The sequence below is a fragment of the Syzygium oleosum genome, unplaced genomic scaffold (genome assembly GCF_021117445.2).
Source record: "Syzygium oleosum isolate NSW1041296 unplaced genomic scaffold, Sole_v2.1 Sole_v2.10, whole genome shotgun sequence".
Taxonomy (NCBI): domain Eukaryota; kingdom Viridiplantae; phylum Streptophyta; class Magnoliopsida; order Myrtales; family Myrtaceae; genus Syzygium; species Syzygium oleosum.
The window spans coordinates 5,461,553-5,575,517 of record NW_026607494.1 but is presented as its reverse complement, the minus strand read 5'-3'; the positions used below and the strand labels follow the sequence as shown (position 1 = coordinate 5,575,517).

The 113,965-nt window shown below is 41.8% G+C and overlaps 15 protein-coding genes and 2 pseudogenes across 28 annotated transcripts; 4 read left to right on the top strand and 13 right to left on the bottom strand.

Annotated features, from left to right (window-relative positions):
• Positions 1-4,823: 4,823 nt before the first annotated feature.
• Positions 4,824-5,601, bottom strand: LOC130139156 (tetrapyrrole-binding protein, chloroplastic-like; annotated as a pseudogene).
• Positions 5,602-7,897: 2,296 nt separating this feature from the next.
• On the bottom strand, positions 7,898-11,899 carry LOC115683394 (TATA-box-binding protein-like). Of its 2 annotated transcripts, none has more exons than XM_056315040.1 (9): positions 11,297-11,899; positions 10,409-10,496; positions 9,981-10,052; positions 9,528-9,578; positions 9,252-9,296; positions 9,041-9,133; positions 8,491-8,592; positions 8,333-8,406; positions 7,898-8,208 (listed from the first exon to the last, which is right to left on the bottom strand). In XM_056315040.1, coding segments are annotated over exons 1-9 (609 nt in total). In that variant the 5' UTR covers positions 11,380-11,899; the 3' UTR covers positions 7,898-8,207. The 2 variants fall into 2 exon arrangements, with proteins under 2 accessions (XP_056171015.1, XP_030463794.1); XM_030607934.2 differs by having other exon boundaries at positions 7,898-8,176.
• A 13,682-nt stretch (positions 11,900-25,581) lies between these two features.
• On the bottom strand, positions 25,582-26,719 carry LOC115683393 (NADPH-dependent aldehyde reductase-like protein, chloroplastic). Its single transcript, XM_030607933.2, has 2 exons — positions 26,317-26,719; positions 25,582-26,201 (listed from the first exon to the last, which is right to left on the bottom strand). Exons 1-2 carry the CDS (start codon positions 26,700-26,702, stop codon positions 25,793-25,795), a joined length of 795 nt encoding a protein of 264 aa, XP_030463793.1. The 5' UTR covers positions 26,703-26,719; the 3' UTR covers positions 25,582-25,792.
• Positions 26,720-31,679: 4,960 nt separating this feature from the next.
• On the bottom strand, positions 31,680-32,916 carry LOC115683405 (NADPH-dependent aldehyde reductase-like protein, chloroplastic). The gene is made up of 2 exons (XM_030607952.2): positions 32,398-32,916; positions 31,680-32,216 (listed from the first exon to the last, which is right to left on the bottom strand). The coding sequence occupies exons 1-2, from the start codon at positions 32,796-32,798 to the stop codon at positions 31,808-31,810; spliced, it is 810 nt and encodes a 269-aa protein (XP_030463812.1). The 5' UTR covers positions 32,799-32,916; the 3' UTR covers positions 31,680-31,807.
• Positions 32,917-39,874: 6,958 nt separating this feature from the next.
• Positions 39,875-41,276, bottom strand: LOC115683406 (NADPH-dependent aldehyde reductase-like protein, chloroplastic). Its single transcript, XM_030607953.2, has 2 exons — positions 40,714-41,276; positions 39,875-40,414 (listed from the first exon to the last, which is right to left on the bottom strand). Exons 1-2 carry the CDS (start codon positions 41,103-41,105, stop codon positions 40,006-40,008), a joined length of 801 nt encoding a protein of 266 aa, XP_030463813.2. The 5' UTR covers positions 41,106-41,276; the 3' UTR covers positions 39,875-40,005.
• Positions 41,277-41,902: 626 nt separating this feature from the next.
• Positions 41,903-46,920, bottom strand: LOC115683400 (pentatricopeptide repeat-containing protein At4g13650). 8 transcript variants are annotated; one of them, XM_056315380.1, is made up of 4 exons: positions 43,503-46,920; positions 43,317-43,409; positions 42,433-43,107; positions 41,903-42,400 (listed from the first exon to the last, which is right to left on the bottom strand). In XM_056315380.1, the coding sequence occupies exon 1, from the start codon at positions 46,789-46,791 to the stop codon at positions 43,615-43,617; it is 3,177 nt and encodes a 1,058-aa protein (XP_056171355.1). In that variant the 5' UTR covers positions 46,792-46,920; the 3' UTR covers positions 41,903-42,400; positions 42,433-43,107; positions 43,317-43,409; positions 43,503-43,614. The 8 variants fall into 8 exon arrangements, with proteins under 8 accessions (XP_056171355.1, XP_056171356.1, XP_030463807.2 ...); XM_056315381.1 differs by having other exon boundaries at positions 41,903-42,616; positions 42,969-43,107; XM_030607947.2 differs by having other exon boundaries at positions 41,903-42,584; positions 42,969-43,107.
• A 5,231-nt stretch (positions 46,921-52,151) lies between these two features.
• LOC115683402 (protein SINE1-like) lies at positions 52,152-55,503 on the top strand. Its single transcript, XM_030607949.2, has 4 exons — positions 52,152-52,279; positions 52,583-52,675; positions 53,506-54,852; positions 55,097-55,503. Exons 3-4 carry the CDS (start codon positions 53,512-53,514, stop codon positions 55,394-55,396), a joined length of 1,641 nt encoding a protein of 546 aa, XP_030463809.2. The 5' UTR covers positions 52,152-52,279; positions 52,583-52,675; positions 53,506-53,511; the 3' UTR covers positions 55,397-55,503.
• Positions 55,504-55,845: 342 nt separating this feature from the next.
• Positions 55,846-57,980, bottom strand: LOC115683403 (protein NDH-DEPENDENT CYCLIC ELECTRON FLOW 5). The gene is made up of 3 exons (XM_030607950.2): positions 57,467-57,980; positions 56,785-57,225; positions 55,846-56,172 (listed from the first exon to the last, which is right to left on the bottom strand). Exons 1-3 carry the CDS (start codon positions 57,950-57,952, stop codon positions 55,978-55,980), a joined length of 1,122 nt encoding a protein of 373 aa, XP_030463810.2. The 5' UTR covers positions 57,953-57,980; the 3' UTR covers positions 55,846-55,977.
• Positions 57,981-58,450: 470 nt separating this feature from the next.
• On the bottom strand, positions 58,451-60,751 carry LOC115683404 (photosynthetic NDH subunit of subcomplex B 2, chloroplastic). The gene is made up of 3 exons (XM_030607951.2): positions 60,255-60,751; positions 59,180-59,614; positions 58,451-58,777 (listed from the first exon to the last, which is right to left on the bottom strand). The coding sequence occupies exons 1-3, from the start codon at positions 60,738-60,740 to the stop codon at positions 58,583-58,585; spliced, it is 1,116 nt and encodes a 371-aa protein (XP_030463811.2). The 5' UTR covers positions 60,741-60,751; the 3' UTR covers positions 58,451-58,582.
• Positions 60,752-63,785: 3,034 nt separating this feature from the next.
• LOC115683303 (T-complex protein 1 subunit theta-like) lies at positions 63,786-67,445 on the bottom strand (annotated as a pseudogene).
• LOC130134648 (T-complex protein 1 subunit theta-like) lies at positions 64,653-66,336 on the bottom strand. 2 transcript variants are annotated; one of them, XM_056315102.1, is made up of 2 exons: positions 65,470-66,336; positions 64,653-65,114 (listed from the first exon to the last, which is right to left on the bottom strand). In XM_056315102.1, the coding sequence occupies exons 1-2, from the start codon at positions 65,824-65,826 to the stop codon at positions 65,100-65,102; spliced, it is 372 nt and encodes a 123-aa protein (XP_056171077.1). In that variant the 5' UTR covers positions 65,827-66,336; the 3' UTR covers positions 64,653-65,099. The 2 variants fall into 2 exon arrangements, with proteins under 2 accessions (XP_056171077.1, XP_056171078.1); XM_056315103.1 differs by having other exon boundaries at positions 65,546-66,334.
• A 3,869-nt stretch (positions 67,446-71,314) lies between the features above and the next one.
• LOC115665386 (casein kinase 1-like protein HD16) lies at positions 71,315-79,333 on the top strand. Of its 3 annotated transcripts, none has more exons than XM_056315270.1 (17): positions 71,315-71,476; positions 72,274-72,695; positions 73,103-73,228; positions 73,342-73,415; positions 73,520-73,589; positions 73,671-73,726; positions 73,841-73,912; positions 74,014-74,108; positions 74,406-74,472; positions 74,542-74,671; positions 74,755-74,973; positions 75,151-75,281; positions 76,485-76,659; positions 76,750-76,840; positions 78,037-78,194; positions 78,356-78,544; positions 78,853-79,333. In XM_056315270.1, the coding sequence occupies exons 2-17, from the start codon at positions 72,300-72,302 to the stop codon at positions 78,910-78,912; spliced, it is 2,109 nt and encodes a 702-aa protein (XP_056171245.1). In that variant the 5' UTR covers positions 71,315-71,476; positions 72,274-72,299; the 3' UTR covers positions 78,913-79,333. The 3 variants fall into 3 exon arrangements, with proteins under 3 accessions (XP_056171245.1, XP_030443125.2, XP_056171244.1); XM_030587265.2 differs by having other exon boundaries at positions 71,317-71,476; positions 72,244-72,695; XM_056315269.1 differs by lacking the exon at positions 71,315-71,476 and adding an exon at positions 71,625-71,835 and having other exon boundaries at positions 72,244-72,695.
• Positions 79,334-80,400: 1,067 nt separating this feature from the next.
• LOC115683304 (putative H/ACA ribonucleoprotein complex subunit 1-like protein 1) lies at positions 80,401-82,470 on the top strand. The gene is given in 6 exon segments (XM_030607783.2): positions 80,401-80,584; positions 80,587-80,632; positions 80,635-80,688; positions 81,206-81,354; positions 81,442-81,557; positions 82,114-82,470. Coding segments are annotated over 6 exon segments (594 nt in total). The 5' UTR covers positions 80,401-80,524; the 3' UTR covers positions 82,283-82,470.
• A 1,172-nt stretch (positions 82,471-83,642) lies between these two features.
• On the bottom strand, positions 83,643-86,248 carry LOC115683390 (chaperone protein dnaJ 20, chloroplastic). Its single transcript, XM_030607929.2, has 3 exons — positions 85,913-86,248; positions 84,812-84,880; positions 83,643-84,441 (listed from the first exon to the last, which is right to left on the bottom strand). The coding sequence occupies exons 1-3, from the start codon at positions 86,165-86,167 to the stop codon at positions 83,827-83,829; spliced, it is 939 nt and encodes a 312-aa protein (XP_030463789.1). The 5' UTR covers positions 86,168-86,248; the 3' UTR covers positions 83,643-83,826.
• A 3,926-nt stretch (positions 86,249-90,174) lies between these two features.
• On the top strand, positions 90,175-96,006 carry LOC115683396 (uncharacterized). Of its 2 annotated transcripts, none has more exons than XM_030607937.2 (13): positions 90,175-90,403; positions 90,630-90,692; positions 90,842-90,928; positions 91,286-91,384; positions 91,989-92,084; positions 92,179-92,244; positions 92,323-92,413; positions 92,569-92,636; positions 92,719-92,784; positions 93,661-93,711; positions 93,886-93,950; positions 95,119-95,213; positions 95,823-96,006. In XM_030607937.2, the coding sequence occupies exons 1-12, from the start codon at positions 90,233-90,235 to the stop codon at positions 95,174-95,176; spliced, it is 981 nt and encodes a 326-aa protein (XP_030463797.2). In that variant the 5' UTR covers positions 90,175-90,232; the 3' UTR covers positions 95,177-95,213; positions 95,823-96,006. The 2 variants fall into 2 exon arrangements, with proteins under 2 accessions (XP_030463797.2, XP_030463796.2); XM_030607936.2 differs by having other exon boundaries at positions 90,627-90,692.
• Positions 96,007-100,180: 4,174 nt separating this feature from the next.
• Positions 100,181-102,065, bottom strand: LOC115683359 (uncharacterized). Its single transcript, XM_030607865.2, has 2 exons — positions 101,182-102,065; positions 100,181-100,511 (listed from the first exon to the last, which is right to left on the bottom strand). The coding sequence occupies exons 1-2, from the start codon at positions 101,896-101,898 to the stop codon at positions 100,395-100,397; spliced, it is 834 nt and encodes a 277-aa protein (XP_030463725.2). The 5' UTR covers positions 101,899-102,065; the 3' UTR covers positions 100,181-100,394.
• A 3,305-nt stretch (positions 102,066-105,370) lies between these two features.
• On the bottom strand, positions 105,371-110,020 carry LOC115669182 (5'-adenylylsulfate reductase-like 5). Of its 2 annotated transcripts, none has more exons than XM_056315137.1 (4): positions 109,437-110,020; positions 107,233-107,414; positions 106,071-106,195; positions 105,371-105,792 (listed from the first exon to the last, which is right to left on the bottom strand). In XM_056315137.1, exons 1-4 carry the CDS (start codon positions 109,596-109,598, stop codon positions 105,470-105,472), a joined length of 792 nt encoding a protein of 263 aa, XP_056171112.1. In that variant the 5' UTR covers positions 109,599-110,020; the 3' UTR covers positions 105,371-105,469. The 2 variants fall into 2 exon arrangements, with proteins under 2 accessions (XP_056171112.1, XP_056171113.1); XM_056315138.1 differs by lacking the exon at positions 109,437-110,020 and adding an exon at positions 107,533-107,761.
• Positions 110,021-113,965: the final 3,945 nt, after the last annotated feature.

The window sequence follows — 113,965 nt, the reverse complement described above, 5'->3', positions numbered from 1 at the left end:
CGGGTTTTTTCCGGAGTCTTACATATTGGCAGTGTGTCTTTGATTACACTTCATTAGTACAATCAATAGTAATTGGGTATTTCAGTTTGAACTGATCAAATAGATTACAAAGTATTTATATTTACCGTATAGGTGTAGAGAGTTACAGATGTTTTCTTGATACATATAACAGGGGAAAAACGAGGAAAATTCATAGTGAATGTATTTACACCCTTTTTAGTGGTGGATCTTATTCATGTATAGAGTTATATATGCATTCCTAAATGTATGTTTCGGGCAAATACATAGGTATATGTCGTGTGTTAAATGGAAGAATTTGGAGTTCATCAAATGGAGTTAACCTCTTTTAATTAGCTGCTGAGCTAGGGCATGGAAGTGCATCAAGAGTTCACGCAATATTTTAATCACTAAAACTTAGAAAAATAAAACCATTTACGTTCAATAAGTTTCAAAAGCATCTTTTGATATTTTTACAGCCCTGCTTATTAGGCATGGTTCCGATAAACCCGGTCTGCGTGACCACTCGTCACCATGCATGCCTATGCGTTGTCGCATATGGACTAAACAATGCAGGATGAGGAGTGCAACGGAAACCTTGTGTGTTAATGAAAAACTTAATACCGACAAAAAAAAATCAAATAGTGTCACGAATTCCATGCACTAAACGACACGCGTCGATAAAGTAAGGAAATAAAGTCATTTTTTCTGTTGAGAGGCAATAAAAGAAACGCATATCGTCAATTATGGCGTGTATGGGTGGTGTTATTATTGCCTGCTTTTGTGAAAAATCAACTATGCCAAATCACAAAAGATTGTTGAATGCTCATATTCTTAAATCTATATGCATACCATATGTATGTGTCCAGATACACATCCCATATGTATGTGATCATTTATCAAATCTAACTATGATTCTTTTTATGAATAAATGACCAAATGGATATGATGGTGAATGCAAATTCATAAAATGGAAGGTTTCATGGTGGTAGGGTCTAAAGAAGTAGTGAACTTGGGCAAAAAAACTATTTTTAAACAATAATAAAGGAAAAAAAAAACCTTGATATCAGGCCTCAAATGGTTATGCCATCTCTCCCTGCATTGTTTTCCAATTCTTCCGTTCAACATCTGAGCAATTAGACACCAATTTTTCGTTCCATGCATATGAACCAACCTCATCAAGTGCCTGCACAAAAATGAGAAAAAGATGATACTCATACAAAGAGTAATTTTCTTCATCATATATCAACCACAGAATTTCAAAAAAGAAGAAAAAAAAACATACCCAGAAACCTATATAACTTAATTAAGCTAACAACATAGATATCTAAGAAAACATTCAAAAACCCAAAAAAGAAAAAAAATTGAGGAGGAAGAAGAAAGAAAATGAAGGCGATATATTTCAAGACTAAACCTGTCTTCCTTAGGAGTCCATTGACCTTTGACGACCAAGGGCTTCTTGTCAACATTGCCGTCCCCATTCTCTCTCTTCTTCTTCGCCGTTGTCTCCTTCTGCTGCTGCTGCTGCTGCGGCAGACATATCACCACCGTTCTCTTGCTCCGATCATTGCTGATATCGTCTGGCTCACGACCCCATTTGCGATCCGAGGTCACATCAACCGAAGAGACCCTTTCACCGAGCTTCGCGTTCAGCGATCCAAGATCATTTAAGTCGAGCAAAGGCGTGATCTGGTGGTCCACCGTGGCGCTACCCCGAGAGCAGTCGAAGAGGCTCTTGAACTCAAGCTCACCATGCGCTGCTATGCCGACGCTGTCGTCCCTGCTCTTCGGCGAGGCGTCCACAGACGGAGGAGGAGGGGGGGTCTGCTGCAGCAGCGGCGCGTGGAGGTCGAACCCTCCGGGGAACCTTGCAGTCGGGTAAGGATCGGGGGGTGGGCGATGAAATGGCTGGTTGAGCTGTGGGGTCGAGACCACCCAGGCGAAAAGGTTCGACGAGGAGCCCTCGCCGGTGAAGTAGAGGTCATGGTCGAGATGGTCGGTATAAGGGCTGTTGAGGAGCCTGTAGAAGAAACCATTCTCGTTCGGAGGAGGCGGAGGAGGAGCCTCGAGGTCAAGAGAGAAGCCGATCCCGGGTTTCGGGGGAGAATTTTCCAGTGAAATGCTGGAAAGGAAAGGGAAATCTGCTCGGAAGGTCGAGGAGGGAGTGGAGGAGGAAAGGTTGAGGTCCATGCAGAAAGAGAGAGAGAGAGAGAGAGAGAGAGCAAGAAAGGAAGGAGTGGTCTACAGACTACTGCTGGTTTTGGCTTTGTGAGCGGGCGAACTGTGTGTGAGAGAAACGGGAGCTGGGGCTTTTTAATGAGGGGAAAAACCGGGGTGGCGAAGAAGGTGCGATCGAGTACACCTTTATCTCCCAGGATTCACTAGGAATCCGACGGTCAGGATTGAGAGATAGAAATTATATTAGAGTCGACTCACCTCTGTGCTCGGCCCTGGCTCCAATTGACTCGACTCGATTTAAACATTCAAAATTGGACATTCGTCTCAAGCTCTATTCGAAAGTTAGATTTTCCAATCTCGAGCTCAACTTTGGTAACTTTTCAACAAGGTCGAACATGACTCGACTAGATAGGAAAATTTACATGAAATTCGAATTAAACCCAAACTTATAGTCTAAAAATGTACTCCAATTGAAAAATCAACAATTTTTGTCAATTTATATTCATATCTTTAAATATATGTAATTAACATATGTAAAAAAAAAAAGTTACTCAATTAGTTCCGTGAGTTACTCAAGTTGCATATTCAAAGCTCCAGCTTGACTCGATTAATTACTTGAGATATTTAAACTCAAAAGGAATCAAGCTGAGTTCGAGTAACGTGCAAGTCTAAAGGCATCGTTTATTTTACGAAAAATGAGTGATTTGAAAAATATATTTATAAAAACAATTGCATGTGTTGCATAAAAAATGAACAAACGAAAAAGATCTTCACCATCCACGAAAATTTAAAGACATAAATTACTGTCATTAATGAAAATATTTCTTGTTAACTAGTTATTTCAATAAATACAGCGATTGTTTATAGTAAAATATTTTCCAAATCATCCATTTTCCGTGAACAAACGGTCCGCAAAAAATGGATGATTTAAAAACAATCGCTTGTATTATTTTAAATAATTAGGAAACAAAAATATTTTCATTATCGATAACAATTTAAATCTAAACATTTTCATGGATAATGAATATATTTTTCGTTCAATCATTTTTGTAAGTGATTCAAGCAATCATTTTTTGGAAAATACTTTCCGAATCGCTCATTTTCCATGAACCAAACACACCCTAGGCTTCGGTTATTTCTCTAGAATATGTGACATTTCTGAAAATATTTTCCAGGAAATGACTATTTTCCAATATTTTGCTGAAACCTGAAAATAAACTGAAAAATATTTTCCTACCATTTGATTTGGAAAATCTTGTGTGACTTTCCTAAATAGGCATACACTAGTCGAGCAATGGAAACTTGCGCCTAGGTAGCCGGGGAATGGGTAGAGCCACCAAAGTCTCAAGTCCGGCCTCAATAGACCCAAGTGCGAGTGTCGAAGTCCTGGGCTCAACCTTGATAGACCCAGGCATGGGCACCGGGGACCCAAGCATGGGCATCAGGGTCCCAGGCTTTGGCCTCAATGGACCTTGGCTTGGGCACCAAGGACCTAATCCCGAGCATTGAGGACTCAGGCATAGCCTTTGTGGACTCGGGCCTGAATGCTAGGGACTAAAGCACGAGCGTCAAGGATCCTGACATGACCTTTATGGATCTGAGCCCGGGTGTTGGGGATCTGAGCTCGGGTATCTAGATCCTGTGCTCGGCCTTTGGACCCGGGCCCATCCATCGGATTCTCAGGCTCAACATCAACTAGGGCCGGGCATCGGGGACCCCAACATGGGTACCAATGTCATAGGCTTAGCCTCGATAGACCCAGGCTCTGGCGCGGGAGACTTGGTCCCGAACGTCGGGGACTCAAGAACCACCGCTGGAGTTTTCGTGGCAAAACGTAGAGTTTTGAGTCCAATTGCCAATACCCAGCCATATATTGGAAAATGATTTTCTATTTTTTAAAAAGAAAATCATTTTGTTGAATTTAAGGATAGGCTTTCCGTTGACTCATTTTCCTAAGCAAACCAAACATTGAAAAATGAGGAAAAAAATTTCTAGAAAATGAATGATTTAGAAAATATTTTCCTAAAGGTGATCGCTAACAAAAATAAATAAATGAAAATAATTTCAGTATCCACAAAAATGTTTAAACATAAATTGTTATTTATAATAAAAATATTTTTATTAATTAATTATTTCAAACGATACAAGCAATTATTTTTAGAAAAACACTTTCCAAATCATTCATTTATTCAAGAAACAAATGGGGCCTAAATCCAATACTTTTCACACCCTTGAATGTGATTTGAACAAGTGATTCTATGTACCATGTTATTTCTCATAAAATGATAAAAGGATGCATTGACAGGTGAGGGCATGAATAATAACCATTATATTTCTGGGAATAATTTATGGCCAGAAATAGATTTTTCTATTTCTATTCCCCAGACGAGTTTCTGAGCAGAAAAACGCGTTTAATAACGATACAAAATTTTTCTTGTGTAGGTCCCAATAAGTACTCTATATCTCCATATAAGGAAAAGTTATTATTTCTCATGTCTTGATCACGAATGTAATTATGGATAACACAAAATGCAATTACAATATGTGCTTGCTTTCGAACTGTAAATGAAGATATGTGTCTCAAAATGAAGAAGTGATTCTTTAATGCCGCAAATGATCTCTCAATGACATTCTTTAGTGAAGAATGCCTAGAGTTGAATAATTCTATTGTAGTCTGGTTTGACCATTATTTTGGGTTGTGGCTTTGAGGAGGCATTCTTGTCCTTTAACCCTTTCAACAACCCGCCTTTCTTGATTGCTGAATCAGCTTGTTCTTGTGCCTCTTCTTCTTTGTCTACTTCTTTATCTTCCATGTCAGCGAAAGCAAGGTGAGTGAGGAGGTTGTTGAGCAACTGAGTCCCTCTCAATGCTTTGGTGAGTGGCAAGTGATCCTTACCTCCTTTAGCTTCCACATGAACTCGGTTGGGAATGACCCATAATTGTACTGCTCAACGTCCATGTCCAGTTTTTTCATCCAACTGACCTTGATGAAGAACCTCATGAAGTCCCTATTGGTCTTGTCCTACAGCGTTTTATGGATGATGTATCCAAAATGGTCATTACCATGGAGACGTCATAGGTCATCGATCGCCTTGAGGTCGGCTGCAGTGATGAATTGAAGACATAGCCGCACTTGATGGCAGCATTGTCGACCAAGGCGATGAGAAGGGGATGGGTCTCCTCGTCGACCTTCCAAAAGTTCTTGGCGGCAAGGTGGCCCTCAAGGAGGTCGACAGAGGTGGAGGAGGGGGAGAGGGTGGTGGAGGTGGCGGTGTCGGTGGTGGCGGAGGAGGAGGAGGTGGTGGGAGAGAGAGAAAAGGTGGTGGTGGCAGTGGTGGAAAGTGAGTGGGAGAGAGTTTTTATTTCTGTTTTGTTCCAGAAATAGAAAAATAAATTTTTTACTTTTCATTTATGTTCCAAACCCATTTCTGGATTAAAAATTTGTCTCAAAATTAGAAAAATGAAATTGTGTTACCAAATGAATTTCTGTTTCAAACTTGTTTCCAGGAACAACAAAATAGAAAAACAAAGATACATAATGATTGTCATGCATGCCCTGAGAGATTGAAGGTGGGCCCCGATTCCTTTGATCAAAAAATGTTCATTAATATTAAGCTATTTTACAAAAAAGAATAGAAATTATCAAAGATTTCCTCGCATTTCACCTTATAACTATCCATATATCTCTATTTTTGGAACATACATATTACTTAAGTGAGTTTTACCTCTTGGAATGCACTTTGCCCCTTCACAAAAATCATCTTTCAAGATAATTATATAAAAAGTTATAAATTTATTGTACAATGACCAATTCAGACATAATTTTTTTTAAAAAAATTTCCAATATAATTCTTCTTACCAATTTTGACCGAAAATCGCTAATGTGGACGATTTTTGCAATTTCTTTTCAATTTTCTTATATTTTCCTTTTTCTTTCTTTTCTCTTTGCTTTTTTGTCCTTTCCTTTTTTTTCTTTGTTCTTTTTCTTGCTTCTCCACCTATCGCAGGCCACAAGCAAGGGAGTAACGGCTCTCGCCTCACCCGCCACAACGCCTCACCCTCGCTCGCCCAGCCAAGATGTCGTTACCTGTGGCCAGCACTCGGCGGAAAAACCAAGAAAAAAAATCAGAAATTAAAAAATTTGCAAAATTCAAAGATTATCACAGAAATCAAATTTCGTTTCTTTCCTTTTTTCTTCTTCAACAGTACAGATATATCCATGAGTGTATCATGGCACATCGAGTCCACTAAATTTCACAAATTCGAAGACTTGACGTAAGTTTTGCTCCATACTAGGGGTGAGCGCGGTTCCGAGTGGGAGCCGAGAACCTTGGAGAAGCCGGACCCGGTGGGTCCTGCTTCGGTTCCCGAGGTTCCATGGACGAGAGGGTTCTCGGTTCCCATTTTTAGGAACCGGTTGTTCCCAGTTCCGGTTCGGTTCCTATAGAACCTGGAACTCCAAGGCTACACGGAACCGAGCAACCAGGAACAAGAACCGGGACGGGAGCAGGATCCCTAAAAATTAAAACATAAACTACACATTTGGTATTTAGAAACCCTAATTCACCTTGTCCCTCCGCTTCCACTTCCGCCTCGCTCCCGCTTTCGCCACGCCTTGCTCCTCGGCGTCCTCGCACTCGCCGCTCTTGCTTCCACTTCCGCTCGTCGAAGTGATTCCGAGCGTGAGTTCCGTCGTCACCGAGCGCTCTTGCCGTCGCGGATCTCGGAGTACTTCATCGATCTCGTATCCCAGTCGATAGAGGCTTCTAGATCTTCACGCCGCCGGTAAAAACAAATGCTCCGTTTCCTGTTGTTATTCGTTAAAAAGGAAAAAAAGAGAAAAAGAATTTGAACTATAGCCACTTTCTTTGGTATAAAATCATCCGCGTAATCGAAGAATTTTTGTATGTTAATTGTTTGAATGCGCTACGATGCTTTGTGATGATCTGAGTGATGAGTTTACGAGCTATACATTTGCATTTGGCCTTCATTACTGAAACGTCTAGCATTTGTTCGTTGATATGCCTATGCCTTACTTGTATTTATATGTATATTCGAGGAGTGTTTAGGCATTTTGACATCTGGTGGTTTGATGCGTGCTTGAGCCGAGCGTTCTTCAATATATTTGTCTGACTTACCTTTGTCAATTTGTTCGGCACCGTTTGGTCAGTAACTCGCACATAGCGTGCTGATCAATGCTTTATAGAAATTTTGTTTGGGTTTGCAGGAATCGACTCATATTCGTTTGGTAATGTTCGGCTTATGGATCGTGTTTGTTGAATTGGCATCTCGACTAGTTATTTTTACCGGATTGAGATTTATGTTTGCTGATGGTGCATTCCCTTACACAGCTAATTGGTGTTGTGGTTTCAATTTGGCTTTGCTTTGATGATGCTTGATAATTTCGCTTGATAATGCCGGAGTGGATACCGAAGAAGCTTTTGGTCTTCTGCTTTTGTGCTTTTGCAGCATGTATGGGGAGAGAGGTGATATGTATTGAGAAAAATGTGGCATTTTACCTTGGAATTTAAAGTCATATGTATTGCATCCCAACAATTACTATTTATCGTGCTATCCCCTTTCTTTTAAGAAAAAATGTGACTTTTCTATAATTTGTCTTTTGTATTCTTTTTGATGAATGTTTATTTTCGTTTTGATTAACTAAAAAAAAAAAAAAACTGTTGACCTTCAGAAGACTTGACGCAGGGCTGCTCCATACACATACTCCTCAAACGATAATCATTCACGAAAGGATGACCATCTAAACATCTTTCCATTTTGCACATGCCTCTCAACCATAGCTAACTAATTACAACAAAATTTTCAGAGAACCCACTGTAGTGCAACTATGGTTCGACCCACAGAGACCCCAAAAGACTTCAAATTCTCGAGTCAATCCTTTCAAGGATGGACCACCTCTGCTCCTCTTCTCTTCGAGTATTTACACTTGAAACTACTTCGTCTCACGGCAGATGAAAAATATATTTTGCCCCGAGAATTTCTGCCAGACAGAGTTATACCCATTTCAGAGATCTGCCACCACAAAAGTTTACTCATTTTCTTATATACATGCTCATAATAATATCAAGCCCGCACACAAAGTAAGCAAATTCAGATAGTGTTTATAATACCCAAAACAGTAGAGCAAGATATGTACCATTGTTGGACCTTCCTGAACTCGGTGAGGACGGGGTATATGTTTTCAAAGGCAGTGTAAATCTCATCCCTCACCTAAACCAGCCAAAGAAGGAAGGTCAGTCCATTGATCACATCAAAGTAGTAGCGAGCAGACAAGTCAGGGAAGAGGCCGATCACCTTTGCCCCAGTAAGTACAATCTTCCCCGAAACGAAAATTAAGAGCACTATCTTGGGTTGTTTCATGCGATATATTAGACCAGGGAAGAGTTCAGGCTCATACTGCATCAGAGTGGGAAAGAGATAAGTCCTCATCGAGTAAATAAATGCCAATGCTCGTAGTGTTGTTGATGGCAGAGCAGCCACACAGCAATATGTAGATTCTACTTAAAAAGAAACATTCGACTCCTTAACTGGAACATATAAGTAAAAACAAATCCAAAGGACAAACTTTTGACTGAAATTGATAATGCTAAAAAGCATTTCCTATATGAGAGAAAGAACAGATCCCCGCGAAAGAAAATTGAAAAGGAACCTGTGAACTGTTCTTTGAAGTTTATGGCAAGCTACTCTGATTTAGAATGCTACTGATGCAAAAGGTGTTTCAGCAGTTAAACAAACAAAAAGGGTGAGAGATTTTACACTTCTTCACGAATCTCATTCGGCAACTCTGATACTGCTGATTACAAACTTTTTGTTACTGCAGAACCAGGGGAGAAAAGGCACTCACGCTTGAAAAGGCACCGTGAGAGTATGCAAGACCTTCAAGTCTGATCGGAAATTTCACATCACAGGAGCCAACAATGTTCTGAATCTTAAAGTCCTGCCAGTCATTGTAAACAAAAGCACATTGATAACCGCAAGAGCTCCACGAAGTGGCCAGTTCGATAGGCCAGAAAAGTGTATATAAATGCCAGAGAGTGAGAGAGGAAGGACAATACCTTAAATGTGGCAGGAAACCCAAGCTTTTGGATAATCCTTGCATACTGGAAGAAAGCAAAACACCTTCAGATGCGATACTTGAGAACTAAATGCTACTCTAATCCAATAAATCACCATCACTGCAATAAATACATGCAGATGGCAATAAAAGTCGAGATCTTGCCCAGTTTTGATAATAACTAAAGTCTGCCAAAGTTGAAGCTAGCTAAATCTACTTTAATCATGCAATTTTCTTCAGGGGAAAAATGATGGGTGTATATGAAAAGTTAAAGTACCTTTCTTGCTGCCAACTTTGATTGTTGTTCACTTTTCGCCCCGGTGCAAACCTGAAGCAGTGCAAATGTAGCTTTTTTTATCAAGCACAACAGCAACAAAAGAGAGTAATAGACCAAAATCTAAACAACAGGAGTTCCCGTCTTATCAAGACAGATGCAAGTTCTTATGCTCAATGGGAAGAAAAAAAATAAAAGAATTGTCTTAAAAAGAGTAGTTCGGATCATTACAAGGACTAAAGTACTTAATCCTGGAAACACTGTTGAAGAAGTTAAACATAAAGTGACAAGAAGACTTTAAAATCCTCATAATTGTCAGGCATCATTAGGCCCACAAAGAAACAAAACTATCGATCTTGGACAAAAAGATACAAGCACAACCACAGGGGTATTTCCAAGATATATATACAGAAATGTTAGCTTGAGTTTTGATCTTAACAACCTAAATTCACTTACCATCTTTCCAGAAGCAAAAATCAAAGCTGTCGTTTTTGGTTCCCTAATCCTCATGATGACTGCAGCAAAACGCTGCATTGTAAAGACGAAAAAGAAGTTAGGCACTAAACCAGAGCTTTACCACATTCTGAGCACCAACTCTGTATTGGCCAGATCTTAAGGAGCACAACAAAAGCAGCCACTATAGCAAGTAAAGTAGTAATAAATAAAGCCCATAACCATAATGAATGGGGGACAACAGAGAGAAGTTCTTTTGCCATGAATCGCTCTATAGTATGATTATGTTTAGGAGAAGCGACTCCATAGGTTTGATTTAAAACACAATTTGCAGAGCTCTATTTCCCAGCGTCCACCACCTCCAAAATTTTATTGACTTTTCAAAGAAAGGGTACCACGATAGAGTAGCTCCTTCACAAAATTTCAAGTACCTTTGGGTTATACTCAGCATTCCGAGCTTGCAGCGCAATAGCTTTAAGATCCAACTTGCAATCCAGATTGACAGTTGAGACTATGTTCCTATGAACATGTGATCACAAAAAAATATTGAAGTTCCCTTGAGCCATAATGTTCATAATGTTATAGTGATATATCAAGCTAGTTGAAAATCAGATGCTGTTTTCATAGCCTCGCAGGTCATTCTTGAGAGCCCAACCCATTCAGCATCAAACTACTCTAACATAGACAAAGTAGATCCAAAGTCGACACGAGTCAAAAAACAGAAACCTAGCTCTAACATGAAGTGAATTGCCTCGTACAGTACTATATTTGCTTCAATAAAAAGGAAACAAAAGCTTAATTCCCTATCTACTCTTCAATATAATTCCAAGGTACACTTTACAAATATGGTTCAATTGCAATAAAAGACCCATAAGAGGCAAATTCTAGCCATTTTATGTTTTCAAGTGCATTTTGAAATTGTGTACTCCATTCCAAAGTATACAGAAATAATTTCAACTGTTTCAGAAATTCATGAAGCCCAACAAACAATTGGCGCCATGAAGCAACCTTCAATGGCAGCTAGTACTCAAATCAACCGAACATGAACAATGACTGACAACGCATCCTTTGATGAGCACTAAAATCTGTCGCGCAAGCCACTTATCAACTGACTTCTATTTTCTATTAAATGAGGAGGAACCCCCAGATACGTGGTTAAAACTGTGCACTCGAGCTGACAACTTTTTTCCATCTTCACTCATACTTGCTAAAACCAGCACACAGAGATCTTCAATAGGCTCCCAGCTCCCCGGACGAGGAACACCCGCAAACTCCCATCGGGAGACATAGAGACATTTAGATTACAAAGACTGACTTACTGGAGGGTGGGAACAATGCCAGAGGGATGCTTGGTGAGATCCACCGGTTGGCTCCCTTCAAGCCCCTCTACTTGTTCGGCCATTACAGAAAAAATTTCAATTCCTTCACTCTTCCCCAAGTGTAACTCTCACACGCCAACCAAACGAATCGCAAACCCTCTCTTACACCCAGAGAAATTCAGCAAATCCCTCTTAACCCTAGCTGTACAACTTAAGATTGATCTCCTCCCTGTTAGTCTCCGCCGATCAGGACGAGTTGGGGAAGAATCAAACCAACCCAGTTACTAGTTCCTCGAGATCACTCGACCCGTTGCGGATCTGGGACCAGATGGGTCGGATCCGAACCAACAGGTTCAAGAATTCAAGTGGCACCACGGACACACGAAATCAAGAACCGGTATTTCGGAGGACCCAAGAGCCGAAAGATCTCGCTGAGGGAGAAGAAGACAGAGCGTAAGGGATCGAAGTGGGGAAAATTTATTGAAAGGGTGGGGGCTTTTATAGGTTTGGTATCGAAGAGATTCGGAGAGAGAGAAAAGAGAGAGGAGATGTTTGTCTCTGTGTGATTCTGAATCAAGAGAGCCGAGACGAGGAAGCTGGTGATCAGGGGATACCGTGTCACGTGTCCAACCAGCTCTCTGTATATATATAGCCCTTGTCCGACTTCACCTGATGCAGCCGGTTAACAGGTCGACCCGCCACCGGTTATAGCCGGTCGTGGGATCCTCTGGAGCTTTCTCGTCTGATCTGTGTTATGTATTTGTACATGGAGGAGGCCTGAAAGCGATCTTGGCCTATAAAAAAACATGTCAAACTTTAAATCCAGTTCCAATCCCATCCGAGTTGCAAGACCAGGTGGCGATATCTCTATAAAACAAAGAATGGTGTGTTGATGTTGTCCTCCATCATGGGAAAGATTCAGGTTTTAGAAGCCCCATTGCGGTGATGATTGAAGCTAGGGGTGATCAGCTAAGTAGCACCGATACCGACACATCACGCGCGATGCGACACGACACGACGCGCCGACACATCATTTCTCAAAAAATGAGAATTCTGACACTTTGAGACACATTGTATATAAAATGTATATTTTTATATATACATGATAAATTATCGTTTTTATGATTATTTCAATCAAATTAATAAGATTCAAATCCATAAATAAATAAAATAATAAAAAAAGAGTGTCGGACGAGTGTTGGTGTCCGACACGACACGGAGGCCCCTAGAGAGTGTCCATGCTTTCGAGGTGATCGGTTCTCTGGTGGTCCGGTTCTGACACATGAATTAGGAACCAGACTAGAGGGATTGGGTCCCTATTTTTGGAACCGAGAACTGAACCGACCGATCTGATCCGGTTCGGTTCTCGGATAGGCCAATGAAACTAATGGCATATTCAGTTTTTTTTTATTTATCGTTAACGATCAAGGTGAAATTGAAGATGTTCTTGATAATCAAGGCATTTTACATGTAACACCGTAGGTTTCACAGAGATTTTTCCAATTTGTTGCAAAATTTGGAATGAGCAACTAGTGTTGTGTTTTGATTAGTTTTTATCATCTTACTCACATACATAAGTAAACGTAATCAATCTAGCCTTAAAGGACCTTCTTTTGTTAAGGTTTTTTTTTTTTACAGATTTTTAGGAAATAATCGGTCCGGTCCAGCCGGACCGAAATTCACAGGTTCCAATTTTATGGAACTTGGAACTAAACCGATGCCCCCGGAAACCGCTGCCAGTTTGATCCGATCCATGCGATTCCCGGCAATCTGGGCAATTCCTTTTGCTCACCCCTAATTGGGGCTTCTAGATCACCGTCACTCCTTCGTAACTAGGATCATTCGAATAGGGAGGGATTATAATTTTCCGATCAAAACCAGGTTTTCTTTCAAACCCTGACCACGACGACAGTTAAGGTTTTCCGACACCTTTGACGATGTCGGATGAGGATTGGCGACCTCGTCCGGCTTCTAGTGAGGGCTGATGATGATCACAAATTATTGTGCATCAAAAGTAAATTTCTAGAGTTGAATCTTCTGGTTGAGAGTTGCATCTACGAGTGAAACAGTATGGCAATTCATTGATTCTTGAAGCCATACACATTGGATTTATCGACCCACTCCGAAATCTTCCACGTAGGAGGCAAGGCGTCGCCGGTCGCGCCTACCCATTTGAGGGTTTTAAAGTACATGGCGTGCTTGAAATCGCCGTCGGGCTTGTGTCCGCTTCCCATGGTGGGGCAAGCCCCATTGCTTCCGGCAAGGCTGACTCCGCCCCAAGCTGTATGGAGTGAGCTGTTGCGCTGGTATAAGAATAGCTCCTTCGGCCAGTAACCAACCCTTATCGGCGGATCGTCGCAATGCAACCACCAGTTTCCAGTATCTCTATCCTGGTTAAGGGAAGGAAAAAGAAAAACTTGCTCAACAGTTTATATATTATACATGTTATGGTCATGAACGGTGAAAGTTTTGATTTAAAAAGAAAAATAGCGCTAATCATGTATATAGAACAAGGTATGTCATTTTACGTATGGAGCGTGAATTGTGAAATTATCATGCTCTTACAGGCATACGTACATAACAACGAAATTATCAATTCAATCCTAATCATATTGTACGGATGTCAATTCAATCACAAACTTTTGCATAAAACTCTAACGTAAACCTTCCAGCCAATTCCCGAAAATTGCCGACATGAAGTCTAGTCATCACCATGCATCTTATGTGGCACACTAATGTGAACATCTTATAAATCACCACGTCAATGATTTCTAATGGTAACTGGATAGAATGACTATAGGTTTAAAACTACATTAGCAAAATTGATAAGTTTAAGACCGAACTGGCATCCTTACAATAGGTTTAAGATAGATTGAATAATTTTCCCTATACATAACATAGTATGAGAAAATTGTATTCTTCATACATTATTATTACAAAATAAGAACCATTATCTTAACGACTATAAAGCTAATCTTACCTGATCAATTCGGATTGCAAGTGCAAAAACATCCCTCCCATAAGTAGAAGCAGCGCGCTTAGGAGTACCAGGGCTTGATTCCCTATTTATCTGGATAAAGCCGCGACATAACATGTTATAACATCCGTCTCGATAGCCATCACCCTGTTAGAGTAAAAAGACAGTTCAAGTTACCTCTAATTTCAATGTTGGTTTTGGAAAGGTTATCCGTGGAAATAGTTATTGTTCTTAAACTAACCGTCCAATAAGTGAAAAGCCCATATAAACCTGGAGCAACCTAGTAAAACAATCTCATTAGATTGCTTTTTTGATTTTTTTAATCATAAATTCACAATATCAATATAAATTTTCATGTCTGCCAACCGGTTACAATCATACTAACATGGTCCGGAGGACCGGTTTCGATCCACATATTATGTGAACTGAATTGGTTGTGAGCAACAGTTAAATTGTAGACACTGACTACACCATGCAAGCCATATTTAACACTTTCAATCGCATCGTCTCTCAAAGAAACCACCTGCAAAAATTTAAGATTTCTTTAACTCATTACGGCGGGGCAAAAAATTGAAAAGTTCTTAATTCACTTGCACTGGGAAATCCTATAGAGCAATTAATTATCATCAAACCGCGGCTGGAGGTCGCACTCTTCTTCTCGCAAAAGGTTGAGTGTTCGAATCCCGGGTGCCGCAGGGTTACTTAACCGGTGCACGTGTGTGGTGGAGCACGTGTCGCCCCGGGTTTACCTCCCGTGGCCGTGCGGGTTCCACAAAAAAAAAAAAGAAGATGGGCACAGAGAGAGCATACATGTTGATTAGAAGCAAGAGCATCGTGCTACACAGCCGCTACAGACGGCATCTTAGGCAGAGATCTTGCCCTCCTCAAGTTTTCTTTTGTTACTCGAGGAATGGGTACTATTCCAACAGGGCAAGGCTCTCGCAATCCGAATGTTAAGAGATTTTTCATATGAGGAAAATCTCTCGAACCTATCAAAATGTAAGTTGGGTTCTACCTGCAACAGAGAAAAAATCAAATAGCCAAAAATCAACGCATACAGTTTAAGAAGATAAGTACGAGTTTAACAACACGTTCTAGTGTAGTTGTGCTCGACTTTTGGGGGAAAATTCTGACAAACCCTTACCTGAACTATATGATTCTTCAATAAAGGATGATCAAGTGCCGGTTGTTTATTAATATCGACGCAAACAATGATATTCCCTTCCTTTGCCTTCATAAGAGCATTAACCCGATAAATGGTTTCTCAAAGCGAAAAACTTGCTTGAGACTCAGCTAGGTAAATCCTAGATTCTATGGGAAAAAAAGAAAAAAGTGCATAGTTGAAGAATCATCAAATGGTTTGGAAACCATGTTTACCACAAATGTCTTGACAGCTGGCTTGCTCATGATTTTAACTTGTCTTTCCAGCTCTAATTCGTATTCTGAAATATTTGCCATATCAGAAACTCTGAAAAATATGAGTAGCAATAGGACAAGTTTCATTTTCAGTTGCTTAATGATAGTGATATTTTCTGTTTAGGCTAAGTCTCCTTATTAGTGGACTCTTTATTTCACACCCCGAATCCTACAGAAATAGGGGAGTGATACGGTTATCCTTTCACCTAAAAGACGTAGCCTCAAACACAACCAAAGAATCAATTTCCAAAGACCTCAATCGATATCCCTCTCGCTCTACTGGCCGCTAACTGAGAGACTTGAAAAGATTTGAAAAAGAAAGGGGTGAGTAATCACAACCCAATAAGAAATGCATCTCTTCTAAACGGATCGAACATTCACTATGTATCTTTGCAAAAACAACATCGGAACTCGCTTGTCTCAAATCCCATATATAATACACGTACAAGATAAGAATGAGTTATTTCGTTTTAACATAATCATATACATATAAGAAAACATACGTTAAATCAATAATATCATAACAAGCATCAATAGTCCAATCCATTCATCAATCTCAACAACTCGCAAATCAATGGTCTATTCCATTGATTAATCTTATTAAACCACATGTTGATAGTCTATTCCATTAACTAATCTCAAATCACATGTCAACGGTTTACTCCATTGAACAAACTCGTGCTCAGATTTCTAACCATAATCACGTATAATGCCCCGTAATAAGGCGACCAAGATTCCCCCTTGGCTAGGACTCTACCTATATTGTCGGTGGCTCCGCCCACAAGGATATTCTAAACTAGTATGCACAAATCCTCAATCGGGTTCATAGCGGTATTGAGCACCAAACCAACATCTTCCAATACAAGAAATCAAATTCAAAATCAATATCACCAATTGATTTCACAAAATAAAACGCATGATTTTTCTCTTTTTTCTCCTTTTTCTCTCTTCTTCACGAGCGAGCTTCTTCCCTTCTCTTTTCTTGTTCTTTCCGCCGCTGCACCTTGCCACTTCAATGCTTGCGTGGAAGCTGTTGAAGGAAATGGGACAATGAGTTAATGGGCTGGACTGACCCATATATGACACATTATAAGACGGTTATAATAATTTTTGGATCTATTATATAGGTGGGTCTATGTGTCCGGATGCAAGGGAGCAATTAATGTGGAAGGACCTAAGCTGCATGTAAAGAGCTAAAATTTGGGGATAATTACTCAAGAACCCCTGAACTTTAGTACTATTGCAAATTCCGACATGTTGTAAGTTACCCCCATCAACTCCAGCATCGTTGCACAATTGCTCTCGAGCATTGAAAAGTTACAGATTACCCCATTAAACATTGATTTTCTGTAGACGTTAGTTTTGTCGACATAGCCGTTAAGTTTTACCTAATGATGAACTTATTCATTTTTTTATCATAATAACCTATATTACATGGTTATGGAGTTCAAAAAAATAGATAGGGTGCATGGCTGATGACATTTAAAGAAATATTAGTAGAGGTTATTTTGGTCAAGAAATGTGAGTTAATCGATTTTTAGGTAACACTTAACCACAATGTTTAAGGAAAAACTAGTGACTACAACAAATGTTGAAGTTCTCAGAGGGGGCGTAATTTGCAATATTTCAAAGTTTAGGGGCTATTGTCAAATGGTGCCAAAGTTGAGGGGGTAATATGTAATATTCAGAATTCGAGGGCTACTGTCGATGGTGTCAACGTTCAGGGGGTTTTTGAACAATTGACCCTAAGAAAATGATTGACAATTCTATATTAATGAGAATGTGTCCTATTTGATTTTTAACAATGTGAATAACATCAACTTTTAAGCATTTCTATCCTATCTTCACTCTCATGTGTTGATACACACACACATATTACAACAAATCCGTCACATAACTGTTTTTTTCTATTATACGCCACTTGTTAAGTGTTCACTTTTCTGTGGTAAATGAATCTACACAAGCACTAAGACAAAATTAAGGGGAGTAATTCGTAACTTTTCAAAATTCAGGGGCTATTGTGCAGCAGTGCTACAATTCTGGGGAGTTTTGAGAAATTAACCTTAGTTTTCTAGGAATGGCTATTGCGCCGATCGCTTCCCAAATTCATAAAACAGCAACTTTCCTTATAGCAGGTCAAGTCAAATACAGAAAGCCACATTAAGTGGAAGCGTTATTCATTGAAGTGGAGCTTTGAGAGAGTAAAGGCTATCCTTGAAATAATGCATGCCTGCCATTTTTTTTCCTTCGTATAATGCATGTTTACCATCTGTTCGTCCCTCCACATTTGCACCATGCATAGCTAACACTACGGTAGAGAAAATTGCACAAGAAGCTTTAAATCTTATGTAGAAGATGTTATAAAATTCTAAACTTTTCAATTTGGTCCATCAAATCCAAAACTTTTATCTGAAAGTATAATCGAGTCCTAAACATTTCAATTGGTTCAATGAAGTCCTAAACTATTTATTAACAAATGCATTTAAGTCCTCTGTTTTATATGGAAAAGGTGCAATTTTAGGGTAAGGCATAGGTGAACTTTGAATGCCACGTGGGCAATTATAGGTACTTTTTGTGGAAATGATTTGATTGCACTATTTGAACGAAGAAAAAACTTAAAACTTGATTGAATTGATTTGAAGATTTAAGATATGATTGCCTTTAGTATATATAAGGTTCATAACTTTCGGTGCACGCTCCCCTACCACAGCATATGTCATGGTCTAATAGACATGGATGGAGTTCTTTTTCTTAGCTATGTGAAAAGCAACATCGGAGCCGAACTTGATGGGCTTTACAAAAGTCACTAGTGGAAGTCTCATACGAGACTAGGGGTTCGTTTGTTTGAAGAAAAACTATTTTCGGAAAAAAAATTTCCGACTTTCCCATGTTTGGATGATGGAAAGTTGGTCGATCTATGGAAAACGTTTTCCATAGACTGAAAACAACAAAGAGATTGGGTAAAAATGCATTTTCCTTTTGACAAGAAAAAAATCACTTTTCTAGGAAAATCGTCCATAAAGTTTTAAACATTTTCACATTTTTCCAATTTAGTCTATCCAACCAATTTAGGCTGAAAATTACTAATGTGGACACCAACCGTCTCACGTGGCACGGCTGACGCTAACATAAACAATTTATGAGAAGATTTTAATTTTTTTAAAAAAAATTTTATAACTTTTTCTATCTTTTTCCTTTCTTCTTCCTTAGCAACGGCCGAGCGGGCAGGCCTCACCCCAGGCCAAGGTGGCCTTCCTGATGATACTACTCCTCACTCTCCCAAAATCTTCTTTGCGAGAAAAAGAGGGAAAGTTTTGGCTGACTCGAGAAATGGAAGTCGACGAACTTGAAGCCAACGTCGGGAGCTCGTCGAGTCCCAAACCCCTAGACTTTGACACCAACTACACCTTTCAACTCCAAATGCAGGAAGCCATGAGCACTTCTCTCTCATCTACCCAACCTCAATGTTGGGTCCTCCCTCAGAACCTGCGGACAGTGCCATGTCAGCTGGAAACGGCGGCGGCGGCGATCAATTGTTGGCGGCTGCTCTAATGCTAGAGGAGATTTTTTTTTCTTTTTGATGCTAGAAGAGATGGAGAGGTACATGCGAAAGCACTAGGATCGCGAGCGGTGAGGCAGAGTTTCGAAAAAAAAAATTATACAAAAATTCGAAAAAAAAATATTGAAATATTATTAAAATTTATCCACGTCAATGATTTCGGTCCATAATTGGCCGAATGGATTTAATTCGCAAAATGTGAAAAGGTTTAGGACTCAATTATCAAAATTGAATGTTTAAAACTGAATTGGCAAAAACGTAATAGGTTTAGGACTTTTTGGATAATTTTCCTCACTTTTCCTAAATTACATAATAAATGAAAATTAAGTTTTTTCATTCAAAATGATTTCTATAAAAAATATTTTCCTTTATACTGAAATTTTCACACTTGATTTCTAGTTGTAAACTTCCTAAAACTTTTGTTTGATGAGAAGCAAGAGCAAAATGCTCCACGGATGCTACAGACGGCATCTTAGGCAGAGATCTTGCTCGTGTCAAGTTTTCTTTTGTTACTCGAGGGATGGCTACAGTATGAATAGAGCAAGGTTCTCGCAATACGGATTTTACAGATTTTCAATTGAAGGAGATCTGTCCAACCTATTGAAATGTTAGTTCACCTGCAAAAGAGAAAATTCAAATAATCAAATTAAAATCAAGCTAAACAATTTAAGAAAAATAAGTATATATTGACTGACGTGTTCTAGTGTACTTGTGCTCGACTTATAAAAAAATTTTGTCAAACCCTTACTTGAACCATATGATTCTTCCATAGAGGATGACCAAGTATTGGTCATCCATTAATATCAACGCAATCAATGATATTCCCTTCTTTTGGCTTCATAAGACCGTTTTAGTTACGCGTCGAAAAGAGACGAAATAATGATTCAAAAATAGTATGGCAAACACATATATGATTTTGCTTATTGACTTCGTTCATTACATAAGCATTTTTCTTCTCAAGTTCATCAGCCTCTGGAGTAGCCTTCGAGGCCACCGAAGCTGATTGTGTAGCCCGGTCAAGGGTATATAAGGAAGTAATGGTTCTTGAAACCATAAACATTGGATTTATCGACCCACTCTGAAGTTTCCCCTGAAGGAGGATAGTGCGAACCCATATTGGTCACCCGTTGCAGGAGTCGAAAGTTTGTGGCGTGCGTGAAATTGCCATCATGCTTGCATCCACTTCCCATGTGGGGACAAACCCCATTGCTTCCGGCAAGGCGGACTCCGCCCCAAGCCGTATGGAGCGAGCCATCATGCATACATGGGAGTAGCTCCTTTGGCCAGTACCCAACCCTTATCGGTGGATCATCGCAATGCAACCACCAATTCCCAGTCTTCCTATCCTGGTTAAAAGAAAACGGAGACGGAAAAAAAAAAACACTTGCTCAATAGTTTAGGTGTATACATGTTTCATGAGAAATCAGACATATAAACGGCATTCTCTTGATAAGGACACTACAAGCGTCATAACCTGTTCGGTTTTTTTTGTCGTGGTAACCTATATTACATGGTTAATGGAGTTAAGAAATTAGAGAGAATGCATGGCTGAAGAAATTGAACGAATTTAGTAAAGGTTATTTTGGCCAAGGAAAATGAGTTAGTCGATTATTAGGTCACATTTAACGGCCGTGTAGGAGAGTAAAATTAGTGACTATAACAAAAATTAACGTTCGAGATGGTATATGTAACTTTTCAAAGTTCAGGGGCTATTGTTCAAATGGTGCGAAATTTGCGGGGGCAATGTGTAATTTTCGAAATTCAAGGATTACCGTGCAACAGTAATATGTAACTTTTCAAAGTTTGGGGCTATTGTTCAATGGTGCGAAATTAAACAAAATGGAAAATAAATAAATCCAAACCACAATCAATATTTGAATAATTTGGGTTAATTGCTCAAAACCCCCCGTAAACTTTGGCGCCATTGTACGATTGCTCTCCAACTTTAAAAAGTTCTAGATTATCCCCCCTCAACTTTGAAACAATTGGATAATGGCCCTAAACTTTGGAAAGTTCAGATTACCTCCCGAAATTTTTTTTTTACTACAGTAACTAGTTTTTGCGTTTGCACAGCAGCACATAAAATAACCTTAGCTAAATTTTCTTAATTTCATTGACCATGCACCTCTCTATTTTCTTAACTTTATTAACCAAGTAAATTGAAGTTATTTACCACTTTCAGATAACGCTTAAGGTTATGTAGATAGAAAGCTAACGTCCGCAACAAAATCCTTCGGGGAGGTAATCTCTAACTTTTCAAAAGTTCGGGGGCTAATTTAGAAGGATGCCAAAATTTGTGGCCAAGAAAAAAAATAGAAACCACGTTAAATGAAAGCGTTACTCAATTAAGCGTTACTCAAGCGCTACTGAATGTTACGGACGTGTGAGTTGGTTAATATCTTCTCTACTATAGATCAGCACAGATCATACAGAAAAGTGAAACAGGGAATTGACCGTGCAAATTCTTGCTCTGATTATACCTGAAGATCTTGTCAAATTCTTCCACCGGAGTGTTGGCTATGGAGAAATGCTTAGCATTCACGACCCCAGCGGAATTGAGGAGAATGTGCGCCGGCGAGTCGAGTGCGCTTCCGGCCGCATCAAACAGAGATTTGACACTCTCAGGATTGGAAACATCGGCTCCGACAGAAATCGCAGTATTAGGAGATGAAGAATTTGTCTCCACGACTACTAGATCGGCTTGGGCCGAGTTGGAGGTGTAGTTGACAACGACTTTTGCACCGAGCAACGCGAGCTGAACTGCAATGGCCTAGCTGATGCCACGGGACGAGCCGGTGACTATGGCCACTCAACCTCGGAGTGGGACTGTGGTGGTGGCGGCGGCGGCGGCCACATTGGATCTCATACAAAACTTGAAAGAAGCATTGCAGAGTGAATGTAAACGGGAGAGCTAAGAGAAAAGAGGAAAGAACAAATTGGAATCAGAAATTCGAAGTCCCAAGCATTCTTCTTTGACACATACTAAGTGACGTAGATGGAAGGAACAAGTCCTCCATAAGTTTTGGAACTTATTATAAAAGTGCAATTCAACCTTAAAATTTTCAAAAAGTACAATCAAATGTTAAAATTTATCAAGAAAGTATAATCAAATCCTAAAAATTTCAAAATGTAAAATCAACGGAAGGACTTGATTGAATTAATTTAATAAATTTTAAGAATTAATTATATTTTTCAAAAATTCTAGACCCAACTGCACTTTCGAGAAAAAATTTAAAACATGATCGCACTTTTAAAACTTTCAATATATTTATCTTCTTCTTTTTTTTACAAATTATGCTTCGTTAGTCAAATCGGACCTGGTCAAGTCTACCGATCACCGACCAAAAAAAAAAAAGTCTACCGATCTCGTGCCTTTATTTAATGTGGATTTGACTGGGTTTTGGGAATATTCGAATATGATCGGAACTTCCTAGTGTGAAACTCTTTCTGCTTAGGCAATCACTACCAAGTCGACTTTCTCCCTTGAACATGATTTGCTCATAGTCATGTGATGTTTGGAAAAGGTGCTCTTCTGTTATCTTAATATCACTCATCACATCGGAAGTTCAATTCGAGAAAGACCCATTCAGAAACTTTGTAACGAAAGACTCACAGCTTGAGGAAGGGAGCTAGGGAAAGTGTTATATGATCTTCGACCATTGACAATATTTTGGACAGGAATGGCCATGACGCACACATCATTTTGAGGCCACTTATTGTACTTAAGTGATCATGATTTTTTCAGCGATCCGAATTGGAGTTGGCACTAAAATGCTTGAGTAATTCGAAAAAAAATTTTAGCACTAAAGTCAGCGCCGTACACAACTTTTGACACTTGTAATGTCCTTCTTGTTTGATTAGAAGCAAGAGCATCGTGCTCCACGGATGTTACGGACAGCATCTTAGGCAAAGATCTTGCTCGTATCAAGTTTTATTTTGTTACTCGAGGGATGGCTACTGTATGAATAGAGCAAGGCTCTCGCAATCCGAATTTTACAGATTTTCATTTGAAGAAGATTTGTCGAGCCTATTCAAATGTTAGTTTGGCTCCACCTGCAAAAGAGAAAATTCAAATAAACAAGAATCAAGCTAAGCAACTTAAGAAAAATAAGTATATATTGACTGACATGTTCTAGTGTACTTGTGCTCGACTTATGAAAAAATTTTGACGAACCCTTACCTGAACTATATGATTCTTCAATAGAGGATGATCAAGTGCCGGTTGTTCATTAATGTCAGCGCAATTAATGAGATCCCCTTCCTTTGCCTTCATAAGACCATTTTAGTTACGCATCGAAAAGAGACAAAATAATGATTAGAAAATAGTATGGCAAACACATATATATAGATTTTGTTTATTGACTTTGCTCATTACATAAGCCTTTTTCTTCTCAAGTTCATCAGCATCTGCAGTAACCTCCGGGGCCACCGAAGCTGACCGTGTAGCCTGGCCACGGTATTATAAGGAAGTAATGGTTCTCGAAACCATAAACATTGGATTTATCGACCCACTCTGTAGTTTCTTGTGAAGGAGGATAGTGTGAACCCATATCGTTCACCCATTGCAAGAGTCAAAAGTATGTGGCGTGCATGAAATTGCCATCAGACTTGCATCCACTTCCTATGGGGGGACAAACCCCATTGCTTCCGGCAAGGCCGACTTCGCCCCAAGCCATAGGGAGCGAGCCATCGCGCGGATATGGAAGTAGTTCCTTTGGCCAATACCCAACCTTTATCGGTGGATCATGGCAATGCAACCACCAATTCCTAGTCTTTCTATCCCGGTTAAAAGAAGACGGAGACAAAACAAAACAAAACAAAAAAAGACTTGCTCAATAGTTTAGATGTATAGATGTTTCATGAGAAATCAAACATATGAACGGCGTTCTCGGGACAAGGACACTACAATCGCCGTAAATTCCATTGTTTCCGTGCAACGAACGGGTTGATGCCTAGTTATAATAGACATGTTGTCCTTCCATTACTCGAAAAAAAGGGGAAATTGTTTAAAAAATCTTAAACTTATTACATTTTTGCCAATTCAGTCCTAAACCTTTCAATTTTGCCAATCCAGTCATAAACATTTTACATTTGTACTAATTCAATCCATCCGGGCAATTTTGGATAGTCAACACTGACGTGGTAATTTTTTTAATTTTTTTTTTTTTTCGAATTTTTCCTTTTTTTCTTTTATTTCTTTTTCTCTTTTTTCTATCCTTCTTCCGACGACTGGCCAGAGACTCGACCTCACCGACCTCTAGCAAAGCTCACCCCCACTAGCCACTAGCAAGGGCGAGCCTCGCCCAGGCAAGAAGAGACTGACCTCGCCGTCGCTAGGTTCTCCCTCGCCCAGTGACAACGAGGTCAGCCTTGCCTTGGCTCGACCCTGCCCAACTAGGGGCTAACAAGGCTCACCCTCGCCAATGGCCGGCAAGGTCAACCTCATCGACCAGAAGGAAGAAGGGCAGAACAAAATAGAGAAAGAAAAGAAAAAATGAAAAAAAATATATAAAAAAATCGAAAAATATTAAAAAATTGTCACGTCAGCGTTGGTCGGATAACCAGGGCTGCTGACCAAAATTGGCTAAATTGATTAAATTGGCATAAATGCAAAATATTTATGACTGAATTGACAAAATTGAAAGATTTATGACTGAATTGGCAAATCTATAATAAATTTAGGACTTTTTGGATTATTTTCCCCTAAAAATGGAGGAGTTGATTCCTACTCTAGACTCAATCAGGTTGTCTTATTAAGCTTCATTCTTGCCAATGCGTTTAAATAGTTATGGTTGTATTTTATATTGGTGAGCACATGTATAGAAACATATACGTCGATTCTCAGGATATATTTTATATTGGTGAGCACATGTATAGAAACATATACGTTGATTCTCAGGATAGATCCCTGTCATTCCTACTACGTTCGTGAAGACGAACTAAAATGAATACTACTATAATACAGAGCAATGCGGCACTGATAAAGCATGTGCTTGCATTCATCTCTTTGGTAAGCTTGGAATGCGCATTTGAGCGTTGTTCCTAAGAGGTAGCCCGAGTCACAAAATCCATTTGTAAGCACAAGAGAGGAGTAGTTGTACTTAGAGTGAAAATATTAGTCTAGATGAGAGACAAAGTGTGCGAAGAACTCTTTGTAAAAAGGATATATTGTGCTGCGTGTACAAACTACGACAACAACTACTCACGGGTCCAATAATTACGTAGTCTAGCGGGACTGCTGTAGAAGGAAGTCGGGTCCTGCACGACGGTTCATACTTGCAATTTTGCTTTCCCTAAACTCGTTACTACCCGCGGCTTATACTGCTAATTCGCTTTGCCCGCAGAAACGATATTTTAAGTGGGGTTGGTTCTACAAAATTGGTTCACTGTAATACTCGAATGAACCTCGATGAAGTGCTAAATCTCACAAGTATCAGATCAAATCGTAACATTTGAGCCGATCCTCTTTATTGAACTTCCAACACCAACTTTATTTTGGACTGTGGATAGGTAGGTCATTGATCTCTAGAGCTACGGTAACAGCTCAGACAAAGCCACCATTCACTGGAATCACCTGTCCATTGACCCACTCACCGCCATCGGACGCCAAAAACCCGACGACCGGAGCGATGTCGTCGGTCTTTCCTAGACGGCCGAGGGGACACGCCTCGACCACGCCCTTGACGTACTCCTCACTCCTCCCTGCGAAGAACAGATCGGTTGCGATAGGCCCTGGCGCGATGCAATTCACGGTTATTCCCGTCCCCTTGAGCTCCTTCGCTAGAATTCTAGTCATCGTCTCAACCGCAGCTTTCGAGGCCGTGTAGGCTCCATAGTTAGGCTTCAAGGCAGCGACTAAGGATGATGACAGCAGTATGATGCGCCCGCTGCCACCGCGTTTCAGCCGATTCGCCGCCTCGCGGCAACAGAGGAACGTGCCTCTGGTGTTGACACTGAATGTTACGGACATGTGAGTTGGTTAATATCTTCTTCGCCATAGATGAGCACAGATCATACGGTAAAGTGAAACTGGGGATTTGATCGTGCAAATTCTTGCTCTGATTATACCTGAAGATCTTGTCAAATTCTTCCAGGGGAGTGTTGGCTATGGAGAAATGCTTAGCATCCATGACCCCAGCGGAGTTGACAAGGATGTGCGCCGGCGAGTCGAATGCACTTTCGGCCGCATCAAACAGGGATTTGACACTCTCAGGATCAGAAACATCGGCTCTGACAGAAATCGCAGCATTAGGAGATGACGAATTTATCTCGGCCACTACTAGATCGGCTTGGGCCGAGTTGGAGGTGTAGTTGACGACGACTTTTGCCCCGAGCAACGCGAGATGAACTGCAATGGCCCGGCCAATGCCACGAGACGAGCCAGTGACTATGGCCACTCGACCTCGGAGCGGGACAGTGGTGGTGGCCGCCGCGGTGGCCATATTGGATCTCATATGGAACTTGAAAGAAGTATTGCAGAGTGAATTTAAAAAAGGAGAGCTAAGAGAAATAAGGAAGGAACAAATTGGAATCAGAAATTCAAAGTCCTCAAATTGGAACCACAAATTCAAAGTCCAAGCATTCTTCTTTGACACGTTCTAAGTGACACAGATGAAAAGGATAACTCTATCGGAAGTTTTAAAATTTATCACGAAAATGTAATTGAGTCTTAAAATTTTCAAAAAGTGCAATCAAGTGCTGAAACTTGTCACACAACTATAATCGAGTCCTAACAATTTCAAAAAGTGCAATCAACAGAAGGACTTGATTGGACCAATTTGATAAATTTTGAAAGTTGATTGCACTTTTTGAAAGTTGTAGATACAATTATATCTTCATGAAAAGTTTTAGAACTTAATTACACTTTTTGAAAGTTTTAATATTTAGTTATATTTTTGATAAATTTTGAAATTTCTAATATATTTATTTTTTTACAAATTACGTCTCGTTTGTCAAATCAAACCTGATCAAGTCTACCAATCTCGTGCCTTTATTTAATGTGGATTTGACTGGGTTTTTGGAAATATTCGAATATGATCAGAACTTCCTAGTGTGAAACTCTTTCTGCTTAGGCAATAAATACCAAGTCAACTTTCTCCCTTGAACATCTTCCATTATCTTATTATCACTCATCACATCGGAAGTTCAATTCGAGAAAGACCCATTCAGAAACTTTGTAACGAAAGACTAACACCTTGAGCAAGGGAGCTAGGGAAAGTGTTATATGATCTTCGACCATTGACAATATTTTGGACGGGAATGATCATGACGCACACATCATTTCGAGGCCACTCATTGTACTTAAGTGATCATGATTTTTCCGACGATCCAGATCGGAATTGGCACTTAAGTGATCTGAAAAAAAACTTTTAGCACCAAAGTGAATGCCGTACACAACTTTTAGCATTTCTAGTGTCTTTCTTATTTGATTAGAAGCAAGAGCATCATACTCCACAGATGCTACAAACAGCATCTTAGGCAGAGATCTTGCTCATATCAAGTTTTCTTTTGTTGCTTGAGGGATGGCTACTGTATGAATAGGCTCTCGCAATATGAATTTTACTGATTTTCAATTGAAGAAGATCTGTCCAACCTATTGAAATGTTAGTTTGGCTTCACCTGCAAAAGGGAAAATTCAAATAATCAAGAATCAAGCTAAACAATTTAAGAAAAATAAGTATATATTGACTGACGTGTTCTAGTGTACTTGAGCTCGACTTATAAAAAAAATTTGACGAACCCTTACTTGAACTATATGATTCTTCAATAGAGGATGACGAACCCTTACTTGAACTATATGATTCTTCAATAGAGGATGATCAAGTGCCAGTTGTTCATTAACATCAACGCGATCCATGATATCCCCTTCTTTTGCCTTGATAAAACCATTTTAGTTATGCGTCAAAAAGAGACGAAATAATGATTCGAAAATAGTATGGCAAACACATATATGATTTTGCTTATTGACTTCGTTCATTACATAAGCATTTTTCTTCTTAAGTTCATTAGCCTCTGCAGTAACCTCCGGGACCACCGAAGCTGATCGTGTAGCCCGGCCAAGGGCATATAAGGAAGTAATGGTTCTTGAAACCATAAACATTGGATTTATCGACCCACTCTGAAGTTTTCCGTGAAGGAGGATAGTGCGAACCCATATCGGTCACCCGTTGCAGGAGTCGAAAGTATGTGGCGTGCATGAATTGCCATCAGGCTTGCATCCATTTCCCATGGGGGGACAAACCCCATTGCTTCCGGCAAGGCCGACTCCGCCCCAAGCCGTATGGAGCGAGCCATCGCGCAAATATGGGAGTAGCTCCTTTGGCCAGTACCCAACCTTTATCGGTGGATCATCCCAATGCAACCACCAATTCCCAGTATTTCTATCCTGGTTAAAAGTGACGTAGCTGGTAAGGATCACATTGAGGGGGATGAATAGGTAATCTAAAACTTTTGATCAATTTTTAAAGCAGAAACAAATGATCAAGATTAAAATCTGAAAGACATTCAAATTCTGAGCATACTTTATAGACAATATGCTAGTGTGCAGTATAAAAGATAAAATAAGAGTTTAGGGATAGAGAAACTGCACACAAGAAATTATAGTGATTCGGCTTAAATCAAGTCTACTTCCACTCTCCCATGCTGACAACCTACTGGCTGGATTCCACTATGTGATCAAAAAGGATTACAAGTTCTTAATGATATCACTCTGTGAATGATAGAACTCTCTATCTCACACAATCACTCTTACAAAATGTCCATTAAGATCTCAGTGTTTGGCTCAGAAAAAACAAGTAGTAAAATTAGAGTATGCTCAGACTTTGGACTTGTTGATTCTTGACTTCGTTCTCTACCTCCTACTCCTCGTTAATCTTCTTTTATACTCTTCCACTTTCAAACTAGCCGTTAGACAGTTTTTAGAGGATTATCTTCCAATCTTCAACTTGAACAGATTTGTATAAAATTGATTGAATAGCCATTGGTTGACAAAATCTAAATCCCGTTAAATTTGGTTGCCCATACAACCAGAATCTTGGTTTCCATAAGTAGAGTTTTATCCGTTGTGAGATGTACTTGCCTTAATGTTTGATTGCCAATCAATTTTGCATTATAGCGTTTTAAGATTGAGTCAATCAAAACTTTCCTTCTGTGAAATCCATGCCAGATCACTAGCCGTTATGTTCGTTCTAAGTAGTTTCAGAGTCTGGATAACTTCTAGTTCTTGCTTCACATTCAGAACTTAAGTCAGTGTGGGTCTTCAGTAAAGTCTTCAAATTGGAACCACAAATTCAAAGTCCAAGCATTCTTCTTTGACAAGTTCTAAGTGACTCAGATGAAACAAATAACTCTACCAGAAGTTTTAAAATTTATCACAAAAGTACAATTGAATATTAAAACTTTCAAAAAGTACAATCAAGTGCTGAAACTTGTCACACAAATGCAATCAAGTCCTAACAATTTCAAAATGTAAAATCAACGGAAGGACTTGATTGGATCAATTCGATAAATTTTGAAAGTTGATTGCATTTTTTAAAAGTTATAGACATAATTGCACTTTTATGAAAAGTTTTAAAATTTAATTATACTTTCTGAAAATTTTAGTATTCAGTTGTACATTCGACAAGTTTTAAAACTTTTAATATGTTTATTTTTTTACAAATTACGGCTCATTAGTCAAATCAAACCGGTCAAGTCTGCCAATCTCGCGCCTTTATTTAATGTGGATTTGACTGGGTTTTGGGAATATTCGAATATGATCAGAACTTCCTAGTGTGAAACTCTTTCTGCTGAGGCAATCAAATACCAAGTCGACTTTCTCCCTTGAACATCTTCCATTATCTTATTATCACTCGTCACATCGGAAGTTCAATTCGAGAAAGACCCATTCAGAAACTTTGTAATGAAAGACTAACCACCTTGAGCAAGGGAGCTAGGGAAAGTGTTATAAGTTCTTCGACCATTGACAATGTTTTGGACAGGAATGATCATGGCGCACACATCATTTCAAGGCCAATTATTGTACTTTGGCAGCAATTTAAGCCTTACCTAATTCCAATCTGTATGCCATTATTGATGGAGTTTATCAGATAAACAATAGATATAAAGAACATGCCAGTATTGCTTATCAATTTAGTGTCCATCTCCTGCGGAACCGGAATCTTTCATTTAACCATTGTAAGCAGCCGAAAAAGTCTTCTTCTCTCCCTCTCTCTCTCTCTTCTGTCTCCATTGACTTCTTCAGCCTTCGATCACGAGGATGGTTTGAGCTATCTCACCTTCCCCTCCCTCCCTGGTTGACTTTGTTTGAGTTTTCTTGTTATTTTCTTATTTTTTCTTCTCTCTCAATTTAGACCCGGGAGCTCTTTTTTCCCGATTTAATTCTAAATATAAGAGTTTGAATACTCATGATAAGGGTGTCAACGGTTCGGTTCAATTCGGTTTTTCTAATCTTTCGCTTTTCAAAAAATTCGAACTGAACCGCACCGTTTGAGTGTGTATTAGCTTTGAACCGAACCAAGCATAACTCGAACCGAAGACCCATTCGACTCGTTTCAGCTCGGTTCGATTTTTCGATTTTCTTCTTTGTAATATTAAGAAGAGGTTTAGTGAAAAGGGAGACAGATTGTCTAAATTATCATATTAAGAAGATGAACAATTTTCAATTTTGATCGGTTAACCAAACCGAACCAGTACTATCTAAACCGGAATAAAGAAAAAGGTTATTTTTCATTATCCGAACCGAAACCAAAACTAAATCGGAAATGCTTGAAATTTCGGTTCAATTCAATTCCGATTTTGGTTCGATTCTAACACCCCTAGTTCTAGATTTATGAGCTATTATCTCCCAATTTAGATCTGCGAGTTTAATAATGTTTTCGGGGATTCGATACCTCATGCTCTACCCGTGTACAGGTACTCTGCCTCTAGTTTCAATGGTGATCGTAGGAACTTTGGCATCTAACTGAAATACGAAGATTTACTCTTCCAAAAGTTAGCTTTGTGTTTATTCAACATATTTTGATTATCTCCGCACGGCAATAATGTAAAGGATGCCAAACCTAGGCGCGCATCACCAAATGGCAACACCGTAATAATTGGAGAAGAAATTTCCAGCGTATGCTCATCACCGACAATGAAACGAGATCCAATGATCGGCCACCGATTATTTTGCTTAACAAATCAGTTCTTAGGAACAAATGTGTGCTTAACCCTGGCAGTGTTCTGTTGATCCTCCTGGGTTTTTTTATTTGGCTTTGTTTTGTAGTATTATGGACTTTGCTCGGCTTCGATTTACTTTGCCACGAAAGTTTATGTACTTCTAATGTATCTTTTTAGGCAATGAATATAATTTTCTTTCTACTAAAAAAACTCTATGGATTCACCTGCGAGTATTGGCGCTTATGATTCGGCAATGTCGCAGACCATTTTGAAGAACAAATGGATCATCGTTTCAATTAGACAGAAAGAAAAACACAGAGAATACCAAAAGTAAAGGTCACAAATTTCAGGCCATCTTTCCATACGAGAAAGACACAGTCCTGAGCTTGCATCAATCGACCTACACATATCCACCATTGACTCTAATCACCTGTCCATTAACCCATTCCGCCGCATCGGTGGCCAAGAACCCGACAAGAGGGGTGACATCCTCGGTCTCGCCGAGCCGCTCTTGCGGGCACTGGTCGATCGACCTATTAATCATCTCCTCGGTCTTCCCAGCGTAGAACATCTCGGTCGCGATGGGGCCCGGCGCGACACAGTTGGCAGTGATGCGGGTGCCCCTGAGCTCCTTGGCCAGGATCTTGACCATCACCTCCACAGCCGCCTTCGAGGCGGTGTATGCCGACAACTTCGGCCTCAGCGAGCCCACCGACGACGAGGTCAGCATTATGATCCTGCCTCCGCCACCCCGCTTTAGCCGGTTCGTGGCCTCTCTGCAGCACAAGAATGCCCCTCTTACATTGACACTGCGAAAGACATTAAAAACAATCATCAGCTCTAAATGTTATTCTGATTATTGTGAGAAGAGAACATAATTCAATGACTTGGTTGATGTGATTGTTCTATTCCATCAAATCATTGAGTAGCTTCCCAATGACAAGCAAGAATCGATCCCACGCGAACCCCGTTTTTCTCAAGAGCCGTCACCTGAAGGTCTTATCGAAGTCGTCGACGGAGGTATTGGCGATGGTGGGGTACTTGGGGTTGAGGACGCCGGCGGAGTTCACCAGGATGTAGATCGGCAACTTGAAGGCCTCCTCGGACGCGTCGAAGAGGGACTTCACCTGGTCCGGGTCCGAGATGTCGGCACGGACGGAGATGGCCGAGCCGGGGTTCGAGGAGTTGATCTCCGCCGCAACCTTGCCGGCCTGCATGGACGAGCCGGGGGAGGTGTAGTTGACCACGACCTTGGCGCCGAGGGAGGCGAAGTGGAGGGCGATGTCGCGGCCGATCCCACGGGAGGAGCCGGTTACAATGGCCACCCGGTCTTTCAGAGGCAGCGTCTCGGTGGCGGCGGCAGCTGCAGCAGCGTTGTTCGTGGCGGCCATGGAGTTCCGGAGAGAGAGAGAGAGAAGAAGCTGGAAAAGATGCCGGGGAAGCGGAAGGATGACTGATTTAGTAGTAAAGCTGTCCCCTTTGCATGCACACGAGCTAGCCCAAAAGGGAAGAACGAGAATTTGGTGTGAGAAGCTGGGCGATTGGACGTTTGTCTCTTTATAGGGAAGCCGCAAGTGGGAGGGAAAGTCGGAGGGAGCTTTCATCTCATGGCGGGTCCCTTAGGAAACAAGAATCTTTCCTCCCTTCCCCACGAAGCACGACAACGACCCCCCAACCAACCAACCCCATCGTCGGACATTGCTCGGTGTCGGTAACATACGGCCCGACCCGTTCAAAAGCACGAACCCCGAAAATGCGAAAAGAGGAACGTGCGGCTAAGACACCGTCGCACGCGCCTTGGTGTTCTTTTCACCGGTAGAAAGTCAAAAACCTTCTTCCCTCGCAATTCAATGGCTCGGCTTGCAAGATGGTACAAGATTAACGGCATCGAAATTGACGTGAAGCATGATCGTTATATATGCTGACGAGATTCGAGACCCGTCGGGAAGCAGAAATCGAGCTGATGCGAAGTAAGCGCTGAAGTAAGTTTAGCATGTCGAGCATTACCCGGGAATTCTTTCGTGATAATGATCCGCTTATTATCCGAATTGATGAGGTGAACGTGCGTTTAGGGCGCGCATGAAATCATTTTTGTTTCTCTTATTTTTTTTATTTTTCTATTATCAAGAACAGGTTTGGAACAGAAATCCGTTTGGTAACGCAATTTCGTTTTTCTATTTCTGAAATAAATTTCTATTCTAGAAATAGGTTTGGAACAGAAATCAGAAGTAAAAAAAATTTACTTTTTTATTTCTGGAACAGAAATGAGAAATAAAAACTCTTATTATCGCTCGCCCTCGCTACTAGCCGACCACCCCCTTGCCACTCGCTATTGCCGTCGACCGTCACCGCCGGCCGCCTTCTGCCATCGACCGCCTACCACCGGCGTCCTTCGCCGACCGCCTTCTGCCATCGACTGCCTACCACCGGCGTCCTTCGCCGACCGCCTCCTCCCACCGCCATCCTCCGTCGTTTGCCACCACCCAACGTCGGCCACAACTCGCCCACCACCACCTCCCGCCGTTCTTCACCGCCGCCGTCATCTGCCGCTACCAGCCGGCTGCCTCCCATCGCCGGCCACCGTCCTCCGCCCCCCACCGCCACCCGCCATCCTCCGCCGACCGCCCGGAAGGGAAAAATTTTGTATTGTTATCAAATGAATTTTTATTTCGGAAACAGAAATTTTGTGTCGTTATCAAACACGCATTTTTGCTTAGAAACTCGTCCACGGAATAGAAATATAAAAATATATTTCTTGCCAGAAATTGATTTATGGAACAAAAATGTTACCATGCGTGCCCTTAGGGCCTGTTTAGTAACGTTTCTATTTCTTTGTTTTTCTATTCTTTTGTTCCGGAACAGAAAAAGAACAGAAATCTATTTAGTAAAAAAAATCTACTTTTCTGTTTCTGAACAAAAAGTGAATCTAGAATATATTTGGAACAGAAACAAGAAGTAAAAAAAATCTACTTCTTTGTTTCTAGAACAAAAACAAGAAACAATTTTTTCTAGAACCCTCCAAAAACAAGAAACAATCCGCCGGCCGCAACCCGCCCACCGCCACCTCTCGCCGTCCTTCGCCGCCACCTACCGGCCGCCTCCCGCCCGCCGGCTGCCTCTTGCCGTCGACCACTGTCCTCCACCGCCCGACACCTGCCGGCACCGACCGCCATCCTCCGCCGCCAGCCGTCGTGCTCCACCGCCCCTGGCCACCTGACGCCGGCGGTCACCCACCACCGGCCGCCGTCCTTCGCTGCCGGCCACCGTGCTCCACCAACCGACGCTGGCCACCCTCCGCCCAAATGCCCACTTCCGCCTACCTCTCTCCGCCATACCGCCCCGCCGCGATCACCGCCACCCGACGCCCACCATGATCGCCCGCCGGCTGCCGTGCTCGTCGCCGACCGCCGTGCTCCACCACTTGAAGGCGGCCGTTGGCCGCCGCTCAGCACCGACCGCCTCCTGCGGCCGGCCGCCATCCTCCGCCGCCGCCGGCCGGCCGCCTCCCACCGCCGACCACCGTCCTCCGCCCCCCACCGCCACCCGCCATCCTCCGCCGACAGCCCGAAAGGGAGAAACTAGTTCATAGAATAGAAATAGATCATTCGCCCCTAAACGCGTTTCTATTCTTTTTTCTATTCCAGGAATAGAAATTTTGTGCGATTCTTAAACGCTATTTTTTTACTTAGAAACTGTTCCAAGAAAAAGAAAAAGAAAAAACTATTTCTGATCAGAAATTATTTCTGAGAACAGAAACGTTGCTATGCAGACCCTTACTGTCTAACTTAGATGTTTTTCATCAATTTCTTAAATATTTGACACTGCTCACATCCCACTTGTGAGAGATTGGTTTTCCTACATCTGGTTCATAGGCAACAATTTGACCCGGAATTTACAGGATTGATCACCTTATAAAATTCACGGTAGAATTCAATTTACTATCCTTCCGATTTACGGAAAATCTAAGATTAATCAAGGCTCTAGTTCAATCAATCGGTAATGCGGTCAAGAAGCACTCGGACACCAACAGAGTCCCTTAGAAAACCCATACGGTCCGTCGAGATCTTTGATCGTTTTCTCCATCTTGTCTAACTGCTGAGACGGACTCATCCTCTCTTGCATCTCGCTTGGGAGGAACTGTTGCCGAAGAAACTTCATGTTTACCATTGTCATCAGCTCATACATTCTCGGTAGTCTTCTACTAAAACTAGTACATTATCCTTAACTGCCATGAGCACCATACCCGTGAGCTTCTCTTTCTCAAGAATGACAAAAAATAGAAGCGATCATGTTCTTCGAGAAGAAACTGCATTCTCATCCTCCAAACATCTACATTTCGAGGAAAAAATTTTGCGATACTTGGACAATCGTATGCATTAATTTATTAATCATATCAGCAACCATAGACCAAGAAGACTGTATCACTACCATATTTTCACAACCTAGGCTCTCATACCAGATGATAACATTGTTTAGCTGAAATAAAGAAAAAATTTCTAGGGATGTGCATAGCTAAGACAGACTTTTGTTGAGTGGCAGCAAATGAGAAAGACATAAACTTTTATTTGATTCGAAAAACTATATAAATTATCAATATATATATAAGTCAAGTTAGAAATATGAAAGAACATGATCAATTGCAGAATACAAAGAGCAATGAAATGAAGACTTCTGGTTTCCTTAGATAGGGCTTTAGAGGTACTCAGCCTTTTGTGCTTTAGTGTAAAGTGAACATTCCTCCCCCAAAAAACAAAAAATTTAGGAAAAGAGAGGCGAGTGAGGAGCACTCATCATACAAACAAATGCGGTCATGCAAATATGATCGGTCAAACAATGACTCTGACTAAGGAAATACATGAGGGAGAGAATCCATCTATTCGATTTTCCATACCACAGTTCTGGACTTGCCCTACGAAAAGCTCTCCCGTGGATTCAATGTGTCTATTGTAAGGCAGGAAGATTCAAAATCTTATCTAGAGAGAATCCCTATTCACACACCTCTTACCACAATCGAATGCTTACCTGACTGATCAATAATGTCCCGCACACCTACTTACGGCCACCCCTCATATAATATGGGGGAAAAGTACTCTTTCATCGTTTTATCATCAACATGTATTAGAGCTAGATCTCATTTTAACAATGGGAATGCAGACTTTCTTGGGCGACAAAAAATAGTTTCCGATCGGACATACATGGACCAACTGTGTAATGCTTTGTCTTAATTTCTCAAAGCTGTTCTTATAATCTCATCACATCAGAAGTTCAATCCTAGACAACCTTGTGAGAACTTTAGTAATCTTGAGCAAAGGAGCAAGGAAAAGGTGTCATATGATCTGCAACCCTTGATCGTTTCGCGGACAAGAATGATCATGACGCATATCATTTCGAGGCCAAGCATTGTACTTTGCCACCGATTTGAGCCTTATCTAATTCTACTTCGTATGCGATGATTGATGGAATTTATCATATTAACATTAGATTAAAGACCTTGCAAGTAGTGCTCATCAGTTACAGTTACTGTCCATCTTCTGCAGAATCTTCATTGCTGAAGCTCTACAGTTAAAAGGATTCACCTGCGCAGAATATCGTTACCCTCAACTCTATCTGCGCTAGAGATATTGATCCTAGTTACCGATAAACCAGCTTTAATCGATTCCGCAGTTTCCAGAGTATCGGAGCTTATGTTTTGGCCATATCTCAGACCGTGTCGAAGAACTGATGGATCAACATCTCAATCGGACAAAGAGAAAGAAACAGAGAATTCCAGAGGCAAAGGTCACACATTTCAGGCAATCTTCCTAGACAAGTATGACTTAATTCTGAGCCTGAATCCATCAACCTACACATATCCACCATTATCCCTAATCACCTGCCGATTGACCCATTCGGCGGCATCAGTGGCCAAAAACCCGACAAGAGGGCGACATCCTTGGTCTTGCCAAGCCGGCTATGCGGGCACTCCTGGATCACCTTATTGATCATCTCCTCGGTCTTCCCAGCGAAGAACATCTCAGTCACGATGGGGCCCGGCTCAACACAGTCGGTAGTGATACTTACCTGAATAATATTCCGTAGGCCTACTTACTTCCCGCCTCATAATATGTGGAAAAGGTATCTTTCATTATTTTATCATCAATATGCATCAAAGATCGTATTTTAATGATGGGAACGCAAACGTTTTGGGCTTCCGATCGGACGGTAGGTGGACCAAAAGTGTAAAGCACTTTCTTAATATCTGAAAGCTTTTCTTATAATCTCATCACATGAGAAGTTCAATCAGAGACAACCCTTTGAGAACTGCGTCGTAATAGATGTGCTCGGCAGCAATCGACATTTACAATGGTCATAACAAATGTGTAAATGTAATTGAATTCGCGTTCAAACGGAATTTACGGTAACGGGCTCGTGAGACCCTTATGATCACGCCTAGAGAGGTAACCGTGCTGGATTATACAGCGTCTTTTTCGTCCAAACCAGATCAAATGTAGATTATTGAGTAAAAATTAAGAGGCAAAGCAGCTTTGGAGGTTGTGGCATGTAGCGAGGCTGTTGAAAGGAATCATACCAAAGCTTTAAACTTCCTTCTCCACCACTCTTATTCTATAGTTGGTTGGAACCGACGATGTAGGTAAGGGCTCATGGTCAAACGTCGTTGGTAACAACCAAGTTGTGGAGAAGTCTGTCATTCCCTCACGTTTTCAACATCGCATCAGCACAATCCTCGTTTCGTTTATTTATTCTTGTCCATCTGTTTCCACGCGTTGAACCCAGCTAAGTGCAAATGACAGGTCGACCATCCGAGGAAAATCGAGAATAAGCGAGCACGAAGGAGAAGGAAAAGGACAAGGAAAAGGTCAGGTAGCTGAAATACGGGCCCGGACAGTAGAAAACCATGGCGATTTAGAGATGGAACTTGAATGGACCAGACGTCGTTGTTTTCAAGTCCAACAAGATCTTGTAATTCACAGAGCCCAACGTGGAGTAACGTGAACTCTTTTCCAAATCCTTGCCGTGAGACCACCTCCCCCGGTCACCCACCTATAACCACTTGACTTTAACTCGTGTTTATAGGGCACGCCTCAACTTCATATAGTAGATCTCTTCTTCTTTCAAATTCTACGACTGACAGAAGAACTTGGTTGGTTTCCAGGTCCGGTAAGAATTGGCCAAGACCAGGGAGCCACCGATTCAGTTTCCTGATCCAGGCCATGGACCGATCATCCACTAGAAAACCAATCACCCTCGCTTGCCGGTAGGAATTACTGCGAATATGATCACAATGCTTGCACGTTGAAATGAGGGGCTTGCCTCGTATGTATGGTCATAGTTACGCAGATCAAATTAGATATTATCTAGCGGGCGTGAAACTTCTATAATAATATTAGAGGTTGTAAAGTCGGTCACCATTATCCTCTCTTTAATCTAACAAAAAAGAGAAGAAAAAAATTAGAAACCACTTTTATCGATGTGCTCTGCAGCAATCGAAATTTACATGGTCATAACAGATGTGTAGATGTAACTGAATTCGTGTTCAAACCAATCATACAGTAACGGGCGTGTGAGAACCTTATGGAATGGTCACACCTAGAGGGGTAACCGTGCAGGATCAAACGAGCATCTTTTTCCTCCAAACCACATGAAACTAAATCATCTAACCTTAGAACTTACCACCTTATTTATGTCGCATGTAAGAGAGACATCGGACTACAGCAACAGAAACATCAAACAGGGAATCAAACATGCACATGCCCATCTTAAACCTCGAACCATGTGGATCCCGCTTAAAGCCGACACGATCTGACGAATTGGTAAATTGGGCTCCGGTAATAAACATGCAAGAAGGCTGTCAATGCAGAAATCATGGATGTTTCCTCTTTGTTCTGTCGTCTCCTCGACTCGAATCACGGATTTCAGGCTCGCATGGATAATTGCTAGAGGCCACTGCCTGATTGAAACCGGTTATTGAGTTCCACAGTCTTCTGCATAGATTTTACCTCTTCATCCTTTTACATCGACCAGCAATGGACCGGCTCTTATACACGACCTTGATAAAGCAACTTGTATAAACTACACCACCTCGCATCTATCCCTACATCATCTGTCGGCAATCATAGGACCTTAGGGCAACTTTTTTCTAAAGATGATCGCTTATAACTCTTACAATAAGAATAAACAAAAAATATTTCCACATTAACATATTGATTTGAGCCTTATCTAATTATAATTCGTATGCCAAGATCGAAGGAATTTATCATATTAACAATAAATTAATGACCCATGCAAGTATTACTCATCAATTACTGGCCACACTCTGAAGAGCCTTTCATTGCTGGAGGTCTACAGGAAAATTGTCCAAAAAGTCGTAATCCTATTGTATTTTTATCAATTCAGTCTCAAATTTTTCAAGTTTACCAATTAAGTCTTAAATCTTTCACATTTTGCCAATTAAGTTCATCAGGCCATGTTGAAGAACCGAAGGATCAACATCTCAATCGGACAAAGAGAAAGAAACAGAGAATTCCAAAGCAAAGGTCACACATTCCAGGCAATCTTTCTAGACAAGAATGACATAATTCTGGGCTTGAATCCATCAACCTACACATATCCACCATTAACTCTAACCACCTGTCCATTGATCCATTCGGCAGCATCAGTGACCAAGAACCCGACAAGAGGGGCGACATCCTTGGTCTCGCCGAGCCGGCTATGCGGGCACTCCTGGATCACCTTGTTGATCATCTCCTCGGTCTTCCCGACGAAGAACATCTCGGTCGCGATAGGGCCCGGCGCGACGCAGTTGGCGGTGATGCCGGTGCCCTTGAGCTCCTTGGCCAGGATCTTGACCATGGTCTCCACCGCCGCCTTCGAGGCGGTGTACGCCCCGTAATTCGGCTTCAGCGCAGCCACCAGGGACGAGGACAGCATTACGATCCTGCCTCCGCCGCCCCGCTTTAGCCGGTTCGCGGACTCTCTGCAGCACAAGAATGCGCCTCTAGCATTGATACTGTGAAAGACATTACAAAGAATCATCAGCTCTAAATGTTCTACTTGTGATCACTGTGAGAATTCATCACCACAAAAGAGAAGAAAACCTAAAAGAGAGAACACAATTCAGTGACTAGGTAGATATGAATATTCTATTGCATCATATAACGTGGGCAACTCTCTCTGTCACTCTACTCTGTCATCAGAATTATAAGCAAACACTTGAAAACAATTAAGGCCAACATCAACTAGCTTCCAAATGACAAGCAAGAACCGATTCCACACGAACCCCCCCAGTTTTCTCAAGAGCCACATAACCTGAAGGTCTTGTCGAAGTCGTCGACGGAGGTGTTGGCGATGGTGGGGTACTTGGAGTCGAGGACGGCGGCGGAGTTCACCAGGACGTGGACCGGCGACCCGAAGGCCTCCTCCGCGGCGTCGAAGAGGGACTTCACCTGGGCCGGGTCCGACACGTCGGCGCGGACCGAGACGGCGGAGCCCGGGGACGAGGAGTTGATCTCCGCGGCGACGGCGTCGGCCTGGGCGGAGGAGCCCGGGGAGGTGTAGTTGACGACGAGCTTGGCGCCGAGGGAGGCGAGGTGGAGGGCGATGGCGCGCCCGATCCCGCGGGAGGAGCCGGTGACGATGGCCACCCGGTCCTTCAGAGGCAGCATCTCGGCGGCGGCGGCAGCGGCGGCGGTCGTGGCCATGGATGGAGTCACGGAGAAGCTGGAAAGATGTAGGGGAAGCGAAGGGTCACTGAATTACTAGTAAAGGTGTCTCCTTTCCAAGGAAAACGAAGCAGCCCAGAAGAGAAGAACAAGAATTTGGGTGAGAAAATGGACGATTTGACGTTTGATTCTTCGGAGAGTGACGCAGGGAGTGATGTCGCGCCGAGCTTTTCCTCTCATGGCGATTGGCGGGTCCTGATCGTTTTCAGGGGACAAGATCGTCCCACGTGGCACATTTGGATAATCCTCGGCGACATTGGGCCCGACCCGTTTTATGAACACGAACCCAAAGAGGCAAAGAGAAACGTACACAGTACACACGACCCACGGCTTGATTTCTTTCGTTAGTAAGAACTGAAACTTCTTCCTTGTAATTTCAATGAAAATGGAAATGTATCGTGATTATGAAATGAGCTCCGGGGTAATATTAGCGTATCAAGCATTACTCGGTAGTTCTTTCGTGACGGTGATTCGAGTATTATACGAATTGATGATGCGGACGTGTGTCGAGTTTCTAAATTTTACGTTCTTCCTTGTTCACTTGTCTGATTAGAACTGCTCACACCCTATAATTTTGTGAGAGATCGGTTTTCCTAGATTGGGTTTGCAGCTGATTAACATTGTAAACAGGGCGACATTTTGGAACAAAAATGTACAGTTTCTAGTTCTACTTGCAACTGATCACCTTATAGAATTCAATCTACTATCCTTCCGGTTTAGAGCAAATCTTAGGGTGATCAAGACTCTAGTTTGTCCCCACTGCTATTCCTTAAGGGTTGACATGATTGACTGACTGGTCATGTTATATTGAGATAGTGTAAGCAAGCAATCTTGTACTGCTCGAACCATGTACAGTGCACCTCAAGTGATTTTCTCATATGCAGTGGAAGAGGCGAAGACAATACATGAGAACCTGTTTACGGGTCTGTAGGAAACAATGTTGTCTCTGCTGCCATTACTCCCGCCTCTGCATCTGCTTTCGGAGAATGGAAAGTTGCAAAGACCTGCTCTTTGGACATTTTGAGCAATTCATATGGAATAGATACACGGCATGGGCAGATACACTCCTAATCTCACGAATCGCCTTCTTTTCCGCCCACAAAAGCTCTCTCCTCGTGATTCTTTTATGAGGTTCTCTTTTCTTCTGCTTTTCTTTTATTAGAACGAATGGAAGAAGTCGGCATTGATCACTCCCCAGAATAACCTCCACATGCCAAGCGATGCACATGAAACTTACATTAGCTTTTAACCAGAAAGGATTCAGTTGGCATACTCTACCTCCGTAGCTGCTGCTGCTGCTCATTACCTTTCACTTCAGGACATCCATGGAGGTTGCAGAAGTGACACATCCTAGAAGCATTAATCTTGCCAAGGCTAACCCAACAGTTCCCTTCCGCCTTCACGCATTAAACCATTTAGCCACCACTTTATACAGAAGAAGAATGTGTCATAGGATATCTGCCGAATATGGCAACCCCGCCTCATCACTTCTGTATATGGCAAAGACATAATTTCTAAATTCTATCTACCAAGCTTGCACGGGTTCAAGGATTAGGAACTATATAGATTTCTGACTTGGGAGAAAGATGGCAGCCATTCCCAAATCATCACCATATCACCATCAACAACGACCTTTTGGGACTGAAAAGGGTTTGCTGAGCCAGGATGCACTTATATGCTTGAGTAAAACAATAGAATTGAGAAAATATGAAAAGCGACATTGGGATGCTATAATCTGTTAGATTTGAACAGTACAGCAATTCCCAACAAGCCCTGTTGCACCATGAATGGAGCTGGATAACAAGAGCAAAGTAAATAGCACAAGAGGATGTTGAAAGTTACCTGGTAATTTCTCCTGCCATAGTTTAGTTGTAGTATCAGATTATCAGAGTGAAAACAGCTGTTGTTACAGCCAGAGCATGTCAAGGTGTACAGACTGTGCTGAGAGAGGGAAAATGCATTTAATAATTTCCTCTCTCACCTGGGAAGGAAAAAAAATGAACTGTCACAAAAGCACAAGCCAAATTGGCAGTGGGGGCCAATTTCAGTGCGGGTACAAATGATGAAAACAGAGTTGCTCATTTTTCTTTTTGGGTTTATGGCTGAAGAACAAAATCTCTTGTTATCATTTTCGTTCAGAGTGAGTAGCCATACAAGCTAGGTATACACAAGTTCAGTTAAGTGGCTTACCAAGGCAATTTGGAGTCGTTACGTGAAAAAGGGTGATTGTGAGCTAAATCCTCTTGAGACAGATGATCGGGAGGAGAAGCAACATTTCTGCAGCTACAAATGAAATACAGCAGATAAAAGAGTTATAAGAGGGCCATAGCCTGATCTTCCACCCACGAGAAGCAATCAAGAGATGGAATTCTATACCTCAAAATCCCAACCAAAAGGCTGGGAAAGTGCCTCTCATCTCGAAGAGTTACAATGCAATACCGTTCCCCTGAATCAGTCATTTTCCTGATTGACTTTTTGCTTTCATTCATTACCAATAGTCTCTACATGAACAAAGACCGCCATTGAAGTGATGAAAGCGATACGCGTCTCGAACAATGATACTTCGGCTCGATATCTTTGAGACAAATTTGATCCAATTGTGACAGTCATCACAGATACGAATATTTTTTATTACCCGAACTGGGATTAACTCAGGCAAGCTAAGAAGACCAAAAGCAATGGCCAGTTTCTCACTGTGAACAAATCTCATAGGGTCCTTTTGTCCTTGCTCAGCATCACTCCACAGGCTCAATTGTTTTTCCACATAACCAATTTCTGCTGCCCGTGAATTCAGATCTCCAAGGTTTTTGTATATCTCATCTGTCAATGGGTGTAGTCTATCACCCGCATAGAAGGCATGGACCGAGTTCTTGACCTCTATCCAGCTACGACCTGGTTCTTTCTTCACACCTCTCTCTTTCATCACTCGCCTCGTTGAATCTCTGAGATCCCATTTTCCAGTTAATGCATACATATTTGATAGGAGAACATAAGCAGCTGAATCTTCCGGTTCCATCCCTTGAAGATGGCGGGCAGCAAATTCACCAATTTCCACATTTTTATGAATTGTGCATGCACTTAATAAAGTCCTCCAAATCATGGCATCTGGTTCTATTGGCATCTCCTCCGCAAACTTCTTGGCACGCCTCAGATGGCCTGCACGACCAAGAAGATCCACAATGCAGACATAATGTTCAGGTTCGGGCACCAAACAAAAGTCTACATTCATAGACTCGAAATAATTGAGTCCTTTTTCTACCAATCCAACATGGCTGCAGGCTGACAAAGCTCCCACAAAGGTAATGGAATTTGGTGTCATTCCTTGCCGCATCATCTTATCGAACAAATCCACTGCTTCCACACCATAGCCATGCTGGGAATAACCATTTATCATGGCATTCCAAGAAACTTCACTTTTTTCAGGCATGTCATCAAATTCCCTTTTGGCATCGCAGATGCTGCCACATTTAGCATACAATGTGATCAAGACATTGGAAGCCTCAGTTTTGGAATAATAACCTGTTGTTATCATTGCAGCATGAATCTGCCTCCCGAATATCATATTTGCTGTGCTAGCAGCAGCTTTTACAGCAGAGCAAAAGGTGTACAAGTTAGCTTCAACTCCAGCTTTATTCATCCGAGTGAAAACCTGCAGTGCCTCCTCATGACAACCACTCTGTCCAAACCCAGATATCAGTGCATTCCATGATACATTATCGTCAACATCAACCTTCTCAAATACTGAATATGCTTCTTTTATTCTACCACATCTACTGTAAAGACTAAGAAGTGCATTTCCAATCGAAAGATCGAGTGAGAAACCAGAGACCCAGCATTGAGCATGTATCTGGCGTCCTTCATTGAGTGCTGGGATACCAGCACTTGCAGTGATGGCACTTGATAACCCGATATTATCTAATTGGATGCCTCGGTTCTGCATTTCTTTGAAAAGTTGTAAAGCTTCAGTAAATAAATCATGCTGTACATACCCCGCAATCATTGTCGTCCAAGAGACAACATCTTCTTCAGTAAGTCTACTAAGTATATTTCGAGCAGTATCTAACTTTCCACATTTGGCGTACAACTCTAATAGCACGCTGCAGACATACACATTATGCTGAAATCCACTCTTGATGGCATGAGAGTGTATCTGTTCACCTTGATAGAGAGTTCCTAAAGAAATGCAGGTTTTAAGTATGCTTGGGTATGTATATTGATTGGGCACAATGCCTTCGATCTGCATCTTTCTAAGTATCTCAAGCAACTCGGTCAAATTGCCTGACTGACCAAAAGCAACAAGCATCAGATTCCATAAGACCACGTTCTGTCTATTAGTTGAGAGAAACCATTTATGTGCAGTTTTTATGTCAGAGCATTTCACATACAGATCAAGCAGTGAACCTTCAATAACAACGTTGGACAGAATTCCCGTTTTTTCTGCATATGAGTGAAGTTGTTTTCCCATCTGGAGATACCCTGCATCAGCAGAAGCACTCAGGAGGGTTGCTACAGTAACATGGTTTGGTTTCAAGCAATCAGCCAGCATACTATCAAATAACTTTACAGCCTCATCGCAAAGTCCATGTTGAGCAAGCCCAGCTATAAGCGAGTTATATGACACACCATCTCTAAATTCCATCCCACTAAATATCAGCTCAGCAGATATCCAATCTTCTGCTCGGCAGTACAATGTTAAGAGAGCATTGCATACGCAAATTTGAGCGGAGAATCCCCACCTTAAAATGAGACCATGGACCTGCTCTCCAAGCTTGAACAGCTCGATCTTTGTGCAGGCACTCAGCGTACTGGAGAGAAGATACGGCGTCGGCCGAACTGCATCATTATGCATCCAACAGAATAAAAGAAGAGCTTCTCTCTCGCGACCATTTTGAGAAAAGCCAGAAATCATCGCGACCCAAGAAACGCTGTCCCTAGAGCGCAGCATTTCAAAAACCCTCTCGGCGTCATCAATGAACCCATTTTTGGAATACAGATCGATTAGCGGATTACACACCAACGGGCTAGTCCCAAAACCATGACACACAATTTTACCATGGATCTCTTTGACAAAATGGAGGGCAATTCTATTCCCGGAGCAGGCTCTCAAAACCAAAGCGAATGTGTTCTCATCAGGACGAATACTTTCAGCTGTCATCCGACAAAATAGACCCACTGCTTCACCACTCAGCCTCTTGGCAACACAAGCAGATATCATCATATTCCACGAGGACGCGCTTCTCACGAGCATATCATCAAAGACCTTACGAGCACCATCAATGTCACGACCCGAGAGACCAATATCCAGAATTCGCTCACTCGAAGCGAACGGACACGTCATTAACGTCCCCGCATGGAGCTTCTCGCCGCCTTTCAACGATAAAGACCCGACACTCGAAGACCCTTCGAGGAGCGACGGCTCGTGCCCGTGACTGGCCCAGCGACCACCCACTTGCTTCGAGCCCAAGCTGCTTGAGCTCCAGTGGAGACACTGAGCAAACACATGACGGGCGCAGATTATGATGCCGTGTGGACTCTCGCGGTGATGAAGTAGCGGCAAGGAACGAGGCATTACCTTCGACCTCGACAGCTGCCGCGTCGGAGCAATGCGTTCGAGCAAGGAGCGTGAAGAGCGCGACCGGCGGAACAGGGCATTGATTCGAACCATACGAGCGTCATCGGCTTCGGTGGCGGACGGGATTTCGCGGTGTGATTACTTTCCGATGTAATAAGATTTTGAAACGAGGCAGATCATAGTACAACGCAAATGCTGTCATGACAAAGCCGAAGGAAAGAATATAAGTTTCTGCATGAAGTAAAGGAAAAATGATACATGTTGTTTTATAATATTTGGTCCATCGTACGATATTGTCCAAGAACTTTTAATTTATTCAATATGATTCTCGAACATTGAAAACTTACCTATAGTTCAACAATCACGGTGAACAAATTTAAAGTCTAAAAACGATATTGCACATTGGGCCAAACTTCATAAACTTCTGACAAAAAAAAAATCCATGAACCATATTACATAAATTAAAAGTTCAAGGACGACATTACGTGTCAAGTGAAAGTTCAATGACCATTTGTGCTATTATCCCTAAAGAAAAACCACTAGTCACAAAAGAAGGCAAAATGACACAAATAGTCCATGAATTTTGGCTCAATGTGCAATTTGATCCCTGAGCTTTTAATTTGTTCAATATAGTCCCTGAACTTTAACTCAATGTGCAATATGATCCCTAAACTTTTATTTTGTTCAATGTCATCCATAAACTTTTAGTATATGTTCAATTCAGATCTTGAACTATATAAAAAATATTCGATATAGTCTTTTTCATTAATTCAAGTTCAGAGACTACATTGAACATTTTCATATAGTCTAAGGACTGAATTGAACATATACCGAAAGTTCAGGGATAACATTGTACAAAATAAAAGTTCAGAGACTATATTAAACAAATTAAAAGTTCATAGACCAAATTACATATTAGGTCAAAGTTCAGGGACTATTTGTGTCATTATCCCCACAAAAGAACCCCAAAGAAGGAATTGACTAAATTCTCTCTGTTTGATAAGAAACAATTTTGCTAAAATCACACCTTTCGTTTTTGTCCTGTCAAATTAGATTTCACCAATCAATCAGAGGAAAAACGATACTAAGTGTCCTTGAACTTTAACACGATATGCAATGTCGTTCTTGAATTTTTTATTCGTTTAATATAATTCTTCAACTATTCATAAATGTTCAATGTAGTCATTTTATTTGATAAAGCAAGGGAGAAAGCTACCACAAGTCCTTAAAAAATTGTGGCATGTGCAATCTAGACCCAAAACAATTGCAAAATGTGCAATTTAGTCCCAAATCTTTCAATATTATCTTATCTAATTCCTCAGCTTTCCACAACAAAATCAACTCAGTCCATTGGCACTAATCGCAAGTTTTCATAACTACACTATTACCTAGATTTTGGAATATATTTTTATTTCAATCCATTTTCTAAATCAACAAAAATATGTTTTCTTTATATTACTTTTTTATCCGTTGATCTTTATAAATGTTACAAAAGTTCCATTTAAGAATATCATCTCTGTATTAGTAAAAATAGAACATCATTTAAAGTTGTATCCAATTAATATTCTTCATAAATTTTCATAGGGCTATGACCTTTGGGGGTGGGAGCTATGCTGATAGACCCTCTCAACCTTTTCAGGTTTCAAAAATATATATACTCATGATTAGTAGAAAGACAGGAAGCTCTAAGTAATTTAGATTAAATAGCTCGATACAATGCAACGCATTACTGGCGTCAACGCGACCGAAAGATCAGAGTTAAATTCCGATTATCGGGTCGTACGAAAAAACGATGCTTTTTTGTCATCCCAAACGGATTGACACGATTATGACATAAAACGCAAATGATATACGTTTATAAGGCTCATTTCCTGCGGTCGAGATTATCATGACACTCAACGAGTCTTTTGTGCATTTTTCTTTTTTTCGGCTTTTGAGATTCAATTCAAGTGGAAAGCATATGGACAATCGGTTGCACTTCTCCGGCATCCCATCTGGAGGTGATGGTTCGAGGGTGAGTAGGTTTATGACCCGAAACCTACTTTATTATAACCAGTTCTTAACTTTTGGAATCTAGACTTTATCATGTTTACCATGAAACCAATCCTAGAACCTACCATGTTTTTTTTTTTTGTCCATTTCGAAGGTATACCTAAAAACCTATTTTTCTTTTTTCTTTTTGTTTCATTTTTTACAGCATGATTCAAAGTAAAAGATGAACGAGGGCGAGCGAGTAAATGAGAGTCAAGAACAAGCGAGGGTTGCAAGGCTTGAACGAGCGAAGGCGAGCTACAAATGAGCGAGGAGGAAGGTGAGCCGCACTGGCACGTGAGAGATAGAGAGAGAGAGAGCGCAAGAGTTGTGAAGTGTCTAAGTGAAGTTGGAGACAACAGAGAAAGGGAGAAATAGGGAAAAAAATGCCAAAAGAAAACTAGTGTTTTTAGGTTTTATGAAACCGGTTCCAAATTTGGTCCGATTCCCATGTGATTCTTCACTTGGAACTGAAAACCTGGAACCAAATCGGTTTTCAAGGCGATCCGATCCGGTTCCCAATCCCTGATAAAAACGGTCCAATTGCACAGCTCTAATCGCAGCATGTCGCGTGATTTATACAACATGCCGCATAAGTAAGCGTAAGAATGTCACAACGCGTCGCGAAATTATTTTACGACGTCACGACATCATAACATAATCGAATAGAAAAATGTGATTATACGGCCTCAAAAATTTCCCGGTAATCGGCATCGAAGAGAAAGTATCGATGGTTACAATGCGCCACGTCATAGGCTAACGTAACGTGCAATTTTTTGTTGAAGTCTAATCACAAACTGTCACGTGTCGATAACATGGACATAAATCAAAATCTCACTCTTTTTCTCTCTCTCTCTCTCCCTTCTACCCTATTCCCAGCCATCGCAGCCATGGACCTCAGATTTTTAAATTTTCGTGAGCTTCGATGACTCCCGCGGGTGGCTATGGACCTTGGATTTCCAAAGTTTCCGTATTTGTCCTCCGTCGACCGTGGACCTTGGATTTTCAAATTTCGGCGAGCGCCCGGATTTCCAGATCGGACCGGACGACACCAACGATGGCCCTGGACGAGCGTCGGCATTCCCGCCGGTGTCATCTAATCGTTAAAAGACTTGTTGGATAGATTTGGAGCAGCGCCCATATCCAGATTTGTATAGACACATATCCGATGGCCTGGAAAGGTCTCGACTTTTCTGTTTTTTATGTGATGGGACCTTCGTTCGAGTGTTTCAGGCCGTGGATGATAACTATTCTGTCAGAAATAATTTAGAATAGAAATCCGTTTGGCAACGCAATTTCATCTTTCAATTTCTAAAATAAATTTTGATTTCAGAAATAGGTTTGGAACAGAAATGAAAAGTAAAAATTTTTCTATTTTTCTATTTCTAAAACAAAAATGAGAAATTCTTCTCATCGCTCGTCTTCACTACTACCCGGTCGTCCACCCGCCGCCCATCTCCGCCCACTTGCCGGCCGTCGCCTCCCGCCGTTCAACGTCTCCCGCCCCGTCGCCAGCTGCCATTCGCCGGCCACCGTCTCCCGCTGCCGACCGCCCCTCCTCCCGTCGTCGGCCGCCTTCCTCCCGCGGCCGCCCAACTCCTGGTGCCCCCCTCCCGGCGCCACCCCCTACCGTCGTCGGCCGTCGCTCGCCTCCTGCCGTTGCCCGACGCCGACCACCTCCAGCTGCCGTCCTCCGCACTGGCCGTGTCGCCGTCGGCCGCCTCCCCTCGCCGTCCGCTGCCCGCCATTCGCGGCCACCATCCACCGCCACCATCCGCCCACCGTCCACTCGCCGGTCACTTGAGAGGGAGAAATTTTGTGCCGTTCTGAAATAAATTTTTGTTTTAGAAATAGAAATTTGGTGTCGTTATCAAACGTGTTTTTTTGCTCAAAAACTCGTTCAGGAACAAAAATCGAATATTTCTAGCCAGAAATTGATTTTTGAAATAGAATTATTGTCATTCGCAACCTCAATAGCTAGGCCATTGATAGTGTCAAGCGAGATTGACTTGAAAGTCTTTGCCATTACATGACCACTTGGTGAGGGGAAATGGACAAGTTGCAAGTTATCGTGGGGTTTGTTCATATACAAAAGGAGAAATGGCCCTGAGCGACGACAGAGCGGGTGGCTGGCTCGGCCATGGACGGGCATGCAAGCCGCCGCGAAGACGGAGGGGTGGCTCGACCATGGAAGGTCAGCCTGGATGTGGCTTCAACGAGTGTAGATGGAGGAGGTGGCTATGGACAGAGCGGGGAGAAGAGAGATAAAAAAAAGAGAGTAAGTTTTAAAAGAAATTTTCATTTTATGTCCGCGTCATCGACGCGTGGCAATTTGTAGTTGGATTTCAACCCCAAAAGAAAAGAAAAGGAATTGCATGCCTCGAGAGAGCAGGGTGTGGTGTGGAGAAGAAGCCTTCGCAAGAGACGAGCGAAGGGGAGGACGAGTAAAGAACAAAAACGAGCTTTTTCAAAAGAGCAGATTCCTTCCATTTCCCGCGGGGCAGAATGGGCGGGAAAACGGTCCCCTACGCCCTAAAAGCCGTTTCAATCGATCGCGCTTCGAAATGACAAGTCTGCCCCCTCTATAGCCCTAGGCAATCGGCATTGGCATTGGCACGTACTTGGTTTTTTTCTTGAGTCTTTATGATTTGGTACCATTTTTGTTGCAAATCAAAGGTCTCGTGACTTTCTTTCGATCTTAAGTCCTTCCTTCGGATTCGCCCGATTTGAAATGCTTTACGTGCGGAGAATTATGTTGGAAAATTTCAGATGAGTTTTATACACGTCGATGTTTAAATGTCTGAAAATTCCGTAAATATCGCATTACATGCATGGAATGAAAAATGTAAAAAATTTTAAAGAAAAAATCGCTAGAATATGCTGAATAATGCAAAGAATCTTCATCCGGCGAAAAATATAGCAGATGTGGATTGGCATTTACCATCACGAGTTACAAAGCGCAAAATCTTCTACTATGATGATCGATATCTCTCTTAGCCACACTCGACGATTGCTATGTCAAGACCAAGCGATTGGCATTGCCTTTCGAGATATGTCGGTCTGACTTCGACTTTAATCTCTCGGTTAAAAAGAAAAATACTGACCGCTTCGATCCGTTCCTCCGAGCAAAGAAAGCAAAAGATTTCCGCTAAAAAGAGCATCTTTCGATCGCTTGCAAGTAATCACACGAGATGAGAGGATGGTTTCCAATTTTTTGCGCGTTTCACATGAATCGTCCTCAATAGGTAAAGCCTTAAAAATATTCAAGAAAAGTTCCGTAAAACGCTCGACGCGGGAGGGCACAACGGTCTTTGCGGCAGCAGAGGGAGGAGGAGGGGGCGAAATCCCAAAGTGGGGCCCGCATCGGTGGGGGATAGCGGTGGCATTTTAAGGAAAGATTTGAATTCCTCGTTTCCTCTCTCTCTCTCTCTACTTCTTGTTCTTGGTCTTGCCAGTACATACCCCATATATGTTGACATCCCCCGTAAAGAGTTTCGGACAGTCTCGTCGCGGTTCCCGTGATACCCGCCATTGATTTGAAGAGCCCCATGTGAGTATACCTCGCCCTTACCATCTCTCTCTCTCTTGGGTTGCTTCTTCTCTTCGGTGGTGGTGGTGGTGGTGGTGGGAACCACTTGTTGATGATGGCGAATTGATGATTCTCACGCCGCACTGTGGCGTTTCGTGAAAAGCATTTGTTAATTTTCCCCTTCCGAGGAAGATTTTCTTCTTCCTTCTTCTTCTTTTTGGGTACCCTTTTTCGCCCTGGTTCTGTTCGTTGGCGTTGGGTGGGCGTGGGGTTCGGTTCCCGGCTGACTACTGGGGATCTCCGTCGTTTCATTTTTGCGCGCAGAGATCTGAGGATTCGGGCGGCGGAGAGCCAAAATCAGTGCGTTGAAGGCGCGGCGGAAAGAAGGACCCTGTAACTTGAAGTCGCTTCTGACCGGTAATTTCTGCTTCCGTCCCGTTTCTTTACCGCGATTGGTTTTTCTTGCCTTCTTGATTCGGCCTCGTGTCGGAGACGAGATTCGGCGACTTTGATTGATTTGGGCAACTGGGCTTTGAAAATCTTTACTGTGGTATGTCTCTGTTGATGTCTTTCACTGTTAGAGATCAACGACGTCCAAAAGAGCTGAGATTTGGTCGCGAGGCGGGTGGGTTTTTTGTGGATTCCGAAACATACCAAGGTGCTTGCTTTGAGTGAAATGGATGTCTAACACTACGAATTGGGGAAACTCAGAAAGAATACGACCTACTATGAAGGGATATTGAAGAACGGGGGCAGTGCAGGGGAACTAACGAACTAATGACTTCTCAGTATGTTTTGCAAGCACTGTAAATGAAGATTTATCATTTTTTTTATGCTTTAATGGGGCGAGATGATATTTTGCTGCGCAATTGGGCTTTGACCATGAAATTCGAACTTTTTAAAATGACTGTTCGTCGTGGATTTAGGTACATAAACTGTGAAGAGAATTTGAGATTTGGCCATAAACGGATAGGCTTCCTCTCGGATTATGAGACATCCAGATGCTTGAACGTAATTTTTATAAGTATTTCGAGAAAAATATTTTTCAAATAGATTATTTTTTCACGAAGAATATGCATGCACGTTTTGATTCTATAAATCAGCAAAAGTTGCACACTTTGACTTAGTGCAATAGCTAACTGAAGAGCCCAATAATGGAATGAAGAAGACAGTGACTATTTTGACACCTGCTAATGACACTCTTTCTGTCTAAATTGCCTTACTTATCTCCGGTCATGTGATTTTAGGTGAAAATGGTTAGACTTCTCAGCGCGGTACTCCGTAAAGAGTTGGCTAATTTGGATAAGGATGCTGATAGTCGTAAATCTGCAATGAAAGCGCTGGAGTCATATGTTAGTGACATGGATTCAAAGACTATCCCGATCTTCCTTGCACAAGTATCGGAAACCAAAGAAATTGGGTCTGTATCAGGAGAGTACACAATTTCTCTCTTTGAAGTTCTTGCCCGTGTCCATGGGGTTAACATTGTTCCACAGATAGATAGCATCATGTCTACCATTGTCAAGACCTTAGCTTCAAGTGCAGGATCATTCCCTCTTCAACAGGCCTGCTCGAAAGTAGTTCCAGCAATCGCAAGATATGGAATTGACCCTACCACACCAGAAAACAAGAGAAGGCACGTAATTCATGCTTTGTGTAAGCCTCTTTCAGAATCTCTCTTGGGTTCTCAGGAGAGTTTAACTTCTGGTGCTGCCCTGTGTCTAAAAGCCCTTGTGGACTCTGATAATTGGCGGTTTGCATCAGACGAGATGGTGAATAGAGTCTGTCAAAATGTCACCGTTGCTTTGGAGGAGAAAACTACTCAAACTAACTCGCATATGGGTCTTGTAATGTCATTGGCAAAGCATAATGCCCTCATTGTTGAAGCCTATGCAAGACTGTTAATACAATCGGGACTGCGGATCTTGCATACTGGAATTTCCGAGGGGAATTCTCAGAAACGATTATCCGCCATTCAGATGGTGAATTTCCTGATGAAGAGCTTAGATCCTAGGAGCATATATTCTGAGCTTGATTTGATCACTGATGAGATGGAAAAATGTCAGTCCGATCAGATGGCTTTTGTTAGTGGAGCTGCATTTGAAGCTTGGCAAACTGCTAGGAGAATTGCTGCAGAGGAAGGTTTAAAATCAGAGAGAGAGTCCAGTTCAGTCACTGGGTCAAATTTTGGCAGAAGACAGCATGGTCGGAGGAGAGGTTGCTGGGGCTCTGGTGGGCGGTCATCTGCATCGGCCTCGCCTGATTCTCAGACCCTCAATTCCTTCAGTGGATGTGATTCCCTCTTCGAGTCACCAGTTTCATCAAGGCAGGTTTCCCCTGATCTGGATTATACTTGTAGAAGTGCGAACAGGAAGTTATGGAGGTTTGAGAATGGAGGGGTAGATGCGTCTCTGAAGGATGGTTTGTTATCTCAGTTGGCTCACAGGAGTGGTGTCTCCTACACAAATTCTGAATGTGTGAGCTACCGTGAGTCGGATCATAGAGGAGGAAATTACAGTGATGAATTTGAAGATTTCATGCAGGGAAGTCTCTCTGATGGAGCAGCAGGACACAGTCCAATTTCAACTCCCCAGGTAAAAAGACTTAACTAGCCGCTTCCTTTTTATTATATGTGCTGTGGAAAATGATGCCTGTATTGGTTTCCTGGTATGAACAAGTTGATGTACTCAGTGACTTCTACTATGATTTGCCATAGATATGGGAGCATTTCATAGTCTCCTAATTTCTTTGCCTTCCCCAGATTGCACAATCATGTTTAGTCATGGTCAGCAGTCTAGTATAGTGCTGAACTATCGTTTTCCATTGTTTTTGCTTCAGAGTTCACCCTACAATCATGGTTCTCCCTGTGATGCAAACAAGGTCAAAGCACATGAAAATATGGGTGTTGAACAGTTTCAAGGCGGATCAGAGTCAGTATTATCAACTGTCCATTCTTTAGGGTCTCATGATGTGATCTCTAAAGATGCAAGATCACGTCAGATGTACGACATCACGAAGACTCTGAAGAGAACCTTTCTAGCAGTGATGTTTGCCCTGTTTTTCATATTGCTTGCATTTGGCCCTTCACTATTCTGGAAAGATGTTAACTTTGAGATTGGCCGTCTTGTACCAACTTAGATGTTTACCAGTTGCTTTTAGGATAGTCAGAACATTTTACAGGTACTCAACATCTTGTATTTTCTTTTTTTTCTAATGAGCAGTAAGCCAATCTTATCAAGATAGCATGAAGCAATTTTACCTTGCAATTAATGAAATTCTGTTCACGAACCTCAATATGATATACAAGTAAAGGATTCAGCTAAATGTTTGTGTACCAATTTTTGAAGTTGATGGCACGTTCAATAGCTACCATTGCAGCCTAGTGAATGGCAGTGAGATGCTGTCAAAGTGGGATGGTGCATGCATAATCAATTTGTCATTTTGGCAAAACCTGATCATGATGATGAATAGTGAAGGCGATAGCACGCTTTTCTAAGTGCCTTTCTACTAATTGTTTGAGGCCCTCCCTCTTTTGTGAAATTCAATTTTAAGAAGGGTTGTGAATTAGCTTTCAGAAGGCTCAAATATTTAGATTGAGGAATTGGCATTAATATGCGTCAATTACAGTATAAATTCTAGAGAAGCATATTAATTTACGCTCTCAAGTTCCCTAACGCTGCTCTAATAATGCCTACAACGAAAAGACCCACTCCAGGACTTCAGACGTTTGGATTGTGTAAATGTTGCCCTCCAATCCAGACTTCTCCAGGACCAATAACCACTGGTTTAAGGAGAGCTGACTGCCCCACACAGATGTATGCATACTTGCTGTAGTGTTCGTGCTGAGAACCAGGACTGTACAGGTATAGTTCGTCATAACCGTCCTTTCCTACTACCACTGAATTCCTCCTTCCCTGTCACACATAGGAAAAGACAATCATTGAGGCGGAAAAGTGGTTTCCTAGTGTTTATGAATGACTGAAATGAAGCAAAGCAATGAGCCTGTCGTCAAGAAAAGGCTTTCGGAGCAGTCATTAAAGCTAAATTTTTTTATGAAGAGAGTCAGTGCAATATGGTCTTATATTGATGGCAGAGAGCAGCACCTATATGCCGTTCTGGATAAACAATGAGCAAGCTGTTTCTCTTTGGATCCCCCTTGATGTTAAAAGGTGCAAATCAGAGCTCCTTGCAAAGATTCAGCATTGATAGATTTCGCTAACAGAGGATTCAAGATGTGCATCACGAATAATATAAGGAAAAGCTTTATGAGAAGGTGACCAAACTCAGATGATCACATTGGATTATGTTATGGTCATCAAAGAGTTGCAGATGAAGATGCTTATATTGCGTTATCTTATCCACAAATGCAATTAGCTAGTTCAGTTAATGCCATCTTCCTTCCAGGAAAGAAGCAATCAGAGCAACAACTAACCACTTCATCATTTGTTATTTTCTTCATGCCAAATGTTGTGAAGAACACTTGAAACAAAGTGATGACACACGAGTTTACAGTTCTGAAGCCATACCCTGTCAATTATTGTCAAGTTTGTAGGGGCACTGGTGTATATAAGGCTCATTTCATCCGTAAGGCGCTTATAATTGTCGTCTTCTTCACCTTCCATTTCGTCCTCCATCCCATAATCGTTTCCAGAGGCAAATCCTTGAGGTTTGAACTTCTCCCACAGCTTGCCCAAACCAAGCTTGCTTTTCTGGTCGAATTCCGGAGGAACTATTCTGAAGCTCGACGAGAAAGGAGGCCTTCTGAAGAAATCTGAGCCTTCTAATCCGACGGCATAGGTTGCGTCCGGCGTGCTCACGTTCAGATGGCTCAAGATCGAACCCCTCAATTCGACCGTCGTCGTGCCTGAATTGGAGACTTCCATTTCGGTGCTCAAGACTTGTTCTCGAAGGGTCAACACGTATCTTACATCCACCATGCCCTCCGAATCACGGCTAATCAGTTCTACCTGCAACTCAAGATTCCATACATCCTCTTTGATTAGCCCACATTCTCAGAATCTACAACAATTTCACATGAATCATCTCATTCTTCTTTGTGCAGAACAGATGAGGATTTCCATGTCTCCTCAGTAAACTCATCTAATTTCTCTCTGCTGTTCCAATCAGCAATTTCCACAAACAGCAATGAACGATGCTAAAGCAGCAGCAGCAGCAGCAATGGAAAGGAAGAATCAGAAGAAACCAAACCTGCACTGAGTCACCCGAATTTCCTCGAACATCGCGAACGGCCCAATCCCTCGGACGCCACGAGACTCGCCCGCCCTCGCCGTCTCCCTCCACGCTGACGTCGACGCACACCCCGCCTCGCACCTCGGCCCCTCCGCCGTCCTCGCCCTCCGACACCACCGTCTGCAGCAGCTCCATCCTCGCCCCGTGCCACATCGGCGCCTTGTACGACGTCACCAGGCCGCGAGGGAGCATCAGGACCGCCGAGCTCCCGTCGTCGAGGCTCAGCCTCGCGACGCAGTCGTCCCCGATGGCCTCGAACGCCACCCCGCGCCCGCTGAACTCGCCCGCCAGGTAGTCGGCGCTCGTCGGCGGGAGCGGGATGGAGGCGACACGCGACGGCGGCGGAAGCGCGAGCCTCGATCTGGCGGCGTAGTGGAGGGAATCGGAGAAGAGGAAGTGCTTGGGAACGACGAAGTTGAGCGACGAGAGAGCGTTGCAAGCCATCGTGCTTCGAAGCTCGCGCTGTTCTGTTCCGACAAAGCTTTCCTGATATTGCAAAATCAGTTGGTCGGGGCGGGCCTCACTTTATCTGCGGATTTTTTTACATTTTCCCTTTTTTCCTAGATATTCCGCGAAGATATTCTGTCTGAAAAATGCGGCGACCGTTTCGGCGAAGGCGATGATGACGTGGCAAGTTCCGTTGCTGCTAGCGGTTCATCTCGTTGCTCTGTCCTGCAACCTCCATTGGAGAAGCACAAGCAACACAAACTGATGAGAAAGAAGATCAGGGGTGCCTTTCTCAGGACATCCCTTTCCGAGGTGAAGACGAAGGGGACGGCGCAAAAGGAATCGCAAAGAGGTTTAGCAGCTTTGAGCCGACAGCCCCCCCGTCACAAGCGACTCGACTGGTTTCTCAGTCGTCGGCTAACTTTTATTCCTGTGACGGCCCGGAACGCATAAACTGAGCACTCGATTTCATAATGATTGCAGAGAGGTGGTGTGTGTTGGAAGTAAATGTTGCTACAAAATTGAAGGGATGGTCCTTTTACAATTGTGTACTATGGATAAGATCCTATAGCTATAGACTGAATACAAAATGAATGATGGCCGTGTTGATAAGGTGCAGTTCTACGGTTACAAGTTGTCGTGCTCGATAACTTGCGCTCCTCTCCAATCTTCGCCTGGTTTCACGACCACGGGTACCAGCATCGAGGCGGGTCCGGTGCAGATGAAGTAGTCCTTCCCGAACTTCTCTGAGAAAGAGCCTGGACTGGCCACATATATGTCTTCGAAGCCCATCCTGATCATCCTGAAGAACAGCTCGCGTCCCTGGATGAAATAGAATGGAACGAGTACGGTTAATTGGATGAGATGTCCGACGTCATTCTTTAGGAAACTTATTCAGGAAAAGTAACCATAATCTGGCGAATGTTATGTAGACCCGAGATCACATAACTAAGAACAAACGCATGCAAGTTTCCGCACAAGAAATTTTGTCCAGTCAATTTGGAATACAGGCTTTTTTTTTTTTTTTTTTTTTTTTTTTTTTTTTTTTTTTTTTATTTTAACAAATTTTTTTGTTTTTCTAATTTAATTTTAAAACCTAATAGACCTTGTGATTGACAAGGGAAAATAGTGTATTCCTCTAAGAATCCTTCTATGAGAAGCAACAGATTGAAACTATTTTCCGCATTTTCAGCAATGAAGAACTGCGCTAGTTGTGATGTATACCTGGTCCACTGTTTCATATTTTGAGGGTGAGGTGTTGTAGAAAGCCTTTAGTCTCTCCGTCGGCGGAGCTGCATATACCCTACTAAGCTTGTCCTTTAGAATGGTGATTGGCACGTCTTGCACGGTCCATGACCCGGGCTTTTCTTGAGGCTCCGAGGAGAACCATCCAGAGGACTCGGTTTTCATTGCCTCAGCAGGAGAAAGGAGCTCGAAGGGAGAAGAGAGAGGAGGGTGCATGCAGTAGGAGCATCCACAGAGCCCCTGAATCGCTGTCCCTCCGCGTCTCTTGAATCTGAGGTGACTAAGTATAGCGCTGTTCAGCTTCACTTCCCTTCGACCCTTGTTCTTCACGATCACCGCAGTTGCCATGCTCAGCGGATACAAGGAGACAACGTAAGTGATTTCAAGCGTTCCTGACGTGCAGCTCAACTCAACCTGCAGCAAAGCCAGAAAAAACGCGCTTCTGAAATTCGAGCAAGAAGGGCAGTTCCATTAAATAACCAAACAAGGCAACATAAGATGTGCAACCCCAGAGAGCTATTACTTCTAAGGAGAATAGCTATGTGAATAGCTATGTGGACTAACTTGACCATGCCGATTCGACAGTATTGGGATTTAGTCAGATGCAGAAATTTCTAGGTAAGAGATGGGGGAGTTTCTGGTCTTCCAGAGCAGAGTGAAATTCTTTTTTGACATGGGCGAAGAAGCCTTTTAGAGAAACCTACCATTTAAGAAATGAGAACAAAGAATCATCTTGCATTTTCTCCCTTTGTCCGCTGATTCCTTGCAATGTTGATTGATATCGCCATGGTTAACATGTCATTCTTACATAGACACATGATCTCAACTAACTTGTAACTACATATACCAATGTTGATCTTAAATCGAAACAGCAGTCAAGCTAACCCTCAAACTAGCAATCACCCGTAACTATCTGCATTCATCGACCCCGACAGAGAAAATTCAGACACCAGCATCCGTAGCAATAGAACACCCATCACAAGTTAAGCAAAAGGACCATAAAGCAAGAAACAGAGGAAGAGAAAGGGTGCAAGTATGTAAATGCAACAAACACCTGGACTGCATCGATGGAGTCCGAGTCCGCATCCTTCACGGTCCACTCCGAAGCGGCGACGGGCGACCCTTTGGCCGGCGACCCTTTGGACGGGGACCCTGCTTCCGCCGCCAGTTCGTTGATCACCAACCCGACCCCACCCCTGACCCTGCCCGGCGAGTTCACCGTGTACAGAACCTCCTCGAACCCGTCGTCCTTCCAAAACACCTTGGGCCGGTACGAGGCGACGTGGGCGTCCGGTATCGTCAGCCTCAGGGAGCTCCCGTTCCGGACCGTGAGCTCCACCGCGGGGGCGCTGCCGTCCGTCTCCGAGAACTTGATCCCCTTCCGGCCGAACCTGTCGTTGAGGCCGTCCGCGGCGGCGGCTGCGGCGGCGGCGGAGGGCCTTGCGGGGGTGGGCTTGGGGAGGTTGAAGGAGAGGAAGGAAGCAGCCATGGGGGATGAGAAATGGGAAGCGGTTTCCACCCACACACGCTTGGAGCTCATCCTCTGTTTTGATCTGCACAAGCGGCAACGAGTGTTTCTGTCTGGATTTGTGTAGGCCCCACGCTTGTGCATTTCTCTCTCAAGATTTTATTTCCAAAAAAATAAAAAATCTAGAAACATTTTCCTAAAACAATCGTATATATTTTTCGAAATAAATAGTCAATAAAAAATATTGTCATTATCGATAATAATCTATTTCTATACATTTTCGTAAACGATGAAAATATTTTTCGTTAGGATAATAAGGGCATTTTTGTTGACGTTCAAATCTTCTTTGGGCTCTAAAGGCCCTTAGGGCAAATCTGCAAACTTGTTTGGCAATTTTTTTTGCAAGCTTTGAGGAGATGCAATTGCATCTCCAAAGCTTCCTAAGGGCCTTTGGCTAAATGGAGGTTGAAGGAGCATTGGGAAGTAGCATTTTCGAATGCAAGTGGCACTGACTTCATTCCGCTAAGTTCATCGCGCCCAGGAGCCACACGGAGGCCGCACGAGGGTCCGGCGACCGCCGCTTGAGGGATCGGCCGACCTCCGGCGACCACTTGCTTCAGGGTCGCCCAGACCCGGCGACGCATCGCCTTTGGGAGTCGCCAGAGCACCTCGAGCGGCGGTCGCTCGCCCGTGACCAGTCTGGATCGTGCGACCCAAGCGCCGCGTGTCGGGGCGACCCTTGGAGGTGGTCGCCGGGCCTGGGCGACCCGAGTGCTGGGGTCGCCGGAGGTCCCGCCTCCAGCAGTGCCGGCCGATCTGCCGCCGGAGGATTATCCGGCCGGCCGGTGCGTTTGCTATGGACGATCGCAGAACGATCAGCCGTGCGGTGCTTGTTCAGAGCCAAAAAAATTTTTAAAAAATATTAGCAAAAGTCCTTTACAAAATTAAGATTTTACCAAACGGTATTTAAACCAAAGTTGTTTTCAAATGTGATTTTAAAAGACACGTTACCAAACACTACTTGCATTTCGGAAAACTTTAACTCAAAGGTATTTGCATTTTGCCAAATGCATTCCCCCAAAGCCGAACCAAACAGGCCCTAACACAAATGATCCCTAAATTTTGGCCAATGTGCAGTGTGGTCCCCGAAGTTTCAATTTGTTCAATATAATTCATGAACTTTTATTTTGTTCAATGTGGTTCCTCGAACTTTTGGTACATGTGTAAACTAGTCCATGTACTATATAAAAATGTTTGATATTGTTTACTGAACTTTTCGAGAATCATATTGAACAAATTAAAAGTCCAGGGATCACATTGAGTATTGGGTTAAAGTTCAGGGATCGTATTGAAGAAATTGAAAGTTCATGGATCACATTGCACTTTTGACCAAAGTTTAGGGATCATTGTGTCATTTTCCTTTTTTTATTCATTCATTTTTATAAGCGATACAAGCAATCATTTTAAAAATATATCTATTTTCGTATCCATTCATTTTCCACGAAATAATGTTTCTTAGAAAATGAATGATTTGAGAAATATTTTTCTAAAAATAATCGATTGTATCTTGAAATAATTAGTTAATGAAAAATATTCCATTATCGACAACAAATTATATCTCAATATTTCTGTAAATGATGATATTTTTTTTCGTTCATAAGTGATACCGACGATTATTTTTACAAAAAATATTTTCCAAATCATTCATTTTTAACGAAACAAACACAACCATAGTGTTGTCAAAACTAAATGTAAAAACAATCTACCATTGTTTCGATTAAAGAGAAACCGATTACACATTAGAGTGCATTAGAACTTGTCATTTTTCATTATTTGGTTGCTTGGATGCTGGTTAATAAAATTATTTCTTATTTAAAAGTGCATAAAATTACAAATTTTAGGCATAAGGACCTTGTATTATTCTATTTGGCCTTTCTATTTTATTTTGTGATAAATTTGATTTCTACACTAATTTATCGTCACGATTGCACAACGAATTCTATACATCCGTTCATACGCTGATTAAGGCTTAATCACCGATCGAGAGCGAGTTGACTTGTCATTTTAGTCTGTTTATCGACTCAATTCGCGATTCTCCTCCAAAACGATTTTGAAGCAATCATACAATTTTCGAGGCAAACGGCAATCTTAACAATCATGGACTAATGTGGAATGAACGCATTCAAAGTTTGAGGGGACATTACAATTTACAATCACATAAGTAATCCCTATACTATCACCCTAATTTAATTTTGGTCTCCATGCAAACAAAAACTTGGGTTAAGCAATAATCATTAACACGTGTTATATTTAGCGCAAAAATTGCTAGCCCTACAAGCAATTCTACCTAAATGGTCGCCACTCTTTTGGGCCAGAAAATGGTTCCCTCTTCAAAATTGCTTCCGGCGGATCGGTCCATGCAGATCGGAATGGATCGTTACAACTTTAGGTTTAGATCATCAACTTTCTAAGTTTTTATTGTTTATCAAGATAATTATCCAAAAAGTCATAAATTTATCGTGCGGCGGTCAATTTAGTTACAACCCTTTTGACAATTTAGTACTTCTGGCCCACGTACAACAAATTTAAGACCTTTTGGACAATTATCCCATTATTTATCCTATGTCGAATTATTTGTTGACCTTCAACACATATGCATTAGAACGGAAATAAGGAATATATCTAGACATCAGAGGGAGAAATTAGTTTACAGATCACATTTTTCGCAAACTAAATTAGGGCGACCGAAAGAACATGACTAATAATTAGTACCATGGATCACTTTCGTAAATTTTCTTCGATTTCTCTCTTCTTCTTTTTAATCCACATCAACGGCATGTGTTCCTCTCCCACACGCCAGTCAATGAGAAAGCGAAAATACAGGACGCAGTCTTGATGTTGTGACCGGAGATTGGTTTAAGGATCAAATCGAACATCCGATAAAAGCACAAGGACTAGAGTTGAATAATCAAAGATTCTCAGGTGCCACATTCATGACTTCCTCTTCATAGCTTGTTTTTTTAATTGTTAAATTTGTTCTCGTTCGAGGAGTAGTTGGAATGGAAAAGATGGTTTTTATCTTCCACATCGGTTGTGATTAGACAAGAACCATCGGTATCCAAAAAGCAATTTTAATATAAAAAAAAATGTCAAAGCATGAGACAAGAAAACGAATACAATTGAAAATCATGGGCGAAGACTTCTCCGTCGAAGTAAACTCGCGAGAAAATTAGCAAAGACCGCAGCAAGCCACACCAGCGACGTGCACAACGCTGTTCAGAGCACGAAAGTTAGGGACCCCACGTTGTAAACGCCACCAATTAGAAGGCCAGTCTTGGCAAGCCACCAGATAAAGGGATTTCCAATAGTTAAACCTGTCGATTTCGCCATGAGAATTATCGAAATTCTACACAACGAGACGGAAGAGCGCGGGCAGGAAAAGATAGATGTAAGATGAAAGGAAAGGGACGCCGTGCTGGCACCTGAAACAATCTTGTGGTTAATGAAGTTGGTAGCCATTGCCTCGGATCAAATTCAAAGCATTAGTCCTCCATCCCGGCCGCTGTCGGGTCTCCAGCTGGTTTTTGCCATCATGATCTGACAATACAACGAGTGCCGTTCAGTTCAAGGCCCATACCTCGCGTGAAAGAAGCCTTGTGTCGCTGACTTGATCGAGAAACACCGATATTAAAAGCACTCAGAAGGTTGAAAAGCTTTGATGGAGCATAAACATCCACAGCATCCAAAGCAGGCCACAATTAGTTGCGATGACGTCATAGAACAAACCAGACAGCTGCATATAACACGAAAAGCAGTTCCTATCTACTCTGGAAAGAACATTAATGTTCATCGTCCCAACACTAGATTGCTAAAGCATCCATTGTCCTGCTTCAATGGATCACTCAAATCAGGCACACAATCTTAAGTACATGTATCTTGCACCTTAGCAGCTGATGCACAACCACATCATGATCTCCTTGCTCATACAAAATCCACCTATACCATAATCTCAGAATAACAAGAATTGCAAATCAATGGTTACAAGTTGATAACAATTTAAAAATTAATTACCACAGACCTGAAAAATCTACTTTCACACCCCCAACGGGTAATTTTATTATTCCGGGGACTATGGGCTTTGGTACAACTCGATCTTATGCATATACAAGTTTAGCAAAACCGCTTCCAAATTAAAAAACAAATTAAAGTATTGACTGTCCTTTTGTTCCTGAGAACCAAGCTACCGGAAAACACCTAAGAGCGACAACCCGAGTAATATACAATATGATGATTTGATCACAGAGGCTAAGAGTTCCTAGCAATCTGTTGTCAATGCAAGTTTTTGCTTCTTGGGAATTCACTCGACACACAGACTGATCCATAATCTCAGAAAATTACCCGATCAACCCGATGCGCACATCAGCAGCATATTCAAGAGCAAAAAACCTGCAGAAAAGCACATTATAAGCAATATGCTTGTTATAATAATGCATGACATTTTAAAATCTCCTGGTATATAAAGCAAAACCAAGAATATTGATAATGTATATCCATATTAATTTGCATGGCTTACGTTCCATGCTTTTTCAGCTAAAGCCTTCACTCATTACATCCAACTTGATCTTACATAAGTCGAAGACAGGTTGGTGACACCTAAACCCAGACTCATATATGTACTCCATTCACAGTGAAACTAAGCTGTTCCTCGGAGAATGATCCCTTTGTTTACAACTTTAACATAGTCAACCAGTAAAGCATAAGAATGGGTTGCCTACTCAACAGATGCAGTAAATATGGTCACCTTAATTCCAGTTGATCCAGGGAAGTATCTCTGCAACCAAAGCAGGTGGATATGAAAAGTCGGGTAAGCAGCTAACTTGCTGATGCAGAGGTCCCAAACATTCATGACCGAAACATCATTACAAGTGCCTTCCTCTAAATTGATACTCACTTTGACAATTCCATTCGCATGTTCAGCATACAGAGATGATATAACGTCAATAGCATTAAGCCCAGCATTCTCAGCAAGTGTCTTTGGTACCATTTTCAAACTCTCCGCAAATTTCCAATAGCATAATGAGCCAACCTGCAACACCAGTGGAAGCCTAATCAATAATTCCGTATGCAAAGCATCCTTCCAAATTAAAGTGTAAGCCATTTTTTTTAAAAAGGGAAGATATAGACTATCCTACTTCAGTTCCAGACACTACAGCAGCAAAGAAATCCCTAAACTGTTTTAAGTTAGCCTACTATGCAACAGGAAAGACTCTACAGAAGCCGTTCTTCAGCGAATGAAGCACTCTTCCTTTGGCAGACACGAAAGGTAAAATTTAAACTTAAGGAACAATGTCTAGGAACCAAAATTGATGACCACTAATATGTAAAAAGGAGAGAAGTATCAGTGACGAAACCCCAGACAACTGTGCTATTATGTAGCCCTCCCCCCCAAAAATCTTGGCAACTAGGACATTATGACCATTGAAGTTTGCTGGGTTTCTGGGGTGGACTCCGGTGCATGCCTAGTGAATATGCGAGACCTCAAACACAGCTGGTCTTCTTATCCAAATTGGTCACTGGCAACAGCAGCTTTTATCCGTGTAAAAACTTGCTCATTATTTAGTACATCCATCACTTCGGAACCTTTTTCTACCAATTCATCTAAAATCTAAATTGTCTAAAAGATTCAACATACCAGAAAGAAAATTCTTGACCTCCTTAGGTCATAAGCGGGCCAGCCATTGAGCACTTCCAAACACAAACCTTGTCGATCCCTCTACTATAATGGCTAACAATCTCGCTTGGATGCAGTCCCACCCTAATAAGCTCCTCGGCAATTTCAGAGCAGCTCTCCAGCGAAAGACATTGTCAAATTAGCACTATCGCCAATCTCCTCTTGCCGAGCCTCGCCTGCTCGACCCAAAAAAACTCGGCAGCAGATGCTGAACCTCGAGCACATTGACAGTGGCCTCGGCAATCATTCATGACAAAGAGCTTGCCCAAGTGATTCCTAACCATCTTTTGCCAGCCCTGATCAAATACGCAGTCGCAAAAGAAACTCATCAGAATTACTCCCGCCCTTCAAAAGTTCACAGACCTTAATTAAAAAAAAAAATTGCATTCGTCACTAAACCCCCTCGTTCACCATCAAAACCACAAAACTTCCCTCAGGTCAATAGGCATTAAGGCAACGACGACCGAACCGACCGGGACTAAAACCCCGTCGCCGCGCTCCTTCGGCGAAGCAAATTAAACCACGGGAAGCAACTAACCACTCGCGCGTATAGCGAGTTCGATCACTTACACGTTGAATTTCCCGATTCCCGCATAAAAAAAAAATGGAACATTTGCGCCAAACGGAGAGAACCTCGATTTGCTGCTTGCAGGCCTCGATGTTCTCGAGGACGGCCACCGTCGAGTGTCCCGAGGGAGGTGCTCGTGACCTCCTTCGAGCATCGATTACGCTCCGCAAAGCTGCAACGAGCACCCCATTTCCCCGGAAACTTTTCCTCCTGCGGCTGCTGGACGAAAACCGAGAAAATCGAGCTCTTCCGGAGATATCGCCGATCGAACGCCAGCCTGCTTCTTGGGCACCGCCGCAGCGACGGCGAGAGATCGTACGGTCGCGCTCGAGTTCTTCTTCTCTCCGCCGGTGGAATTCGAGAAGCTCCCCAGAAAACCCTAGAAGAAGAAACCACCTCCAGGCGCCGCACCACACAGAAAGAGAGAGAGAGAGAGAGAGAGAGCCGTTCAGAGTGCGGCGCTCCAGTGACGGCGACGTGACAGCCAAGAGAAATGGACAGACCAATCGCGGCCCGGGATTTATGAGTTCCTGCGACTTTTTTTAAGGGAAAGATTTCGAAATTGGAAGGGCAGAGTTTCTCCTCTTTTTTTCCATTTTTGCCCCTGATCGAGTTGCTCTTTCCTCTCCCAAAATTCTTCACTTTTTATTTCATTTCATCATACCCAACCTTCCATTTTCCTCTTTTTCCCCCTACATTCCAAACAAAAATAGTATGACACTTTAGTATCCTCTTTTTTTTTTCTTTTTTTTTTAACTCCTTCTAAGATTGAATATGTATTTCGAATCCGCTATGTTTCCATCCTCGAAGTAAACCGGCCCAGACAGATTCGAACGGGGCATAACCGTAAGAACGGGTTCAACGATTGAGCATACAAATCGGACGTGATATCGAACTGAAATTCTTGTCAAAATCTAGCGATAAGTAAAGAACTATCAAATTACTTCAGATAAGAGAGGATTGTGATTGTGTTCGTTTTCTAATTTATGATGTTTACTTAATTTGATTATCGAGCTTTTTCAAGCGCACGGTTTCTCTACTTTATAGGAGTTTTGTAATTAAGTTCTTTTTAGCGAATATCATTAATACGTGCATACATATCACTCTTATCATTGGAGATGTTTCCACTTTCGTGCGCTAATTCAAATTAAATCAAATCGCCCGCATCAGATAAGATTACCAAGTCCCGTTTTCCTCTCCGGTAGATATACTTTCTAACACCAATAGGCCTATTACGGCAATTTGATTATAGCCGCCGTTTCAAGAGAAAAAAAAGAGGTTTTAACAAGGAAGTAAAGGGAAAATCAACTAGGTACCCCTAAGGTTCATTGGATCGGTCCGAATTGCTATTAAAATGATTAATCATCATTATCTACGTAAAAAGTAATTTTTTTTAACTAATCCTAAACGCAAATACCATTAGTAATTCGTAATCTTCGGCATATCAATACGTAGCCTGATCATAGCTATAAACTCTCCACGTTCAAAATTGCACTCTCATGCCTTCACACATTGATCCAAGGAAAGGGTAAAAGTGTAAATTTACAGTTTCGAGGGTATTTCACAAAAAAAAATTTGTTGCCATTTGACTTTGGTAATAAGTATGAAATCACTATAAAATCAACAATGAGTGGACCACAACTTGGAAGGGAACCACCAAAGCTTGCCCATTTATGAATATTATGGGCCCGTTTGGCAACGCGCCAAACAGTGAAAATTTCTATTTTTTTGTTCCCATAAATAGTTTGGGAACAGAAATGCGTTTGGTAAACTTTTTGTTCCCGGGCACATTTTTGCAAAAATTTATGCCGAGAAACAAGGGAAGAGAAACAAGAAGTAAAAAAAGTTCTTCTTGTTTTAAGACAATTTTGAGAATCGCTTTTTTTTCTTTTTTTTTTTTTTTTTCTTATTTTTGTGTTGTTCTTTCTTGGGTGGGCGGCGCCACCGGCCAGGCGCGAGGCGTCACGGCCGCGGCCCTGGAGGCGAGGCAGGCGGACCCCGCCAGCCGACGCCTCGCTGACGGCGAGGCCGAGCCTCGCCATTGTGCGCGCGGCAAGGTCGGCCTCGCCCGGCGGCGAGGTCCAACCTCGCCCTCGCCGGCGAGGCGACCCTCTCCTCCGCCGGCGGCCGCGAGGGCCGTGACGCCCTCGCCGGCCAGGCATGGCGGTCGCGGCGCCATGGCCAAAGAAGAAAATGGGTAGAAAGAAAAAAAAATTAAACAATTCAAAATATTATTTATTTAGGAACAGTAAATTTTGTGTAGTTACTAAACGCATTTCGTTCTTTTCTACTCTAGGAATAGAAATTTTGGTCGTTTATCAAACGCCTTCAAATACTCAGAAATTGTTTCCGGGCATAAAATAAAAAAAAATCATTTCTGCTCAGAAATAGTTTTCGGGTACAGAATGGTATTCATGCGCACCGTATATTGCCTGAAGTAGGACAAATTTAGAATTTTGGTATAAGCCATAAATGTTAGGCCCATTGGGCATCGGGTCCGTGGTCTAGTCCCTTCTCTAATTCGGTGTTGTAACATTTAATTTGATCATCTAACTTGTTATGTAATCAATTTCTCCACCTTATAAAACTTTTTGGGGATCAAATTCTCTTGGTAGGAAAAAAATCTCCTAGTAAGCACCATTTAATAATACAGGGATAAATGCAGAAAACATGATTAGAGATTTTGGTTGATGATCAAATGGAGAGCTTAAAAGGCATCGATCTAGTCTTGACCTCGCCGTCAGTGGAATTTAGATGTCGGACATTCGACGCGGCTCCCTGGGTGGAATATTTGGTCATTTGCCGCGTGTGATTCCCGATAGCCGAATTCCGTCGACGGCGAATTTGAGACCTGATTGTCGCATTTTCAAAATCATCGAGCTCTCAATTGATCGACGGTTATAACGTCAAATCTTATTTTTGTTGTTATCCTATTTAATATGCATGCATGACCCTTTTTATCATTGAAGATGTATTGATCACTTTCACACACTGATTTAGAAAGAAATTAAATTGTACCTACAAATACGATCATCAGAGTCATGTTTTACCTTTCGTATACACATATCAGCAGGTACCCTTTGAGCACATTGCATGGCAGAATAGGCTATCGGATCGGTCATAATCGCTATCGGAGGAATCGATCATCGACACACGTGTGCCAAAACGTAGCTCTCCACGTCGATCGGAAACGAACGCACCGTAAATAACTCGCGATCACGGTGCATCGTTATCCCCTTCCCCTCAGCACATCGACGCGTTACTCGATCATAACGGAAATCTCCGCGCTTCTCGTTCGCGCCCCGCGTCCAGGTCGAAACGTGAAAAATCGATCTTTCTCGCGGGGGTTCCGTAATTCCTCCGCCGTCGAATCCATCGATGCCTACGAGACTTCGCCGTCGCCACAAAATTCGACCGTGGCCATCGACACGAGACCCCGTCTCGGGGCGGCTCTCTCCCCCCCAAAAAGCTAGCGTGGCTGGCTCGTCTTCATCCATCTAAGCCCCCGGGGGCAAGCTTTTGTTGACCACCCCCCCGTCACCACCTCGGCACTCGAAGCTCAAGTTCTTGGAAACCCTAGACAGGACATTATTATTCACCGCCAAAAAAAAAAAAAAACACACGAAGCGTGAGAAAAAAGAATACATTTAAATATGATATAATATTGCACGGTATAAAATAAAGACCGTGTTAAAAAGAAGTTGGAAAATGCTTCACGGTCATCACAATGCCACAACTTTAGCCAAAATGCCCATACGTCTTCTTCCGCATTCACATCCCACCCACAAAGGCAGATAAAGACCTTGAGAGAATCACACACGCGCAGGGAGGAAGAGGAAGAAGAGAACCAGAAGACACAAACACAAACACAAACACAAACACAAACACAAATCCCACAATCATCACATTCTTTTATTTTTCGAAATTTTTTTTTTAATTCCAAGAAGGACGAGGGTTAGGGATAAAAATATTTCCTTTTCTCCCCCCCCACTTTCGGAAATTAAAAAAATCGGGAAAATCGGGGAAAAGAGAAATTAAACCCATTTTTCAAATGTCTCCACCGATCAAAAATAAATATCAGCTTTAAAAATCTCTCTCTCTCTCTCTCTCTCTCTCTCTCTCCATATTATCTGCATATATAGTGTGCTTCTTCCCCCATCATCATCCCTCCTCTCTCTCTCTCTCTCTCTCTCTCTTCTCTAGCGAAGCTTTCGCTAGCTTTATCGCCAACGCAAGAAAAGTTTATTTTTTTCTTCTTTTTTTTTTTTTCCGCCCGATTTTTTTGTTTTTTTTTTTCGGACAAGGGGGTTGGGGTGGGGAGGGGCAAGATAATAATGCAGTCTTCTCATGTACGTACGTGGGTGTGGATAGTGTGAACATCAGAGACCAGAAGGGGGGGAGGAGGAGGAGGTGGGAAAGATCTGAGCTCGATCGGCGGTCCGAATGCGCCGATTCTCGCCGGTCCCGGTGCCCGATCGTCTTGCTTTCGCGGTTCCCGAGGATCGATCTGTGAGTCGGGTCTTTTCCGGGTCTTGGGTCCGTTGAAATTTTTGAACTTGTGGCTGTTTTCTTGTTTTGTGGATGGATGGATGATGGTGGTGGTGGTGGTGGTGGTGTCATCGGGTTTGAGCTTGTTAGGTGATCGGTTTTGTTGTTGCTTTGATTTTTTTTTTTTTTCTTTTTGCTTTTGAATGATCGGACTGTTTTGAGCTGGTTGGTCGATGATGATGATTCGATTCGACATTGAGCACGAAAAAAGATCATCTTGCTTTGGCTGAATCCGATGCGAAAATCGTCGTGTTCGACGCCCGATGATGGCTCGAAGGCGGAGAGTGGTTCATCTGGGTGGTGCTAATTCGGTATTAGGGGTGAGGAGGCATCTGCAATGTGCAAGTGATAGATAGCATTTGTTGTTTGTCAAATGGGTTGTCTCAGATAATGAGATCGTCTAGGTGTATTGACCGAAAAATTCCATCTTGTCGATATTGCCTTTTTGGTGCATGCCCGTTATCAATTTCGTTCCACTTCTGAGCATCTTGAGTATTCTAGCAACCTGGCAAATCTTCTCAGGGGTTCTTTTTTTGTACCTTATTCAGTATGTACGGAAAAGCCTTATCATTGCTTAAAATTGAAATGACCTGTACTTCGTGTGAGCAGAAAAAGGGTAGATTGTTTGTGGTATTCCCGGTGATATGCATTTCTTGCTGTTGGTTCTCTTTAGCTTTCTCTTGATCGTGGATTTTTGTGACGATTGACTTCTATCCTTGGGGTTTCAGAAGGCCTGAAGGGTTAGTTGGTGAACTCAGGGGAATGTGATTTGCATGGGGTGACGATGCCTGAGTTGCGAAGTGGAGCACGGAGATCAAAGAGGCTTGACAATATACAACCAAACCCGCAACAAATTGATCAAGCGGATAATTGGGCACTGCCTACACAAAACAAAACTAGGAGGAGAGGAGGTGGTGGAAGAGGAAGGGGTAATGCGACAGCTGTAGGGAGAGGGAGGGCAACAGGTGCTGGTCGAGGTCGGGGAATAAGGGTTATAGATTTAGACCCGGAACCTTGCGAAGTGGTTCCTGAAGTTGCAGCTTTAGGAGCTGCTGCTGCTGACCCTGCTTTTAATCGAGTTGAGGTTGTCGGAGAGAAAGATATTGCAATGGAAGGAGGAAGTGCAGAGAAAGTGTTGGGAGTCGAGGAAGAAGCTAGCACAACACCTGTTCCTGAGAGGGTAGCTTCTCTTCTCCCTGTACCTGTTTTTGTCGATTAAACTTGGAGCTACTCATCTTTCATCCGTCTTCTTTGGCGTTGATGGTCTACTCCAGTCTACAGGTTACCTTCGTCTATGATTAACATAGGGGCTGAGACTGAGGGTTCTATTTTGGCAATCAATATTCATAATTATTCTTTTGTTGCGTGAGCTTTTTTAGGAAATTGCTGATTCCAAAGTTCTCGTATCTTGCTTATGCTTTAGTACTTTCCTTTTGAATAATTAGCTTTCAATAATTTTGTTGATGTTAAAGTTTATTAAGCATTGTTCTCAACTTATCAAGTGAAGTCCTGCGAGTGGTTTTTTCTTTTCGCTGTCATTTTATCCCGAGGAATCTTAATGCTATAGTCTGCTCTCATCTGATGCAGGTACAAGTGGGTACCTCTCCTGTATATAAGACAGAAAGGAAATTGGGAAAAGGTGGCTTTGGTCAAGTGTACGTTGGCAGAAGGGTAAGTGGTGGAAGTGATAGAACAGGACCAGATGCAATAGAGGTATGGCATGGCACCAAGTGCAGTCTCACTCTATTTTATTTTATTTTTTAATGATTTTTGGTTATGTCTTGGAGACATCAGATTTTTTATGCTTTGGGGTTCATTCATTTCAGGTTGCATTGAAGTTTGAGCATCGTAACAGCAAAGGTTGCAACTATGGTCCTCCTTACGAGTGGCAAGTGTACAAGTATGTATCGCATTGATTCTTTTTTGTCTTATTTCCCTCGAGAGAGCGGATATTATGAATCTTTGATTTAACATCTGATTTTATTTACATTTTGACATGGAAAGTACTCTAAATGGATGCTATGGAATCCCTTGGGTTCATTATAAGGGTCGACAGGGGGATTTCTACATTCTGGTAAGATTTGATTTTGCCGTTTCTCGTCACTCAGGTTTCTCTCTTTGAGGGAAACTAAGTTATAAGTAATATATATTTCAGGTTATGGATATGCTTGGGCCCAGTCTTTGGGACGTCTGGAACTCTCTAGGGCAATCGTAAGATCCATATTTATTAAACTTTTCTTACACTGTGTTTCACTTGCTACCCCATCTCTATTTAGTTGCTGATGATTTTTTCTGTGATAAATGCATGATAACATCTGGGAATAGAATGTCGCCGAACATGGTGGCTTGTTTTGCAGTGGAGGCAATATCAATCCTGGAAAAGCTTCACTTGAAGGGGTACCTATTTTTATTATTATAATTTTTGAACTTTCTGCCTTATGAAAGGACTTCATAATTGCAATTAACTGCTTTTGTTAACATGTTCCTTCTTCTGCTAGCTTTGTGCATGGAGATGTCAAACCAGAGAATTTTCTGCTTGGTCAACCTGGGTCGGCTGATGAGAAGAAGCTTTACCTCATTGATCTTGGCTTAGGTGTGTTCATTTTCCTGGATTATTTGTTTCTGCATGCTGCTTCCCACACACATGCAGGTGGCACAATGCGTTCTAGGGTTTGTCTTTATGGATTGTAACCCGCCCCCCTCCTTCCCCAACAAAGAAATAAAAGTGTGTGCTAAGGTTTTGGTCTTTTGAATTTAGCAGCCTTCCATTTATGGTATTAATAATGTTGTAAGTGCTCCCCCGACAGTACCTGTATATCGGAACCTCTTAATGGGGAATCTTAACTTCCCTGGCCCGGCTGACAAAATGTCTTTTTTTTTTTTTTTACAGCGTCTAGGTGGAAAGATTCGACATCTGGTCAACACGTCGATTATGATCAAAGACCTGATGTATTCAGGTTGGTGGGTTTTTAAATATTTCCATGATTTTGTTGGTTCCCTGCTTATTGAATCTCTCCTTTTGGCAGGGGAACAATAAGATACGCCAGTGTGCATGCTCATTTAGGACGGACCGGAAGTCGACGAGACGATCTTGAGTCATTGGCGTACACATTGATTTTCCTTTTAAAAGGAAGGTTACCATGGCAGGGATATCAGGTGCATTGATTGAGTTGTTTGAGTGGGGTGTGGAGATGTCTTTTATGGTTATATATCGTGAAATGACTATTTTTCTGTTGCAGGGGGACAACAAGAGCTTTCTTGTCTGTAAGAAAAAGATGGCTACTTCTCCAGAGTTAATGTGCTGCTTTTGCCCCGCCCCGTTCAAGCAATTTCTTGAAGCTGTAACAAACATGAAATTTGACGAGGAGCCAAATTACTCAAAGCTGATATCTTTTTTTGAAAGCCTAATTGAGCCATGCACATCTTTGAGACCAATCAGAATTGATGGAGCTCTAAAGGTAGTTCAGTCTTCTTCCTCTTCTCGATTTGAATGGAAGATTAGACTACTTACAAATTACAAGACCATCACTCTTAGCCTGTGACTGACAGAGATATGTGGAAAGCTAGATTTACTTGTAACTAGCATCATCAGAACAGCCTGACAATAAATGAATCTTTCTGTCATGTTTGGATAGGTCGGTCAAAAGCGAGGCAGACTACTCATTAATTTGGAAGAAGATGAGCAGCCAAAGAAGAAGGTTCGATTGGGTAGTCCGGCTACTCAGTGGATTTCAGTTTATAATGCACGTCGGCCCATGAAACAGAGGTAATCACTCTTCCTAAAGTTAAACCTCAATTAGGACTTACTGATAAAAGATTCTGCCTTTCAATATCGCTTGGTTTGATCTGTGAGACTGAGCTGTGACTATTGTCTATTTCTGCATGTTCAAGATGTTTAAGTACTTATCTTTTAACTCAATTGCAGACAATTATGCACGTGAACATATGAAAAATCTGACGTAAACGTAACATTGAAGTGGTCAATGGAAAGAATTGTATTAATTTCTTACACCTGAAAGTGATAGCTTGATTAATTTTTTTAGTGACTATAAATGACCTGCCAAAAAGTCTTGGCATTTATACTCTCTATTTATTCTGACAATACATTGATTAACTATATCCATCTGTTCTATTATGATGCTTATAAACCATTCTTAACTATAAATGCGATCATTTTCTGTGATACGCGTGTATTGTATGCGTCTAAATGTGTTCTTTAGGTATCTTTCTAAAAAGTTCTTTTAGTGTACTTTATTCTTCGATATCTTGCATTAAAATTGTGCCTGAGGTTTCGTGTCGGGAATCTGTTTGACACGTGCTGAAACGTCCGAGCAATTATACACTATAAGTCTAATGACATGTGGAGTAACAAAATTCATTGGCTGTGCTATGATGCTCATAAAATTGTCTTGTGAGCATTTTCTTGATATGCTTCTATCCCATGCTACTAAATGTTCTCTCTAGGTGACTTCCTCAAAAGTTTGGTTAGCTCTACTTCATTCTTCCATATCTTGTATTTAAATGGTATTTGAGGTCTGTGTCAGGAACCTTGGGTAGAATGTTAAATGTAATGTAAGACTGGTATTTGTGCTGTTGATTCCTTTGTTATTCGAGTATTTGCTCGGGTGTCTGGCCTCAAGTTTGATGTTTTCACATGCCATTCAAAGGATGGATGACGAGTTGTTATAAATCAGACTCTTGATTGTTTGATATGGGGAATAGCATAGTGTTTACCTTTTTGCTCATGTAACATGTACCGATTTTACCTAAATTTGACCATACTAGCAATTTGCGCCACCGGTAATTTTTGCTTGGAAATTGGACTAGTACTCAGCCAGGAATGGTTAAAAGCCTATTTACTCCAACTTTTATTCGGATAATATCTCTGTGATCATCTATATTAGCTTTCTAGCAACCATTGTAATGTTTTTTTGCATAGTATATGCTAATTAGGTTCTTTGAACTGCAGATATCATTACAATGTAGCAGATTCAAGGTTAACCCAGCATGTAGAGAAGGGAAATGAAGATGGGCTATTTATCAGCTGTGTGGCCTCTTCATCAAATTTGTGGGCTTTAATCATGGATGCAGGAACTGGTTTCTCTTCGCAGGTTTATGAGTTGTCTGCTGTTTTTCTGCATAAGGTACTTCTTGTCAAGTGATTTTCATTATTTTGGAGTGGTCTTTGTTGAATTACGTCATTTCTTACCTTGTCCATATGATCTTCCTTGAAGGATTGGATCATGGAACAATGGGAAAGAAACTACTATATCAGTTCAATAGCTGGTGCATCTAATGGGAGTTCCTTGGTTGTCATGTCCAAAGGTGAGTAAAACCTGTACTATATATTTAAAATCGAAGTATTGATCAGTGAAAATAATGAGTAAGAGAAAATCAATTAACAACTGAAGTTAGCAGATCACTGGATTAGCAGCATGAATGATTAAAGCTGTAGAAGCGTGAAGAATGATTTTTAGTCAGATGATCTTTTATTGCAGCACATACAATTATGGCACTTGGAAAAGAATAAAGTCCTTCATGTTTGAGCTTGAAAAGGCTTGTATTTAAATCGTATAATAATGAGTAATCTCTAGACAGAATGAAAGCAGCAAGTTTGCAAGGTTAAATAAATGATTGGCAGAATTTAACATTTGATGTTGTCTTTTTATATTCTGATTAACATTCTATTTCACTCTTATATATTTTTCAGAACTCGTGTATTGTTTTATGGATTGCTATCTAGCAACAATCTTCTATGTGAACTATGCGAATGTCAGTTAATGTGCATTCTGTTCTCTGCACAGTCTAGTATTCAGAATGTATTAGATCTGTCAATTCATCCGTTCTTTTTCTGTAGATTTTAGTTGACTCCTTTAACGAGTCCTCTCTTGAATTAGATATTAGCCTCTGGTATAACACAAGATGCGCTTCTTTATAAGTTTAACATCATCCTATGTACTTGAAGTTCATGAACTTTACGCACTTCACATGGATGTTTCATCTGTATTCTGTGCTGAAATTGCTGTCGGCAAGCGTGTATTCCCTCTCCTGGTTCATCCACCTTCTGATCATCAGTATCAGGCAAGCTGGATATTTCTTCATTTGAATTCTTTAGCGTTTGTTGCTTTCTTTGTATACAGTGCTTTCATGTAATGACTTAGATCTCCTCAATAAGCTCACTTGCAACTGAATGGGTCAATTGCATGGGCCCCTACATCTGTTGAACTTCACCACTTCCGTGAATTTCGTCACATTCATTTCGTTGTGTACCAATTCTTGCCATTTTTTTAATGTTTTTCCGGCCATCTGCTTTGGCGCCTTGACTTGGATCACATTGTTCGGTCCACAGAATGTGACTGTGCACATTGCATGTGGCAAATCAACCTCTTGACACTCCTTTATGTTCATCTGATTGATTCATTTTCATGCTGTGAGGTGTTCAATTAGTTTCTTTCCATTATTCTTGATGATGAAGGATTGGCACGGAAGGTTTTCTTGCTGATATTTTCCATAATCTGCAGGAACCCCATATACCCAGCAGTCCTACAAAGTGAGTGAAGCCTTTCCTTTCAAGTGGATAAATAAGAAGTGGAAAGAAGGTTTTCACGTCACTTCCATGACTACGGCGGGCAGTCGCTGGGGTGTGGTAATGTCTAGAAATTCTGGATTTTCTGACCAGGTATCAGTTTCTCCTATTCTTTTTAGAGAAGTAGTTCATGTAATTTAAAATTGTTGGAAATGTGGGCATTAACATCTGAGAATGGGGCAAGTACTTTCATAGTCCTGTTTTCAAAATGCCCTTTTTGTTTTCTCATGGAACTTTTTATTTACTTATGCAAGGTTGTGGAGCTTGATTTTCTATACCCAAGTGAAGGTATACACCGAAGATGGGAGAGCGGCTATAGAATAACATCTATGGCTGCCACTGCTGATCAAGCAGCATTCATACTGAGCATACCTAAAAGAAAAGTGATGGATGAAACTCAAGAAACCCTGCGAACATCTGCCTTCCCAAGCACACATGTGAAGGTTAGGTCCATTCTTCTTGCAATTCATCATGTGCTTTGGTGTGATTATCTTCAACTGTTCCTTATTGCTTCCAATCTAATGATATATTGGTGTCATTGGACCTTTAATTTATTTCACATAGGCTGGTTTGTACATGCGTACTATTCTTTTATTTACTCCTTTAATTTATCTTACTTCCAAATGTCCAAATCCATTAACTGGACATGATTGCTCACTGTTATGGATGCACTTGCTTGAGCTATCGTGCTATTATTCTCTTTTGTACGTGTTCACGGAAATCTAATGTGGATGCATTTTGTTTCTGGCAGGAAAAATGGTCTAAAAATCTCTACATTGCATCAATTTGTTATGGCCGGACTGTTTGTTGATTCGGTCTTGCTTTATTACTGTACCGGGAGAGTGTTTTGGCCGGAAATTTTCAAAGGTGAGACGGCTTTTACAAAATTTGATTTTCCAGCAACTCAAGAAAGGCAAGGCCTCCCGCAAAAAAATTCTCACAGGCGAATGTAAAGGCGAAAAAGCGAGCCAAGATAGCAGTTATAAGTGTGAGTTGAAAAGGCAATGTACCCTGAACCGATCTGATTGATAGGGTACGTAGAGATCATGAAAGATGGTTTGTTTGTAGCACCCTGCAATTTGCAGGCGGACTTGGAGTTCATAACACCGAATTGTTGTATGAACGTGCAACCATTTATTAGCAACACTGTTGTAAACTATTTGATGGGCGCGAATAGCTACCTATCAACCCTCTTATTTGGAGGGCATCAAAAGTCTGAATTTGCAAAGGTAGCATTGCTTGTCGGGTGTCCTGTACGTCTGCTTCTGTTGTCATAATTAGTCCTAATAACAACGGAGGTTCTATCTGAGTCTCTACCGGTAAAAACTGGTCGACGGTTAATTTGTGGCGCCAGATATGAAGCGAATTGACAACTCGGGGCCTTGGAAGTATGAGATAGTTTTATAGATCGGCAATCATATCTGGGAGTTTCCGTCGATGGGCGTCGGTGAAAGGTTTGAATATTAGGTGGTTTTTCCAGTGTCCCCTGTGATTTGTCTTGCGGAACTGGACATTAGGATCTCAGAAGTCAGAACTTTGGTTTAGTACCAGAACTGGACGTTAAGATCTCAGACCTGGTTTTACTAGCAGCAGGTTTAGTTGCCGTGACTCGGCATGTCGACTTGAGCGATCACCGGATGCGGCTCGACTGCGGTCATCTATGTGGTTAAGGACCAGGTTTTGGCAAGAACATTGCCGTAAAAGACATCGGGTTAGGTGTTCTGGTACGAGTTGATTCCCTTTAAAACAGATGGAAGAAGCTCAAAGCTCATCCCTAGTAACTAGGACTTCCTAAATGAAACCATGCATTGCTAGTAAAATGTCAAATGCCTGCTTGTAGCCTAACCCAACATATAAAACCCATCTCGTGTTGCTTTGATTTCTGGATCACAACGAAAAATCTCTCAAATGAAGAAATACGCAGCGCGACGGATCGCTGGACACGAGTCGATTTCGATGCCCGATGAAGCATAAAATTTCTTAATTAAGACATAAACTCTCTGTATGTACATAAAAAAACCGCGACTATTTTGTTGTTTTTTTCTTTGTAAATCAAGGACGATTTATGCACGAGCCAATAATTCCAATAGAAGAGCTTTTATCATTTTAAATCCCCTTTTCCTTTCTCAGCATTTTCAATACATTCGAGACAAATTGCGGGTGTATATATTTTATTTAATCTCAAAATAGAGACGAAGGGCATTTCGAAGAAGGGGCAGGGTCGTTTTGGTCATTTCGCGGGGACGGGATGGCGCAACGAATAAATTAACAGGAACTGGTTAAAACCCTAAACCCTCCCTCTCCTTGCTTTCGCTTCGCCAGTCACCCTCTTCAGCTGCCTCCTCCTCCCTTCGACAAAGCTTCAAGCTTCAGGCCCTCTCTCTCTCTCTCTCTCTCTCCACAGCTTCGTCAGCGGGCGAACGATGCGACCTCCGCGGGGCGGCGGCGGCGGGTTCAGGGGCGGCAGGGACGGCGGCCGCGGGAGGGGGGCGGCGGGCGCTTCGGCGGCCGAGGCGGGGGCGGCGGCGGGGGCGCTTCGGCGGCGGCGGCGGGTTTCGCGACGAGGGGCCGCCGAGTGAAGTCGTAGGTGCGTTTGCTTCACGTCCTTTCTGGTCCGTGCCTTTACGTTCTGTTTGCTAGAAGAGACCGGTTTTTAGATAGAAATGGCGCGAGCTCTGTCTTCGTTGATGAGCTACAGGGTGCGAATCCGTGAAAGTTCGCGTTTTTCCCTGTTGATTACGATGTATTTGTCTTCTGTATCTGTTTGGGTGGCTAATGTTTGACGACAGTGTATATGGTGGTTGAAGGGTCATTTAAGTGACATTTTGTTATCTAGCAATTTAAGCGGGTTCAATGTCAAGTGACTGTAGGATTACGCTTATTTCTATAATGTGCGAACTTGATGGTTGAGTTGGCTTCGTCATTGACTTGTTCACCGATGTCGGAGCAAGCTAAGATTGGTGCATTTCAGCTTCTCTGTATTGGCAGCGTGAATGTAACTTAGAAGAGCCACTTTTCAGAAATGGGTGAATTTTATGGATGAATGTTGGTTGAGGAAGTGTACTAAGCGTTAAATGGTTGCTCTGTCTTCCGTTATCTTGCAGAGGTTTCGTCGTTTCTCCACGCGTGCGAGGGCGACGCGGTCACCAAGCTTACCAATGAGAAAATCCCCTACTTCAATGCTCCAATCTATTTGCAGAACAAGACTCAAATTGGCAAAGTCGATGAGATATTTGGTCCCATCAACGAATCTGTAAGTCTTCTTTGAGACGAGTGAGTTGCTCCCTCTGCTCAGGCGTGTTCATTTACGACGTGATTGACGTGTTGGTATCAATGGCAGTTCTTCTCTATCAAGATGATGGAAGGTATTGTTGCTACTTCATACGGACAGGGTGATAAGTTCTACATTGACCCGGCTAAGCTCTTGCCCCTTGCAAGATTCCTTCCGCAGCCAAAGTACGTGTGCCTCTCTCTCTTCCGTCCATCATCTAATGTGCTTTGGAAATCTAAAAAGATAGTTTTATATGTTTCATTCCTCTTGAATTGTCAAATTGTTGTACTCAATTTTGTTTCAGTGTCTGGAAAATATAAATGCTACATTAAATAATGCTAAACGAGTACCTTGAGGGCACTCTCTTGACATACATATATAGTTTTAGCTTGCAGAAGTTACAGGAGTGTAGGATGCTATTGTCCCAATTGAATTTGTCGTTGGATCCACTATTTTATGTGTTCACCTGAGTTAGAGCAATCTGATCACTTTATTCTTCTTCTGCCAAATCTGAAATTTTTGCATGGAAATGTTTGAAGTGATTTATGAACTGTACTATCAATTAGACCTCTTAATAGCTAATCCAGTCCTTGTCCAATTTTATTTGTGATCTGTTGCATCTGATTTCTATAGATACTCTTATAGATATTGAATAGCTTACAGTGAACGTGGTTGCTCGTGATCACGGATTATGGACTTATTTACAACTTACGTGTCCCTTTGTATGTTTACCACCTGCAGGGGACAGCAAGCTGGTGGTAGAGGTGGAGGCCGTGGTGGAGGCAGAGGAGGCGGTAGAGGCGGTGGCCGTGGAGGTGGTAGTTTTCGTGGACGGGGTGCCCCAAGGGGTGGGAGAGGCGGCCCTAGGGGTGGTCGTGGTGGTGGTTTCAGGGGCAGAGGGAGATTTTAGGCTGTCTTCTCCTCGAATTACCCGTGCTCTTCTCATTTCGAGTTGTCATTCATGCATACAGCGGATCAAGCTTTGCCAATCTTCTTTGTAATGCTCTCGTTGCTTTTAGTGAACAAGCAGCCTATCCAGAAAATTGTGGTGACTATTGTTATGTTTATTAGGCTCGGAACTTGACTAAGATTTTGCGATTTGTTCGTGTTGTTGCTGTATTATTCTGCGATGAATGGTTTGGCCGGGTAAAGAAAAAAACTGAAGATGGAAGCTGCATGATGCAGACAGTCCCATATCAGAATACCTTAGGAAAACCAAGAAGCACGTCTTTGGAAGATGAAATAATTAATGACGGCTTACACACCTGTAGTTTGTTAGAGAACCTGGTATTGCCATCAACAGAAATCATTAAGTTGGATTCTTGCGATTATGCCATGGCTCTCCTTACATGTATGAAGTTTCTTTTTTCTTGCTTGACCTTTAGCAGTGTTGTTTTATGGCAGCGTGTAGAAAGGAGTTTCGTAGTCGATTTTGCAATAGCAGATATTCGCAAATGAAAAGGGTATATAGATTAATTGCACCATCACGACACAAGATAGAAACCCAAGCAGATGCAAATTGTTTCCGAGCCGTCCAGTAGCCTTTTGATGAGTTTAATGTAAAAACGACGGATTGTGTTTTTCAAATTTGTCTAAAGTTAATTTTATATGCTCGATGTTTGTAATCCTTGCAATCATTTAGAGCCTACTAGAGTCTCCCTTGATATATATCTCTGTGGGTCTAACCAAGAATGCCAATATATCTCTGTGGGTCTAACCAAGAATGCCAATACCTTTAGGTCAGACAGCCTGCACTCAGATCCACAGCGAGTAATGTATCCTGGGAAGATGGGTTCTTGGATTCGTTAAAGGGAGCGTGGTGACAAACTTCGCCACTCTAGCCACAATGACAGGCTCCACCTTACATTCACAAAGTGATATTTTAGCAGCACAACCAAAGATTTCTCGAGTAACTCTCCTCTTGTAGTAGCATAGATCCCATGGAAGTAGCAATGGTGACATACTGAAGGCGAGTAAATACTGAACTTAAAATCCTGGAGCGCATTGTACACAAAATTGGCACCTACATTCTCTTACCGGAGTAGTCTCTTCAAGGTTCAAAGCCATCTTGCTCTCCATGATATGCTTTGCTTCGGCAACCTGTATGCTCTGACAATTACCCCACGTGTTTGTGACGGGAGACAGCCGCACCAAGTGAAAGACTAGTCGATTCCCAACGAGCATTGAACATCCTTAACGGTATCAAAGGACAGTCAACTAAAGCAGCCATTAACCCAATGATTTGGACAAACAACATCAGTTGTAAAGTATATTGACAATGGAGCTGGATTTCATAATTCAGAAACATGGGTTGAAATTGCAGCTTTGGGATGATTTCAACCAGTCTCTGGTACAGGCTTAGCAGCACAAAGTATTGTCTGAACATAAACCCTCTAAAAAAATACATCTGTACAGCACGGTAGTAATATTAATTAGAGACAACAAGCAACAAGTCTAATTCAGATCAACTTGTAGCTTAATAGACATGTACAGCAGCGTTAGAAGAGCGCCTTGAGGAAGTGGTGCATACCTCGCAAGATTGGAGCCAACCCACATAGCAACCACCACAAGAACAACTACATTACTGCTGCTTTTCCCACAAACCCAACTAGCAAAAGAGAGGCATAAAGTCAGTAAAATGCCGCCTCTCCCACCCAAAATCCAGGCAATTACATAACCAATCTTGTACCCTGCATCTAGTTTCCTGTCAAGTAATGCCGTAAAGCTGCTAAAGGTAAGGGATATCCGACAGCCAAGTGTCCGCATGAAAAATAATAGCAGGAAGGCAGATCTAAGTACTTCCGTGAAGGCACCCCTCTCTTGGCCAAAGTGCTCCCTTCTGACTTCTTCTGTTTCACCGTAAAAAGAAGATTCGTCTTTGTCGGCTTTATATCTTTCTCTGTACATTTCATGTTGCATCTTCCGCCTCAGTTCAGCCCACCTGTAGATCCGAACCCCATCTTCATATTCAGGGTTATAATACCATTTACCTTTGTATTGTCTGCCAGTGTCTTCCTGGAATTTGAGTGCCTTGTCATAATGAGTTCTTGCGGCTTCATTCGATAATACCTATTTGAAAATGGAGGAAAACTTTTAAGGCACAACCATGTTTCTGGATAGAATATATGAAAGCATAAAGTACTCTCACAGGGAATAAAATGGCTTCAAGACAGAAATTGTCCTACCTGGTACCATTTTGTTTTTCACTAAAATGTCATTACTAAGAGAATAAGATTGGTGGCCACTTTCAATCATAATGTTATGGTTCCAAAGATCAATGAGTTAATGGACAAAACAGTTGCTATATAACCAATTCTCTGCCGAAATTTTTTCCATGGGTCATTCTAATAATTATCGAACCTTTAAGTACTAAACTCCATAATGAAATTCATCTTACATGAGTCAGGAAATAGATATTACAGGACATAAGTATACTCACTTCATATGCACGGCGGATGGTCTTGAAAACCTCGCCAGCTTGCAGATCTTTGCTAACATCAGGATGATACTGTGATCAAGAGATGCAATCACAAAAAGGCAAGGAAGGGTAAATACATGTCCAAAGAAAGACTCGTGAAGAGTATCAAATTTAAGAGTTCAAGGGCAGGCCACAGCTAGTACTCCTAGTCCTCGTAATTAATAGGAGATTGACAGAAAAAGACTGGTTTCATTGGAGCACGGTCAGCCTAAGGAAATGGTAAGTTTGAACAAGTGATGAAAGATACAATAACCAAACAAATGGAAAGTCATTTGAATCAGAAAACTCTGTGATTTAGTGGGCATATTAAATTTAGCTCAAAGTTGATCTTTCCCCAGATCTTTCTTTTAGACGAGTGACGTTACAAACACGACACCATGTCGCGTTGTGAACTTGTGAGCCTTAAAAAACTCCTTATGAACATAAGGATGCATGAGATCGCAAGGCGTTGCGTCCTTTCCTCATCACAAACCCAGAGTTTATCATTGGGTTGGCTCAAATACTCGCAGCAACCGATTAGGAGTTGCCTTATTACTTTGAACACCAATCTATTTCCCCATAACGCTCAAGTTGCCTCCTTAAAATCTGATCATTAAGCTCCACCACATCCATCAAAGAACTGATCCATGCAAAACTTTTCTCCTTCTAAAGGCACCGTGAAGAAGCACGAATTTTTGGGGGCTCTCAAGTTGGAAAGCTTCAATCGCTCCATTTTCACAACGACAGCACAGACGCACAAAGCTCGCACAAAATCATCATAACTCCCAACCTCCTCGTACAGCACAAAAACGAGCAGATCCACCAACATGTTCCTGACATTTCTTCATGAAATTTTTTTTTCTTCAACTCATCACCATGACAAAAGAAGCAAATCCGAAATTGGGTATCAGCCAGCTTGTCGGAACCCAATCAATCAATCAATCATCGCTCTTTTTAAGAAACCAATCGCCACTGATTCGAGCACACATCAGCTTCCACCATACCGGAACAGTGAAAAAGAAGAAGAAGAAAAAGACAGAACTTCGCGAGATGCGAGATGAGGGAGCGTTCGCCGGGGAATACCTTGCGAGCTAGAAGGCGATAAGCCCTCTTGATGTCGCCGGAGGTCGCGTGGGGGGTGAGGCCCAGCACGTCGTAGTGGTTCTGCTCGCCGCCGCCGTCGATCGCCGGCCACGACGACGGCGACGAGGACGAGGACGAGGACGATATCGGCCGCCACCGGCGGCGGTGAAGGTGGTGGGTTATGGTAGAGCTCTGGGCGGCGTGGGACCGCGACGGGAGGATCGGGACGGGTCCCACGAAATGGTGCGCCTGCATTATTCTTCATGCATCGGAGGAGATTCCGGATTTCGGTCTCCGTTATCGTTCTGCACCGTCTGCCTTTTCAGTGGCGGAGGGAAGACGGAGGCAGGGTCGGGTCGGGTCGGGTCGGGTTTTGGGTCGGGCCAAGTTATTGCCCGGGCTCGCCCACGACAGAAAAGCTCATGCATAAATTTGAAGTTTTCGAGCGGGCACATGGGGCGTCCGGTCCAGGATCCAGTCAAGACAGAGCATGTTTACATATTGTCACAGCAGAATCTATGACCATTGCAGTTTCATGCCGTGATAGGAAGTAGACGTCGGGTTCGGACGCCTAGGTCCTCGATCTCAAGAAGTCTTTGTTGTCCTGCGGCGTAGGGTTGGTCATGCCGTGCCATAGAATAGCCCCGGCTTCTATTTCCAACTAGCACCGAGGTGGGTGTGGCGGTAACGGGCTTGCTCAAAATGAGTGGTAATTACCATACGGATCGAACAATATGTCGTGGATTGCAGCGCTATCTCCACTCTTTATATGACTAAATCAACCCCATTTACATTGAAAACACAAAATCACCCCCAACCATCCAATTTCAATTTAAAGTGAAACTAACATAGGGGCTCATAAGGAAGCCCAATAATCTCTAGGCACAAGTTCTGATCGTCAAATATTATCCACATGCTAAACAGGGGACTAATACTCAAACTAAACTTGGTGACTCGACCTTATGGAAGGTAATTATGAATGTATGACCGAAATTAGAGGAAGGAGCTTTGTGGAGCTTGGGTAATGACAAACAAGTCCGGTTTTGGATAGATAAATGGATTCCAAATTTGAAGCCACTCTGTAACTTTGTTGCTACTAAAATATGTCTCCGAGATGGATTGAAAAGTTTGCAATTATGTGCACTTCTAAGGACTTTTACCAGAAGATACAATCTTTTGAACTCGGGCTGTCGAAACCACCTTGAGCCTATGATGGATAAGATAATCTTTTGTGGGAAGGTACCGGAAGCGGGACTTTCTCTGTTAAGTCAGCATGCGAATTAATCAGTGGGGTAGATATTCAAGACTTTGATAGTATATGGTCCGTTATTTGGAAGTGGCAAGGACCACAACGTATTAGAATTTTTCTTTGGTTAACCGTTCATAAGTGACTGTTGACTAATGAATTGAAAACGTCTCGCACTTTGGGAGGAAACCTTTATTGTTTGAAATGGGAGTCACATGTGGAAACAACCTTACATGTTCTACGGGATTGTTCAATTGCTTATAGAATATGGCTTGAGATTTTCCTGCAACATTGCTTGGAAGAATTCTTCTTAATGAATTTGTCTCGATGGTTCAAAGAAAATCTTTTTGCCAAAGGGCGATCAAACTCTCGTCACGATTGAAGCATAACTTTTGGAGTGATTGAGTAACTTTTCTAGTAATGGTAAAACAAGTGGCTTTTTAAAGATAATTTTGTCTTTCCTTCGAATCCTGCACAGGTCATTCAGTCACACATGAAGGAAGTAATTAACGCCTCATTTGTGAACAACTTACAATTACGTGGACCATATCCTTCTCCCATTATGGTCAATTAGGACCCTCCATCCATTGGATGAATTAAACTGAATATAGATAGGGCTTCTAAAGGTAACCTCGGATTTGCAGGAACAAGAAGATTATTCATAAACGAAGGGGGTGACTAGCTTGGAGGTTTTGCCTCTTTCCTCGGAATATGTTTGTCATTGCAAGCTGAACTTTGGACACTCTGGTTGGGACTCAACTTTGCCAAGAAACATGGTTTTCACAAGCCTAGCATCTAGATGGGCTCAAAAGTTATTACTGAACTTATCAACAGAGAGATCATGATAGATAACACTGGACCTGCTCTACTGAAAGACATTTGAAGAATGTTAAGCTCTCATTCTGAGTTTAATATACAACATAACTCTCTAGAAGGAAATTGTCCCGCCGATTAGCTTGCCAATCTTAGAGTGAAGAAGCGCTCGGACACTATGTTCTACTCAGAGCCTCCTAGAGAATTGATTCATGCTTTGTTAGATAATAAAGTAGGGATAATGGATTTTATACATTAATTTGTATTTTGTGTACTTTTATTTACCAAAAAAAAAGCGATGGCCCCATTCCTTCTTTTTTCTATTTAGAATCGAGTTGCCATAATTAAGTACTTCACATGTTTGTTTTGGTGTATTAAAGAAATTTTATGGTGTATTCATAGATATTCCTATAACGTTTTACATGCTCCGTGTAAAAGTATCTCACCAATAATAAGGAAAAAAGACAAATTCTTTGATATAGTAAAAAATTTAAAAGTATCTTATTCATCATTGCTCTTACAACAACTTATTTATTCATCCCTCTTATCTCAAAAGCTCACTTTCTTGGTCATTTTTTTAATTTTTTAATTTCATTATTCTAAAGTTTATGTCAAGTCTCTGTATTTAATATATTAAAAAATTTATCTTTTTTCCTTACCATTAGCAAGTTACTTTTACATAGATCATGTAAGACGTTACAAGAATATCTAGGAATACACTAAAAACATTATGCACAATGAGACATCTTGAAATTTTTCCACAAACATTCTATGAATGGTATTAGTTTTTGTCAATAAAAAATAATGAGATTTCATTGACATTTCTAAAAAAAAATTCTCAATTTTATACAATGTTTTGATATGATTAGATTTCATCTTTTAAAGTTTCATGTTGGAAACATAACTGTGATTTTATTTTGGAAAATCTTCAAAGAGAGTTTTTTTTTGCTTCATCCAATCATCACATTATATTTATATAAAAGAATTCCGACAAGAAGGGGGCTTGACAGCGATATCACAACAAAAGTGAAAATTTATAAACAAGTGATTATGTCAAAAATTGTCTATGTTAAATTTTTTCTAGATTGTACTCGACAATTTATTCATAATTTGATCGACAACGTTAAAAAGAACTAAGTTTCTTGGAAATTTCTCATTTCGAAAAAACTAACTTTTATGAAAGTAAAATCTAACAATGAAAAAGACATAGTGCCTTTAATATACATGGGTTACCTACAATAAAAAAATGTGAAATTCTTAATTATGGTAAATGAATCCTACATATAAATAAAAAAGAAGAAAGTAAATAAATTTGGAGTCACTGCATTAAATTGCAATTTAATGATTGAGAGCAATTTTGGTGAAATTTGGTTGAATTTAGGCTCCGTTTATTTTGCGAAAAATATAACATTTTTGAAAAATGTTCTCCAGAAGTCATTTTCTAGGAAAATGACAATATTTTCCGATGTTTAGTCGAGACCACCTAAAAATGAATTGAAAAATATTTTCAGTCATTTGCTAAGGAATACCTCATTTGATTTTCCTAAATAAACAAAAATATTCGGGCGCTAGTGATTTGCCCATGGGTAGCCAAGAAATGTAGCACGGGCACTGAAGTCTCAAGCCGGATCCCTAGGCATGAGCATTGGTCTTGGGTCCATCAAAATTTGGTCTTGATACCCAACCCTCTTGCTAAGAGCTTGAAAACGAGCGCTGTGATTTTTATGCCCAAGCGCAGAGTTTTTGGTCCAAGTGTCCATAGCTAGTTATATTTTGAAAACCGATTTCTGATTTTTTAAAGAGGAAATCATTTTCCCGAATTTAAACTTTGGTTGGAAAACCTTTTTTCGTTGACTAGAAAAATATTTTCCGTTTTGAATAATTTTCCTAAGCAATCCAAGCGCAGAAAAATGAGGAAAATGTTTTTTCGGAAAATGAACGATCAAGAAATATTTTCCTAAAAACGATCACCTGTATCATGTACTAATGAAAATATTTTTCATTGACTAATTATTTTAAGCGATATGAGTGATTAATTTTAGGAAAATATTTCTTAAAATATTCATTTTTCGCGAAACAAACGGAGAATAAGTCCTAGGTGGAAATAGTGAAGGTCCTAAATTATGGAAAGAAAGAGTGAAAGCTCTCTCCCATTTATTTTGCGACATTTTCTAGCTCCAAATAAATAGGTGGGGAAGTCGTAATAAGGAGGCCGGGAGGTGGGCGAAGGCAGTGTAGGATTGTGCGCGAAGCAACCGAAGATGAGGAGTTTGGTGTCGCCCTGGTCGTGCTCCTTCTCCCTATATACTCGCGTGAATGGCGGTCCACTCCCTCTCTCCCCTCTTCGTTTCCGCTTCTGCCCTCCTCCCAAACCTCCCAAGCTCTCCTCCCCCTTCTCCCTTCGCCCTCTTTCCATGGCCTCTTCAACTCAGGTTCGTTTGCTTCAAATTCTGCTGCTTCTCTTCCTCCTCCTCCTCCTCCTGCCCCCAAGCTCCTTCCTTTTGAGTTCTTTTCTTTATTCCCAATCGTCATTTGCTTCTGGGTGTTGGTATGCGTGTTTAGAGATGTGAAGTGACTGATGGGTCAACGCGATTTGATCGAAATGGAATTGGGTTCTCATCCCTGGTTTTTGAATGTGTGTGTGTGTGGCAATAGCAGACTGTGTCGCCTGGAGATGCCAAGAGCGAGTTGGATGTTTTCCAGCTAGTCCAAGCTCATCAGGTGATTGGTCGATCATTCAGCTGTAGTCCCTTTGGTTTGACTTCGATTATTCTACACTTAGTGTTCCCTTTTGATGAAAATTGTGGGCGTCCTCATTCTGGAGCTGTACTTCAGTGTTTGAGTGGGTTGCTGGGTGTTTGGTGTTGCAGGAAAAGGCGGCTCGGCTTCCGCCCGTGGAGGAGATCCGGACGGTGCTCGATTGCAGCGTGCGCGGCATGCTCTCCACGTTTTCTCATGTGAGTTTTTGCTGGAAGACTCTTCACTTGAGTGCACACAAATACGGTAAAACTTGGTTGGGTTCTTCTCTGTTTTTGACAATTCTGATTGGACTTGGCGGCATATTCCGATGTTCTGAGGGAGTGATTAGGCACTTGTCTTCTCTGCCAGGTCACGGCAACGTTCATTTGTCTTGTTTTTGTTTTTTGCCCGACTTAGCATGTCGTATATGTTCAATGTCAAGTCCTTCCTGGCAAAAAAGGTGTTTCCTGATTGATGTCTGATGTTGCAGTTGTTGCCTTTTCACGTTATGAATTGATCATGTCCTTGTCCTTAGGGCACACGAGGAACTGATTGCACTTTCTTTTGATTTGCAGATGATTGAGGGTTATCCATCTGGTTCAATGGTTGACTTTGCTTGTGACGCAGATGGATCTCCAATAATAGCAATCAGCAGTCTGGCATACCATTCTAAGGTTTAATCTATAAATCTTGACTTTGACAAAAGAGTCTTTATAAAATCTCCATGTTAGAGGATTTCTATACACGCTTCCCGTGACGGTGTATAAGTTTCTTAGCATGGGAATCTTGTTAGATAGTTCATAAACACAGCTTGTGCGCTACTAATGCATGTAAAATCTTGAAATGGCTCTAGTTTATGTGATGATAATAAAAATGAGTAAAAAGTCCTGTTACATTGGATCGTTAACATAGCATGTGTGCTACAAGCGCGTGTAACATCTTAAAATAGGTCTAGTTAAGCTGATGATTAAAATAAGTAAAAAAAATCACTAGCCATTTTGATTAGATTGGAGACCTATAATTTGTTCTGGCAGTTGGCCTTTTCTTGGTGCGAGTCTGTCATATAGACATTGTTTTGTTTATAGGTAGAGCTACTTTCAAAATAATTTGATCATATCCTAAGCGATCGTATTTGTAAATCATGTTTAGCTCCTTGTCCACAGTGTTTGTAATTTGGGTTTGTCCGAAGCTTGTTGAAGTTTCCTTATTCTCTGATTTAATTTCACTATCCCTGTCTCTGGAAATCACTCTAATCTATTGAGAGCACACTTAATGCAGGACCTTTTGGCTAATTCCAAGTGCTCTCTTCTAGTTGCTAGAGATCCTGACGATAGGACTGATTTGGTGATCACTCTGCATGGTGATGCCATCAACGTGAGTTGTGTAGTCTATTGTACTTCTTTTTGCTACTGATGCTGACAGTGTCATGTTATTCAGAGTTGGTAAATGTGAGCTGTCAATTGTGTAGGTCCCTGAAAAAGATAGGGAAAGTGTCCGTGCTGGATATCTGTCAAAGCATCCAAATGCTTTCTGGGTAATTTATTTCTTCTAATCTGATAGGCTTTTCTGAACTATCTAAAGATGCTTGTTAATTTTCCCTTCTAATCTGAAGGTTGATTTTGGTGACTTCCAATTTATGCGCATTGAACCAAGAGCCGTGCGATATGTTTCTGGGGTGGCAACAGCTTTGTTAGGTTCTGGAGGTAGGTGTCCCGGCTTTCTCTAACGTGTTTAAAGAATGAGGTGAAATCCTCCTAGATTTTTGTACTGTATGCATTTCCATAGTGCTTCATTTGGCACTTCAGACTTTGCATTATTGATTTACCAACTGAAATATTTGATTTTTCATCACACTCAGAGTTTGTCAGGGAGGAATACAAGGCTGCAAAAGTGGACCCAATTGCACAGTTCACTAAGCCTGTTACGGTAAACACAAATTGTATATTTTTCCGATCCCTGTCAATAATGATGATTTTCCCTCATTTAACCCGATTTCCTTGATTGTCAGTCTCACATGAATAGGGACCATGCTGAAGATACTAAGCTCATTGTGAGACACTGGACTTCTATTCCGGTACGAATCTTACATCTCGCTTTTATAAATATGATTGGAAAACAAATTTTGTTAGCTGATAAGTTGCAGCTTGTAGAGCGTCATATGGTGAATCAAAGGCTCAGATGTCTAGTCACTAGGTAAAGACACGGATGTAAAGTTTAAGCCCTTAACATAAGCACACAGGATGATAACGCATGTTGAACAGTTCAAAGGCACGAAAATGAGTAACGTATCTGAGATAATTCTGGAGTGCCTATATAGTATTCCCAGTAGTCTGTGGTACAAGCTTCTTTTTTGTATCTCTAATCTCTTTCTGTCTTAGGATGTTCACTTCTACTAATCATTTTGCATAATGTCTGCTCAGGCATATCGAAATCAAAGATTTCCTGTTCTAACAAAAATGATTGCTATGTGGTTCATCTATGTTGTCATAGACAGACTGTAGACCCAGAATGTCCTTTACTCCTACTAAATAATAGCATAGTTGATTATGTGCGTGAGGAATCGCCAAAATATTTAAATCATATGCTAAAAGCGATTTGAGCTTATGAACCTTAAACATACAGCGTTTAAGATTGAATGCATCGCTACTTTACCCTATATTCATAATATCGCCCATGTTGCCATATCTTCATGTACTGAATCTGTATTTGTGATATATATCTTTGCTCCGTGGACTAAAGAATGAAGTGTCTGAGACAAACATATAAGGTTCTGACTCTTTGCATTATACTTGCACAATGTTTACGTGCATATTTGTTCTCCTGGTGTAAAAGAAAGGTCAAGATCTGTAAGCTTGTTGTATTGTGGTAATAACTTAATGCCATGAAACAGCATATGAATTGGCATCTATTGGATGTAAAGTTTTTGAAACAGAGGTATCTTTTTGTGTAGGTGGACTCTGCTTATATGTTGGATCTGGATAGCCTGGGTTTTAGTGTCAAGGTATTCTTTTTTCCCCAACTTCTTCTTTGATAGTTCAAAAAATTCATCGATGAGTTCATTGTGGCTTGTACAAATAATCCTTCAGGTTTCATTGACTCTCAGCTAACTTGCATTGTTCTACTGCTTGGCTTTCTCCTTTTCTCTCACATAGGGTTTTATTTTTCCTTTTGTCAGGCAACATGTCAAGGAAGTAATTTCAAGCTTCGAGTCCCTTTTCCGCGTCAAGCTGTGGATAGAAAGTAAGGCATTTACATTTAACATATCTCCTAGACCTTGATGTAAGGTTGCTTTTCTGGTTTATGTCGCTCTTTTAAACATTTTCGGCAATATCATTCTTATCAAAATAGACTTCTGAGCTTCTCTTCAGTTTGTTGTTGCATGTGATGCAATAGATATAGGACAAGGGTGGTTATGCGATTCGCTTAACTACGTTGCAGTAGTCAAAGTGGAGTACATAAGGCGGCAGATTAAGTCTTCATGGGTTAGTTTAGAGTTTTGTCCATATTCTCGTGTCCTGGTGCGAAACTTTTGAACAGTCCCTCGGCCAATGTAAACCTATACTTTTTGTTTTGGCTCCCCTTAATATTAAGGGCATTCCAAGTGAATCAGTGCTTAGGACTGAATTTCTTAAGTTATTCATTTGTTTTTGTTTGTTTGCATCACGGCTCCTGTCTCTTAGTCCTAATCTCCCTAATTGACTGTTAAGTAGGGAGTGAGGAAATCATCCTGGGAGAATAATAAGCTTCCTCTCTTTAGTATTTAACTTCAGAAATTTTGTCCCACTTTCTGTTGAAAGCTGTTGTTCTTGGGGTTATTCCATAAATTGTCAAACATTGCCTTCTATCTTGGAGGTGGTCCAGGTGTGTGAATTTTGATGGATAGTTATAAAGATCTCCATCTTAATGCATGCGGAATGTTATGTTAGAGAGAGTAAATGTTTTCATGCATTATAGATACTAAAAGACTTTTGGAGGCTTTTATTTGCAAATCTATAGGGCAGTAGCTTCTTGATATTGTATATCCCTACTCCTTGTTGTCATCTTTATATTAGACCTTTTCTTTTTCGAACTTTCAGCTACCTTTTATTAGTAGTTCCTGTATACACTGATTTTGCTCTCTCTTTTCCTCTCACCAAGGGGAAATAAAATAAATAAATAAAGAGTGGCGGCTTCAGTCGGTCAGCAAAAACAGGAGGACTATTTTTGTGAAGATTTGTTTTTCATGATTTCTCGATATTGATGTTTCTTCTGCAGAGCTTTATTTTATTGGGTTATAGCAAGTACACTTGACTATGCTAGAACAGTAGGCAATTAAAAAGTGCGGGTGAAACCGTACCTTCTTAGTTCATTTATTGAACCAACACAACCACCTCCCTGATGGAAGTTGAATCAATCTTGCATTTCTCAGGGATGTGAAAACCCTCGTGGTGGAAATGCTTCAAGCTGCAAAGGGTCAAGACAGTTGATAGTGCAGTTAAAGGATAAAGAGCTGCCCATGTCTTGGTAATATTTCTCTGGAATCTGTTCGCTTCAGCATATCATAAAGCAGATGGCTCCCTCATGGGGACCTATTGTCTCATTCCAAAATAAGAGAAAATAGAAAAGAAAAGAGGGCTTCGAATACAGTTCACATTCAACACTATGCCAACCTTTATGTGGATATTGACTGTTCGAATCCCCTTACATGACTGGTCTTATCTGATAATTGGACACTGTGTTTGAAAATCTGCGATGGTTAGTCGAGGCCATTGAGATCATTGACTACTCTCTCTTCCTGAATTCACATTACTTTACGTAAATGTATCAGAGCTTTTTTTCTCGTATTTTTGTGGATCTTCATCACCATTTTACGCCCAACTTTACATGGATTAAAACCCATAAGGTGTCTACTTCATCGAGAAATGGTTTTATATATTGAGGTAGTTAAAAAGCTTTGCTCCATCTTATTGTCGACATCTTAAACTTGTCAGCCAACATTATCTCCTCTATGCCGTTCATCATGCTGTTGCATGATGCATATCTAGTATCCTCATGATCCTAGATAGTGACTTTTCATGTTGGAAGTTCGAAAGCTCAACTCTGTTTACTGCTAAAATGTCTTTCATCCTGCAGGATCCAGCTGAGAACAAGAATTGCTTGCGCTGGTCAGACCGCAACCTCTCGAAGCCGCAAAAGAAGTTCTTTATTATACTGATAGAAAATTTACCACGTATAGTTGGCTCACTCATTCCACCGCGTGATGTAAATGTGGACATGCTACAGTTACAACGATGAAATGGCATATTATAGTTCCTTTCTCTTCGTTTTGTGTCCAGCAATGATAAAGTGACAGGGGAAATTACCAAAAAGATCCTGAATTTATTGCACGTGTGTCAATTCAGTCATAAACCTTTGAATTTGGCCAATTTAGTCCTAAATCTTTGACGATTCCAATTCAATCCCAAACCTTTCGATTGTGCCAATTAAGTCATAAATCTTTTGATATTTTACCAATTTGATTCTAAACTCTTTGATGATTTGTCAATTTAGTCATTTCGCCTAATTTTGGCCGGAAATTACTAACATGGCGGTCCAGTTAGCGTTAGTTGTCCTATGTGATACGACCGGCATTGATATAGATAATTTTTGTAATTATTAAAAAATTTGAATTTTTTCATTTTTTTCTTTACATTTTTTTTTTTGTCCTTATTTTCCTATGAGGTGCCTTAGCAATGGCCGGTGGAGGTCACTGGCTATCGGCAAGAGTGAGGGCCTCGACACCCTTGCGCCCAGAGTCAAGGACGCCCCTCGCTAGATCTGGCGAGGGGACCCTCGCCCAGCTTGCCTAGCCCTCGTCCAAGTGAGGCTGGCCTAGCTCACTAGCCTTTGATAAGGGATGAGCAAGGGTCCCTTGTCGAATTTGGCGAGGGCCGGCCTCACTAGCAGTCGGTGAGGGCATTTCGACCCTAGCCCTCACTAGCAGTTAGCAACCTCTGTTAGCCAGCTAGCAACTTGCGAAGGAAAATAAAGGAAAAAGAAGAAAGAGAAATGAATGAGAAAAAAGAAAAAAGGAAAACAATTTTAAAAAAATTACAAAAATCGTCTATGTCAGTGTTGGTCGTGTCATGCTATGCTACGTAGGACGACCGACGCTAATTGGACTGTCACCTTAGCGATTTATGGCCAAAATTGGGCTGAAGGGTTAAATTGGTAAATTGTCAAAAGGATTAGACTAAGGTTCCGTTTGTTTCGCAAAAAATGAACAATTTGAAAAATATTTTATTGAAAATGATCGTTTCTATTGCTCACAAAAACGAATGAATAAAAAATGTTTTCATCGTCCATAAGAATGTTTAAACTTAAATTGTTATCAATAATGAAAACATTTTTTATTAACTAATTATTTCAAGCGATACAGTTAATCAATTTTAAGAAATTCTTTTTATAAATCATTCATTTTCCGCGAAATAAACATAGTCTAAATTGGCAAATCGCAAAAAAGTTTAGGACTCAACTGGTACAATTGAAAGGTTTAAGACTAAAATTGGTATAAGTGTAATAGGTTTATAACTAAATTAATCAAATTCAAAGATTTAAGAATGAATTGGCACAAGTTCAATAAGTTTAAGACTATTTGGGCAAATTTCCCCCGGAATGACACATGTACATTCCAATCACCTGGTAGTTCATCCTAACCTAAACATACAGATGGGTAAGTGCGCATAGACAGAATCCAACAGAGAGAGCATTAGGAAGAAATGAAGAATAAAAAACCTTAACCTAATCAGTCTGTGCCACGATAAAGTATTAAACCCATGCTTATGCACTGGAAGATGTATGTGTCTCTCTTTTGATTGATCATCAAGAACATGAAGTTGGGGGTGGTGGGATCTTATTCCTTAAAAAAGATATCATGGTTGGTGTCAAAAGAGCTGTCTTGACACCAAAAAGCCTGAAACAACACAGTCTTCCAACTACGCAGGCTTTAAAAAGAACTCCAAAAAGAGAACCACGCCCCATGTGCTCTCTCTGTCTCTGCCTCTCTCTGCCTCTTCTTTTTGCATATATAGTCCTACACATTCCTCACCCAATAGCTCTCATAAAGTTGCAAGCTTGCTCTCTCTTGAATCGAGCCTGCAAGAAGTAAAGCCTTTCATTTGCGACTGCAACCGTCATTCGCCAGCAACAAACCTATCTGCAATGGAGGCGATGAAGATGAGATTGTTCTTGGCCGTGGTGATCGCCGTGATGGCCGTGTCGGCCATCCAAAGTGTATCGGCTGCCGAGGCGCCTGCGCCTGGGCCGGCTTCGGACGCCCCCGCCTTCATGCCCGCCGTTCTTGCTTCTCTGATTGGCGCTCTCGCTTTCGGGCTTTTCGTCTGAGTCAACCCTGTCCTCTGTCTTGTTTGGCTTTCGTTTTCAACGGATTTGCGCGCGGATTCCCTCGGTATCTTTCTCACGGATTGGGTGCTCCATTTGGTGCATCACTTCACTCTCGAAAGCAAAATGAGAATCAGTGATGACTCGGGATTGATGTCTTTGTACGTCGGTCTTTTATCTTCTGCTTGTACTTTTTGCTCTCTCTTTTCGATTTGTCCCACCTTCCTAACTAGTCAATTCTAGTAACGACATTTTCTCTTGATATGATGGTTGCTGAATCTTATTGATGGCTTTTGCATTTAATTACATGCACGTAGACTCATCTTTGAAATATCTACCACTGCAAAATCGACACTATTGTATAGTCAAAATCACATTGATATGAGAAAAATCAAGATCCTAAGGGATAAAATGTTCGATATTCGATGACCGGTGTATATCACATCATTGGTTTGCGTAATTTTTGTGTTTGCAACATCGCTTCAATGTTGGCCTTCTTCGATGTATTGTCCACGAACATATGTTGGTATAGGCCTCCTTTTGAAGTACTCTTGATGGTGTTGCTTACATGTATTGTCTGTTCCCATTTTCGTTTTGAGCAACAAATCAACACCACGCCAAATGATTTCTTGTATCATTTACAAAAATAAATGAATGTGTTATTTTAATCATCAACTGAAAATGTTTAGGCATAATAGTTATTGATGTGCAAATACTTTCCGATTGATTAAGTTTTCTAAGCCATATAAACACACTGTTTGAATAACGTTTTCCAAATTATTAATTTTCGGCGAAATGAAAAACGAGCAAGCTTCGCTCTGACAAACTGTGCAGGCTCGTAAATGTGAGACGGTGGAGCATCCTCATGATATGTAATAACTAGACATTCACCCGTATCGGCACGGATCTCAAATTTATTAAGAAAATTAAGAAGTGGAAATAAAAACCAAAGTAAAACTCCATGCAATATTGAAACTTTGAACATTGGGGGAGAAACGAAGCACACAACCAACTCATGAAATCGATCCGCTTATCCATCACCTTTTGTCCTTACCGTGGTAAGGTTTCCATATATGATACGAAGTAGCAGCATAGGGAATGGACAGTTTTGGAAATCCTAGAATCGAAATCAAGGACCGTAAACGTACATCATCGACGCCTATGCGATAGGGATAAATTCATAAAATAGCTCGAAACACGAACACTAACGGAACAGGCAAATGTCGAGGGGCCGGCTTCCTTTATGCAGAAAACATCGAAACCTAATCGCACAATGAGGAGAAAATTCTGTTAACAGTTTTGCTCGTAACTTTGTCGAAGGGTCCCCATCGTGAACACCACCACCCTTCACTCCAACAATTGGAACATGTTCCTTACTTCACAGGGATCTCTACAGACGTCCTTCATTCGCTGTAGTTCTCTTCTTTCTTTTCTCTTTCCCTTTTCTGCTTCATTCTATATCCTTCCTCTCGCATGAACAGTGCTGCAACCACTGTCTTTCACCTTCTAGCTTTACCCCCACCACCACCCACATCACATAATTCACAGAAACTGACCTCGACCGGCACTTAAACAAAGCTTGTCTCGTTACTACGTGGGACTCGCTTGTCTCCCCCCTTCCTTCAACCGGTCAACGTTTTTCTCCGTTCATGTCCCGAGAGAAATATCTTCTGGCCCGGATAGCTACGCAGGGCAGATTTCAAGAACCGTCTGCCATGGCTGTTTAGCTTGCTCTTAGAAGCTCAGATGATTCATCATTTGGCGTTTCTACCATTTCATTGGGTTTCCTCATGGACTGAATTGACCATTTGAATAAGTGATAAAGCCATTATGACAGATAAATTAGATAAACAGGTCGTACAAGCTTTATGCAGCGCGTGATCGTTTGCTTAAACAACAAGAATCAACATGCCAACTCATGTCCCACTAAACTTCCTCCTCTAGCGTGAGTCATCAAAGCAATAAGGAGATGCAGCCAACCTCCAATATCCTACAAAAGCTTCATGACTTGTCGACATGAGACTAAAAGCTGGACTGATGCGTTTTCTAGCAGTTGTATAGCTTAAATCAGCTCCCAACATACAGCACTAGAAATATCGCTGAGTCCGGACTTAGATGTTGCAGACAATCATACATTCAACGATATACCGTTCAGAATATATACAGCAGTGGCATATCTGATTTACCATAAGATACTAGAAATTTGCAATGCTACTGTACATACAGATAGAGCGAAGTTTCATGTACAAAGAAGATGGGGATCCCATACATATATCATATAAGGAGGATCCCGAGAGCTGACTGAGGACAATCATGCATCACACTTCAAAGAGTATCATAATAGCCGCCGACGATGATATGAGCGCGGGTGTGAGGCACTCCTCTCACTGCAGCTATCATTTTGTTCGGTTTGGTTGCATGATGGACGACCTTCTTAATTCTCTGCACCACAAGTTCCGAGCTAATCAGAATCGATAGGTATCGAGCATGCAGAAACCTAATTTATATGTCTACCCTAAACCAGGAGGCGAATCACGGTGTTAACAAGCGCCTCAATCAGAATTATATGTTTCGAGTACGTAAAAACAGACACCTTTTCTGCATGTTAAGTTTTCTTGTAATATGCCGGATTAAGCAGCAAGCCTCGTTTCTACTATCTAGAAAACACAAAAAAACTGTCTTCTTCAACCTTCCTCACAATGTGAAAACATCACCAACCACATGCATATCTTGTTGTTGACAGTATACTCAGTTTAGGATCATCCTCCTGGTAATTCAAGGACTTAGCTCCCATCATATGGTGGTACTCTGTTTTCTGGCACATCTTATTTAAAGACTAATCTAAAGGGCCACCCAAGTTTGGTCGAGGTTCGATGCCAAACTGCGCCGAAGGAAGCCCTTAAGGCCGCCGCGATAACCTCCTATCCCGATAATTAGCAATCGCAGGGCGGTCTGCGAAGCTCCAGACCCGCGGGCGTCGACAAGAAAACAATATCTACGTTGACAATTGTCGCAACTACTTGATGGGAAAAGCCAAGCAATGTGTTGCATTCTAAGAGATATACAATGCTGCAATGACAAATCAATCGAAATTTCTCGTTTTCGTTCTGACCTTATCGTCACTGTAGAGCTGGAATCGCAGGTTCTGCTTCTGCTGGCTCTGCCTGTCGTTCCCCTGACGGCTCCCGAGGATGAGGACGCAGAACGTGGCCGCCGCGGCCACTCCGAACGAGCACAGAGCACCGATCCCAGTGAAGCCCCTCTTCAGTATGCTGTTCAACCCGTTACTGTCACCCTCACTCTCGCTCCTCTTCTCTTCCCACAGGACCTCTCCCGTTTCACACTCGGCGTCGTTCTTGTCCTTTACCGCCGCCGCCGCCGCCGACCTCTCGCTCCCCATCCTGGGCGGCGAGCGCAGGCTCTCCATCTCCGCCGCCGCGGCCGCCCCGGCCTCCCCCATTGTCATGTCGACGAATTCGTGTCCGTCCCTCGCGACCTTCTTGAAGAAGACGCGGGACGTTATCTCCCGCTCCGAGCCCGACGAGCCTCCCAGGCTCGGAGCTTCGACTTCCCCAGCGGGCAAGTCGGCGACTTCCTCGACCCCCGGAGGCCCCGGGGCCGCCTCCGGATCGGGGCCGATCGCGACGGTGGCGATCCGGTCCGCCGGCGGGGGGGAAGGGGGGCAGCGGAAGTGGTCCATGTCGAGGACGCTCTCGGAGTGGCAGCGCCGGCGGCGGGAGTAGATCTTGCCGCCGCCGCCGCCGCCGCCGTCCTCGTGGGAGTCGAGGAGGCCGTCGACGGCGAGGAGCTCCCACTCGTCAGTGTCCATCCTCTCGAGAGGGGGCGCCCGAAGGGAGGGAAGCGATCCGGCGTTCGCGGGGAGGGTGGAGGCGGTTGGATTTCACGGAGGGAGCGCGCCGTCGTGGATCGCCGTGGCCATCGTCGGTGGGGTGTTGTTCCTCCGGTGCGTTGCGTTGATGCGGGGGAAGAAGAAGAAGAAGAGTGCAGAGGCCGTTAGAGAGAGAGAGAGAGACAGAGAGACAGAGAAGTGCAGAAGATGACGGATTGGAGGGTGGTGGGTCCCAGGTGGGCCCCACGCTGGATAATGTGCGCCTCTTTGATTGGGCTCATTCGGATATTTCCTTTTCTCTTTTAATTTTCTTCTCTTTTCTTTTGAGGATTTCTTCTCAATTCTCTCGGTTGTTTTTTTTTTCGAGCAAATAGTAGCACGTCCAAAGTCCAAACTAGGAATTTGCTCAGACCAAAAACCAAAAAAACAAACAAACTTGGAATTACCCTGAATGCCAGCATGTATTCATCTCACAATTAGCTTATAATATAGAAGGGTCACATGTCTCGGAAATCAAACATGACGTGTCGAGTCGATGTCGTATTATATTTCTTTTTCCATAGAATTTCGTGCTTTATTTTTTATATTCGCGTCATGTAATCTGAATATATCTGAAGCTGCCAAACCGATCTAAACTCAATATGCCGAAATCGAACCAGGCAAAATGACCTCTCCCATCTGACCAAAAAGAAAAAGAAGAAAAGACCTCTCCCGTTCCGACACGCACAAGACAGTTACCGAGTTTTGAAACCACGTGCCTGTCTTTTCGGTAATCAACTGTACGGGCTTTTTTTCATCTACGATTTTCGAATTGGCACATGCAATCGATTCAATGGAAAGAGCCTATTGACAAAAGAAGGAAGAAGAAGATAAAAGTGGCAATGGTTAAGGTGGTCCTCGGGACACCTTTTTGAAGAGCGTTTGCCAGGGAGAACAGAGAAGAAGGGGCAGTTCTTGAAGGGTAGATAGAGGGAAAATTTCAATTTCGGGTCCAAAATGAGGCCATTTTCTCAAAATGGGGTCTCAGAATTGAGGTTAGCCCATTTAGAAGATGCGAGTGTCAACCAAATAAAGGCTGCCGGCGTCAGACATGCCGGCCGTAGCGTGCGAGTTCGCGAACCGCCAGCGTGTTTTTATATATTTTTTCTTTTCCTTTTCCTCTTTTTTTAGGTCGACCTTGCCCAACGCCGGCGATGAGGCCCGACCTCGCTCGAGCCCTGCGAGGGCCGCCCTCGCCCCAGCGAGGGCGAAACCGCCCGACGCCGGCGAGGGCCGCCTCGCTGGGACCGCGATGGCCGCCTCGCCGACGCCGCGAGGCCCTCCTCGCCGAAAGGAAAAAAAAAAAAAAAAAGAAAAAGCAAAAAGACGAAAATGCCCATGGACTAAATACATTGGGGTAAATGTGTCACAAAAGAAAGTTCGGGGTTTTGGTGTCACAAAAAATTCGGGGTAATGTGTCGATTATAGCAAAGCTTGGGGTTTTTAAGGTGGTTTTTTCCCAATAAAAAAACAAACAAACTTGGAATTACCCTGAATGCCAGCATGTATTCATCTCATAATTAGCTTATAATATAGAAGGGTCACATGTCTCGGAAATCAAACATGACGTGTCGAGTCGCGTCGTACTCTATTTCTTTTTTCCATAGAATTTCGTGCTTTATTTTTTATATTCGCGTCATGTAACCTGAATATATCTGAAGCTGCCAAACTGATCTAAACTCGATATGCCGAAATCGAACCAGGCAAAATGACCTCTCCCATCTGACCAAAAAGAAAAAGAAAAAGAAAAAAAGACCTCTCCCGTTCCGACACGCACAAGACAGTTACCGAGTTTTGAAACCATGTGCCTGTCTTTTCGGTAATCAACTGTACGGGCTTTTTTTCATCTAGGATTTTCGAATTGGCACATGCAATCGATTCAATAGGAGGAGTCCATTGACAAAAGAAGGAAGAAGAAGATAAAAAGTGGTAATGGTTAAGGTGGTCCTCGGGACACCTTTTTGAAGAGCGTTTGCCAGGGAGAACAGAGAAGAAGGGGCAGTTCTTGAAGGGTAGATAGATGATGATGATGCTCCTTCAAAACTAAGTCGCCCCCTCTCGCGGGGAAGGATGATGGAATGAATTGTTGCTTTGCTGTGCTTGCTGGACTTGGCGAGGCACGAAAACGACAGGAGAAAATGAGGAGATTGGAAAGCGATGGACAGCCCTCCGCATCTCTGTCCATCCACTCGTATCTCCTTTGGTTTCTTTCTTCGCTGTTTCTGTGGGCTTACTTTGAATATTCTTTCCTTAATTTTGGCCAATCAGCAAAAAAGTGGATCACTCTGAAGTTGGGTCGATTGCTTTGAAAAATCCCAAACCGGTACTCGCGTGTTCGCTTCGCAAAAACATCTCAAATCGGTGCCCCATGACGCATTTAACCCTAGATATACCCTCCGTTAGCTGTTTGGATCCGACGTGAATCGAAAATTCGGGGTAGAGATACTGGTTTAAGATTTTTCTTAAGACCAAATAGTTTGGGATAAGCGTATCATGCATTTCCTATTTGAGATTTTTAATGGTAATGACCCTTTGAAATTCCCTTTTCGCACATATCCTCTCGAAATTAAAGTAAATTTCCATTTCTGTATGAGAAAGCTGTCTCTACGTCCACGCGTCTTAATCTTGAGATCTCTTATGTAGGAAAAACGACACCCCTTATCGTATAAAATATACCCTTCCCGAAAACCCACACTTTTGCTTGCTAATCTTTCGTTTTTCTCTCTTGGGTGTAATTCCCTAGCTTGAAGTTTTCTTTTTTGTGTCTCACTGGTCCTTTTCATCGATGATAACATTTGAGATCTGAAACGTGAATGCAAAACAGTAGAGAATGAATAACGAGAGACAACTCAATTATGGTATATTACAACTCGTTTACGCTCAGAATTACAATAAAATGTGATCATGTCTGTTCAGTATTTGCTTCACATGTAAGATAGGAGGAATTGCATTAAGTGTCAAACGCCAACATGGGTTGACATGAAGTCAAAACAACAGTCCGGCATACTAATACTAGGACAGTAGTTAGGTTTTGTATTCATCAACTGATTGCAGTATCAAAACACAAACAAATGTCTGGTCTTTCAGCATGATGCAGAAGGTCCGGGGTGGAGTGTGACTGAGAGTTTGGGGGAAAGAGACTGGTCTTGCCGCTCCGAGCATAGGTTCCAACGCACGAATACGGTTGCCGAGTCACGTTCGAAGAATGAAGTCAAAACAAGACAAATGATCGCCCTCGCCGCTCGGAAACTAAGATCAGCAACTGTCTTTGCTAGATGTCGCAAAGACGGTAAACAACACTACTTTGTGAAAGACGCAAACATCTTGAAGCTCACATGCCACAGAGAGAGAGAGAGAGAGAGAGAGAGAGAGAGAGAGAGAGAGAGAGAGAGAGAGAGAGAGAGAGAGGTAATTATACCATCCAATTTATGATCTATTCTCTTGCCATTCGTTTAGCACAGAGAGAATTTATTGTTACAGACCTAAGATTCATAATCTAGCTGACGGAGATTCACCGGGTGAATACAGAAGCCAGCGAAGATGCCCATGCCTGGGCATTCCTAGCGCTTACATGGAAGTTGCTGCTCTTGCAGAGTCTCAGTTTCCTCCAAGCCCTTCTCACATCAATCATGTGAAGCAAACGCAAAGATTCCGAAAACCTGACCATAAGGACCAGACAGAGGAATGATACAGATAGAGACAAGTAAGGATCCTTCATCATCATCTCCTTCATAGATGTCCTGCCATTCCTATTCCAAGGTGTGGAGCTTGATTCTTTACTGCTACTTAAACCTGTCAGTCGATCCTCCATGAAATCTAGAACTGGTTCGAACCCTGCATTATCATCGGAAAGGCAGACGTCACATTGATGCTTGGTAAATTCTGCTTGATGGAGCTAATTATACAAGGCAAATTCATGGAAGTGACCAAAAAAAGAAAAGAAAAGTAAAGGGGCTTCAACGACTATAGTGTTCCTTCAACAGTTGAGTCCAACAACACAATCTTTAACTTTATTAAAGAAAAGGAGGATAAGCGCGCTGTAACACAAGTGCCTGCAAACAAATCATCCTCAACATCTTTATTGAATAAAATAAAATAAAGCAAAAAATTACCAGTGTTTCTCTCATAAAACCGCACCAGAGAGAGGAGGGTTTTTGAACCGTGATATTTCACCATCGAAGTCCGGTTCATTACCAATATTGAGGGCAAAGTATGGATTCCATATCTTGAAAGCACACTGAAACTTGAAATGATAATGAGCAAGCATGACATGGTAACTCACCAATATGAATATAAGCAAGTAATTAATATTTTGCATAATAAAGCATAATGTCACTAGCTAAAAGGATTCACGGAGAAAAACCTCTCAGGAAAGACAAATAATTTTTTTTCAAGGGATTAATTATGCTCTAATAGATCAGGCATTATTATCCGTGATAAATATGCATTTTAGACCCTAATTGGGATCAAAGACACTACAAACGCTCAATTGATCCAAGGTATGCATGTCACCCCGGACTGGAATAAGAAGGAAGAAAAAGGGACCACAATGACACCATGATGGACTGACTACGTTATAGGCCCTACATGCAAGTGAGAGTTTCACAACCAACTGAATACGATGTTTCAAGTATTCTCTCACAAAGGACGATGAACTCACATGGAAATGCCGATTACCTTACCATCCCTGCCCCCAATGCCCGCTCACCCAAAGGATTTAATGCATACATATCCTAGCTAGTCCACCGATAGCAGATATCACCCTCTATTACAACCATGCAAAAGGTCTTCAAACGTAAATAGGAGGATTATTATTATGGAAGCATTGAGGTCTGCACACCCCCTATGCACTTGATTTCAAATTATGTATTAAAGATGTTTTCTAAATGACTCTCGACTGTCAAATAGACAAAGCCATACACTTAAAGAGGTCAAGTGATGCAATTCCAATCTAAGAAAGGACATTGCACTTCCGCTTCCCGATGGAACCAAGCGTGACCCTTCCTTTCCCAATGAAAATTCCGCAAAAATTCCACAATATAAAAAAAAAAAACTGCCCATTAAACCTCTAAAAAGACGGTGCAGCGTTCACCACAACCTAAAATTTGTCGGTTACTATTATGTTCGACCACAAATTCCTACTAATTAACAATAATATCAGAAATCTACCACCCAGGGTCTAGGCCAACAAAAAGCAATGGAACATGTAAAGATCTTCTAGTGGTAAATTAAAAACAAAGGAGGCTTGAAGCATATCATTAAGCAGTATTGCACCTTGGCATAACTGAAGATTGCTCAACTAACAAATGATCCATCTGAGGAAACATGGAGCTGAGGACATCAAAAATAGGAAGCAACCTCTGCGAAAATGGACACCAGGAAGCATAAAAGAGCAAAGCGGTACATGCATTTTTGTCCTTGGAACCCAAAATGCAATCGAGGTAGTATCCATCCACCTGAAGTAGGCAGGGGAAGAAGGTCAAAGGATGTAAAGATTAGTCGGATCAAGAAAGCACAGAATCTTGAGAAAGTAGCGTATATCTAGCTAAAAGAACTAAAATTGCAGGAACTTACATATACAGCTGCAAAAGACAGACAGATGCACAAGCTCTCATCATAACATGTACAACACCGCTTAAGTGACAAGTCAGTAAGAAGCTCTATGCTGAAAATATGTGGTAAAGTAGAAGCACAGTTGGCATGAAAAGTCTCAAGGGCCATGTTAAGTAAAATGAACAGAAAATCTACAAAAAACACATGGCACTGAGAGAGGACTAAAGAGTATTACCTTCAATGATAGAGGGTCACATAACAATTAACAAATGAATCAACCTAACCTCGACTTTTAGTGAAAAGCAAAAGGCTAACCTCAAATTAGAGAGTTTCATATGTTATTGTGCATCTGCATTTGAACGCAGGGCATATACAGATTTCTCCAATTGAATGCTTTTCTGAATATGGATGATTAGCAGAATCAATAGACAGAGCTGCATTGTGGGCCACATGGCTGGCATCAGGAGCATTGAGTTGAGAAATTCTCTCGACCGCTTGCTCTTGGTCTAGATTGCTTTGTAAAATCTACAAGTTGGATTATTCCCTTTTTGGCCAAATACATGTTTGGTTTCACTGACGGTATCGGGTTGCCATTAAATTGTCAGACTTGATCCTATGTTGTACTTGATAAGTGGACTGGCTTTATGTCTGAAAATCATGAGTTAGTTCAATCATTCACGCAGAGATGAATAGAAAGCAAAAGCAACTTAATTACTCTCCAGGTCTCAGAAGAAGCACTAAAGGAACCTTTCCCACCATCAAGGAACTTCACTTTGCCCATTACAGGGAGACTGATTTCCGTACAGGGATAAAAGCGACTCCGCACGGAGACCCAACAAGCCTCAAATTCTCCCACATAGAGTAAGTATTAAATAAGAGGTAGTCCTCGACAGCCATAGAAAATATCACCCTGGCTCAAAAATAAATCCCACCGTTCAAGTTCAACAGAAGTGCAGATCATCACAAGTTGGCGGGGAATAAGATCTTCAGTATTCTTCTTCTATCCTATTTTGATCATCTAAACGATAAGGAAAATTGTCCGACATTGGAATAACTTTATATTCTTCTCATTGGCTACTTTTATTTAAAGTTACATCTAGATAAGTGTTTGGAAAATATGATCTCTGCCATCTTATGTCTGATGGGAGTAAGAGCACATGTGCTCGGTCCGTACTCATCAATGGCTCATGATGACATCACCCCCAGATATAACCGAGTTTCCTTCACTCATCGGAAAAAAAAGAACAACCAAGACTTTTCTTCCAGATCTCATTAGACATTAACTGTTTCAAGCAGGTAGTTTTGCAAACTAATCTATCATCTGTCAAGAGTCAATGTAACAGAACGAACTCAGTCGAGCCATCTAGAACAACTCAAACATCGTGTTCCCTGAAAAGTCATATGAGGAAGAAAGAATTCCTACTTTGAAAAAGACAAAAGAACCGCCATCTCACATTCCACACAGTGTCTAGGTGCTCCTCCTAGTAAGGCCCTTAATACACCCAATTCTTGAAGAGTTCGTAAATTTTGAGCCAAAAGCTGATTAATGACAAAAAGTCAACCCGTAATCTTTGTTATGAATCTCCATATTCTCGGAACTCATTCCCCCAGAAAGAAAATTAAACAAAACTAAGGATTCCAAAAAATTCAGGATCACCCTACCCAAAATACAGAGAGTGAGAGAGAGAGAGAGAGAGAGAGAGAGAGAGAGAGAGAGAGAGAGGGGCAAGTTTTCATTTTCAACATCCAAAGGAAATGATCAATGAATTAATCACCAGCCAAGAAGGAAAAAGAAAAAAGAACCCATCAAAGAACACACCCAGAGGAACAAAACACCCACATAAACCATAAAGAAGCAAACTTTCAGCACAGCCAGATACATGACGCAGCGAACCATCGGAATCCAGCGCAAAAAAGCAACGCACCTGAAGAGGCAAACCAGGCGAAACCCAAGTGGAGCACCGGGACATCAAGCCGTAGAGAAACGGGAAGGGCTCGACGGGGCAAGAGCCCCGCCGCGACTCCGCCGACGCGAAGGCGCTCAAGAAAATCAGCAGAGCCGAAGCCACCGAATATGGAGACGCCATTCGAAGGCGAATGCGCGGACCCCTCGAGCCCAGATGAAGATCAAAGACTAGAGGTTCACGCGAGAGAGCGAGGGAGAGGACAAGGGTGGGTCGAGCTTGCGGGCGTCTGACTCTCCCAAGTGGTGATGATTTTCAAGCAAATGGTGGCGACCCCCACTTGGGAGTTCGACGGGGAGGGGTTTAAGAACAGAGCAGCAGGGGCGGGTGACAACGAACGAGCTCCTCTTTATAGTTTTTATGCGAGCGTGTGCTCGTTGTTTCGCATGAATCTAACAGGTTCCGCCATCTTTGTGTACGTGCGCGCGGATGGTCGTCGTCACTCCCCGTCCTCGTCGACTGACGAAACGGGAGGCAATTTGGAAAAATTCTTGAAGCCCCTGCTTCCATTTCTTGAAGTTGCGCCACACCTTCTTTTTTTCTTTTTTTTTCCATGAGATTTTCTTCGGACTTAATTTGAATAACACGTAAGAATTGACCGCTTTGACTTAATAACCCGAAATTCATCCCTGATTTGATTTTATTCTAAAATACTATGTGAACTTGATCATCGTGACTCAATGACCTTATGCTCATCACCGCCGATCCAATTTTTTTTTTTTTTTTTTTTTTTTTTTTTTGTTTTTTTTTTTTTCCCAAAAAAAAAATTTTTCTTGTTTTGGTTTTTTTTTTTTAAAAAAGGTTTTTAAAATTTTGGGGGTGCCCCCCCCTCTCCACAAAGAAAAATAAAATGGAGATGGAGAATCATTGCAGATGCGGGAGGAAAGCTGTAATTAGAACGTCGTGGATTGAAGCAAATTCTAGCTAGGCGCTTTCTTGTGTGCGAGGAGCATGTGATAAGGTTAATGGACTTTTTTTAACTTGGGGGTTTTTAAGTTACGATGGGTTTTTGGACCAAAATGCCCTTTGCGGAGTCACAAAATTGCACTTGATCAGCACATGTTCGTTGGCCGGACATTATTTATTACCGTGATGAGTTTAGAAGGTTATTGAGTCAAAGTGTTCGAGTTCATTGTGCATTTTGGAAAAGATTTAAGTTGGTAGGGAACTCCGAAAAAACGGGTGTCACTTCAGAAGAGTTATTAAGTCAAAATGATCAAGTTTAAGGGGTATTTTGAAATAAAGTTAAATCCGAGGAAAATTAATCTTCCACTTACGTTGAAAGAATAATGCGGGAGTAAGACTTATGGAAAGAATCTAAGTTAACTACGGAAAGAATCAAGCGACCCCAATCCCATGGCTCCATGAGTCTTCCATCTAACACATGAAAATTAGTGGCAAGCAGCAAAAGCAGGAAGTAAAAAGAACAGAGAGATAGAGGGGCAAAGTGGCACACTATCTCCAAATTTTAAAAAGCAATCACCAGCCGTGAACATCAATTTCCCGAGCACGAATGCACAATCCACGTCCGAATCCGTCAACAAGAACAGATGCACAGCAAATTGGCATAAATTTCATGAGTTGGTATCTATTGGAATATTAAAATATCAAATCACGTTTTCATCCAACAGGCCAAACTTTTAGAACGGTATATAATAATCTCATAAAATTGTTATGCGTGGTGGTGGATGGTGAGGTGGCCGAAGAGGTCACGGGGACGCGAGACGAAGGTTCTTGGGATTGAGACCGGCGAGAGTGGAATGTTGCAAGAATTTAGGGCTTTCTCTGTTATCGAACCATATTTTTTGAAGACGCTAATTACACATGAATTGCACGTGATGCCTTATCATCCTTAGGAATGTTTCCTAGTGACTAACGTAATGTTAGGGGTAACAAACTAAACATGTTAATTTGGAACTTATGCCATTTGTACTTATCTACTACATTAGTATCTCAATTTGACATGATGAATGGTCACAATCAAAGATTACCACCACATTAATGTTCATGTGATTATTTTGCAAATGCATGCTTTCTTTAGACATAAATGCTAAGAAATCAAGCATTCCTTTAAATCAAGAATCAAAGTGAGCACCAACATTTCGTCGAGTAATCTTAAAATGGCATATTCATAAAAGTAGGTATAGACATTTGCTCCGGAACATTCCTTTAAGCGGATTAAATTTAAGGAATAAAAAAATTAATCATCTTGATTTAACCTCTAGCAAAAGAGTCAACGAGACTCAATTTAAAAATCAAGTGCATTCAAGATACGCAGCTGGGGCTGCAAGTTATCTTTCAAGAGACGTGCAAGTTCAAAATTATACGAAGGCATCGACGTGGATGAGATGAAAAGCTGGAGGAGTTATCCAAGATTACAACGTGGATGAGGGGAAGAGATCTATCCTTTTTACATCTCCTTTTGTTTTTGTTGCAAACGGCTTCGGTTACATGTAAACCCAGCTCGTGTATTTTCCATTTTCGATGTATTTCATATCTATGTAAATTTCAATTTCGTCGAGGGAAATTACCAATTCGGTCATAAACTTATTGTGCGGATGCCAATTGGGCTCTAAACTTTCCAATTTCGCCGATGTAGTTCTAAACCTTTATGCGGAATTCCAATGTGGTCATTCCAGCTGATTGCCGACGGAAATCACCAATGCAACGATTCATAGGTTGTCCACATCAGAGTGCCATGTAGGATGGCTGGCGATGACTGGACGCCACGTTAGGTTTAGGACTACATTGACGAATTGAAGAGTTTAGGACTGAATTAGCATTCGTACAATAGATTTATGATTGATTGGGTGATTATTCCATTTGGTTGTACTTTACAGTTTCTCGCACTTAGACTCAAATGAATTCGCACTCCATCATACTCCCACTCTGCGCGTTCAGTATGGAACGAAGAAGTGATCTCGATCGTCGCTCGGAGATCTTTAGCTTGAGAACGTAAAATTTTGTTTCACAAGCGATACGACGGATACAAACTATCACAATACCCGAACTTATGAAACTGCATTTTAACGAGACTCAAAATCCAAGCCGCATAGTTCTTGACATGCGATTGATTCGATCGATAGAACGAATTCAGGCAGCACCTTGCTCGGAGTCCGATGCGCGGTGTCGTGCTCCTACGACCCCGGGACAAATCGCAAACTTGTCAGCTCTTGAGGAGAGGCTAAGGTATTTTCAAGTACGAGAGGACCACAAGAACACAAACGCGCAAAGCACTGCCAGAGAGAGCCTCCAACGCGCCGTTGACGAGCCTAACATTCGATTCCAAAACAGCGGCAGATGAACCTAAAAAGCACTGGTTCGTCGGCCTCCCAAGTTGCGTTTTATATATGTATTTTATATCAATTCGACAGGCTTTTCTTCTAGCAAAAAAGAAGGTTTGATAGACTTTTCAAAGTCGTATTATAACCAGATCAGACCAAAAGTTGGCCATTAGAGAACACGTTGAATTCAAAGGCGAGCAAAAGAGAAAAATTAGGCATGCTCTCCATGTCTTCATCTGGCCATTCTTCATCAGATCCAGAGAAAGGAACAGAGGGAGACTTGTCATATACATTGCATGAGTTTTCTTCATTGCATGCTGACCGGGAGACGGTCAACCTTTCGTTCGCAAAACCAAAACAGAAGGCGACAAGAAAAGTTGTTTGACCCACTGACCGAATGAGCCTAACATCGTCGATTCTGTGCACGAAAAACAGCCAAAAAAAGAGAGGGAAAACGATCACTCATTGGTATGTAGGGTAGTCAAAATATTATTTCGCCTAAGGCGACATATGTGCTATATAAATGATCGAGGTGCATGGAGTTAGATGCGCGCTCGTACAATGAGTAGGGAATTTGGGAAAGCTACATGTATAGTTTATAATCGTCGCGGTAAAAAGGGAGGACATATATGCCGTTAGAGATATAGATGTATTTAGGAGATTTTGCATGTTTCTCTTAATTGGTTCTATTAATATTTTGCTACATTAGATGGTCATCCTGTAAGACCTATAATTAGGCTTATGTACTCTTCATTTGTGAATGAATGGAACATTAGGTTTTTCTATTGTCACGATGCTCAACTTGGTATCGGAGCTATCATAATCTAGTGGAGCGCAACCATCGGTCTCTTTCTAATGAGTCTATTTCTAACAACGTGCATAGGCCGCATTTCTCCACTATGGTTGTCATGTGGCCAGCCGTATAGATCGCATCGCTCCACGCAGTTATCACAACACCGGCCGTACAGGCCGCGTCGCCTCCGTTTCTCCGCCAAACCCACAACTTCATTTGTCGTTTGAGACTCTTCCACTACTTGTTTTGGAAAAGAAACAACACCCCCAGACTGACTGTCCTTAGAAGAATCAGATCCTAAACTTTCGCGGCAAAAGAACGATGAACGCTGCCACATCTCAATCCCACCAAAGCTCGTTGCCTGTAAGTGATTTTTGGACGACATGATTATTACTGGCGATAATCATATTGGC

Bases quoted from the DNA above. Each gene is read 5' to 3' on its own strand.
- LOC115683394 (XM_056315040.1), bottom strand. From the start codon at position 11,379: ATGGCCGAACAAGTAGAGGGGCTTGAAGGGAGCCAACCGGTGGATCTC. The intron at 9,579-9,980 runs GTAAGTGAATTT...GCACTGCTTCAG, and splicing joins TTTTTGCTTCTGGAAAGATG to GTTTGCACCGGGGCGAAAAG. The intron at 9,134-9,251 runs GTATTGTCCTTC...AATGACTGGCAG, and splicing joins GGTTTCCTGCCACATTTAAG to GACTTTAAGATTCAGAACAT.
- LOC115683393 (XM_030607933.2), bottom strand. From the start codon at position 26,702: ATGAGATCCAATATGGCCACCGCGGCGGCCACCACCACTGTCCCGCTC. The intron at 26,202-26,316 runs GTATAATCAGAG...CGTAACATTCAG, and splicing joins GAATTTGACAAGATCTTCAG to TGTCAACACCAGAGGCACGT.
- LOC115683405 (XM_030607952.2), bottom strand. From the start codon at position 32,798: ATGGCCGCCACGAACAACGCTGCTGCAGCTGCCGCCGCCACCGAGACG. The intron at 32,217-32,397 runs GTGACGGCTCTT...TGTCTTTCGCAG, and splicing joins GACTTCGATAAGACCTTCAG to TGTCAATGTAAGAGGGGCAT.
- LOC115683406 (XM_030607953.2), bottom strand. From the start codon at position 41,105: ATGGCCACGACCGCCGCCGCTGCCGCCGCCGCCGAGATGCTGCCTCTG. The intron at 40,415-40,713 runs GTTATGTGGCTC...TGTCTTTCACAG, and splicing joins GACTTCGACAAGACCTTCAG to TATCAATGCTAGAGGCGCAT.
- LOC115683400 (XM_030607944.2), bottom strand. From the start codon at position 46,791: ATGGTTCGAATCAATGCCCTGTTCCGCCGGTCGCGCTCTTCACGCTCC.
- LOC115683402 (XM_030607949.2), top strand. From the start codon at position 53,512: ATGGTTAGACTTCTCAGCGCGGTACTCCGTAAAGAGTTGGCTAATTTG. The intron at 54,853-55,096 runs GTAAAAAGACTT...TTTTTGCTTCAG, and splicing joins GTCCAATTTCAACTCCCCAG to AGTTCACCCTACAATCATGG.
- LOC115683403 (XM_030607950.2), bottom strand. From the start codon at position 57,952: ATGGCTTGCAACGCTCTCTCGTCGCTCAACTTCGTCGTTCCCAAGCAC. The intron at 57,226-57,466 runs GTTTGGTTTCTT...CTTGAGTTGCAG, and splicing joins ATTCGGGTGACTCAGTGCAG to GTAGAACTGATTAGCCGTGA. The intron at 56,173-56,784 runs GTATGGCTTCAG...TATGTGTGACAG, and splicing joins ACTTGACAATAATTGACAGG to GGAAGGAGGAATTCAGTGGT.
- LOC115683404 (XM_030607951.2), bottom strand. From the start codon at position 60,740: ATGAGCTCCAAGCGTGTGTGGGTGGAAACCGCTTCCCATTTCTCATCC. The intron at 59,615-60,254 runs GTGTTTGTTGCA...GCTTTGCTGCAG, and splicing joins ACTCCATCGATGCAGTCCAG to GTTGAGTTGAGCTGCACGTC. The intron at 58,778-59,179 runs GTATACATCACA...TATTTCATCCAG, and splicing joins AATATGAAACAGTGGACCAG to GGACGCGAGCTGTTCTTCAG.
- LOC130134648 (XM_056315102.1), bottom strand. From the start codon at position 65,826: ATGGCTTACACTTTAATTTGGAAGGATGCTTTGCATACGGAATTATTG.
- LOC115665386 (XM_056315270.1), top strand. From the start codon at position 72,300: ATGCCTGAGTTGCGAAGTGGAGCACGGAGATCAAAGAGGCTTGACAAT. The intron at 73,913-74,013 runs GTACCTATTTTT...TTCTTCTGCTAG, and splicing joins GAAAAGCTTCACTTGAAGGG to CTTTGTGCATGGAGATGTCA. The intron at 78,195-78,355 runs GTATCAGTTTCT...TACTTATGCAAG, and splicing joins ATTCTGGATTTTCTGACCAG to GTTGTGGAGCTTGATTTTCT.
- LOC115683390 (XM_030607929.2), bottom strand. From the start codon at position 86,167: ATGCAGGCGCACCATTTCGTGGGACCCGTCCCGATCCTCCCGTCGCGG. The intron at 84,881-85,912 runs GTATTCCCCGGC...TCTTGATCACAG, and splicing joins ATCGCCTTCTAGCTCGCAAG to TATCATCCTGATGTTAGCAA. The intron at 84,442-84,811 runs GTGAGTATACTT...ATTTTCAAATAG, and splicing joins CCATCCGCCGTGCATATGAA to GTATTATCGAATGAAGCCGC.
- LOC115683396 (XM_030607936.2), top strand. From the start codon at position 90,233: ATGAGGAGTTTGGTGTCGCCCTGGTCGTGCTCCTTCTCCCTATATACT. The intron at 92,414-92,568 runs GTAGGTGTCCCG...CATCACACTCAG, and splicing joins AGCTTTGTTAGGTTCTGGAG to AGTTTGTCAGGGAGGAATAC. The intron at 92,785-93,660 runs GTACGAATCTTA...CTTTTTGTGTAG, and splicing joins GACACTGGACTTCTATTCCG to GTGGACTCTGCTTATATGTT.
- LOC115683359 (XM_030607865.2), bottom strand. From the start codon at position 101,898: ATGGACACTGACGAGTGGGAGCTCCTCGCCGTCGACGGCCTCCTCGAC. The intron at 100,512-101,181 runs GTCAGAACGAAA...CTTGTGGTGCAG, and splicing joins AGCTCTACAGTGACGATAAG to AGAATTAAGAAGGTCGTCCA.
- LOC115669182 (XM_056315137.1), bottom strand. From the start codon at position 109,598: ATGGCGTCTCCATATTCGGTGGCTTCGGCTCTGCTGATTTTCTTGAGC. The intron at 107,415-109,436 runs GTGCGTTGCTTT...TGCCTACTTCAG, and splicing joins CGCCTGGTTTGCCTCTTCAG to GTGGATGGATACTACCTCGA. The intron at 106,196-107,232 runs GTGCAATACTGC...TTCAAGTTTCAG, and splicing joins CAATCTTCAGTTATGCCAAG to TGTGCTTTCAAGATATGGAA.